A 109,321-nucleotide genomic window follows, 5' to 3' on the forward strand; every position below is an offset into this window, starting at 1 on the left:
TATACAAATCATTAACCCATAATATCTTAAAAAGTTTACTCTTAAGCTGTGTATTTTTATATGGAAAATGGCCATTATCATATTATAGTTCGTCGTCTCTGTGGGTGTTACATTTTAATGTTGTGTTTCTGTTTTGTCGTTGTTCTCCTCTTATATTAGATTCGTTTCCCTCAGTTCTTGTTCGTAACCCGGACTTATTTTTTCTCAATCGATTCATGAATTTCGAACAGCGGTATACTTCTGTTGCCTTCATTTATGCCATCTGAATGTTCTGTACCCTTAAAAAGGGAGACAAATGACCTTTTTAGGCTTTGGCAGTTTTCTATTTTATGGTACCTTTATGGAATGGAAGCAAGTGCTGGTTTGTTGTGCAATTTTAATTGTTAATCAAATGATCTAGAAAACTTTGTATTTGTTTGGCTTTTTAACTGTTTTGATCTGAGCGTCACTGATGAGTCTTATGTAGACGAAACGCGCGTCTGGCGTATCAAATTATAATCCTGGTACCTTTGATAACTATTAGGGGAGAACATATGCAACTTGTTTAATACAATCGTGATATGATGCCTGTCAAACGAAAATCTCGTCAGTTGTTAAAATGCTTGCTCTTTGTGTTTTTGTCTAATAACTGTTTGGTGTCGCTTTCGTCAATTTGTCTATAATAGGGGATAGTATTTGTTAATCAGGAGTTATACAGTACCTCTCAATTACCATTTCTCATTTAACATGCATGAATTGTTTGATTGCTTTATCATTAGAGGTTACTTACCTTACTTTTAATATATACTGGCATCAAATAACATATTAGTATTTTAATATATTTACCGTTGCTCCATCACCTTTGAGTTTTGAATACTGGGAAGACTTTCAAAGTTTTCAAAGGATGTTGGTGATCTTATTTTAGCTTGGACCTAGGTCACCAAATATGATGGCACGATTGACGAATTATCATTTATCTATGATTTTTAGTTGTTTAGATCTGGAACCAAACGCAAAACGGTCGCATGTGTCACGTTTATACCGACCAAGTGGAATTCATATATCTATGATTTTACACAATTGTTTAGTAGCTTAGCTCTGGACTACGGTATACGCAAGTGTTTATTTTATGCATAATCATCAATAAAAGAATTTAAATTTATGAAATGGTGCAATGATTATTATTCCTATTCATATTATATGATCTTCAAAAAAATGTCCAAAATAAGAAAAAATGACATCTGCAAAGTTCGTGTGAGCTTACAATGCAGTATATAAATATTTTCATTGAGAAAAATTGCGTTCGTAAATCTTGTAGCGTCAACTGAAAGGCATAACAAAAATGAAAGGATATTCCTAACATGCACTTGACTGGTATTAATTATATTGTATTAATATAAATGAAACAAAACTCATTTCTCACATAGATATTACATGTAAATTCTTTCCTCTACTAGGTGTTGCTTAAGATTGACTCATCTTATAACAATTTTGATTTCAGTTTTTAAAAATATATTTGAATTCGTGAGGTAATGTAATTATTATAGATAACTTGTTTGGATGGTTTACTGTGTGCGGTTATATCATGGTGTCTCGTTCCTAATCTTCAAATATATGTAAATGGCTTTATTTAAAGTTTCTACAAAGTTATAAATGTTTGTTGTATATTATCTTTAGTTTAATAATTTAATATCTTGGGCTTAATTTGGATTAATATAAATATTTTAAATGGAAAATGTTCAAGTACTTTGCTTTCTGTTTACTGAAGTAGTTTACTATTTTGTTAAAAGTAGTTATAATTTGTACTTCAAAGAATATATACTTTGAACTGTCAAAACATTAATTTCATTAAACTATGATTGTATACTGATGTCTTTAAAGTTTTGAACAGATTTTATTTTAATACTCTTTGCCAGATGTACGCGATATATAAAGTCTGAAACCCAAATGACCCCAACAACAGACAAGTTTAAAAAACCTCCTTATATCTTTTATCTTATTCAATTTTTATTTAGTAATTTGGTCTTTTGGACAATCGTCAAACATATTTCTTTCCATGTATTTGAATTGAAATAACATGTTATTTATCTTACAACATAAATGATAGAATATGTTATTAGATGGAACTGTTTTTATTTCAGAGCAAGACAAACAAAATATAATAAGGTATTATGAGTGAAGGTTTCTCTATGATTATGACTCAATATGAAATGGGGTAAAACATGAATTAGCTTTGTAAGTACTTGTACCTCTCTCCTTTCTAAAATTATATTTGTTGAAAATTGTCTGTTTTGTTAACTAGTCTAAACTATTTCGAATGTTGGTTTTTAATAGAATAGCTGCAACAGTGTCAGATATGGTTCGTTTAAAACTTGTTGTAACAAAACTCCAACAAAAGTTTCCATTTCCGTAATGTGAATCAATCAACTCTAATATTTTGTTATAAATGATGATGATGATTATGACGATGCTTGGAGTTTTTTATGATCTTGACTGGGCTAAACAGCCTTCTCAAAGTCGGCTCGTGCCCAAAGGAACAGGCGGAGAGCGCCATGTCGATAGGCAGTCATCTTGGTTTACGTGAGAAGTTTTGATTTGAAGTTTTCGTACTAATATAAGTTTTTTTATATTCACTCTACAACGGCTGCGTTGGTGGCCTGTGCAATCAGCTGGGCAACCCGTCAACCACGACGATGTATTGCTGGTGGTTCAATCATTGGCTCCGATTGACGCTGACGTGGGTTAACCGATTGGAAGCCTGGTAAACTAGTTTGTCGTTGAACCATTTGAGCAGCGTAACTATGTTGTATTCAACATATAATCAGGAGGTGATCCACCACGTCCTTTCAGAAGTAAGGCCTGAAGTATGACTGATTGAATGATGTATATTTGATGTTTAATTCAAATTTTTGTCTTCGTACCCACCCAGAAAAATAGCTGCAAAATGCTATCAAATTATCAAACACAAAATGAAAGTCAATTAAGTAACCATAAAAGGATAATCAACTAATAAACCGTTAAATGAGAGCCAATAAACTACCCGCAAAATGATAATCAAATAAAAACGAAGTTTGAACCACAAAATTAGAGCCACACACTAAAAACAATATATCTGAGACTAATATAACACAGTAATAGCTGTTTCAAAATGGTAGCCAATTAACTAAACACAAAATTGTAGTCAACAAACCAGTTGCCCCCCAAAAAAACCAAGGATTTGTATATATGATAAGATATATACAAATTCTTGAATAAAATAGCCATAAAATGATAAGCAATCAAAAAACTACAAAATGCGATTCCATTAACTATCTGCAATTGATAACCAATAAAAACACACAAAAAGAATAACATTAAACAAATTACAACAGCATAGCCAATGAATAAACCACAAAACGATAACCAATTTATAAATCTATTCACAAAAGTCATAAATATAGTGATAAACAATAAACAGTCCACAAAATAAAAGCCGATTACGTATAAACCAACAACTATCAAGATAACCATCTGATAAAGATAGTGAAGTTAAAAAAAATATGTGAATTATATCTTCAGTTTATCGCAAAAGGCATTCCAACAATGCCAGTGAAATAATATTCAGGATACAAAAAGAAGAGGTACATCACAACTATTGAACACAGGGAACATGCACGTTGCATCTCGTCGCACCAGTTTAATAGTTATCAAAGGTACCAGGCTTATAATTTAATAAGCCAGACGCGCGTTTCTTCGTCTTCACAAGACTCATCAGTGACGCTCAGATCAAAATAGGTATAAAGCCAAACAAGTACTAAGTTAAAGAGCATTGAGTACCCAAATTCCAAAAGTTGACCCAACTTCGGCTAAGGTAATCTATGCCTGGGATAAGAAAAACTTAGTATTTAAAAAAAAATAATACTTTTATAAACAGGAAATTTATAAAAAAAAAAAACACCATATAATTGATATTCATGCCAACATCGAAGTGCTGACTTCTAGGCTGATAAAAGTATGGTTAGATGTTTATTGTAAATTTGAATTTTGAATAGTGTTGAAGATGTATTAGTTATAGCACGTTAATTTAGAATAATGAGTTCCACATTAAACGTTCACATGAAGTCTCAAGTTGATAAATAGTATAAAACTTCATGAGTCACTTATGTAATTAAATAAACCTTCAGTTTATTCGATTTTAAAGTTAATAAAATATGCTGGTTAAAATCAATTTATAAACGAAGGGAAATGAATAAACTTATTGTTATCAATTAAATGAAATTTTGTAAAAATATTTATACAAATTTCTGTTGTGTTTAATAAATTAACTTTATATCAAGTTAATATAATAATCTCATAAAATCAGTTTAGACTATCAAGACATACATTTCAGAAAAAGGGAGAAGGTTTGGATCCATTAAAACGTTTAATCCCGCTGCAAATGTTTGCACCTGTCCTAAGTCAGGAATCTGATGTACAGTAGTTGTCGTTTGTTTATGTAATATATACGTGTTTCTCGTTTCTCGTTTTGTTTATATAGATTAGACCGTTGGTTTTCCCGTTTGAATGGTTTTACACTAGTAATTTTGGGGCCCTTTATAGCTTGTTGTTCGGTGTGAGCCAAGGCTCCGTGTTGAAGGCTGTACTTTAACCTATAATGGTTTACTTTTTAAATTGTTATTTGGATGGAGAGTTGTCTAATTGGCACTCACACCACATCTTCCTATATCTATTTGAAATTTCTTTAAAAAGACCGTGAAAAATATGGGGGAAATTCATTGCATTTCTTAGCATTGTTTGTCATGGGAAAGTCTACTTTCAGATTTAATCTCCTGTGAATCAAAGAAAGGTCGATACTACCATGACCAAAAGGGAAAGAAGACAAAAAGACTATTATAAGTCACCTGAACACAGCACAGAAAACTTAAGTTTGAGCAACAATTACCCTGCCAAAAAATGCTTTTCTATGAACATTTCAATTTTAATGAAGTATAATGAAAATGTGCCGACCAAATTCATCCCCCAAGTAGATATCAACTGCCTTGATATCAAGGTTAGGCATAATTAACGTCCTGTCATGACGGCATTACACTGCAAAATGATAGGCCAAAAAACAAGAACATATACCAACACTTTAAAAGCAATAGGACGGAATTTCTGCTTGCAGCAATAAAATTTAGCAAGGCTTTAAAACAAAAGTAATTGGACTGAATTTTAAGGTATCACAACTTAAGGTAAAGATACATAACAAGAAAATGGAATATGTCACAGATTTTAGTATAATTTTGTATGTACAACTTCGGCTTGTTAAACAAAAAATTACAATTATTTCTTAACGAATTCTTTCAAATTATCTTACAATTTATATGGAAAACACACAAACATGACAAAAATCTTTCTTAAAATCTTCAAATCTCCAATCTAGAACTCAAATATTTTTCTAGAAAACATAAGGCTGACCTTTGAACGATTAAAATCAGGTCAAGGTAAGACAACCCTGCCAGACAAACATGCTCACCATACAATAATTCCATACGACAAATATAGTTGAATTAATGCGTATTGTACCCAACAATAGACCTTACCATCTTAAAATCGACTAATGAACCATGAAAATGAAGTTTCAGGGTCAAATGAACTCTGCTAGACAGACATGAATACCTAGCAATCATAACGTATATTTTTATAGTACGGATGTATTATTCATCTCTGTATCAATGTTAATACTTATATGATTATAGAATCTGTAAAATGGACCAGATAACGAAAACTTAACATACACCATTGAACCTTGGATATGAGGACAAGGGAAAATGTAAACTGTCATTTAGATATGTACACCTTACAATAATTCTATTCACCAAATATAGTGAACCTACTGCTGGTAGTATCTGATGTATGGACCACTAAAACTCAACTTTAATCAAAATGCATGAAATGATGTAGAGGTAAGATAACGTTGTCTAAAGGGCATATAGACCTTACAAGCATCTAATATACCAAATCTATTCATCTAATTACTCATGAATATATCATGAAAATTAGCCAAAGACATTTGGCATATGACAGAATAAAAATTTGTGACATAACGGATCTGTATACAAAGTATGCAGTCTTTTATTGCAAACAAGACAAAAGCTTTAGCTTTTTCTTTACCTCTTTTCGTCTGATGTGTTTGAGCTTTTGATTTTGCCGTTTGCTTAAGGACGTTCAGTTTGGGAATTTTGTCAGAGTTTGGTATTTTTATTATTAAACTTTTTACAAACACTCTTACAGCAAAAAATGATAGTAGTTTATATTAAAATGTTCATGACTTCCTATTATTTTGCACTTGAGATTTTTTGTGGGGTTAGGTGTAGATAAATATCTCATAAAGGGGAATCTTAACACAATAGCTCCAATAGAACTTTTGTTAGCTGATGCCATATTCATTATGTGTACTGCTAAAAAAAATAAAAAATAAGAAGCTTGAAGGTTATGTCAAAACAAATAATAACAACCTATTCTTCTGATTTGAAGCTTTGACAGTTTTGGTCCTTTATGGACCTCCTTCAGTTAGGCAGAATGATGAATGAACATTTCCCACTATTAATATAGTGTTAAAAAATAAATACTATAAATTAAAAAACTAATGTTTTATTACTCCATGTAGCTACTCTCATACAAACTTATATTTAACAAATCTACATTAAACAAATGACTGAGACCAAACAATTAACAATATCACACAATTTGTTCCTTCATTGCATTATAAATCATTGTAATAATATATGTACAGTAAAAATACTTTTGTGACATTTTATAAACTGTAAATAACTTCTCTACCAAAATGAAAATTTCATAATCATTGTGCCTCACATGTATCATGTGAGAAAATGAGCCATATATAGTTGTCATTACACAACAGAGGTTTTAAAATAAATGTGAGGAATAATGTGCTAAATAAATTGAGGAAAATACAGAAATTGCATTGAGAAAATATGAAACATTCCAAGACCATACATACCGGTACACTTTTGATAAAAATCAATTTGATAAGCAGTTTTTAAATATTGTAGATCTTTCTTTTTTTTTACAGGCAATGTGTTTGTTTTAAATTTTCATATTTTAGGTAAAAACTTTGCTTTTAAATGCTGAATACTCCTGTCTGTGATGAGGAATAACATCAACACCGTTTTCTTATAATAAAGCAACAAGCTGTGCATTGATGCTAAAGCAAAACATTACATTGTAATACATTATTATATGACCTGGTTATTACATGTGTGCAAGTTTTCAAAACTCTAAGGGCTTCATTTATCCGAATACAAACATAATTATTATGGAATAATACACAGCTAGTGCTAGATACTACATTAGAGTTCATCACTTCAGCAATTCTCTTGTTTTCATAAATAAAACGAGTAACACTAGTATTTTTTGAGAATGGATGAATATGTACTACTGTGCCAGTGTGCCTGAAAATTCATCATTGCAGAACGTTTTCCTATATGACAATGATGAGGGGAAGAGAGAAAGCATTGCCAATCGTAACCCTGTAATATCATGTAAGCAAACAGAAGACAGCACAATAAATGTGAAATCTAAGCAGACTAGAATTGGTATTTGATTTTTGATTTGATTGTTAAGGTAGAATACAAGTATTTACAAGAAATAATAGAATTTTAAATATTCTCTGCTAAATTTTAGCTAATTTCATGTCTGTTGTGTAAAATTTTGGCATTTTATAAGGATATAAAAACTTTGGATAATGAATAAATATTCACTGCAAAGTGACAAAAAGAAAAACTACATAGATATCACTTACTAAATACTAACAAATATTAAAAAAAAAATTGTAAGGGTTCCGCGGAACCCAGTGTCTCACCTACTTTTGCTGTAACTCCCAGGCTTAACAAAAATGAGGAAATGAGGAAAACAATCAATAAAAATATTCCTCTTGATATTATCTTTTGATCGTAAGAAGCTTCTGTCCAAGTTTGGTAAAAATTTCAGGATAGTTTAAGAATCGAATAAATGTTTTAAAAACTTTAACTGCAGACTGTATGTAATGTTAACTGGAAGAAAAACTAAGTCCATTTATTAGTAAAATACAGATACACAGGTACCAAATATTAACAAAATTTCCTTTCTAGATACTAGCTTTTGATCATAAACAAGCTTCTGTCCAAGTTAGGTACAAATTTTAAATAGTATAAGAAAGTCCATTTAAAAGTATAATACGGAAAAGATGAATTATTTTTTTTTCAAAATTTACTTCTGGATACTATCTTATGATCATAAACAAGCTTCTGTCCAAGTTTGGTACAAACCCAGGATAGTTAAAGAAAGTTATTAAAATTTTAAAAACTTTAACCACAGAGTGAATGTTATGTTACCCCGCAAAAAAACTAAGTCCATTTATAAGTAAAAAAACGAAAAAATGGAATTTTATTTTTGCAAACGGATACTATCTTATGATCATAATCAAACTTCTGTCCATGTTTGGTAGAAATCAGGTATAGTTTAAGAAAGATATTCAAATTTTAAAAACTTTAACCACAGAGTAAATGTAATGTTTCCCCGCCGAAAAACTAAGTCCATTAATAAATAAAATACAGAAAAAATGGAATTTTATTTTTACAAAATTAACTTCTGGATACTATCTTATGATCATAAACAAGCTTCTGTCCAAGTTTGGTAAAAATCCAGTATAGTTTAAGAAAGTTAGTAAATTTTCAAAAACTTTAACCACAGAGTGAATATTTGTGGACAATGCTGACGACGACGACGGAATGTAGGATCGCTAGGCTCGTTTTTTCGACTAAAGTCGAAGGCTCAACAAAAATAGATTCACTAAATTTTTCTTGAGACGTTATAAAATCACCTCCCCTTATGAATCAAAGTTTTGGATAACAACTATATGTTAAATTGATATAATTGTTTTTGTTTCATTTGATAGCATCTCCATATCGAAGTTTTCTATGTTAGTAAAAATTTATAAAGACCATTAATAGCTATTTAAATACTCTCATGCTACCATAACTATGGATTTAATATCATTTACATTTTATTACAAATAACAGCCATAACTGAGTAGTCCTAATAAGAACAAATTTCAATGAGAAACATAAAACTAAGTAAAAGAGCACAAGCATAAAAAAAAGAAGTTTAGCACCTGATGAAATCATATATAAGTTGTTGACTACATTCTTGGGTAAAATTTTAGATGATACACATGATGAAGCAAGCCAGATATACTTTGAAAGATTGCGGAGGAAAATGTACAAGCTTTGGCAAACAATATGTCTCTGTATATATTCTGGGAGGTCAATAGGTCACGCTAATTATACAACATTTGGAATGCTAACAAATTCATGTTAAAAAACGGAACAATAATAAATATCTCCAACAAATAATATTTACATTTAACAATAATACGTATAAAAAATATTTCTTTTTAACATCACTTTAAAGCATCAACCTTAACATGTAGTGAGTGGTTGAAATTATTTGAGATTTACCCTTTTTTTACCAAATAATATAGTCTTAATTTAAAATAAAATCATTTCAGTCTTTTCATCTACTGTATAAAAAAAATTGAGATCGAACTGGGTAAATAACATGAATATTAGAAAAAAAAAATTGAAGAATTATGCATAGTTTATTCAGTAAGGATTCTATTTCCATTGTTAAATAGTTTCGATTAAAATAAAACTGTAAAATGATTTTTCATTGGAAATTTCACTTGGTAATCAATCAAATTAAAATCAAAAAGAAAACCATCATTACTGCAGAAATAAGCATAAAACAAACAAATAAACTACATGCAACTGATTTTTTTTCATGACAAGTTATTCATTGGAAATTTTAACTTGCCTCAAAGAATGGCCATTACCTTTCTCATTTGAGAGGCTTGGCTGATGATACAGCAAGGGAAATATAGAGTAAAATAAGACAAACCATACTCACTTAATGACCATTGTGTTTATTTTTTAAGGGCAATCCCAGATAGTGAGAAGAGAGAGTATTTCACACTACTGCATCATATTCAATAGAAAAATCAAGATTTTGATCACATACTTCAAATATCTTTCCACTCACGTACATATATTTCTGGTATTGCTCTGATACAGAACTTTCCTTCAATACAGATATTAATCAATATATCAATAACTTCAATAAAAATTAAAAATTATCAATGGGTTATGTGTTCATAAAAAGCTACTTGAAAAATAATAATTTTTGTGACAAAAACCCAGTCACTCACACTTTGTGAAAAGAGGTGCTGTGATTTCAGTCTTTCATTGACCAATGATATGTGCTGGTGTATAAAAGTATTTAATTCAGTATAACACTAAAAAATTGTAGATTGAACATTATTCATTCTATCTCGTACAGACTTTTATTATGGCTATGTGAAAACATATCACACAGTAAAGAATGCATTAATGACGCTTATTTTCAATATTCTGGAAACCCTGACTTGTTGTTCCTGAGGATAAAGCGACATATTTTTCTTTTGACAGCACGATAGACAAAACAGTTCTCTTCTCTTTTGGGAAGCGATAGTATAAAAAATTTCCTCATTAAAAAACCCAAATTATCAAAAACTAAAACCTTGACATATAAATATCACTTTCTAACACAGTATTTGGCAAGATATGCTTATTATCTTTAAATGTTAAAAAAAAATGATGATTTCAATCCATGATACCATATAACTGAAATAAAAAATGTGAAAATAATAATTTCAAAAATATCTATAACCGACACCAAAAATAAACTTTGACATGTTCATTTAAGGTGATATGGGAGGCTAAAATAAACTTTGACATGTTCATTTAAAGCATGAAGTGTGATACTTTTGTATTTAACCAAAGCAATGGTCCCATCTTTTTCAATAATGAATTACACACCTCACAAATACATTATCTAAATAAGTTCATCCGTTCCTTGCACAGCAGGAAAAATTATGACATTCAAATCGAGGACAAAAAAAGACAGATGATTTCTATGTTAATCTATAAATAGAAATGGCTTCCACTATATATAGACATTAACCATAATATAAAGTTACAACTTGAAAGGCCAACAATTATAGAAATTATTTCAATTTATCTTCCTGGTGTTGATTTCTTATTAAATAATATATTGGTTACTCATTCAAAGAAGGATAACTCTGTTATAAAAAATATGACAAATTCTTAACAAAAATATGAAAATTAATTAAATAACTTCTAAATATGCATTTAGATGCAAATCATTTGCATCTCATTAGTATTCATTAAACAAACTACCAAAAAACATCTGAATCACCCTTTTTAACCAAAGTTAAAAGTTATTGTACTTGAGCAAACTAAAATGCTAACATTGATTGTCTAAATTTGCAAATCAAGTAAAACATTATCACTTTAAAAATATTTCTATTCAGTTCTGCCTTTTTCATAATTACTGTTGATGACAAAATAAACCAGATGCTCCGCAGGGCGTAGCTTTATACGACCGCAGAGGTTGAACCCTGAACGGTTGGGGCAAGTATGGACACAACATTCAAGCTGGATTCCACTCTAAATTTGGATTGTGATTAAATAGTTGACACAGCATAGGTTTCTGACACAGAATGAATGTATTCAAATGAACTTAAAATTTTTGTTTTCTCTTAGAGCAATTCACTATGCTGTTGAATATTAATCCTCTCAAAAAAATGTTTGAAGAAATTTTCTTTTTATTTATGAAATTTCAAATGAGAAAAATTGAACCCAATTTTTTATTCACATCCCCCTTTCCCTTATTCCAAAACTAATTTCAATTAAAATATTCTAATGGAGTTTGCAACAATTACTACTCATTTAAATACATGATAAAATATTAAGATGTAAAAAAACTGCTTGTTATCACTGAATGGTAAAGATTATTTAAATTTATCAGTTAATAGTAAAAAGTGAATCTACATTGTATATTGTATATAACAAAGATTTAAGTTGATTCTGGACAAAGAAAGATAACTCCAATTAAAAAAAAATCTTGCAGATATTTCTTGCTTACTATACTGGACAAAGAAAGATAACTCTTAATTAAAAAAAAATTTGCTATTTCACAATATTGTGAAATTAGATATTTCTTGCCATTGCACAACACTGTGCAATTGAAAAGACTTGCTATTGCACAATACTTAATATAATAATTTTAGATCCTGATTTGGACCAACTTGAAAACTGGGCCCATAATCAAAAATCTAAGTACATGTTTAGATTCAGCATATCAAAGAGGCCCAAGAATTTAATTTTTGTTAAAATCAAACTTAGTTTAATTTTGGACCCTTTGCACTTTAATTTAGACCAATTTTAAAACTGGGCCAAAAATTAAGAATCTACATACACAGTTAGATTTGGCATATCAAAGAACCCCAATTTTTCAATTTTTGATGAAATCAAACAATGTTTAATTTTGGACCTCGATTTGGGCCAACTTGAAAACTGGGCCAATAATCAAAAATCTAAGTACATTTTTAGATTCAGCATATCAAAGAACCCCAAGGTTTCAATTTTTGTTAAAATCAAACTAAGTTTAATTTTGGACCCTTTGGACCTTAATGTAGACCAATTTGAAAACGGGACCAAAAATTAAGAATCTACATACACAGTTAGAATCGGCATATTAAAGAACCCCAATTATTCAATTTTGATGAAATCAAACAAAGTTTAATTTTGGACCCTTTGGGCCCCTTTTTCCTTAACTGTTGGGACCAAAACTCCCAAAATCAATACCAACCTTCCTTTTATAGTCATAAACCTTATGTTTAAATTTCATAGATTTCTATTTACTTATACTAACGCTATGGTGCGAAAACCAAGAAAAATGCTTATTTGGGTCCCTTTTTGGCCCCTAATTCCTAAACTGTTGGGACCAAAACTCCCAAAATCAATACCAACCTTCCTTTTGTGGTCATAAACATTGTGTTTAAATTTCATTGATTTCTATTCACTTTAACTAAAGTTATTGTGCGAAAACCAAGAATAATGCTTATTTGGGCCCTTTTTTGGCCCCTAATTCCTAAACTGTTGAAACCAAAACTCCCAAAATCAATCCCAACCTTTCTTTTGTGGTCATAAACCTTGTGTCAAAATTTCATAGATTTCTATCAACTTAAACTAAAGTTATAGTGCGAAAACCAAGAAAATGCTTATTTGGGCCCTTTTTGGCCCCTAATTCCTAAAATGTTGGGACCAAAACTCCCAAAATCAATACCAGCCTTCCTTTTATGGTCATAAACCTTGTGTTAAAATTTCATAGATTTCTATTCACTTTTACTAAAGTTAGAGTGCGAAAACTAAAAGTATTCGGACGACGACGACGACGACGACGACGACGACGCCAACGTGATAGCAATATACGACGAAAATTTTTTCAAAATTTGCGGTCGTATAAAAATAAAATATGAGAAAAACTTTATAAAAATCTTTGTGAATGTTAGAATTTATAAAGTTATATTTGAAACAAAATAAAACTTGGAATCATACAAGACATAAAATGGAACAGTTTTCAATAAAAAATAAAATTACAACCAAAAAATCTAAACTATTTGTAAAATAATTTGATAAATATGATAAAACTTGATACAAAATAAAACATACAGCACAACCTAACTATATCTATGTCATCACAGTGTAGCCAACACATGTTACATTGTACAATGATAAAAAAAAGTTCATTATAGAACTCTCATATAATTGATCTGACTTCACAATAACATTTTTGAGGAATATTCCAACCTTCTTAGGAAAATTTAGTTGATAAAATGCCTAAGTATACCACAATCTAACAATTACCCCCCAGAGGCATTTCAAATGAATTCATTCAACCTGAAATAACATGAAAATATGTGATGCAATTTGCTTGTTTTTACAATTGATGTATGCTTAAAAACTTGAAACCATTGATTTTAACCTAACATTAAATGCTACTCAACAGAAAATAAAAATTACCCATGGAAATAACTTAAGCACCTTCACTGTTATTGATTCAAACTGAAAAATTTCTCTTGTACCACATGAATAAAATGTTCCCGTAATTTTGATTTGAAATTTTCATACCATAGCATGAGTTCCTTTCTCCTTTTTATTTTGCCTTCAATACTGAGCTTTAGTTCATTTGATAAAACAGATCTCAACTCCTTCCAGTCTTTTATATATTTTACTGGAGCTTTATACTCCTTTAATATCCTAAGGGGCACATTATCAGACACTGAAGATTTCCCACAATTCCCTGGTGTCATTACATCCTCTACAACAGGAAGTGAGCCCAATGCTAAAGCTTCATATATTCTGTAGCATTCTGTGTTTTGACCAACCGGGTTCAGTGTTATATCACTGTCTTCTAAGGCATCTATATAATCTTCTCGACTTTTGTCTGTTTCCTGTGGCAACCACCTATAATGAAAATAATTCTTTTATCAGATCACAGAGATAATGAAATCTATTGATATAAGGCTTTCTAACTTGCTGCCATAATTTGTTACTTTTTCATGCTAACTTGACTATTTAAAATTCTAATGTTTCTGTGGATTCGCTTTATTCGTGGGATACCAATATTTTTGGATTTCGTAGGTACAGGTGAACCACGAAATTAAATGCTCAACAAATGAATTTTTTTTCCAGGCTTGTACGCAGACTTTGGCAAAACCATGATATTTAATATCCACGAACATGCATTTTTTCCTTAATCCATGAAAATTGGTACCCACTAAAATAAATGAATCCACAGTTCATGAAGTCTAGCCTACAACAATTGCCTTACAGAAAATGTGTTCACATTAAGCATAATAAATCATTTGTAACCATCAGTTTCATTTATATACAAGCTTGGTGACTGATTGCTTGTTGGTGTTTAATTAAGCTTTATTGTAGCTGCCAGTTTCAATCGGTGGGAGTAGTTAGAGTACCTAAGAGAGAACCACAGACCTTTTGGAAGAAATTTTTTATAACTAGTCACAATTACATTTCCTTAGGTCACTTGAGGAACAGTTCTAAATGTTCGTTAAGATGCACAAAAATTTACCAGTACTTCATGCAGTCAACTTTATTTCATCATTTAAGATAGCCCCAATATTTCGTGGAATATTTATCTGCCATTTTGATTGCATCATTTCAGTGTGAACATTTTTCAACTGTAAAACTTTCCATTTGTCAATACAGTGTATATACATCTGAAACATCTCATAGATCTTTTTCGGAATGCACAATTATTGAAATATTTGTTCAGATACACATTGCCAACAGTTTAATGTGGGATAAAATATATAACTAGTTTGCATGCAAAATTTCCCATTGACCTGTACACCACATCTTGATTGTAAACCCACAGTCTCACCCACAGTTGGTCTCATGGATAGCTTTTTATGTTCAGAAGATTTTTATGCTCCACCTACGATAGTAGAGGGGCATTATGTTTTCTGGTCTGTGCCTCTGTTCGTCCGTCTGTGTGTCCATGCATCCATTCGCTTAAGGTTAAAGTTTTTGGTCAAGGTAGTTTTTAAAGAAGTTGAAGTCCAATCAACTTGAAACTTAGTACACATGTTCCCCATGATATGATCCTTCTAATTTAATTCCAAATTATAGTTTTGACCCCAATTTTATGGTCCACTGAACATAGAAAATGATAGTGTGAAGTTCAGGTTAAAGTTTTTGGTCAAGGTAGTTTTTGATGAAGTTAAAGTCCAATCAACTTGAAACTTAGTACACATGTTTCCTATGATATGCTCTTTCTAATTTTTAAAGTTTTGACCCCAATTTCACGGTCTACTGAACATAGAAAATGATAGTGCGAGTGGGGCATCCATGTACTATGGACACATTCTTGTTGGTCATGGTGTATAAATGGTCATTTTTTTAAATTTGCAAATGTATTTGGAGTTATAGTCATACCTATATTATCTTATGTAACTTTTCACATATAGCTTATGGGATAAATTCTTAAAACCTTTTTACCAGTTAGTCATGGTCATAAGGGACATTTAACTAATCTTGTTCTTTATAAATAATTTGTTTTTCAAAACATTTGCAGTTATTTTATAGACATTATACACAGCAGTTACAAAAGTTAATCCTAATCTGTTTAAATAAAACACCTACGTTTGTCTAGCTTTTACTGAACATATACTTCTTAATGGCTCAGTACGTAGAACATCTAAAAGTACTTCTCTCGATGAATTCTTGTATATGGTTCCCATAAAATTACATACAAATTTTCTTTTGTTGTAAATTGGAACTTCGGACCTCTCAATGTTTGGAAAATCTCTATACCTGTAGGATAAAGAACACATCAAGTTACATTTATAAAAATCTCTACACTTTTAGTGCAAGACAAAATTAATTTACACATGATTTTCAGTACACACAATGTATAACTTAGCTATTATCCACTAAATATTGGTTAGAGAGATAGACGGAATTGCTAATAATATGTCGTCTATTTTGGGGAAGAAAGTTAACAGAACATTCAGACCACACAACCTATACAGTCTATACACAACCTGACAACTTATTGTATCATTCTTTCCACGATGCAAGAGGACAAACACATGTTGGCAGAATAATTTTAACAAACATTTTCACAACAACATTTTATTTTATTTTAATTTCTTTTATAGTTTATTTACATACTTACAATGAACTTTCACTTTCACTTTCAGTACGTTGCTATTAATAACGTTACTAATTACCATTGTAACATTGTGACGTTTAAATTTTAACAACCCGATTTTGTACTTCAACATGATTTTATGTATTGTTTTTATCCTGATGACGGTGCCCTAGGCACCGAAACATGTCGATCAATAAATTTCTGCAGCAGTCCCTAAAGTGTTGTTGTTATAAGACTCTCTACATTTTATGTTTTTTATCATTACGACCCTGCATACCCTCGGGTATCCACTTTAAGGACTCTACCGTACTACAGACTCACCAGGCGTTGGTTCACTTTCGTTTGAAATTAAATATATTAGTGTAAATAGATTAAGCATGTCACTCAATCAGTTGCAACGTTCTTTTCGTCAAACTAATAGTGCGTTTATTTATGGGAGCGGCAAGTACTGCCTTCCCCCGAGCACTTCGATTCAAAAGAATTGCCGAATTTGTCCTATTAGAATTGAAATAATTCATGGGGGCTTGAATATATCGTGATTTTACCACGGGTTGTCCCATTATGCCAATATTTTACCCCTCGCTATCGCTCTGGGTAAAATATTTGTCATTAAGAGCCAACCCTTGATAAAATCACTATATATTCAAGCCCCCATAAATTATTTCTTAAATAATGATTATACATGTATTTTCATTGTGAGAGTGTATGTTTTTTTAGGTAAATTTTGTTAAAATTTAATGCTATTCTATTTATTCCTAAATGACCAATTTGTTTAAAAAAGCAAAGGTTAATACCGTGTTTATTTGTTATGTTTTACAATTTAAGTAACATGATGACAAAGTTCTTATATAAAATTTTATGATATTGAAACACTTAGGCTAACCATTATTAAATGTTCTCTTCATGGAAAGTTCTAACTTTTAGAGAAGATCTTAATTTAAGAAAAGTCAAATCATTATTTACAATAGTATTTGTAGCAAACTTACTGAAAAGTTCTGATGAAAAGGCACTAGTACATAAATTAGGCCTTAAGTTTTGTCATTGGAATTGTTTTACATTTGTCATTACAAGGCCCTTTAAAATTGACTATGTGGTATGGGCTTTGCTTATTGTTGAAGGCCGTACTATGACCTGTAGTTGTTAATGTGTGTCATTTGGTCTCTTGTGAAGAGTTGTGTTATTGGCAACCATAACACATCTTCTTTTTTATTATTCAATAAAAGTCCTAGATGTTTGATTATACTTACGTTGCAACACCTAATGGCCACTGATAGAAATTTCTATTATCAATATCTGGACTATCATAAACAAGGAAGACAAAATCTATTCGTCCCCCATTGACCTTCATATAGTGCTTTATCCAATCATTATTGCACTGTTCATTGCCTAGCAACACAACAGCTACATGCTGAAGATCTTTTAACAAAGGGAGATAATTCAACCATTCTCTGGCCCCTTTGATTTTGGAGACTTCTCTTCCATTTAATACTAGTACCAAGTTTTTAACATCTTGAGGAACTTCATGTAGTGTGACTGCAGGCCCAACTTTATATCTGTAAGAAAGAAAAAATTGCAATAAATAAATTAACTGCTTTGGATATCTTTAAACATGTCTAGTTAAATTCTCCAGACAAATGCAATAACAAAGAATGGCTTATCAGTTATCACAGACCTGTAGCCAGGAATTTCGAAGGGGGGGACTCACAAATTCGACTTTAACAGTCACAATTCGAACAGTACAGTGGCTTTAACAGTGCTAATTTGTTTTCAAGGGGGGGGGGTCTGAACCCCCCGAACCCCCTGGCTTCGGGAATGTATCAAAAATAGGAAATTCAAGATGACATTCATTTGTAAAGACGTTTAGTTCAGTGTGTAAATGTCTAACATCTTGTATTTTGGGAATATACAAAATCTCGCCTCACACCTGATTAAAATGCATCTTCCATTTTCTTTCCCCCTCCCCCTCTTTATATACTTTTGTAAGTCTATTTTTTGGGTTTTGATTTTATTTGATTACTTAATGTAATTATCATTAGTTTTAGTCACAAACTGACTTCTCAGGCAACAGATTTCAGCAACCTGGCAAGAATTCAAAAACAGTGTATTTTTCCAGTTCTAATGCAAATTATGTCTTGGATAAAAATGCTATATCATTATTGTTTTGGAGACAATTTTATGTCAGAGCACAGCTGGAGACAGAGAAACAACCATGTAAAAAAAACCTCATTCTTTGGAAAGAGATTCAATTTCCCATGTAAATTTTGACAACCCAATTCAAATAATTATACCAATTGTTCTAGAAAGCATAGTAATTGTTTCTAATTAAACGATAAAGTTTCACCTCAATGAGAATAGATGATGCTATTCCTTAAATACTGTCATGACTTTGATGAAGAAAAACAATATAGAATTTCAAACCAATTATTTCTTCATTAACGTGTTAAATTGCCACAAACTTCATTAAACCCTTCAATTTTTCATTCCAAAAGAAGAGCAAAATAATTACTACAGAAAACATCCTTCTTTTTTTTTTTCGTTTCGTTGGAATTAAATTAACCGATATTTTGACCAAATTGATTTAAACCTGACAGAGTGGCATAACATTCTCCTTTATCAAGTTGGTTCTTTGGTTTTGCCTGTTTTAAATTACTTTGAAAATGATGAAATGATTGGTGCCACCAGAGGAATACACGAAGCTAATTTGAAAGTTTCTCCATAATAATTTAATTTTATTGCTAGACACCTACAAAATATTGTCAATTTCCTCTCCAGCTGTAACTTTTTCTATTCCAAATCCTATATAAAGACATGCTGCAATTTTTCAATTATATTGAATATTGTATATAGGGTTATTTCAAAAATCTAATTACCATAAAATGAGAAATAATTGCTTGAGATATTACTTATCTTGAACAATTTCAATGCCTTAATTACAGTTAAAGACAAACAAGATGTTATGATCCCCAGTGAAAAGTGCAGGGGTTGGATATATATAGTAAAGATTCTGATCTCCTGTATTTTTGCAACTCTTCAACAAACTGTGTTTACTTAACTTTCAGAAAGTCTTTTGAACCTAATGATTGAATTCCTACTATTTTACTTCATATTCATTTATCTCTTTTCATGTACATAGAAATTTCAAACACAATAATATTTTAGGCATCAGCAAAAAATTTTTTTAAAACCAAATGAATAAGAGTATAGAATGTTGTTGGTTTCAATTTTTCTATCTAATACATTGTAGTTACAATAATTGTTATGAATATTTTGTTAAAAATGATTGAAATATTACTTAATTACAAAATGCCTTGAAAACTTGTTATGATAAACAATTAAAAATACATTTTCATCCCTTTAAGCTGAAACATTTACAAATCTTTTTCTGATAGATAATTGCCATCAAATAAGTGAAAGAACATTTTCTAAATATTTACAATTGCATTACTATTCTATAGATAACTTTTATTCTTTCTTGAATGGAAATCTATATTTTGCTTCAAACGAAATCTAAACAAAGTGGCAAAAACATTTTTGAAATATTACATTGTGTTCTGAATAGGTCCCAACACTGAAGATAACTTCCTAATGAGCACATTTCCTTGTAGGGAATATTAACAGTGCTAAAAAGATAAATAATATTTCCAATAAGAAAAAAACATAAGAAACATGATGTGCAACCGTGATCTTAATCATAAACAACTTTTATAATTCAATATAACTCCCCACTAATGAAGGTTTAACATCCAAGAATGAAAAAATGACATGATGGAAGTATTGGAAGCTAGCTGTGAAACCACTGCATTATTTAAACATGTTTCCCCTTTTCAACTAATTACTTCTGGAAAATTACTCCTAAACCATCTAACATGCGTCATATGAAGGACAAAGTTTCAATACCTTTGCTGTTTTACTTCTGAAAGCACTGTTTCAGGATATTAAAGTTGGTGCTGATTAAAACTTAAGAGTATTTCAATTATTCAGGTGAAAAAAATTAAGGTTTTATTTTGTTACACTCACGCAAAATTCACTAAATGAACTATAATGCATGTTTCTAATTTATTCTTATTACACAAGAGTTTGCTGTTTATCAAAAATTCATTTTTACTTCAACTTCATAAAAAACTTAACATGAAACAGGACAGACAAATGGATGAAAGAATGGACGTACAAACAGACACATGCACAGACTGAAAAACATTATGCCCTACAAGTTATCAAGGTTATCTGTAAAACATTGTTGTGAGATCTTTGAACACAAAAATCAGTAGGCTGATTCAATGTTATATAATCACATATTTTGAGCCCTAATTACCAAAATATTTTCAGGACACTCCTGAGATAATCAAACATGCTAAAGCAGCAATTTTGAAAACTGGGACCATGATTAAAATTACTTCCCCTATCAGCAAAACAGCTCTTTAGCAAAGACAACTCAAATATTAATTACAAATGAAATCATTTTGTATCTACTATAATTAAAGTTAAATGCTAAATCAATTATTTCTTTTTCTGTTGAAATAATTTTAATCCAGCAGGATGAAATCTAAATTAAAAATCTCATCCTCATTATGAAACTGGCATTGAATCAAATAAATGTAATATTTGAAAGTCATTAATATTCATAATGAATATACCGGGGTAATTATGATTTAAATGATGTAAACAATTAAATATTTGGCATCTTCACAAGAATTATTTTAAATCATTTATGAAATTATTTGCTGATGATGAATTTTCCACAGTCTTTTTCTAATTATTATATAATTTTTACATACATGTCTATTTAGTACTTTTTAATTAATTTATTTCCAATTAAAATTTCACCATCTTCAGCAAAAAGAAACCAATTAAAAAATTCCTATAATTCAGATATACAATAAATTGGTAGGTATTTTCTATCCATATCTTCCATTTATAAAGGATAATGATTTAATCATAAAAGAGTACATGCACTCCTTCAGGAAATCAGAAGAAGAAGTACTTTGAGAAGATACATGTATTTTAAAAAATATGAAACCTCAAGAAACATAGCATTACAAATATTTGTTTAATGCCTAAAAGTCCGATCCAATTCTAGTATAAAAGACTAAACATTTTGTGACAAAATTCCAGATGCAATCTTTAACAAGTATAACCTTTTTAAACCAAATCTGAAGGTGATAGAAGGAAAATTATTCAAGAGCAAACTCCAATCCAAATCAGATATAAAACACACTTTACTCATTATAGGCCAGAATCCAAGGTTTATAAAATATAAAGACTATTATAACATTTAAATTGTTAAGAATGGGACATATTTGACAAAAACAACAACATAGGCTTGAAGACACAAAAGTGAAATCGTATTGTACAAGTTATGAAGAAAATGCTAACAAGAATGCTCTTAAATAAATAGGCATTTCCTTAATTCTTTAATCTTTTCATGCTGCTCAATGTGCATCAAACTTGCATCTATTTTTTTCCAGTAATCAAAAACAGATTTCTGCACATCGTTTGCAGATTTTCGTTTATTACAAAAATAAAGGTATCAATCACAATTAATATGTTATCATTCCTCCTGATCAGTCATTTTATACAATTATGCATTCTAATTGCTTCTTTAAAATGAGATAAAATTTATATAAAATCATGTAGTTTGTAATGCATGTGCATGATTCATCTTTATTCTTTAATTAGTTCACCACTGTCACCATTGGATTGGTTTTCTGCAAGGTTGCAGGTGAGACAAAAATCACTATGAACATAACAGACTCCTGCCAAATTTTTCAAATTTGTAAGGGTCCCGCAGAACCAAGTGTCTTGCCTACTTTTGCTGTTGTCTCTGGGGAAACTATTTAATGATCTTTTGATAGTAAAAAGCTTCTGAAAGTTTGGTAAAAACCCAGGATGGTTTATGAATCTAATAAATATTTAAAAAAAAATTAACTGCAGACTGCATGTAATGTTATAAACTGGAAGAAAATCTAAGGTCATTTATAAGCAAAATATGGATAACCAAGAATTATTTTTTCACAAACTTTACTTCTCGATATTATCTTATTTGATTGCAAACAAGCTTCTGTCCAAGTTTGGTAGAAATCCAGGATAGTTTAAGAAAGTTATCAAAATTTCAAAAACTTTAACCACAGTGAATATTTGTGGACGACGCCACCACCGCTGACCATGCTGACAGTGGAATGTAGGATCGCTATGTCTCACATTTGCAACAAAAGTCACAGACTTGACAAAAATGTACTTTACTTAATACAAGTATATCAAACTATTGAAAGAAAAACAAGCAATGAAAATAGGTAGAGAATATATGATATACTAAATTACTTATTAAATATGGCCTTCTCTTTCTTCACTATGTTTATATTGAAGTCAATAAAAAACTTATCTGGTTCATAATCTCAATTTGTGACAAAAGAGAAAGTTATGCTAATATATTGTTTTTTATCTATATACATAAATAATCATTTCCTGTCATACTAAGTTAATAATAATTTCAACTGAAATATATAGACATACTACTATTGTGTACTGTTATGTTCAGATAAGGAAATTGACTAGAACAATATGATGGCCTGATATATGCACAAAACTAAGAGAGCAAATGGCCTTGACTGAAGCAAAAACAAAAATAAAAGAAACCAGATAAAACTACATTCAGTAATGTTACGGTTAACAAATTTCAAAATAAACAAAAGTACCATGACTAAATGTTCTATGTAAATGTAAGCCTTAAATGATTCTCTTAAATAGGTGCAGTAAAATTTGAAGATTAGAAGACAACAGTATAAAATTATAGAGTGCTTATAAACATTGGCTGTACATGTCAGAAACATTATCACAGGTTGTTGTTAACAACTCTATAAATATCTAATAAATGTTTTACTTCTTCTTCAGAGAATTTCTTATTCTTGGCAGTTCTTTTAAATAATGAAATTCATAGTTTCTGTTTTTTTCACAATTATCTAGAGCAGTTCTCTCCTTTATTGGCTTAGTTGTTAATGTTTGTGTCATTTTGGTCTTTTGTGGATAGTTGTCTCATTGGCAATCATACCACATCTTCTTTTTTATATTATGTGGAAAAAAATAGTCCAAGGCAAAAGTATGATGTTTATAAATGAGACCTCCCCCCAACAACAAAGTATCACAGTTTAAGTAGAACAAAGTTTGAGCAGAACAAGTTTGGGAAGAACAAAGTTTAAGTAGAACAAAGTTTAAGGAGAACAAAGTTTAAGTAGAACAAAGTTAAGTAGAACAAGTTTAAATACAACAAAGTTTGAAAAGAACAAAGTTTGGGTAGAACAAAGTATAAGAAGAACAAAATTTAAGAAGAACAAAGTTTAAAAAGCACAAAGTTTAAGAAGAACAAATTAAGTAAAACAAAGTTTAAGTGGAATAAAGTTAAGTAGGACAAAGTTTTAGAGGACCAAAAAGTTTTAGCGGAACAAAGTTAAAGATGATCTTTATGGTTTGACTCAAAACCCCACAACCCCACTACCACACTACCTTGACACCACTGAGCATGTTGCCTGTCAGTTAAGAAAACCATGAACAATTGGTCAGAGTCCCAATATTATACTACTAGTTAAAGAAAGTCTTCTTCATTCATCAAATGTTTTAATAAAAGCATTAAAGTAATAATTGCATCTCTTTGATATTAAATTAAAAGGATGGGATGACTAAATGCTAGTAAAATGAATAAAGACATTTACCTCCCACCCTGACAATTAAAGAATAGGAAATACCAAAGTACTAAAATCTAAAGTAGTATCTGTGAAATGACTGATACTCTAAAAAATCTATTACACCTCCTATAAGTCAATTAAATTACAACAAAAAACAAATTACGGTTTTATTTTGCAGACAAAAAGTTAACTTGAAAACAACTGAGACAATTTGCTGTTATTGCTTATATCTGAATAAGTTAAGAGACCTGATTCTTAATCAGTTATATATTACTTATGTTTGTGTTGAAACATCAAGTTCTGTAACTCAAGGCTGATCAAACTATTCGCGACTAAAATAATGACAATGGTCGCCATGCTCGTAGCTACAGACAAAATTAAACTTGTTGGATCATTTAATTTAACTTAATAAGTATTAGGATTGGTAACATATGCAATTTCTTTAATTCACTTTGGTAGATTTAATGTCTCCTTAAGAAAGTTAGTAATTTGGCTAGAATCAATATTTATTTTCTAGAAGAAAACTGAAAAGTGTCTAAATTAAATTGTAATTTATTAATTTCAACAAATTTAGAAGTTCTGCTATTTTAGTAGACCGATCCATCGTATAGTTGATATATAATTATCAGTTACGGCAAAACCGAAGGCCTTTGTAGATAATTCAATAATAAAATTTTCCGCTGCATCATTTTTCATAAAGGAAGTGTTTAGATATAATCAAGATACTGCCATAGATTGTTAGTAACTGATTTGACTAAGTCAAATTGACTAATAGTTAATTTCTTATCATTATGGACAAACTGCTGATACGGCAAAAATTGATATCAATTTTCTGCTGGAAGGATCTTTTTTTTAGCTCATTTCCAATTCTATTGGTTATTATTAAATAAATAATGGTACTACTGACACTTAGTCTAATAATTTTGTGTATAAATTAATTCAAGGCAACAGAAAGTAGGTTGTAGGTGTCTGACAGATCGCACATTATAACTCATCACTGTCAAGCTGAAGCACAAAACATGGAGTCATTCTGTTCAGTAGTTAAAAAGTCAGACAAAAATATCAAATTTCGATCAATTGATATAATTATGAAAAATTAAAATAATCATCAATCTAGAAAGTGCTTATACCAAACACCCACTATGGTCAAGCTGCAGATTAAAGTAATTTTACTCAGCAATTTTAATAGGAAAATAATATTTGACGATTTAGGACAATACATGGACCTCTGATATCAATTATGGTGTGAATTTGTTGTTGGGTTGCTACCTCAATGACGTTTCTCCTACATCAAATTTTATTCAAACAAAAAACACATTCCCACTTATATTCCTTTCCAATTATTCAGTACAGTACTTGATATGCACTATACATATTTACATATGTATTCATTGTCATACCAGGGATATATATATGTTTTCAAATCTACTAACCTCACTTAACCTTTACTATTATATAAACTATTATATAAACAGTTGTGTAATCTAATCCAAATATGTAAAACAACAACAATTACGAAGGCCAAAACAAAAATATTCTTGGATTCCATTTCAGTTCTTAAAGTTGTCTTTTTAAAAGGAGAAAAATATTGAAGAAGTGAAATTTGTTTCTATTTGCATTTATATTAATTAAATTGTTTCAGCATTGTATCATATGTGAGTGCCATAGGACATGTTGTGCAGGACAATATTTCTTTATACTTTAGCTGTAACCCACCAAAAATTCACGAAAATTTGACAAGGGGGTTGAATAACTATAAGCTCAAAAAATCAGACTTCATTGTTTACATAACAAATACAGTTTAAAGTGGTGATAAAAATATGCATTATTTTTTCCCTTCCACTTGCCATTTTTTTCACAATTAACTGCCTACTGATTTTGTTTTTTTAAATAATATATAACTGATTTAAACATTTCTGCTTTCATGGTTTCAAAGTGGTTTAGCTATATGTATCAGAGTGGTTGTCCACAGCTAATTTAAGGTGGGCAGTAAGGCACTGCAAGCAGATAAAATAATGGCATAAATTATGTGTATGGTGCCAAATAATTGAAATACAGTTTTTTACACTGATATTTAGTAAATCTTCATGGTTATTATTATTCAGTATATTATATCCCCTTATTTTAGAGATTTAGTGATAATCCAATGGTAATGTTTTGTAATGTTGTAATATTTCTGCCATTATTAACTTGTATCTCACCTAAACTCAATATTGTCTATCTTTTTCTCCCCGTGAGACCAGGTATTACTGGTGCTGAACTTTGTCTTACCACCAAGGATGTGTTCCCATAAGTAATGACCTGAAAATAAAAGTTAAATACATGAAGATAAACTGACATTGGTTATATAGTACTGGTTTATACTTTGACAAGACTGCATGCAATAAGAAAACAAAGGATATGGGGGTCTTGAATTCTTCCAAGACCCAAAACAGTCTTTCCTAAGTAGAATTTAAATTTTGTAAATATTTCCTTCAAACTCATAGTATGAATTTCTAAAAATTATGGTTCTAATAAAAGATCAAAATGATATCTGAAATCTCTAGTACTTTGCTCTTTTATCAGATGGGTTAAACCTTTTTGATATGGTTACTGTAATGGCATTCCATGGAGAAATCAGTTGACTTTGTAGGCATGGGTGAAAACAGAAGAAAAATAAGATTTATTCATCAAATGATCATTCAAAAATAGTACTTTTTCATTGATGTTCTACAAACTTTAAAAAAATATGTTTTCTTCTGTGTAACCAAATTACAAAAAATAATGTATATTAAGTTAAATATGGTGCAGTTTCACATTTATAAATATGTTATGTAAAACCAACCTGTCACATAATCTAATTTGTAAATGTAATAAAAGTATTATGAATTGTATATCGATTTCATATTTTAGATCTACATGGAAGAGCTTGTCATATTTATAAAACTTTTGTTCTTGTTAAATGAATCCCTGTTATGTCTAGTATATAATATGACAACAAAGGTAATAAATCTAAGACATAGTCTGGTCCCTTGATGTTACCTTGTACTGGAGATTCATGATGTTGTATCACTAAATACTTATATTCATTTGAGGTCTTTAAAAATCATTGTGAGCTCAGTGAAGTAGCAATGGAATAGAAAGGAGCAAGCAACCTGAACAATATTGTTAGTGTTTCTTAGATCATGAAAATGTTTGGCAAGAGTTGTCTCCCATCTGGGAAGTTTTTTTTGTATAACTAGTAAAGGACATATATATTCTTTATTTTCACCAAAAATCACTTAAACATCAAACCAAAGTCAACCCCAAAATTTAACTGTAACTTTATCAATGCCTTGCAAACTATTCAGAGTTTACCTTCTCCAAAGAAAGACAACTCTTATCTAACCATTCAAGGGGAAGTAATCATTGACAGTAAAACATAAAACATGTAAAATGCTAAAGATATCAGTCTGGCATGTTAACAAATATCAGGGTTATTTCAACATTCCTTTTAATCAGTGTAGAATTCATTGTAATTCAAGTTTTAATTCTAATTCAATTCAAATTGCATTGTATTAAAAGTATGAAATCTTAGAATCCATCTTAGAGTGTCCTAATGTGGAGATGAATAAAAAGAGATGTGGTGTTTATATCAATGAGACAACAACCCAACAACATAATTAACCAGAATATAATCTGGAGAGAAATGTACATGGTTCAACATGAGATGATAGTCTGATGACTATACAATATATCAAAAACACCAGTCTAAAAATATGTTATGCAAGCTTTTAATTTGATATTAGAAAAATAAATGTAAAATTACATGAACTATAAATAATATAATAAAAAACACTCAATATTTCCATTTTTGTTAGAAGTCAATAACTTGTTTCTACTAGCCTAATTCTTGCAATAACTTTCAACCTACAGAAACAAATCTTACATTTCCAACCTTCAAATCAGAAGATTTCCCTCTTAACAATTGATTAATAAGCAATTATCTCTGTAAATATTTATTTTTATGACCTTTAGTATCAATTAATCAATCAAAACCTCTCTATCCCAATAAAAACATACATAATAAACCTTCTACACTGGAAATATTCAATAAGAAAAGGAAATATTCCACTTGATTTTTGAATACCGTAGCCAGTTGATTGACAGGGGGCATCTCTAGCAAAATTTATCATTGCTATTTTGGAATTTCATTAAATATCTGTCACTCCCGTGTTTGATCAGCAGTTGCAATTTCTGATTCTTACAATGTTAGGTGACTTTAGAATAAGAAATTTTCTTGCAATCAAGATGTAATTTTCTCCTGCCAGACAAATAAATACTGACAAAGTTGTTCACGTTAATTACAGACACCCTCTTGCTGATCACAATCAATCAGAGAAAAGTCTTGTAACTAACCATCTTAAGTAATTATTGCTTTACATTTATACGATTTTTATAGTAATCCTTTTATTTTAAAGCTTAGATTCTATATTTAGGTCACTTAAACTGCCTTCACTTAGTAATATTTTTCAAATTCAATTTAACTTTTGTAAATCTTGTAATTCATGAATGTTTCTCTAATTATAAGTTAGATTTCAAGCACTTAAGCAATTATAAGTACCCTGTATAGACTCGTTCACTGACTGGATACCAATTTGTTTTTTTCTCAAATTAGAACCTCAAATCAATTAATAGTCCAGTTCCATGGTTAAAGTAGGCCTACCACCAATTAATTGTGAAAACAGACTAAAATAAGCCTTTAAAAGTTTCTTACATCAGGTATGAGAAGAACAATTAATTGGCCCTGAAATTGCAAAAGTAAATATAATGCTTACATTATGATAAATGAAAAGAATGATACATATGTTTTTCTTTTGTATTACAAATTATTAACACATTGAAATGGTAGCATTTCCAAGCAAACATTGTTTGACATCAATTATTGTTTTTTGTTTGTACATGTAATGTACCGGTAGTTTCATTATTATTTAAGTGAGATATCATTTGTTGTTGATTTTGAGGGTACATTATGAACCTAAAAGTTTTAAATGTTCATTTATCAACAAAATATACATTTACTATAGGCTTGTACGCAGTCTTCGGCAAAACAACAAAATCAAACACCTATGGAAGTACAATGCCATGAGTCCCTTGAAAATAACGAATCCGCAGTATTCAGTGATAAACTTTGTCACAAGTAGAGAAAAATCCTTCAATGATCAAATAGAAGTAGCATTAAGCATTTTAGGAACCTCTGAACATTATTAGTCTTGTATATTTTTTCTCACTGTGTTGAAGACCTATCGTTAGCATTGGGCTGTTTTCTTCTCTTTTAAGTCAGGTTGTTGTCTCTTTGACACATTCCCTGGTTCCATTCTCAATTCTATTTCAATTTTGACTATTATTACAATAAGCTCCATTTGTTGACTTCACAATACATGAAAGCAAAATATATTCTCTTTATAACGGATTTCTTGACCACCTAATGTTCTATTAATATAAGTATTATTGTAACAACATATCTTCTATTGCATTAATATAAGTATAAGTGTGGCATTTTATCTCCTGTTGCAATAACATAAGTATAATTGTAACAATTTTATCTCTATCTATTCTGTGATATATGGAGATCTATAAATAGAATGAATTTATCATGTGATCAATATATACTTGAGGAAAGATAAATGATAAATTCATCAAATTTGACAGAGAATTTCCACTGTTCGCACCTAAAGTTTCCAAGATATTACAAAATCAATCAAAATTTCAATTAAAGACAAGTGAAAAAGTAAATAATATATTTGTCAATACTTTACAGTTGTAAGAATGCTACTGAGAATAATCTGCAGTAAAGTGTTCAGTAGAGTTGCTAATGTTGTTAAAACCCACTGAGAAAAGCTGCGAAATTCAATAGTATTGCTTATAGAGCACAAGTGATATTTATAGCTATTCAAAAATCTGTACATGTTGAACAACTTAAATCCAAGGGTACTTAGGATTCTTGAAAGTTTTACGGAAATAGCTGGGTCAAAGAAGTATGATTTAACTGCCAACAAGATGTCTTGAGTACATTCATTGATTGAGAAGTCTCATTATTTACTTAAATGATTACCAAGTCTATTTATTTGTTCCGTAGAAATATTTAACCATGCAAAAAAACAATCAAGTTTTCTTCAAACAAGAGAAGAGTTGAAAATATATTATCATAAGTACTGGTAACAATAAACAAGTTATTATTTCAAGCCTAATGTCACCTTAAAGGTCATTTGCAACGTTTTATTAGACATGCATGTATTACTATTTATTCTAGCTTCTATCAAAGTCAACAACGGAACACTTTACTTTTTCAATTTACCCAAATCAATGTCTTGTTGATCATGTTATAAAATAACTTTGTAAAAAGTAATTTAAATTGCATGATTAATCTTATTGTTCTTTATGCATCTGACGGAATCTTAAATAAATTCATCTTTGTAGAATTCTGTGAATAACTGTTAGTCATGGTTGCAAACTTGCAATCAAAGATTTAAAAACAAATTGAAGTAAAGTCTCTTGATTAATTGTCAGTGACTGATCTTTTACGCACTGGAAACAAAAGGACTGTTTTAGGTAATGCTTTAAAGCATGATATTGATAAAAGTTGAAAAAGACAGCCCACGCCATATATACGCTGATATAACAGTTATTTTTTTAAATAAATAAGGCCGTTAATTTTCTCGTTTGAATTGTTTTACATTGTCTTATCAAGGCCTTTTATAGCTGACTATGTGGTATGGGTTTTGCTCATGGTTAAAGGCTGTACAGTGACCTATAGTTGTTAATGTCTGTGTCATTTTGGTCTCTTGTGGACAGTTGTCTCATTGGCAATCATACGTACCACATCTTCTTCTTTATATACTTAGTTCATTGTAATGGTAGGGTAATATTAACTTCATACCATAGAAAACATGGAGATCTCAGTCATGATTTTAAAAAAAATATACAAATTAGAAGAAAATTGAGAATGGAAATATGGGGAATGTGACAAAGAGACAACAACTCGACCATAGAGCAGACAACAGCCGAAGGCCACCAATGGGTCTTTAATGTAGCGAGAAACTCGCACACCCAGGCGTCCAGCTGGCCCCTAAACAAATATGCATACTAGTTCAGTGATAATGGACGTCATACTAAACTCTGAATCATACAGAAACTAAGAAACTAAAATTAATAGGTCTACTTATTAAATCATCTCCTTAAAGACTATTATTAAATTTACATTGAAATCGCACCTAAATTCTCAGATATATAAGTGAAGGGGTAAATATGAATTCTCTGGAGATATTAACCAAGCACATTACACTGTTTAATAAAACATCAACATGTTTTTCATTTCTGTTTAGAATAAAAACCTCCATGTGTATTTTGGTTTTGTAATTACAGTTTGTTACCTATTTATGGCCACCACACTAAGAAATTTCGATTTCCCAATCGTAAAGTGATGTCATGAGTTATTCTTAACAAGGCAGTATAAAATTGTTATTTCCATTCTCCGTCACCCAATAGCCATTATGACAAGAAGCACACCACATTATACCCATAGCAATGATGTGTTTAATCTCTAACAATTTCTTTAGGGATTTAGTGTTCAATTTAGAGAATACATTTACCATAGATGGGTTGTTTTGACTTGGAGGCCACAAATCTATAACATGAATTTCGTTATGTGGAGCAAATATTTGTAAATCGGTCTAGAAAACTTTTTTTTTTAGAAATTTATATAATTTGCAATGGCGTTGTTGTAGGGTTACTTTTCTAATTGCATTTCAGATAATTTTTCAACATATTTGAAAATATTGCAAGATTCTTCATCGACTTTCATAACAACTGATTCTTAAATGTGTTAAGTTTAGCTGACAAAAATAAATTTCAAAGAAATATTAGTTTTAATGTTGCAATTATCATTACTTGCTAATTGACATCCCCTTAAAATATAATATCAATAGTCTTTTGTCATGAAAAAAGTAGCAAAAATCTGTTTTTTGTTACAACTACTTGCAAAATGTGTTTTGAGTGCAGGGTTTACAAAATATTTTTTTGAACTAAAATTTAATGTAGTATTAAATACAGGTAATTGATGAAGTAATTTTAAAGAATATCAATTATAATTCTTTTTTCAGGAGAAAATGGCAAGTAAAAAACCTGTATTTCATTTCATTCTAAACAAAATTTCAGAACTATTTCACATAATGAGAAAACACTTTTATTACAGTAGATGCAATTAAGTGCAGATTCTTATGAAAACAGATCAAAGTTCATGGAATTATAACTTTTGTAAAATACAAGGTTTCAAAAGATGATCTTTAAAATAATGTGTGCAAGCAAAGACATCTTGTGATTGACTTTAAAATGCATAATTTATAAATAGTGACCTGAGTAAAAACAATTTGTGACCATCAAATCATCAATTGATGCACGTAAATTTTCAAATACAATACTTTCATTTTCTTATTCTATTTCATCTCCTTTAAATTTCAGTAGCGAAACATGTCAATTTTCTTCTACAACTGATTACAATAACATAACATAAAAGATCAGAAATGAACTCTAAACAAAACTTGAACTGAATCAAAACTACAAAATCTATCTCCAAAACTAATATCCTTCGTAACACCCTAATTGTGTTTGCTTAAGTCAGCCATGATCATTTAAGCTTTTGTCATGAATTTTAAGAAGTATTGATGCACAAATATGTTGTTAGAATCTCAATTCCTACATGATGTTATATTGTTAAGATTATCTCTCCCAACATTTTAATGCGATCCAATTTCAAAGAAAATGATGTCAATTCTGTTTGCTTGATTTAAACGACAAATAAAAGCTTATCCAAAGAGAATCGCTGCAATGGAATTGTTTACTATATGCAAAGTAAACCTTGATGGTGAATTACAAGGTAGTAAATTAGCCTCCATAACAGCATCAAAGTGATTCAAGCGAAAAGATAGTAGCCACTTTGATGATTAGTAGCCATTAATTGTCGCCTTATAATGATTATGTGATATCGACATGGAAAATTGTCATTAACTATTATGTTTCCTTACTGATCTATTTACAGACTTTATAAATTAAGTAACTTTGTCACACAGATCTATTAATTTTAATGTGTTAACCTTCAACTGTTAATGGTCGCATATAAAGTGTTCTATTTGTAAATATCAATTTATTAGAACATTTTAGATAAGGAAAATTAGGTGTAAAAGAGGAGCTTTTTATAACTAGATGCTTGCTACTTGACAAAAAGAAAAATACGAAAGAGATATATTCAAACTTATGAATCAAAAGATCAAAATATGCTTCAGGGATTGATACCATGGCAAACAACATTACAAAAACCACCACATAGAAAACTAAAATCTTAGCAACATGAACCACACAAAAAACCAGAGTGATCTCATGTGCTTCAGAAGGGTAAGCATAACCTGCTCCATAAGTGTATACCAGTTAGTGTTTTTGTTTCACAGGACAAGCTGTAATTTTGTTTTGTATGAGGATTTCCACTGATCCTGGATTCCACAATTAAAGGATCAAGCTCTTCAGTAAGTTTTACAAATAAACTTGTATGAAAAGACCAATCAGAAAAGGGTTCATCTAGATGACAGCAAGGGATAAGGTCACCTCAACAGTACAGTAAAATCTGGCTCACTCACTAGCATACCAAATATCATTGATATGCCACTGTTGGTTTAGATACCATAAACTGACCTAATCACAAACTTTAAAATCTTGCTGCCATGCCACTGGAATTAGCATACCTACATTTATGTCTCGCTTTTTGACTCTGTCAAGACAAGACAAAAATGAGGTTTGGATGCTAATTCCTTTCAGATAATTTTCATTTTTCCAAACTTGTTAAAATTGAATCTAATTTCAGTCAAGTGATTCCTCTAATTCATTTAGTCTGGTACTTTTACATAGTCATCCAATCACTCATAATCTATATGGGATACTTTTAATTTTTCTCCTTTCTTCCAAAACCCTTTAGAATTCCCTAATTTGCTGAACAAATCCAGTTTATCTCATTCCTTTTAGGTTTTGCCATACTAAATTTCAAAATAACAAACCGAAACTTACATTCGTCCTAGAAGATCTAAATGGATTTTCTTTCCAAGGCTTGTCATTTAAACTGTCACAATTACATTTGAGTTTTTTATTTATAATTTTCAACAACTATTCTTCCAGATAGAACTTACTTTATGGGTAACAAATATCCTTCAAGACAATAAGCTTCATTAAAATCAATTAGTTTGACTTTAATGTCTATTAAATATTTTTAGAAGGTTTCTGGCAGAACAAAATATGTGACACTCATAAGCTAGCAGTCACATATTCTTTCATGAACCCTCATCTTACATTTAATTAAAACTATTTGTAGAATAATTTTTCTAAATTTAATGACAAATGTGCTTACACCACAACTTTCTATGTTGGCCATTTTTTATAAGAAAAAGTCTTCTTCCCAAATGATTTGAGTTAATTAAAAGTCACAAAAATTGTTTCAAAATGTTGTTTAATGAAATTAACTGGGAAGTACGTGAGTGGTCAGTACCAGAGTAGAAGTCAATGCAAGATTTCTACAACAGTCTGTTCAACTTCACTCATTGTACTTTAAGCTTAAGCTTTTCAGGCAGATAGTTTGATTGGTTGCTTTTTGATACTGGAATATTTGACCTTGACATTGATGTCAAATTGAAAGGTTCCAAAATGAACTTCTAATTTCAGGCACTGATGAAAAGAAAATGTAAGACTAGAGACAGACCTAGAGTTTACTCTTAAAGACATAGGCAGGCAAGGTATTACCTTAAAGTTTGACCTTTAACCCATTTAGGTATATAAGTTCAAGCACTCCCCATAGACATGCAGTGTACAATTAAAGCTTGATGAAGACTGGATCTAAGACAGAATCTAAGACAGGAATCTATTGTGCCTTACAGTAGTGATAAGTTCACACAGATGGTCACAAGAACAATGGCATCATTATTTCACATGCACCTTACAGTTTCCTGTGAGGAACTTTTTAGTAATTGATAACTGATTGAACTTATAATCAAAGGTTTTGTTAATGAAAGATGTGTACCCATCAATAAAATTCTTGAAATATTGATAAAATATAACAAAATCAAAATTATGATGCTTGATAGATAGGTTATATAAATAATTAAAACTGCTATGCCTTGGTTAACTGTGGAAATGTACTATTCAATAAGGGCAATGTATTCAACAATCCTTAATTTTCGTAGGAGACAGATTCCAATAATTCTGAATCCTGAATATATTTGTATTATATCATATCATGATGAATTTATCTGAATAAATATTGTTTAAACTAATAATTAATGCAACTTCTCTAAAGAAATTAAAAAAAACATAAAGTCAGAAAACTGAAAAATGGGGTTAGCCTAAACTCTGTTTAAAAGAGTAGAGTGTTTCTTCTAATTATAAAATCCTCCTTAAAAATAAGTCCAATTGATGTGAATGTTCATAGGAAATATGAAAGTTTTAATTTGTGGACTGCTTTTATAAGATGAAATTATACAGTATGTACCCAAGAGTCTGGGAAATCAAAAGATAATAAGCTTACTGAAACTGAGATTAAAAGTTTTATCTATGTATAAAATCTAATAAAAAGTAGACATACATAAAAAGTCACTTTAGGTATTCTTATAATCTGAGTTCTGATTCATTATGGAGATATAGCAGATTCTATTTATAACTTTAAGATCAAAGCATCATGAACCTCAATCAATGCTTTATTGTGTCTGTTTAAAAAGAGATTTTAAGCTCTAAAGAAAATGAAAGCCACCTTTATGACATTATGTTTAAATTGCATTGTCTCTCATTATACAGCTACAAGTGACACTTGAGGGTTTTATCTCTTCCAGGAAAATTACAAGTTGAGTACCAAAGAAGACTGAAAAATATATAGTTTTTATTTTTGTCATGGCTTATAATCATTTAAAACAATCTTATTGCGACATGAAAAAAGTTCTCCAATATAAGTGCAATGAAGTTAGTAAATCAAATTCAGTCACCATCAGGAATAAAAATTGTAGAAATTATCCCAGAAAAAATATTTCCAAGGCAGAGAAATAATAAGGATTTACATCCATCTAGATACACATAAAAAAATAATGTAGATTACCATATATATATTTTAAATTTATACATCAAATAGATCACAATCATCCTAACAGATGTTTCTGCCTTGAAATATTTAAAAAATAGAAAATAGAAACTTTTTTCTTAATTCTTATGTTTTTGTCATCTGAAACTCTGCACATTTCGTCTGTTATTTGTAATTCTATAAAAGAAGGACTCTGAAAGGTCTCTTTTTTTTTACCCCAGGTAAAGAATAATCCAATAGTGATAGATTTTGTCTTCCAAGAAATTTGAAATATTTTATTTAATGGGACAATGATTATTGACAACAGTTTAACAAGTTTAAACAGATTCACAAATAGGTCTGATGTCTGTTATTTGTTCGCAATAAATGAAATGTTGGGTTACTGCCTTCATCGTGTTACCCGACATTACTTTTTAATCATATATGTTGTTGTGATATAGAAATCCTTAATAAAATGTGTCACTTAATTCTTTTGACAGTGACCCTCTAGAATGGACAATTCATTCCATAGTCTGATCAATATGCTTTACACAAATTTGTAACAGAAAATTCATTACTTTTGTTCTATATTTAATTCACTAATTACATCAGCAGTAGATCTCACATCTCGGTTAGTCATTTGTTAGACCTACAATGATTAAATATCGTGGACAGAACTCAATGTGGTCATGATCATCTCTATATAAAGATACAGGAAGAAAAACAAATCTATATGGCTTTATTTATTACAACAAAAACGGTCAAACCACAATGTTGTTTTTATGTTTTGGCAAGTGTTTTAGTAAATAAGTCTCTTAATCTTGTTATTATAACATCGGAGAATCAAATTAAGGATAACTTTCTTATTCTTTCCCAATAAAAACATATTATTGGTGTGAATGAACTGTTTAAGCCCCTGTCCAGGGATTCAATTAAAAGATCAAATCTTTAATATACATTTAAATGGTAACCTTTTCTTTTGAAAGTGCTAGTAAGGCAAATATGTAATAAAAGACAAAATAAATCTACAGAAAATCAGCTAGCTTTTGATAAATGGTCTACTTTTTAAAACATTTGTCAAGATTCATGGATTTTCAATTTCAATCATAAAGGGTTCTGGACAGATCAAATTGGTTATTTATCATATTTATCTTATATCAATTTGTGTAGTGATTTTTTAAATAAAGTTGTCCAGTTCTGTCCATCAATAATATTAAGGATGATAAATTATCTAAAATCAAACTGTGGATTCTTTTATTATATGTGGTTTTTATGTGAACTTAAAAAAAAAAAAAATTTCAACACAGAAGAAATTTTCTCTAGGCTTGTATGCCAAAGGAGTACCTTTTTGGCCCCAAAATATAGCAGTTTTACAAAATTGTTAAACAGTAAACTTTAAGTTATTTATTGGAGAGTAGAATGCTTCTGCTACATAAATATGGTCTGTTTTTGACAGTACAATGCACATATATTGGGAACTAGCACCATTAAGTCATGCTAAATCACTGAAATTTTCACAATTCTAGCATTTTAGTTAAATTTTAGACGGTTTTCGTGTAAAACGAAAGTGGCCGCATTCGTGTTCATCCTTTATATTAAAATGTAAGTTGTATTTGATAATAATACATAACTTATATAAAGCTTGAGGATGAGCACGGATGGGGCCACTTTCATTTTTGACAAAAACCATCTGAAAAGTGACATTTTTCGGCAAATTTTGAAGATTTGTCATATTTGAGCTTGAATCGGATCGTTTTTAATGACAGAATCAGTTAAAATCTTTCACATAAACTAATAGAATCAAATAAAATAGACACTTTAGTGTTAAAAAAGGGGTCAAAATCTTTCGTTAAATGAACCTGAAATTTGAGACCAAAATCGGTCCTTACCGGATCTACTCCTTTGGCAAAACCACAAAATCAAATATCATGAAAATAAAAAAAATTAAAACTGGCCTCTTCAATTCACATATCATAACTCAAAAGCCTGAGTTCAATAAATAATTGATTGTTATATAGTCTATACTTCCTGGCTGTTTGGTCAGTGTCCGTTTGACCTATGCTAAAATCTTATTATTTCTGTTGGCATGTCAGCAAGTTTGTTATCACAATAGATCAATTATATAGTCATATAGATATTGGATATTCTCAGGAATAACACATCACAGACAATTGGGATTTCTCTTCAGTCTTTGCTGACTGGAATATAAGTCAACAATAGTTTTATGATATATATAAAAGTGACCGTTCACTGCATAATCTCTTTATAAAACATCCTTAATTCTCTTGCAGAACAACTTTCTGACTGAGAGAGAGAACACCAACATAATTTGTGACCTTTGTGTAAAGATGTAATAATTCATCATGGAGATCAAACATCTGATGAAATTCAACAATATGAATCTGAATATGAAAAAATACTGTATTACATGTAATAACATTGGTTCTTCTTCATTGAAGTTTAGTATTCAAAAATAAAATATGTTGGCCTGAAATAAAAAGAATACACAAACTGGGATTAAACCTTTATTTGTTTTCCACTTTGAAAGAGATAAAAACTGTCTATATCAGGACATCTGCACCTTGTTCTAGGTTACATGACCCCAAAACTCTAAGTTGGAAGTGAATTTCTAAACAATATAAACATGAGACTGGTGAAATGTTTTTGATATTTTTTTTATGTTAAAGAGTACCAATAGTAGCTTCAGGGGATAATTCTATCAAATTAACAGAACGTTCTGTCAGCTGTAACTCAATTTATGGACTCATATATCACACTGGAGTCTAAATTCAGTGTGACAGGTTATTCACATTTTACCACATCAACTTAATCAGCACTTCAGAATTCAGTTATGAGACAAACAGGACAACTTTAATTTCATTTTTTTAATATACTTTTTCTAGATGTTGATGATCTATTGAATTCTTCTTACGAACTGTATATTATTTAGACTAGGTTAGAAAGAAGTGTTTGTTGTCATGTTACATCTGAAGATTTAAATTAACTTAATATTTGCAACTGTTACATGGATACACACATAGATATCATGCTTTGCTTAAGGTTTATGTACCCAATTCTATAGCCTTTTTTGTATGAACTTTTCAAACTTCAATTGTATCAAAACTACAGATATAATGAATAATAGAAATAGGCCATTGTGTACATATTCAAAGGGGAAACTAATGATGCAAAGCATTATTTTTTACTGTTTCATAGCATTTAATAGAAAAAGTGGACTTTGTGGCAAATAAATCAAGATTTTTAATGCTTTGCATCAAGTTTCCCCTTGGAATATGTACTAAATAGCCTATCTCTATTTTTCATTATATCTGTAGTATTGATACAATTGAGGTTTAAAAAGTTCTAATAAAAATGGCTACAGAAGGGTACATAAACCTTAAACTTGCTAAATTCTAGCAAAAAACTATAACTCACACTTATTGTCTTTCAATAATAATAGTTTTCTAAAGTTCAAATTTTTTTTTAAGGATTTGTTGTTGATGAACACTGAGCCAAATGATTGTCTTTCATTGTTTGAATTAATTTTATCTTGTTCTTGTATATTCTATATCTGTGTCATTGGACCAAATTTGGACCATCATTTCCAGGCTAAATCAAAATCACCAAAGGACTATAAATAGCTCAAAAAAAAACTGTAGTTGAATACTTGCCATTAGAAAAAAAACTGCATCAGTAACATCATTGACATATTGCTGTAGAACCCTAATATCAAAGTAAAGTAATCCAAGGCACCTAACGTTAACTGTAATCTTTGACACATATTCTTTGATCTGTATAAATCAAAGTAATACATTCAAGACATAATCTTTGATATATCCATCCACCTTACAGAATTGACATAAAGATTACACCTTTGTCTAAACAAAACCACTGAAAGAATGGATCTGATCTGCAAGAACATATAATAGTAAAGGACACTATATGTCTTTTGCAAGATGATCAAGTGTTGTGAAATAAATAAAGGACACTTTATGAAAAGCAATTGTATTTCTAGAAAAGATGCAAGTAAAGCTACATTCTGCAAAGATCACCAACAATTTAACACTAATTACACTGGTTTCTTAATTTGAGAAATAACTTGCATACTGGGTTTATAGTTTCAAAACTCTACACCATATATATAAAGCATTATGATGGTTTATGTTATCTTCAACAATGAACACAAATATGGTAATTCTATTTTCTTATTTATGTAGAAACAAATAAAATAACCAAGAAATTTGTTAAGATTCTGGAACAGAAAACCTTAAATAGACTAACAAGAGCAGACTGCCACAACAGCTGATGAGAGTTCTCACATGGGACATGTCATGTTAAACCTACCATTGTTATATCTCAATCAGAATAGTGAGAAGATTCTAAAAACCTCATGCAGCGCCATACAGACCCACCATACAGACCCTCGTAAATAATCTAGCAATTAAAGTTAATCATAAGTATTATATAACTATAAATACATATCATTCATCATTTTATATTAATCTTACATCAATTTGTAAAAAAAGTCTGAAATAAAAAATTTCACACTATAGAGAAAATGATATGATATATTTGTGTCCATGCTGTAATTGATCTCTGATTATCAACAGGATACAAGTCTGATCAGTCAGTGTGATGATGCTTCACTCTAGGAACAGACAGACAAATAAGAAAATCAAATAGGAAACCAGTAATAATTTGATTTATATTTCAAATATCTCTGGTGGACATTACATTTTGTTTACCGAGACAGTTTATTCGTTGCAGTCATTACAATATGTACTTTATTTCAACAAAGGGAAAGACGTTTCTGCTTCTACTATCTTGTTGATTGTTCTGCATTATTTCAAGTTAAAGAGTAAAGGGACTCTCTAATCAAATTTCTTTCAGTTTGGTTATTTGAAGATTGTATAGATCCTCTATTAAAGGGCTATTCCCTGCAGAGCTTGCTGACATAGATGATTAAGTTTGGTGCTTAACATAGTTGTTGTGGATCGGATGCAATCATGTTTTTTTTTTAAAAACAATAAACTCTTCTTTAGAAATGTTATCATGCAAAGGTGTGAAATTCTTCCTTTGACAGAAATTGGAAACACTGAATAATATTTAATTAAACAAGTGAAACTTACAGTTTCATTATATACTATAAAAATCTCTGTAAATATACATCTGTCCCAACAAAAATCAGAAACAGGACTTTTACTGAGGGATGCAAAGAAATATATGTATAAGAAATTGCACCTGATTACAAATTGAAAGGTGCAGAAAAGTTGGACAGTGAATTGATAAGAGATCATTTAACTTTCAATGGTTAGATCTGCAGATAGCAATTCCTCTCAGAGAAAACTTCAACTTTCAAGCCAAAACATTCAAAGTGTAATCCAAATTAAACCAAAAATATGATTGATTACTAATGTGCCATAATGCTAGATCTTATAATAAACTTATACAGGCAGTTTGGAAATTATATGTCAATAAATGTTTTATTCCAAAATAATTGCAGTGATGTCAATGGTCAATCATGGTCAATCATGCTGGTATGATGCATCCGAGACCATTTTAAATCTGGACAAAAACTTGAAAGCAAGTATACTGTTCCATAGTCTAGAAAAACAATTAACTTGGAAGTAATCATCCAAGTAAACCTTATAACATTACAACATCTCTTCCGGACACGAAAATAAAATCAGCCAACACCGTATAATGAAGAAAAAATACAATCATAATAACATCACAAATTAATATCATAACACGATTATATCCTCAAGACTTACAATGCAATATTGGTAATATCAACTTCATAAACCAATACATAAAAATTTATCATACTTATAGCAATGTTGTTGTTCAGAGACAATCAAACTTCTCTGTTGGGCATTGATATGGCTTTGAAATTATTTTTTTTTTAAACAGAGCCATAAGAAAAGAAGGGGGAAATGTAAACAGCATCAGGTTGTTAATTGTACAGGGAAACTGTTGCTTCAACGTAACAATCCTGCAAGCTATTGTTTAGAAAAGAATGACAGATTTGCATGAGACCAAATATTCCTAATATGTTTTGTAGAGGTAAAAAATGTTATCTAGGAAAATAAAAAATCCGCTATTCTTCATGATAACATTACAGTATCCCATAGCTGCGAATTCCATACACCATTCCAACTGAGAATAAAGTTTGAACAAAATTTGAACGGAATCGTCCTTAAAGGTTTAGGAATCTTACAATGAGATTAGCAAAGCTTGAATGGATCACAGAGTAATTATAATATTACGTAACAAACATTCCCTAAGGCAAAACTTTATCTGCAAAATATTGAACAAAACAGCTGCTGTCATTTATTTCACCATACAAGTACATTCATAAGAATTATACAGAATGTAAATCTTTGCATTGATATTGAAATAATGAAGATTTATCTTCAAATATCAAAGTGATAAGAACTAAAAGCCTTTGTCTGAAGTTGATATCATATCTAATATAAAGGAGATACTGGGTACTTTATTACCCCCAGCTAAGACTTCTCAAAGTTACAGTAGACAGAAAGTATTTCAGTAGCAATGGGGAAATTCAACTATTTAGAATACAATAAAATACTTGGCTGAGCTCAGCCTGATATGACCGCAGAGATTGACCAATGAACAGTTGTGGCAAATTTGGATACATAATTTTCAAGCTTAATACAGCTCATGATGGCACAATCTGTAAAACTAAGGATGATTACCACTTGAAGCCTATGGTTCAATATAGCTAGCTTTAATATGATAACAGCATCCCACTATTAAAGAAATCATGATAGGAAGCAAGCTCTGGAATATACTTTCAACTGAAAGATTCACACTTCATATACATGATATACAGCTGCTGGAATATTGCTACATAAGAATAGAAAGTCCACAATTGAAAAGCTAAAATCCTTCATTTTGACATTTTGTTGTAAAGCTTTGTATTCAACTGACCAGCTTATTCTCAATTGCAATTCTCTCATTAAGAATGGTGAATTTAAGTGTAAAGGGTTGAGAAGTCAAATATATTCATAGTATTGCAAGAAGAAAGAGAATTAGATTGCATATACACAAATATCTTTTTGTTTGAAAAAATCATCCTTTAAATAAAGTAAAAAAAATTGCACTTCTGAACTTTTTTAAAAGGAATAAACAAGGATTAAAATATTCTCTAGTTAAAATAAGAAAGGTTGTGAATTAAAGCCTTTTATTTCTATTTTCAAAAATTAAATGAAGCGTAGAAATCCTCAGTCTTTACTAATCACCATGTACATAACAATTAGTCAACAGTAATGTAGGAAAACACTTAAGTCAATGTAAAACTGTCAGGATATTTGGCAATTTTTTGTATTTGTTAAATGTACCATTATCATTTTGGCTAGAACTACATAGAAATTAGTAAAAATCTTACGCAATTTAGAGAGAAATGAAGGCTATAAATGTAAAACTGTAATACATCAAATGTTAAGAGGAAATCATTTTATACAACATGTTTAATTACTGCAGGAAATTTACATTTTTAGAAAGCTGTTAACAGTGACAAATTTCTTAAAGTGTGGTTTTTTGCTATTATAAGTTAAGACACAAAAATCACAACAAATCCTGTTGCTTGTTTTAATCAGATATCTTCACAATAGGAACTCAATAAAGTTGATTACAGGAGTTCAATCAAGGCTCTTGCATGATGGTCATGATGGATGGCAGTTTAATGTCCAGCAGCAAAATTAAACCCAAATGCAAAAGGAGGAGAACATGATAATGTAGTATGAGTTTTGTGATGTCTTATAGCACTTAATATTTAGTAATGTTGTTCCTTATTGGCACCGCAAATTGCAATGTCAACAAAAGCTTGGCTACATAAAATATATAGACCTCAATTCAAACTTAATTGAAAGAACGAACAACATAAAAACTTGTTTACAAGAACCAAATCATCGTCAAACTTCACCATTACAGTATAAACCCTGTGTTGAACTAGACCAACACATTAAGGCAGATTCAAACTTTCTATTGCAAAAGGTAAAAGTCAGTAGGCAGCTAGCTAGACATGGCACATTTATCTCTGAAATATTAATTATTCTGACTTAGATGACCAGTCCTTGCTATAACTTCTAAAGCCTTATGATAAAGGAGAAGAAGCAGATATCAATTCTAAAAGTCCAACATGCTCCCACGAGACTATTGAGGAAGTTAGGTTCTTGAGTGAAAATTTGGATAAGGCTTTTGGACTTCTTTTAAACTTTGTATTGTTTAAAAGGAATAAAAATATCTTATGTTAACTAATCATATAACTGTTACAAATTTGATTTCCTGGATACCACCAATTTTATGGAAACTGCCATACAAACAGGTATTATGAAAGATTAAAGTTGTGAACTTAGAAATACTTGACCCTTTTAATACAATTATTCTTTATTTGTTGTTATAATAAAGTTAAATGCTTTAGATAAATAAAAGACATTAATCATACTGTTTATGGACTATTTGCAGATAATAAAAGTAGTTTTTATTCTAACTTTCTGAAAAATTCACGCCTGAAGAGTTTGAATGGATACTAGTGTTTTATTAGTCTGCTGCTGTTTATACACCATACAAAATGACCCCAAAGTTACCTTAAACCACCTTTTATATAAAAAGCAATAAAATAACAAGTGACAAATAGTTGTTTGTGATGACAAATTTGATATTGTGTTATGATAACAATACCGCTGTTTAACATTACATATTGGGTGACAGATTTCATAGATGTGTATCTGACAGGTGTCCTTGGTATTGTACACGTCAAAAAGTTTATTTATTTTCACTAAAAACCGGTATGACTGAACATTTGAAATTAGACTGTACAGTTTTACATATATGAAAGGTCTATTCAGCTGTCCAAACTTATAACTACATGAGAACAGTGGTCATAAAATTGTAAAATAAAAATACTTTATAAAAGGAATATTTCTTGCATAGCCAAAAGTATGAAGCCTATATCCTAGTGTCAGATAGTCTCTCTGTGTTGAAGACCCTATGGTGGCCTTGGGCTTCTTTTTTGTTTTTTTCTTCTTTGGTAGGGTTGTTGTCTCTTTACCATTTGTCTGTTTGACACATTCCCTGTTTCCGTTCTCAATTTAAATACATATTAAAGAAAACCATGTAAGATAACAACATTATAAAAGCTAGAATCAACTGTTATGTATTACAGCTATAGGTAAGCCCCCTTTCATGTACAATTTCAATTATGCTATAAGCTAAAAATCCTTGTAAGATCTGTGTAAAGATTCCTTATAATTATACTTGAGAAAGATGCTACAAGATATTTTTTAGAGCTAATTACGAGTTTCCAGGGAAAAGCTGATTATAGTTGTATTGATGGGTGCAGTCTTCCATAATTATTACATCGTTCCAATTATTTTCTTCATCAAAATTACTATTCCTACATACTTTTTTTTCTTACACGAACAGCCCTGTATTGTAAAACTGATTCGTACAAGATTTTAATGCTATCCCAAATCTAGCGGCCTGAGAACAAAAATACATCAGAGCATATTTGAAAAATACATGCTGTTGCATAACACATTGTTTCGTGTTCAGGGACGAAAAACAATAATTCACAGGAAATTAAACAGATAATGATGAGACGATACAAAACCATTACGCTGTCAAGTTGTGTGAAGAGACGGAAATAAAATGTCAAGACACCATATGCACGCACTTTAAAATTTGTATTTTACTGTGTTAAATCCCTTGTTTCTAACTAAATTAAATCTTAAAAAGGATAAACCACAAATGAGAATTTGAAAAAACAATGTTTGTGGCTTAGCCTGTTGTGGGATTTGTAATACATTTTTATATGTCAGTGAAATAGCAATTTTATACATTGATTCAATTATGTAATTATTTGACAATGACGGGGCCTGTTCAATATGTTTCCACGATGTCTTGAAAACCATGTCTTTAAATGCATATTGATGGAATAATAAGAATGTTTATGGTGATACAAGTTGTATTAAAACTATAACTAGTGCATTATCTAAATTATCTCTTAAGACATGGAAGCATGCCTTTTTATAGATTTTCCATTAAAGTACATTTGAATGCTAGAAACATTTCAAACAGAATTATTCACGATTTTGCTACATAAAAATCTTAGTTGTTCAATACATAGATCAATGTGTAAGCATTAGAAAATGTCATATTTATTGTCCATTTAAAATAAATTCTTTCATAGAAATTCCGAAAGGAAAAATATTTTACATAGTTGTGGTATAAAAATCAATTTGTTTTTTACACCACAAACTATGTACCATAAACACTAAAATATGAATAAAATGGGATGTGTCAATGAGATAACAACCTTTCAACACCATTAACCAATAAAAGATATCTTATTATATGTAAAAGCATTTTTGCTGAAAAAAGATATTTTTTACTGTTTCCTTTCTTGGACAGTTTGGACTAGAGAGGATACAGTTTAAATGATATTAGCATGCAAGAGATAAACAAGAATGGTGAAATGGACAGTGCATCCTGACTGCATGGTTTGAACAAACATATCGTCAATATAACTGAAATCTTTGGTACTTTAGTAAGAGTTACTCCACTAAAAACGAAATGTCTGACCTACAAAATTTTTATCTTGGTATCCATGGCTATACTATAGATATCTACAATATAAAACATTTTACCATTGTAAGTAAATATGAAAGCTATCTGACATTACAGCCATACCATTATAACACACATACCTATTGCAGCTATGCTCCAGATATCTACAATGTGAGTGCTATTATTTGAGGCTTTTTCAGACTTTATATCTTCTTTATTCCATAAAATTTTTGGAGCTTTATGTCTGTGCATGTAGGACCCCTCCTTCTCAAATTCTTCACCCCAGGGATTCCAACCATTATCGTCATCCTCAGTGATTTCTGAAAAAAATATAATTAAATGGCATTTTTACATTTTTGACCTATGCCTATTCTGTAAATGGTTTACAAAGACTAGAAGAAATAAATCACAAATACAGTACAGTACTCAGAGCTTGTGTCAATGGTAATATATGTATACTGAAGTTATATCAGGATAAAGAACAGCAATACAAATTGTTTGATATTTGTATCCATTTGTGAGCGAAAAACCCCAGGGAGAATACATGTACAAAAATGTAAATCAATAAAGCAATTAAAGCAGTCCATCATCTAAAAGTCAAAATACAAAATCTCAATAGTCTATTAAAAGGATGCTAAGAAATATGGCATAAAAATGCTAAGAAATATGACATAAAAAAGCAAAGAAATATGACATAAAAAAAGCAAAGAAATATGGCATAAAAATACTAAGAGATTATGGCATAAAAATACTAAGATAAAACTAGGGACACCATTCAGGAGGTTCAGACTGGATTGAATGGACATATATTTTGAATACTCAAATCTGGATTGTTTCTGTATTATAAATGTTAAACAAGAATGTGTCCTCAGTACACAAATGCCCCACTCGCACTATCATTTTCCATGTTCAGTGGACCGTGAAATTGGGGTATAAACTCTAATTTGGCATTAAAATTAGAAAGATCATATCATAGGGAACATGTGTACTAAGTTTGAAGTCCATTGGACATCAACTTCATCAAAAACTACCTTGACCAAAAACTTTAACCTGGAGTGGGACAGATGGACGAACGGACAGACAGATGGACGGACGAACGGACGCACAGACCAGAAAACATAATGCCCCTCTACTATCGTAGGTGGGGCATAAAAATCAATACCAGCTTAACACTAACAACTAAAACGATGTTAAATAAATAAAATTAAGAATTTTCTTTATGAATGAAGGTAGATCAATGTAATATATCTACTGATACAGAAATTATGATTTCTTACACTCTAAAACTAGTCACTGTACTTCCATTTAGATTTCATACAAAAAAGTCATAAAACTCACTTCTCAAGAAAACATCCCTCAAATAATACCAAAGTAAATAAGTGTACAAATTCTAAATTTTCAGCCTGGACTCCATAATGTACAGGTTCTAGTGAAAATGAAACCGATAAAAAAAAATAACTTATGATACATAGAAGTCTTTAATTATGTAGGAGAAATTCAATTTTTTCTCAAGAAAATGAAAATCATCTGACTGTACTTTTACACTAAGACATTTTATTATAATAATCAATATTAAATGTCAACTACAGAAGAAAAGAACAAATGATGTAAATCAGAAAATCTCTTTCATATCACGCTAATGTCAAAGACTAATTCACATTTGATTATTATCTTTTTGTGCAATAACTTTCTTTAAACACAAAAACTTCAAGAATACCAAAGGTAAAATAATTGTTATTAACGTAGGAAGATAAATAAAAGATGAAAAACTCTTCTATAAACTATGATAATTTTACATAATTAAAGGCATTACAATTTTTTAAGAATACCTCATTTTTTTTTAATCATGTTTAAAAAATAAGGGTTAGTAGGTAGGCAAATAATTCATTTTTCTTCAAAGTTTTTGACTGGTTAAAAAGGGGAAACAATCTTGTTTAAGAGTGCTTGTTCATAATGACAAAAAAAAAACTTAAGGGCATTTAACATGTATTAACTTAAGGCACTAGAAATTAGGGTAAATAGATTAAGAGAAAACACAAGAATTTTTTTAATAAGGTCTAAGATATCTTGATTTGCATAAATATTCTGTAACATGCATATGGTACTAAATTGATTACAAGTAAAAATTTCAATTTTATATGTGTCTTTCTAAATTGACAAGATAAAGGCGGGAAGCGAAATTCATTTAATTCAAATTGGATGTGACATTTTAATAAAGGCAAATCATGTTAAAAAGCAGACAGTTAGATTAAAAGTCAGCTCCATCACAAATCCAATTTAAATGTAAATTCCAAAATAATTTGTTATCAAAGGACTTTGTATTTCGATCCCTTCATTCTTGTATATCTAAGATTTCTATTGGTAGAGATTAATAAATAATTCACTATATGTGCATGCTGAGCATAAATATTCATATTGTCTTATTATCATAGCCTGCATTCTTTGAATAATTAATTATGAGATAATTATAATATGTAACATAAGATAATACACAGTGGGTTATGAAGAAGACATAAAGTTCATGCTATACACAACCCTTTGAATATTTGAGATTATAATAAGATATTGCTTTACTCTCATTATCCAGCAGCTCTTTCTATGAAAAATTCTTTGAAAAAAAACCTCTTGTATAAGTCGTGACTTCTCTATTTCAGTATAACTTATGAACAGTTTAAATCTTAAGATTTTATGTGAAAAGAGTCTCTTTTTGTTGTAGAAATTGTATAAAATACTGTTAACATAAGAAGAGTTCTCAGGTCTTATAATTTACAGCAATCAAATAAAACAATACCTTGTGTATACTTTTCAGAACAGGCATGAAATTAATTATTTATCATCTAAGAAAAAAAGTTTTAAAGTGCTACTTTTCCATAGTATTATACAATGTACCACAGTACCACTAAACATCTATTATCTTTTTTTCATTTATAATTTACCAATATTTTATTTTAGCTTAAATCCTTTATCACTGTTTATCTCAGATTTATCTAAAGTTGTCAAGGTGTGAGGTGGGTGTGAAAACATCTTTGTGTGCCACACTCTACACACTTCAAGTCAAGTATTGATTGTAAGGATTGTCTAATTTTCAAAATGTAATCGAAAGATAAGTATGCCCTGACAGAGAGAGCTGGATACAAATAGAAGTATTATTCAAAAGATTACAATATGTCCTCTCTTTATTTTCAAAGAAAAATCAAAAGACAAGGTACGATAAGGCCCATTTTTGGCCCCCCTATTTTCTCATTTTCTAAATTTTGTTTTGGAAAGCTACTTATCATGTTAAAATATTCCCTTAGGTTTGAAGTTTGTTTTGGATGAACTTCATAACCATTAATTTCAGAAATGAGTGAGGTTAGGGGGTAAAGGGGCATCAAAAACGTCAGAAGAAGGAAAAATAACGATTTTTTTTGCCATTGTTTCTTAAAATTAAAGTAATTGTTATACAGGTCTTATGGTACCTTGTCCTTTATTGGCTTCTTTTGTTTATGAAATTCAATCTAGCATTCCAAAAGTTAAAACATCTTTAAAATCTCAAAGTGAGTCTTACAGCAAAAGTTTATTATACATGTTTTTAAGTCTTTCAAAATTGAATTTTTATGATATTTAATTTAAGTACAAGACTAACGATTTTTTTTAAATGAAATTACTGAAAATAGTTGTATCTTCCTTTAACATGTTTAATAAAGAATAAATCAATTTAGGTTTACCCATTAAAGTTAGATGTACAAATATAGACAATGTTTCAATATAAGTCATTTATCTTAATTAAATTTAGACTTTTATCATCTGGGATGATGGGCCATACTTAAATTATAAGTGTTCTAATCCAGCTCTGAAAGGAAATTTAAAGGATCAAATTTATTGGGCCATAAAGTTTATATAACAGTCTGAAAAACAAGTGTAGGTTTTAATGACATGAATTGTATCCCCTAGTTGTATGTAATCAAGAAAGTGGAAAATTGAATCCTTTTGCCTCCAGAAATTTAGATGGTTTTACTCAATAATTAAATTTGGAGTTCATATTAACTTTATTTTTTTGTTCATGTGTCTAGACTCCATGAAGTATAAAAGTGTTAGTTTTGAGGCATTTTGAAAGATTTGTAATGAGATTTAAAATGATATAGTTTCTATTCTTGTTAATGGTATTAAAACACTGATGGACAGTCCTGAATACCAATTATACAGACTAGAGAACTTATTGCATTATATATATATATATATATATCCTTCCAAACAGTTCCCCTAGTTTAATACATTAATCACATTTGTGGCCAAGAAAGAAAAATTGGGATCAGCTTTTGGGTGTTTTATGACACTTGATAGCCCAATATACCTGTACATTAAGCTTTAAAACTATTTCATCATGCAACTTTAATATTGATAGTACCCAGTACTTCGGACAGGCCAATACTGAATGCTCAGGTAAAAAGCGGGTTTATGATTTGCCTCATAATTTAAACACGAGAATACAAGAGTTTAGTAATTTTGTTGTCCAAAACAATACCAAGAGCTATAGAAGTTTGTTTGTTCTATGTACAATACAAAAATGTATGAGTGTGACACATCTAGGTCCGAAATATATTCTGTTTTTGGTTTGTTAAGAAATTTTGTAGAAAAAGGATCTCAGATAAATAATTTTTACTGAAAACATAATGTCTTAATTGTTCTGTTTTCAAAAAAGCTATCTGTCTCTTTGACTTTGAGGTATACCCCTTATATCTTTTTTATTCATTATAGCCCATTCCAAATCTATAATTGTACCAATACATTTACAACAATTATAGGCATTCATCCACTTTAATGATTATTGTGTTTGGTCATGTTGACCTTAAATCCTTTTAGTGTTTACATCCTTATCATATCTCCTTATTTCTATCACACAGAATATTGATGAGACTTTTAATTACAGATAATGGATTACCCAGTTTCCATCAAATAAATTATCTTGTTTCCTTGATAATTTACATGCACTTTTAAATGATTTATAAACTAGGGAATTCTGGATACATGTACTTTTATTCAATTCAGAAGACCAGTTGATTTATAAAGCTTAAGGGATAAACATGATTATGCCATAAATATTAAACTGTGAAGTTAAAATGTTATTTCCAAATTTATTTATTTTTTTCACTTTTGAAGAACACTATATATATTTTACTGCAAACAGGAGAAAACAAAATGCAGGACTAAAACTGATCTTTAACATTTGAAACACAAGCGAAAAACTGAACATTTCCATATAACAGATATATTATTTTAGAATAAAATGTCACATGATTAAATGATTGTGAAACTGGTATGAAAGTCAAATAAGGAAATTTACACCTTTTTCAACATAACATGAAAAATGCAAAGATCAATTTCTAACAACAGACACAATCTTAACTTTGAGAACCCAGAAGTGGCTTGACAGACCTCTCACAAATCAATGAATGTATTGTCACATGGAAGAATTATTGTAAAATAAATATGTCTTTCATCGCAATGTTAATGATTAGGCAAAATTGCAAGGATGAAGTTGTTAATGGGTACTTAAACGTTTTGAAATTGATTTAAACAGTACTTTATTTATTTCCTTCAACAATATATAAATATAAAACAGGTCTAGATCTCTCCTTGACATTTTGAGAATTTGACAAACAATACAAACTGTCATATATGAAAATGACTATTGATTATCACTATTGCATTGAGGAATAAATTTGTGTGAAATTCCTTCTGAGAATAGAGATTTTGTGAGACTGACAGCAAACACAAGATACAACAGACTCTACCAATACCCAATTATATAAAGGTGTTATCATAAATTGATCAATGCTTTTTCTAAGTGCTTCAGTTAACTTAAATTTTACAACTTCATCTTATTTTGCTTGAGGCTGAGAAATTAGTCTTTATCTGTTTGGGAATTGTAATTTTTTCGTACTACCTTATTTAATTTTACTTGAATTTTGTTGCATGTACATTTTTTACCATTTTTTCTGCATGTCTTAATATGTAATTTAAGCGGTTTCCTTACCATGGAATGACATTGCCATCCACCAATATTTGAAAGTGTGTAGGAGAAAGACATATAAATGCATTGTCTTTGGTTTTAAATTCAGAGAGGAATAAAAATTCAAATGCACCATACATTTTCTGCATTACATGTATTCATGCTAGAATTACCTTATGACGTTTTTCTTTTTCATATTTTAATATTAATTGAACCTTTTTCTAGTGCATTTTCTAAATAATTGATAGGCACTGCATATATCGTGTAAAATAACGTTTGATCAAGAAGTATTTGATACCCTGAATACACCGGGTCAAGTAGGATATATGGTACTGTAGTTCCATCGGAAGAAAATAGGAGTAAATTGGTTTAAATTAGAAGTAAATCGGTATACATATATATATATATATATATATATATTAACATATTAACAGGTCGACAGGTTGACAATGAAAAGGTCGACAAGTGTTAAAATCGACAGGTCTACAGCTTGACAATGAAAAGGTTGACAAACAACAAGTTTATAAGTGTTAAGATCGACCGGATAACAGGTCGACAAGTTGACAGATCGACAAGTTGACAGGTCAACTTGTCAATTTGCCTACCAGTTATACATAACGCTATTATCAATTGGTCAACGTCTTATTAACCTGTCGACCTGTCAACCTGTCGACTTGTCGACCTGTCAACCTGTTAACTATAATTTGTTTTTACATTTTTAACATTGTCAATCTGTCGACTTGTCAACCTGTCAACCAATTATTTGAACGATAACATTTTTAACATTGTCAACCTGTCGACTTGTCTACTTGTCAACCTGTCAACCTGTCGACTTGTCAACCTGTCAACCACTTATTTCAACCATAACATTTTTAAAATTGTCAACCTGTCGACTTGTCAACCTGTCAACCACTTATTTCAACGATAACATTTTCAAAGTTGTCAACCTGTCGACTTGTCAACCTGTCTTTCACTCATTAATTTTACTAGAATGAAAAATTCAAACAGTTTTACCTTTATTACCCATGAATACATACGCGTAGGAATTAACGGCAAAAAAGCCGGAACTATAGTACCGTATATCCTACTTGAGCCAATACACCTTAGTCGTACTTGATCAAATATTATTATTCTGCCATCTCATCAATTTTTAATGAAACCAACATCATTAAAATTTAATCTAAATTATATCTCTACAAAACTTTGCTTTATAATTAGTGAGTATTCACCATATACCTTGGATATACATGTACATGTTTTATACATTCAAAGGTCCATTCATTTAGGAACTGTATGCAAGATCATATGTATTTGTTTATAAACTGGATAAAAAATGTGTACATGTATGCATACACACATAAAATGTACGGGTAGTTTAGGAACAATCAACCACTATAAAAATGTTCTGGGTATCAAAATTGTAAGTGGATTGGTCTTTAACCCATTTATTTGGTTATTTTTCCCCTATCATTTTCTGATAATAAAACACGGTATTATTATAAATGATATATATAGCAATGAAAGTATCATGGGAAATGGCCAACTTTGAGAGAAAAAATTAACCAAGACTTGATAAATTGATACCATCTTTTTATATTATAGATACATTGTACATACTATGTAGCTATATAGTACTCATATTGGAACCAGTAAGTCAATACATGTTTAAGCAATAGAAAAGAGATCTAGAGCTTGGGAAGTACATGTAGGCGGTGAATTTACACATACATTTTGTACCATAACAGTAGTAACTGAGTTGGCTGGTAAATGGTAGGGTGTTACACCCTGTATTTCTGATATATAATCCACCTGGATCTATATTTGAATATGATATCTTTCACTAAATATTTCTCTGTTTACTTGAACTTATATAAATTATCTAACCTTTTACTTTATCTGGTCTACTTTCTCTTTTTTTATTTTAGATAACCTACAAAGTTACTTTTCAGTACATATAAGACGTACACCCTTTATTTATAAACATGGGGAAAATTGTTTAAATTGAATATTTTACTATAAAATTGTCAGTCTAAAATACCAACAATAAACAGAGCTTTTGTATTTTGTGACATTTTTGTCTACTTCAAATCCCAAACAAAAAGTATAGCAGTGTTCTCCTTTTTTCACTAAGGTAAGGTGGGTGTTTTGAAAAAAACACTTGCAACCGGGTGAGTTTTTTTAACATTTTCAACCGGGTTAATTTTTTTTCAGTTTCTGCCTTTCTATTCCCCCGATTAATAGAAGAAAACATTGAAATTTCACGATCCGCCATTTTTGTCAAGAAAACAAACTGCGAGGCGCGATTGGTATTTAAATTTTTATGGTGCGGAACTGAAAAAAATCCGGAATTTGAAAAAAAATCTGACCACCTAATGGCCTTAAATGGAAAGGTGGTCGGCTTTGAAAAGAAGGTGGTCGGCACACCCGGCTTAAATGCCGAATGGAAAACACTGTATAGTATACTCTAGTTAAAGACTAGTTTCTTTTAAATTTATATTTTTTTACCTTTAAAACCTATATTTATTGTTGGCTTTTATTTTTATAGCTCATTTAACACATGTCACAACATACAGTGCCAGATCATTTCATGCTATTTCAGGAAAGGCTTTATACATTATAATGCCCTTAGAATTTAAAGTGCTACATGTAGTTATAATTTATACAATCATAACCTTGTCAATTTTTTTCAATAAAAACATTACACGAATCACTGAATTTACAATACCTAGAGGCTCTTTTCACAAAAAATCTTACAACTAAAACAGATAGTTATCTATATATACAGAAATGTCTATGATTGACAAGTATATATGTATATGTACATTGTATTACAAATGTATAAGATTTTTTTAAAACGTTGATTTCTGGTCTTTTTTTTTACAAAAAGGGCCCTTTATCATTATCTTTATTGAATTATTTGTTGTCCAGCTTGTTGTTTTACTTTCTATTGGAAGCTAGATTTTAAGGGTTCATACAGATGCAATAAATGAACCAGACAAATACTGGAAGTGAAGATTTTCGAAGTGTAATTTAAAGATAAATCACTTTGTAGTTTATTTTGAGTTACATACATGTACATGTAGTTTAAAAAGTTCTCTAAATACAACATGTAACTGTGCTAAATATTTTTTATCATTTTTTACAAAAAAAAGTATGATACAGTAATTCTTTCAGAGCTTCTGCATGCAGCTGTTACACATCCAATCATCAGTTTTATGTAAAATACAATATTATATACAATATATTTGTAGCAATTACACCCTCCTACATGTAACGTCTTTTGAATTACTAATTTCAGAACTTTTATAAGCTCAAGTAAATGGGGCATAAATAAAACTTCTACATGTACATGTAATTCTTACAGGAAGGCAATCATTATTCTGAATAAATGTAAGCATTATGTGGCACTTGTTACCTCAAAGAAAGAGAATTGGTGTTAGGAGTGTTGATACTTCCTTTCTTTTTTTTTTTTAAATATGTGTGGCGCTGCAATAAAAAAATCAAAGAGCAGAATGCTCTGAGGGATACGATTGCCATAGTTTTCATTGACACATGTATAGCAGTTCTGCCAAATTTTCATTAAACAAATGCATGAGATTTGGCCAAAATTCAAAAGATCAAAGAGGAAAGAAATAGATCCAAGAATACTGTTGCAAAAAAAGCATGAACATGCGCGAGTCTCAAGCATTTTTGGCCGGTAACCCTGGTACAGCTGGATAGTATTATTCTCTAAACTAATTCAACTGCGCATGCACATGCAAAATGTAACAATCTGAATAGTCACTCAACTTAAAGAATAGCCAATCCCCGTTACAAGTGTATGAGCCATGTACTTATTGTGTTTTATCGAATTATAGTTATCCTGTACCATTGTAAACTCGTACCATTAAAAAAAAAAAAACTCGAACCATTGCTAACTCGTACCAACTTATTTAAATGCATTCAAATGGTGTTAATTGATGAATATACATGATATACGTTACTTTCACCCAATACCTCTTAAGTCTGTAAAATGTATATAATTTGAAAGTACAATGACCAATTTGTAGCTTATGTTCCTTGTATATTGGATAGAAAATACTGTGGCAGATGTAGATAATTAAGGTATATACAGTTTCACCAGAAGAAAATTTTTCATGAATAATAAAATCTTAGCAGTTAGTCAAAATGATTGCCAAAATTATTTTTACTGTCTATAAATAAATGTAACAATGAAATTTAACTGATTCCTGTTAAGGGGGTCCGCATTTTCCCCGCAAAAAAAGCACATGGCTTTCAACAATTGTAAACATAGCATTCAATTTGTGATCATGGATTACAGCTTTAATTAACTTAAATTGGATATATAAAATTGAGAATGGAAATGGGGAATGTGTCAAAGAGACAACAACCCGACCAAAATAAAAAAAACACAACAGCAGAAGGTCACCAACAGGTCTTCAATGTAGCGAGAAATTCCCGCACCCGGAGGCGTCCTTCAGCTGGCCCCTAAACAAATATATACTAGTTCAGTGATAATGAACGCCATACTTATTTCCAAATTGTACACAAGAAACTAAAATTTAAATAATACAAGACTAACAAAGGCCAGAGGCTCCTGACTTGGGACAGGCGCAAAAATGCGGCGGGGTTAAACATGTTTGTGAGATCTCAACCCTCCCCCTATACCTCTAACCAGTGTAGAAAAGTAAAAGCATAACAATACGCACATTAAAATTCAGTTCAAGAGAAGTCCGAGTCTGATGTCAGAAGATGTAACCAAAGAAAATAAACAAAATGACAATAATACATAAATAACAACAGACTACTAGCAGTTAACTGACATGCCAGCTCCAGACTTCAATTTAACTGACTGAATATATACATATTCAACATGTTCAATTTTAATAAGGTACAGTTAAAGCAATGTTTTAACTTTCCTCTGGATTAAGTTCTACAGTGGCGGATCCAGAACTTTTCCTAAGGGGGAGCCCGCTGACTGACCTAAGAGGGGGCCCGCTCCAGTCATGCTTCAATGATTCCCTTCATTATCAACCAAATTTTTTCCACAAAAAAAGGGGGGCTGGATCCGCCTATGTTCTAGTTTGAAAGATCAGTTAACACATTAATGCTTTAAAACATTCTTTATTTTTGTCTAAGTTTTCATTTAACTCCTGTGTAAAATCCAAGTAATTCAACTTTATTTCTATTAAGTTTACAAACAGAAACCCATAAAACATCATATTTTTTATATATTTTTCTGAATGTTACGACTTCCCAGTAGTACAAGTTAACTTTTTTGGTTCCAATGCCGTGGTACGAGTTAACTTGCTTCCGTATCTTATCACCGTAATTCTAGGAGGAACCATAAACTGGACCCCTATCATATTGTGTTAACTTATCGCTACACTGACCTTCGGTGCGAAGCTATATATAGAACGGCGGACCAGTTTAGGAGGAACCCCATTTCTTACTCTTTAATTATTGAAGTTCCTTTGGGTCAGAGGGCATGACTCCTTTCCGTACACACTCCTCTGTTTACATTGAGATCGTTCTTAATATAATACGACGTTTACCGGCATTAACGAGTTAATTCTTCTTGACGAATACTTCGAAAAAGGAGACAACTCGAAACGATAACATGGAAGATTCCATTTCTGCTGAAGGGGTGTTATAGGTAATTTTTACGATGAAACATTTATTTTAATTTAAATTATGCATGTGCTTTAAAATTATGCAACAACAATAGCCCTCCATATGCAGACAGACATAGAAAGAATCCCATGAGTTTCAAATTAATCAATGAAGCGGGGAATCACTCAATCTGATACCCCTTGAAATCAGGAAAACTACACGCATGTGGGGTCTCACTAATTAGCGACAAAAAGCGTCAAGAAGCGACAAGAAGAAAAATAATAAGTGACAAAAAGCAACAAGAAGCTATTTAGCGACAAGAATACATTTTGTTATCACATACATTAAAATATTTTTTAGGATTATATTGAAAGATGAAGAAATTAAAAAAAAATCGATGAAGAGATTGTGTACTTTTTATTATCATATTGATAGATGTAGAAATTGAACATGTGTAAGAGCAAAGGAAATTTAAACGCTATAAAATGAAAATAAAAACAAAGATTTGTCACCTTCCTTTTGAAGGATTTAATAAAACAAAAACATGAAATATTATTTCCTTCCTAACTGTACAATTTATTTTTCCTGATAGGACCAACATTAGCTGTGGCTTCACTCTAAGGTAATACACAATAAAAAGAGCAACAAATGAGATTAACTAGGTGCGTGTCCTTTGTTTTATTGCAACAATAACATCCATTAACACCTTCATCAATTACACGCACCAGAATATAAAATTATTGTACCGAATAATGAACACCTGTTGAAAACTCAAGATTGTCATCAGTTTCCTTTAATCTTCAATCTATATGCATATACATGATAAATATCGTTAAATGAGACAATACACTAAATAAAATGATGAAAAATATTCACATTTTAATTATGTTTTCCTCTTGTTTGATTTCAGTTCTTAATTTGTATTTCACAATTTGTGTATGAATTTTCTGGACAATTATGCACAAATAATGCATTTTGCAAGTTAATTATATATTGTACAAAAATGGTTTTAAAAACAAATAAAAAGACACAATATACTTCCTGTGATACCTTATAAAATATCATGTAAATAAATGTAGCAACTGAATTAGATTTACAAGTTTCATTTCCCCCCCTTATCAAAATTAACTTTCCTGTCGTTGAAATTGGTTTTTTTTTGCATATTTTTTTAATATTTATTTCGAATAAGTAATATAAAAAAAAATGTTTTCTTGTCGCTAAATAGTTTCTTGTTGCTAATATTATTCTTCTTGTCGCTTCTTCGCGCTTTTTGTCTCTAATTAGTGAGACCACGCATGGACATTAATACATAAACAAACCGCGGCGATTTGGAACAAGAACGTTTATTAAATGATATGATGAATGGTTCTCCATTTCTTTATGAGAGTACAGTATCAAATATCAGTTTCATAACGGTAAAATATAGAAATACTCCACTTCAGTTCTTGTGACAGAAATAGAATTATCGATCGACTTTCAGAGAACTCTCGCAAGTTATCAAAATTTGGGAATTCCCTCTGACGTGTTTCTAAATTTATAAAAACACTAAATATAAATACTGTTTAATTCTGATTTTCCGTATTGTTAAAAACACGCATATAAGTCAAGGAAAATATCATACATGAAGATTATGAGTAAAACATTACAGGAAAGTTGTTTATGTTCAATTGTTTTGCTTGTTTTTACCTTTTAAAGCAAGACAATCATAAGAATCTGAGATGTTGCCGAATGTTTAGAATAAAACGAATGACGTGAGGGAGTGTGTCATAGGGTCAATGGTAAAAGTCTACAGATTGCTTGACAGCAATCGTATCCCAAAAAATGTTTTCTTGTCGCTAAATAGTTTCTTGTTGCTAATATTATTCTTCTTGTCGCTTCTTGACGCTTTTTGTCTCTACAATTCTTTTTGTCTCTAATTAGTGAGACCACGCATGGACATTAATACATAAACAAACCGCGACTTGCGATTTGGAACAAGAACGTTTATTAAATGATATGATGAATGGTTCTCCATTTCTTTATGAGAGTACAGTATCAAATATCAGTTTCATAACGGTAAAATATAGAAATACTCCACTTCAGTTCTTGTGACAGAAATAGAATTATCGATCGGCTTTCAGAGAACTCTCGCAAGTTATCAAAATTTGGGAATTCCCTCTGACGTGTTTCTAAATTTATAAAAACACTAAATATAAATACTGTTTAATTCTGATTTTCCGTATTGTTAAAAACACGCATATAAGTCAAGGAAAATATCATACATGAAGATTATGAGTAAAACATTACAGGAAAGTTGTTTATGTTCAATTGTTTTGCTTGTTTTTACCTTTTAAAGCAAGACAATCATAAGAATCTGAGATGTTGCCGAATGTTTAGAATAAAACGAGTGACGTGAGGGAGTGTGTCATAGGGTCAATGGTAAAAGTCTACAGATTGCTTGACAGCAATCGTATCCCAAAAATATCTCACCATTTTTTTCTAGTAATATTAAACTGTTATACTGGCACCGGCATTTTAAAATTTTCCTTTAAAAATAATTAGTGTTTACATTTTTTGTGCATGTATGTTTAACTTTTTTTGCTATTTTGGTAAAAGTACAGCCTAAAGATGGCAGAAAACAGATCTAATTTTAAAGTATATCAATATAATGTACATGTACATTTGTATTTGGGTGAACTTGAAAAGCTTTTTATTATGACATATATATAAATATTCTCTTTATATGTCAATGTATGTGTATCAAAACTATGGATGATAGTTAGATGTACAATGTACAATGAGATGAACCCACTAAAATGTATCATATTTCTATAATAAAAATTAAAAACATAAACAGTAGTCCAATTATCTTTTTTTTTTTAATTAACTGTGTATTTTTCTGTTTGTTCAGTTTATATGACAATATTGTATATGATTAAAGAAACAATCAGAAATACATTCGTTCATGATGTTTTAAAAAGAATTCTGTTTTACTTTGTTGGACAATGCATCTTGATATTGTAAATAGGCTTTTAATAATTAACTTTTATTACATGTATGTACAGTCTCTCATCAAAGTTTTTAAAACTAAACAGAAACATGTGTCAAGGCCACAACCGAGGCCACAACAAATAGTGTTTACTTTTATTTAGGATGAGATTTCATGAAGTTCAGTGAATAATTTTGACGTTTTTGAATAAACTTTAGGTTAAATGATTGAATAACTAATTTTAAGATTAAATAAACCAAACAAACTGACCAGTTAATATGTTTCTGAAATGAATAACATCTCAACTTCACTAAAATAGCATCAAATTTTGGTAAAACATTTTCATCTGAAATAGATTACTCTACACATTATATATGATTTTTTTTTTGGATTTTTTAAATTTCACTACACCTGTTCTTACCTGTGAGTGCTCTAATTCTCTGTAATTCGTAAGAAGACTTTTCTAATCTGTGTATGACCAACAGGTATCCAGTATAAAACGATACCAAAAAATAGGTAACAAGAATAAGAAATGCCACAAGTTTACAGTTCCACCTCATCTCGGAGCCATTTGGCTCAGTAATGTGTGTTTACGTTTCTTCTTTCACTTTCAATCGACACATATCGATATTGATTACACAGGAATATGTCCAACAAACGTTTGAAAGTTTGTACCTGCTTTGTGTATCGATCTCGTAAACGTGGGATTCCCCCGGAAGTAAATCGCGAGTGAAAGTGGAGTCATGTGACGTCGTACAATTCAAAATGTCTGCGCCCACAAACGACAACATGTCCACCGATGAAAAAGACATACTATGTGAGATTGAAGCAACTGTGACAACTGGATTTGAGCCAACGGCTATGGAAGAGGCAGTCGAAAAGTTAAATGCAGAAGTTACAGTGTCAAGAGGTCGAATTATTTTGAAAGTTCCAATAAGCAAAGTGAAAAAGGTTATTTTCTAATTATTTCATTATTCATAGTTGAAAACAGGTTGGAGAAACCCCCTTCCATCCAATGAGACTATCTCTTCAATGAAGGGCCGTCCATAAGACATAAGATCATTTACTGTTGTAGAAAAGAAAAAGAAAAAAAAAATAAGGGAAAAAATTCATAAAATTTTACTATTGCGGGTCCTGATCCCAAAATCCTGGGCTTAAAAATCACCAAATCTACAAATACAAAATGTAATAATAAGGTTCATCATAACAAACGAACAAATATGGCTGTATTTACATGCCAAAAACTACTCTGAGTACAGACTTACATGTACCTCTGAAGTTGGAAAAGTTTTAATGCCTAGCATCCACTAGATACATTTAAGTTAAATGCATTTTGGGTTTCAGAAAGATAAAATCTTTTGGATTTTGATGGGCATATTTTCCTTCATGCAAAATCGACATTGAATAGGTGCTAATTTGACCTGAGATGCCAATTAAACCAAGATATTGGTTGACTTTTTCTAAAATTGCCAATTTGACTTGTACCTATTAAACCTTGGGTGTTCATGAGGGTTGTTTATGCGGTGTTACTTGTTGAACATGTTAATAATAAATGTATTGATACACAATCAATGGGTCTGGTAAGGGGAGTCATCAATTCTTTACATTTTTATTTTTATTTGTAATACATATTGATTATGTATTTGGTACCGTTGATTTTATTACTACCACTGGGTCGATGCCTCTGCTGGTGGACTATTAGTCCCCGAGGGTATCACCAGCCCAGTAGCCAGTACTTCGGTACTGGCATGAAAATACGGATGTTTTGTGTTATTAAAATTTGCTGTTACAAAATATTAGAAATTATTATAAATTAAGGAATGTATCTCCCTCATGCGAAGCTCTGATTCCTTTCACGAATTTGGCTATACTTTTTGGACCTTTTGGATTATAGCTCTTTATCTTTTATATATGCTTTGGATTTCAAATATTTTGGCCACGAGCATCACTGAAGAGACATGTAATGTCGAAATGCGCATCTGGTGCAACAAAATTGGTACCGTTGATTTTATTACTACCACTGGGTCGATGCCTCTGCTGGTGGACTATTAGTCCCCGAGGGTATCACCAGCCAAGTAGCCAGTACTTCGGTACTGGCATGAAAATACGGATGTTTTGTGTTATTAAAATTTGCTGTTACAAAATATTAGAAATTATTATAAATTAAGGAATGTATCTCCCTCATGCAAAGCTCTGATTCCTTTCACGAATTTGGCTATACTTTTTGGACCTTTTGGATTATAGCTCTTCATCTTTTATATATGCTTTGGATTTCAAATATTTTGGCCACGAGCATCACTGAAGAGACATGTAATGTCGAAATGCCCATCTGGTGCAACAAATTTGGTACCGTTGATTTTATTGTTTATCACTTGACGAAATTATTAGAGTAATCAGTATTTTTTTCATTTTAAGGCAGAAAATTATTCAAAATGATGAATAACCCTTTAAATGATTAGTTCCACAGATATTAAATGATATGAATGCAGTAGCAAATCCAGGCCCACTGACTGCGTAAGAGGGGGTAGCTGGCCTTTCCCTAAATTCACCTCGGCAATGTACAAATAGTTGCCTGACAATCTAACTGTATAATAAAGTCAATTTAACAATTAAAAAAACTCAGAACAAAACGAGTGAATATATATGATAGGGAAAATAATATCTGTTTATTATGTATGATTTTGATTATTCTATTTCAGGTGCTAGAACTTGGTTGTGTAGACAATTGTTATGTTCTAATGACCAAAGTTTCAGACTTCAAGTTTTCTGAAGATGAGGTAAGCATATTTTTGGTAGGGTTACAAAAATAAGAAAGAAGACATATCATGCATATTGAGCATACATTTTATTTTGGTAACCTCTTAAGTATTAGAGGCATTTGGTCATGTTGGTTCAGACACGTTTAACTGTATGTTTTTAATGTAATTCTTGCAAGTTGTTTTATCCAACACCCATTGTAATTGTTCTTTAATTTTAAATTGTTCATCTTAAAGTTCATTCAATAATCTTAACTTTATTAAGTTTGTTAACAAGTGAAACAAGGTAAATAAAAACTGTTTAATGCAGAGAACCAGTACTTTTCACCAGGAAGGGGAATAACTCATGTTGAATTGCAGTTGTAGAGTCATTTAGGGTACAGGAAAGAGCATATATATATGCTACTTCTTACTGCCTGTTAATACTTTTGGGTTACTTTTACATAATTTAAAAATGAATAGAAAGCAATATTTATTAAAAATACATACTGGTATGTGATTCATATATATATACATACTGTAGGTAAGACAGAACTAGATACAAAATTAGACAAACTTAAATTCTTGGATTCCATAGTATAAATGTTTCAAGTTTGTGTATTATGCATTTATTTATGTTTTAGCTTGAAAGTATGGGTCGGCTCAGAGAACTGGTGAGAAGTGTAGATTGGGAGACTGGTTTAAGGGCATGGAGGGAAGTGTTTACATTTAAACAACCAATCATGTCAAAGCCAGATGTTATCCCTGATGAGTTAGGAGAACCAATGTTATCTTCCAGAATACATAAACCTAAAAAAGGGGACAATGTAGAGAAAAAGTCAAAGCGACAAAAAATGAAAGAAAGGATGGAAAAGAAGAAAGAGGAGAGGAAAAAGTTTGCACTAAATAAAATTTCATCAGATAACAATGTTGCTGATAAAGATAATGTAACCATGGTAACAGGATTAGAGGAAATAAAGAATTTAGACAAAACATCAGAAAAACTTGAAAATTCTAAAGAGGAAGAGAAAGTAAAAGAAAAGAATGAAGACAATGTAAAAGATGCTGAGACAGCTGATGACATAAAACCAGATTCAAATACAGAGCCAATGGCTAAAAAACCAAGGCTGACAGAATACAGTCCAGATAAACCTGCATTCAGGGTTACTTGTCATAGGACAGGACTTAATCATAGTTTTGATTCTATGGGAGCACAGTCTAATTTTGGAGCTGCTGTTTACAATTATTTTAAATGGAATGTTTCAATGAAAGAGTTTGACATTGAGGTTATGTTATATATAGACAGTGACGATGTAAGAGTTGGTTTGGCTTTAACCAGGCAGAGTTTACACAGAAGACATACCATAGCATTTGGACCAACAACACTAAGACCAACAATAGCTTATAATATGCTCAGGTAAAACAAAATGAGGAGCAAAATTAGGAACACTTGGGATTCTATGAAAGACCTACATGTATATGTCAGCCCCTCATATTTAAAGAATACCTTTATTGAAATGCAAAAAATAGTTTATGGGAGGGATCACACTCAAATGAATAATATACATGTAGTGAAGCAAAGTTATCACACTGAGGTTCAAGAATCAAATCAAATATACATACATTGTAGCCTATGTATATTTGATTTAAATCTTAAGCCTCAGTGTGATACTATTAGGAACTACTCTGAAACATTTTAAATAATATTTGGGTCAACTGATACGCTTGATTCTTATCATTTCAAAAACAACAACAAAAAATATTTATTTTTACCATTATTTACTGCAAATTTCACAGGCAAACTGAAACTCTGCATAATTGAACAGATTTTATAAAAAAGACAAGATGTGGTATGATTGCCAGTGAGATAACGCTTCCACAAGAGACCAAATGATACAGATATTAAAAGATATAGATCACTGTATGGCCTTCAACAAAAGCAAAGCCCATATCACAGTCAGCTATAAAAATGCCCTGAATTGAAAATGTAAAAAAAAACAAAAAAACCCTCCCCTAACATGGGACAGTGGTGTAACAGTACAACATACAGACATGCATCTAACAAAAACACAGTTGGTGTAGCAAGTTACATGTAATAATAAGGACATTATGCATGCTTTAAAATTATATAAATCATCTCTGTATTTTAGGTTGTGTAAAATCCAGCCAGGGGAGACAATTTGTGATCCAATGTGTGGTAGTGGTGTCATTCCTATACAGGTATGCAAACGTCTATTTTTGTGGCTGATTTTTGCTTCATTTAAACATACTACATTGTAATGTATTATACCAAGTGTTTAAGGAACACTGCTATTCATACAAATTACAATGAACATTTTTTTTTTAAATAGAACAGAATGATATCATGGATATGGTTGGGTTTTTTTCATGGCAGGAAATCTTTTGGTATTTGAAAAACCTCAAAGCAGAAGAGCCGTGCTTTTATTACTGTTCTTCATATCAAATTAACAATTTTTACTTCATTATTGACCTAAATCTCACCCAAAAGTTCAAGGAGGGTCATGAAAGGGGAGTATGTTTTTTTTTAAACCAAAGGGAAATAAAAAGGTAATTTCTGGATAAACAAAAAATAACAAAATAGCTTGAATGTTGCTATTCCTCCAATTTGTAGGAAACAGCTGCATGCACACAAATAAGTTAGTAAACAGTATTAATAGCAAACACATTAAGGGGAGATAATCCCTTACCACCATCTTTAAGATACTTTTTATAATTTTTTGCTGTTGCATTGTTTTTAATAGTATCTGTGCACTGAAGAACAAAGAAGTGTGGTAATTTCAACAAATTACTTCAACAGGCAAATAAATCTGCAAGATTAAGTCATAATTTGCCAAACAATATAACTGTATATATACTAAAAGGTAAAAAAAATCACAACAGGTTACATCAAAATATTTGTTAGATAACTTGATTGGAATCAATTTATGAATAAAGCAACTAACTTGTATGGACTGCATTACAATTTTGATAAAAATGAAGACCAAAAGAGGAATATTGGAGAAGCACACATGATAGAATTTATCTCAAGAATGATACACTATTGCCATTGTGAATTTACTGGGTTTTAATTTATTTGTTGGGTTCCAAATGGTGTGGTACAATTATAACTGGTATGATAAAGTTACAATAACAAAAATGAAAATATTGTAAGCTATAACTAGAACAGTTTATGTTATTGATTAAAACACCAATGTGTTACAAAACATAGTAAATATCAGATTTGGTTGGGGCTGTTGCAATTGATTGTCTGTTATGACCAGAAGTGTGTTAACAACACTCTCAAGGCAAAATATATGGGTTAATTATTTAAACCCATAAAAGTGTATCTTACTTAGAGTTGGTCATAAAACTGTAAATATCAGTTGTAATGTTTTCACATTGAAGAATCAGATAAACCTCTACCGAAGTGTCAGATATGATAAATATCAAGAAATACTATCACAGTAGAATTAACACTTTAAAAGCTTTCCAATGATACATGTATTGATCACATTAATTGACAGGTGAAAACAATCTTGGTATTAGATTGATATTGCTAATTTGTGCAAATTTTTCCTGATATTGAAATGACAGTTTGGAACATAATAAAACCATTTAGAATTGGCATTGTTTGAAGTGTTTGTCAGCGTTGGCCTTAAAATTGTGCCAATGAAACGAATTTGGATTTTGATAATTTATTTAAGTCATTTTGAGATCAATCGAAGTTTATTCATTATAAAAAATGAAAGAATTAACAATTTTTTTAGTTCTTGCCATTTACTGTTCTGTAAATCCGAATATTTAACATTGTTTAATTTATTTGTCAATCTTTAAAGAACTTGATTAAACTGATAATTTACATGATTAATTGTAAATTGTTTTTATCAGCTACAACTAGTAACAATTCCAATAAATCCTCGTAAATCATGTGTATCTAAGATTCATGACTTCAGATTAGCACCAGGGTAATTGATGCAACACTCTCATTTCACAGTAATTTGTAAAATTACTTCATAAATCAAATAAATTTATACTTGTCAGAATAAGTTTAAATATCACTTTAATATGTAACATTGATAAAAAGATGAAACTAGCTTTAGAAATGTCTAGGTTGCAGTCAAAACGGTTTGATGTAGCAATACTTTTTGAAATGGTAATGTTTATTACACTTTTATCAACATATTTTTTGTAGAGAGCCACAAACAAGTTTTAGAAAACGCCCCAATAGTATGCTCTGATGCCGCACACAATTTATTTTTCAGTTCAATGTATTTGTTTGCATCAAGTTTTGTCTGATTATAAGAAAAAAGTAAAATCACAAAAATACTGAATCCAGAGGAAAATTATAAATAGAAAGTCCCTAATCAAATGGCTCAAACACAATTTTAGAATTTTGAATTACAAAATATTTATTGTTATTAAAAAAGAAACAGAATAAAAGATTGATTGTCAAGTTGATTCTGTTTGATAGTTGATTACCATTTTTCTGAATCCATCAGTTGACCTATTTGTCCTATTTCTGTTAAAATAATCTGTACAAATTCATGAATGTGACAAGTGCCATTAATATCTTCCATCAATTGACCTCTTAGTTAATTTCCTTTAAATGGAAAATGTTGTACAAAGTCAGAAACGTAATCGTCAATATTCCAATGGTCTGTCAGATGACATGTTCGTTTTTTTCTAGTTTTTCACAGAAAGTAACAATCACAGGCACATTACAACTATTTATTGTTAAATTAAAAGCTTTCTTGATGATTTAAGATTTGATGGGCATATTATACTTTCACTTAGACAGCGCTGTCATGGTCGGCATCTAATTTCCAATAATGGTTACATAAACTTTGTCATAAATTGTCTGACTATACTCAGATAATCGAAAACATCAATTTCTTTTTATCAACAAATCCCATTTAAACAATTACACCAAAGTTATGATTGAATTTACTGTGTTTGTACAGAAAGAATAAAATGATAGCTGACATTGATACAGATTTATAACTTGTTAATGTGTGAAAACTATGGTAAAATGAGATTTATCTTTAAAGAAATGAATACAACCATATAGCATTATGATTTATATATATATATATATATATATACGAGTCTAAATTGAAAACTACGTTCAAACCTATGACTGCGTTGGATAAAAACCGCAATTTTTATACGTGTGCATGTCAAACAAATTTCGTTGTAGAAGGGTCTAAAAACAGCACAAACAACATTTTCCAAAAGACCAAAAGAGTGAAAAATTATATTTAAACAAAACGCATTTGACTAACAGGTCGAACAACTGATGTTCTTTAACCCTGCTGACTGCCATTGGCGATTGCCAAATAAAATTGATCACAGGTTGTAACAAAATGGATCTTATTATAAATTTAATACGTCACAGAAAAAAAAAATTGTTAACTTGTGGACAGGATGTTGTGCCACAAACATTCGGTGTCAATATTATATATATAAGAAAGTTACGGGGGAAAAGAGAAAATAGTTTACCACAATACACAGTTATTCTTATTGATAAGGCAGTGACACATGATGTGAAGTAATATTTAATAATTATATGGGTAGATGTGAGAGATATACACTGACAAAGTTCTGATACATTTTAAACTTTCTTACTTTATGTCTTTTGTCTTAAAATAGAAGAGAATTAAATTGTGTTTAAAATTTATAGGAGACTAGGAGAAAGGGCCGCTCCATTCATCCTTCAGTGATTCCTTATATAATCAACCAAATTTTTCCCCACAAAAGGGGGACCCGGCCCCCCTGGATCCGCCTCTGTTGGCAATCATGCCAATATCTTCTTATTTTATATTAAAGTGGAGCATGGTTTACACTTATTGAGTTGTACTGATCAAGAGCATCATTCTTTAAGTATCTTCATACTTACTATAGACACTATCACTGAATTACAAATTATTCAGACAAATTCAATTTTAGTGATTGCATTAAGATGAACAATGATCTCTAAATATCTTCTTTTTGAACATTTGTTATTCTATTACTGTCTCATTGATTTTAATCTAAATCTCATATTGGATTTATTAATACCTACTAGCATGCCATTTCCAGGACATTTCCTAGTTATGGGGTTTTTATTTATTAGATAAGGGGGATTTTTAAGTTTTCATACAATAACTCAAAAATGCTTTATGGTAGGGTTGTTGTCTCTTTGACCATGTTGACACATTCCCCATTTCCATTCTCAATTTTATTTGATCAGTTCAATTTCATGTATCTTTAGTGAATTGTTTATCTACTGACCTTAGTTTCTTTGTGATTTTCTAAAAATTTTAGATTTTGTGTTTCAGAGTTATAATTATAACTTTATTTGTAAATAAGGGGGGATTTTCCTGTTTTAGGACAATGACTCACAAGAACTCTGAACCGAGTTTTCACCCTTGATATCTGTATCTTCAAAGGTTCACTGCCTATGATAGTTGTAATGAGATATCATGCTATTTATTATTGATATCTTATGCTCAGATATTCAAGTTTCAAAAATCTGTATGTAATTGTATAACCTTACTTTTATTTAAGAATTGAATGCTTCTTTTTGTAAATTTATTGGGGTGTAAAAGCGTTGACCGAAGTACATTTTGTATGAAGCGCAACCCTATAAAGTTACAAAAAGAAGCATTCAATAATTACATTTTTTTAGCTAGTATCATGAAAACACAATTTTTATCCAGTTTTATTTAATTCACCTGTGCACTTTATTGTGGAACCTCGTTTCATAATGCATGATAAATGTTATTGTCTCATGCAATTGTTTACGGAATAGCATGTGATGTGCTGTTAGCCAATCAGAATAACGTATCAAATGAAACATACATCTAATGTAATTAGAAGGTACATATTTAGCTGGAGATATTGTCAAAAGAGCTATAATAATGTTAGATATTTTATTTTTTAGGCAGCATTATACTGGCCAGAAGGTACATATTTAGCTGGAGATATCTTCAAAAGAGCTATAATAATGTTAGATATTTTATTTTTTAGGCAGCATTATACTGGCCAGAAGGTACATATTTAGCTGGAGAAATTGTCAGAAAAGCTGTAGACAGAACAGTAGAGAACGTAGAATATGTTAATAAATTACAAGCAGAGAAGGAAAGGTAAGTGCAGCTAGCTAGCTGATTTGAAATAATTTAAATACTTAAATAAGGTTCACATTTCAATATTTTCTTTTTATGCATTTTTGTCAAGCCTGCAACTTTTGTTGCAGAAAGCTCAACATAGGGATAGTGATCAGGTGGCTGCGGTGTTAGCTCACTTCTTAAAAGCTATATATTTTAGAAGGTGGAATACCTGGATGCTTCATATTTTGTATATAGATGCCTCATGTTACGTAGTTTCCGTCAGTCACATGTCCATTGTCCTTGACCTCATTTGCATGGTTCAGTGACCACTTGAAAAAAAGCTCAGATTTTTTATAATGTTAAATACTCTCTTACTATAAGTAATAAGATATCTATGTTTGGTATGTGCGTACCTTGCAAGGTCTTCATGCCCGTCAGACAATTTTCATTTGACCTTGACCTCATTTCATGGATCAGTGAACAAGGTTAAGTTTTGGTGGTCAAGTCCATATCTCAGATACTATATGCAATAGGTCTAGTATATTTGGTATATGGAAGGACTGTAAGTTGTACATGTCCAACTGGCAGGTGTCATCTGACCTTGACCTCATTTTCATGGTTCAGTGGTTATAGTTAAGTTTTTGTGTTTTGGTCTGTTTTTCTCATACTTTATGCAATAGGGTTTACTATATTTGTTGTATTGAATGATTGTAAGGTGTACATGTATAGCGGGAAGATGTGATCTGACCTTGACCTCATTTTCATGGTTCAGTGGTCAAAGTTAAGTTTTTGAGTTTTGGTCTTTTTATCTTATACTTTATGTTATAGGTCAACTATATTTAGTGTATGGAAATATTTTATGATCTATGTGTCAGTCGTGCTCGTTTTATTTGACCTTGACCTTGTTTTCACGGTTCATTTCTCAGTGTTTTTTGTGTTTTCGTTTATTTTTCTTAATCATAAGCAATAGGTCAACTATATTTGGTGTATGGAAGCATACTCGGAATTCACCTTGAACTCGTTACGATTTTGACAGAAAATCAATAATCAGCTGATTGCATTCATAGCTATCGACATCAAAGGACTAATTAATAAAGGTGTTGATTAAATGATATGGTTAAATGGCCCCTGTCACATGTCACAAAGGGGATTTATTAAGCACTTCGCGACGCACGTGTTTGAAGCAAAATTCTTACGCTTCCTCTCCTTCTTTGAATGATACACAGGCACTTGTCTCAAATTTTTTTTTTCTTCTATACCTTTATATTAAGGCATTATACAGGAATTTTTTTTGAGACAAGTGCCTGTGCAATGATAGTCCAGAAAAGAAAATTGTTGTTATAAAGATAAAATATTCAAAAGCAAGAAAGGTCTCTGATTTAAAACTTTATCATTTAACTTTCATATCGACAATTGATTTGAGTTGGTACTTCAAAGTCGTTTCAGTTACACACGTGTTTTAAGCATATAATTTTACTTATTTACGGTGGTCTAGAAAAGAAAACTGTTGTTATGAAGAAAATCTATTCAAAAGGTTGGCATGAGAGTAACCCTTCAATGTAATGACTGCACCTTACACGAGGGATCAATTCCAAGTGATAAGATGCTTCGCTATTTTTGTAAAAACCACTTCTTATTTAGGGGGGGGGCTGGAAAAAAAGGAAAATTTTAAAAGAAAAAAAATATTTGTGCTACTTGGCTAAAAAAATAATAAAGTGGCGAAAAAAATAATTGACCCAGAGGAAACCCTGGTTAGCTGTACATGTCTGCCTGGCATGGTTCATCTGACCTTGACCTCACTTTCATGATTCATTGATCAATGTTTAGTTTTCTTGGTAAATGTTAATTTTATGTGACAGTCGTAATAAATCTTTATATTTAGCAGTATCAACATAATATCAATGATCAGTAAAAAAGGCAAGACATTTCAGTCTGTGCACTCTTGGTAGAAGAATATATGAATGTAATTACAATTTTGAAAGTATTTTTGTATGTTTTATATTTTATATATCTTTAAATAGAATTTAGGCATAAACATTTATCAAAATTGTAAAACAGCATGTTAATGTTTATAACGGTCACCATTAATTTAAATACATTTGCATAATAATACTTATATCAGAAATACATTTTCTGCTTTTTATGCCCCATTTATGGCATTATGTTTTCTGGTCTGTGCATCTGTTTGTCTGTTATTCGTTGGTTCCTCTGTCCAGCTTCAGGTTAAAGTTTTTGGTTGCGGTAGTTTTTAATGAAGTTGGAAGTCCAATCGACTTGAAACTTAATACACGTTCCCTATGATATGATAATTCTAATTTTAATGCCAAATTATTGATTTATCCCAATTTCACAGTCCACTGAACATAGAAATTGATAGTGCAGATGGGGCTTCCATGTACTATGGATACATACTTGTTTGCTGCAAATTTGTATTTGTCATTTATGGGTGTACACAGGACTGATTAACAGGTTGTGTCATACAGTATAAAAATCTTTTATTTTCAGACCAGGTATTAAAGTACAAACATTGAAATGGGATGCCACTAATCTCCCTTTACAGGATGAATCGGTTACTGTGTTTATAACTGATCTGGTATGTATACATCTTACCAATATCATTTTTTACCATAAAATTTAAGAAATGGAATCAGAAATCGAAATATATTTTGATATTTAAAAAAAGCAAACATTGTTGAAATAAGATTCCACTTTTTGGTAATTAAATGAAAGAGGAGTATTTCACATGCATCTTTGAATTATTATATGTTTAATGCAAGTGTAAGACAAGCATATTATATTGCCTCAACAATTGCTCATTAGTAGCATAGGGGAGATAACTTATATTTTTCTGGTGCCATTGACAGGCAAATATTGGATTGCAATACTTTCATAGCACAAGTTAATCTTAATTTTATTTATTCTTTCAGCCATTTGGTGTTAGGTAAGTTTGTACAATGTTTTACGTGCTAAATGCAGTAATTTACAATGTTAATGATTGACAGAACATTACAAATGAGAGAGCTATACTTATTATTATCCATGTGATGTGTTCAACCTTTTTCAATCCCGCTAACTATTTAACTCATCCACATTCCATATGTTTGTGTCTGTCCCTAGTCAGGAGCCTATAATTCAGTGATTGCCATTTGTTTATGTGCTACATATTTTGTTTTTTTTTCTCATTTTTTGTAAATAAATAAGGTCATTAGTTTTTCTTTTGAATTGTTTATCACTGTCATTTCACAGCCTTTTATAGCTGACTATGTAGTATGGGCTTCGCTCATTGTTGAAGGAAGTATGGTGACCTTTTGTTGTTAATTTCTGTGTCATTTGGTCTCTTGTGGAGAGTTGTCTAATTGGCAATCATACCACATCATCTTTTTATATTTATTACAGGCATACTGCTTAAATTCATAATCATTAAGTATTCTGAATATGAAAAAATGACCTGGTTTTGGCCAAAAAAATCATCCACAACAAGTTATAATCATACTTACTGCCTTTATTAATTTTCATCTTTTCTGGATAAGGATGGCCTTTAATTCTCAATCAAGTAAAATTAATGGAGAAATAGTTCTGTGTGCCTATTCATATATTTGTTTGATGGATTTTGTAGATTGGGTTCTAAGAAAGCAAACTCTAGTTTATACCCTGCAGTACTATATGAGATGTCGAGAGTAACAAAACTTAAATCAGGAAGAGCGTGTTTTCTGACCCAGGACAAAAAGGGAATTAACCAGGTAAGAAATTTCTTTTTTTACAATTCTGTTGCTGAACTATAAAAGTTTAGTTGATGTTACAATATCATAAAATCTACATTATGTAGCAATAATTAATGAAATATATGGTGAAAAGATGCCACCTGGTTAAGTCAACATATTATTGTACATTGTTATTTATATGCCCTAGCTGATGTGGAGAGGGCATTAACTTTTAACCTTGTCTGTAAGTATGTATGTCCCAAAATTAGTTTCCATTCTCAAACTGTTTTTTGCCACCAAAAAATGTTACAAAACAAATACACAATGCTAATTATTACCACAAAACACAGATCAAATTTGAATTTTGGTGGTGTCACTTTTACTGTTCTAGAGTAATGCCCCTTTACCAATGAAAAACAATTTTTGTTTCTGTTCACTGACTTTAGTTTGCCTTATCTAAATGTTATGAAACTTATACCCAATGCTTATTACCACAAAACTCAAGTACAAATTTTGGTAACATCACTTATACAGTTTTTATGCCCCACCTACGATAGTAGAGGGGCATTATGTTTTCTGGTCTGTGCATCCGTTCGTCTGTTAGTCTGTGCGTCCATTCGTTCAGGTTAAAGTTTTTGGTCAAGGTAGTTTTTGATAAAGTTGAAGTCCAATCAACTTGAAACTTAGTACACTTGTTGCTAATGATATGATCTTTCTAATTTCAATTTGGACTTTTGACTTCAATTTCACGGTCCACTGAACATAGAAAATGAAAGTGGAAGTTTCAGGTTAAAGTTTTTGGTCAAGGTAGTTTTTGATGAAATTGAAGTCCAATCAACTTGAAACTTACATATGTTCCCTATAGTATAATCTTTCTAATTTAAATGCCAAATTAGTTATTACCCAATTTCATGGTCCATGGAACATGCAAAATGATAGTGCGAGTGGGGCATCTGTGTACTTTGGACACAATCTTGTTGAGTTATAATTTAAAACAAAGAATTTGAAACATCATGCATTTTGTTCCTGGCCCTTGTCATGCTAAACTGTTTTCAGAAATTGCCTAAATTTTGAGTATTTGAAAAATATGCAAATGATATGCAAATGAGCTGTACCCTGATGGTGATCCTACTGATTGCATTTAATCTAAGATAGGGGAACACAGGGTGGATATGGGGTGAGGAAGCTGGGAAGGGTGGGCGGGAATTTGCCCCAAAGTTGGTCCTCATGTTCAAAAAGTGTCGATTTTGATGTTTTTCCATTCTTTTTCTCAGCCTGGAGTCTGAGAGATGCTAATAGATGCATCCAACTGTAGTTTTCAGGTAGAGTGGACCCCAGTGAACAGGTTTATCACAACACTTCTTTAGTCTGAGTGAAGCTGGGTTCATCAGTCTAAAGAAGGTCTTTTGCACCAAGATTTTTTTTCTGATTTTGAACTTTAGCTGGACTTGCAACCGGAAGTAGTTGCGTCCATGGCTTATTTTGATAATAAACACGATCAGTTGTAATATGCCTTTGTGTTAACAGTATTTGTCAAGGTTTCAGTCCTCATAATTCTGTGTTTCAGACCTTGAAGGTAAGCCCATCCCTCAAAAAAAACAATTTTGTCCGATTTCAATTTTTAAAATTTGTACTTGATCTCAAAATGAATATATAGGAGAGTTGTCTCATTGGCACTCACACCACATCTTCCTATATCTATATACAGTGAGAAACATGACACTTAATATAACAGATTGAGGAAACATGAACACACTACAAATTAAATGGCATTATGATGACCTCCAAATGTATGGATTGCCATTGATGCCAAATAATGGGGGTCTGGTACGACAAGGGTTAAAAAGAGAAAAATCACAAACTTACATAATTAACAACATGGTAAATTTTACACGAAAAAGCATCAAAATATGATAAAACTTTCTTATATTAACAACAACCCAAGTTTTTTTTATGTTTAATTTATTCAGATTGGTCCACCTCATCTTTATTGAAAGTATAAGGAAAAGTTTAATTACGAAACTTGTTTTTTTCCTGATGAGTAAAAATTGACGATAATGGGAAAATCATCAAATTTGGGCACTTCAAAAGGGCTGTAGCAAAAAAAGAAGTGCACCAACAGATGATTTTTTTCTTCTTCACCAATAACTTCTTTACAGTCATATAAACCCAAAATTCAGGTTTAGAAAAAAAGTTGAATTCTAGAAATTTCAGGCTCCTCAGAGGTGTACATCCTTAAACTGTTTTTATTCTTTTCAGGCAATGCAGTTAGTTTCCAAGTACTGGAAAAGAAGCACTACTGTGGGGATCAACATGGGAGGACTAGCAGCCTGTGTGTATATGATGTATCGTAACAGTGAAGTTTTTGACAAATCTCAACCTTTAGTGATCCCTAGATTTGATGAGAGGTCACCAAATAAAGATTCCAAGAAAGTTTCAAACATTGAATGAAGAGAATGCATTATCATGAATCTCACACTGTGCTCTGTATATCACTCACTGGTTAAAAACTCTGTGATTAAATTATTTTCCCATTGGAAGCGTTCAAATATTCTCTCCTTTTTTACAGCTTAGAATAGTAAGGCTTACTTGTGCAATAAATATCATCAAATTTCGCCTTCCTGTCATCATAAATTAGTGCTCAATATAACTTGTGTATTGTTTGAACTTAGAGATGTCTTTTGGTTCCTGTAATGTTGGATTGATGTTTTATTTTAATGGTAGATATCTGGGTTTTTTCCCCCAAAGATCCACAAGATAAAAAATAATATAAAACAATAAAATGAATTAACAAATTGGTTACTTTTAGCTTTTAATTTTATCATGTAGAGCCTTCAATATTTAATACAATTATGTAGAATAACAGTCTATAAAATGTAAATTGGTTCAAATTAATTTGCAATGAAGTCCTGCACATTTATAGTAGGTTTTGGTGAAATGTATGGTCCATAACTTTTCCTAAAACTGATATATATATTACTTATGAACATAACATTATGATTAAACTTTTGAAAATGCATACATTGAATTAACAAAAAGATGTTTGCTTTTTATGTAGTAATACACTGTCTTTTGAAAACAGAAAACAGAACCTCTTTTGCAAATATTTTGGTGGATCTTTGTTATGATGGTTTTATTAGTTATAGAGTTATTTTCTCTTAGGAAATAAATATTGACAACACATTTATTGGGGGTCTCATTGAGGAGTTCTGATCCCGGATCCTGCTTAACGTTTTGTCAGATTCCTGTATCCCGCTTACACAATGCACAATGTATGTAAGTAATTCTTATTGTTTTGTAATACACGTGTCCCTCAAGACTTCATTTCCCACTTTCATGGCACAATAATTTAACTTTCATGTGTCATGCTTACAAAAAATCGGCAATCCCGTGTCACTCTTAGACAATAAGTCCCCAATGAGACCCACTTTATTGAACACTTGGGAAATTACATCAGAGTAAACATGAAACTAATATAATAAACATACAACATGCATATGACAAAGTTTAAGAGTTGCCACCCTGAGATGCAGTGAGATTCATGTACATGACATTTTACTTACAATTTAAATACATGTATCAACGATGTATTACAAAAATGAAAAACAATTTACACCAAAATAATTTCTTATGTTGCTTAAAAAAGTATCTGCAGATAATTACAAGCTTTATTTATGATAAAAAAAACTAGGATATTACAGAAAAAATGTATGCGGTTTTACAAAACATTTTAAAAACACTACCGTAACCATCAGTCTTATTTATTTTCATTTTAATATTACAGATTGTTTTTTTGCATCCACTTCAATGACCAAAAGAATTTATTTTTTTGTCAAAAATTGTGTCCATCCCTCTCATACATTTTTTCTTTAAAAGCCCTCAATAGAATCTTAATAAAGCACAAGCTTGAGTAAAACTGATTCAAGCTATTTAAAATATGAACACAGATGTAAAAAGTACACTATACACATGCATTGATGTAAAATATAAAATATCATGTAAAGAGTATTTGAAATCTGGAAGGATTTTCACAATAGTGTTTATATATTTTACATTCTCGAACAAAGTAAAATTTTGTTTTATCATTCAATCAAGGAATTATTTGATGCTGTTAATTTATAAAAAAGTGGATCAATTATTGTAGGTGACATTGATCTATAATTGCCAAATTTTCAAAATTCTCTATCTGTATACCAAATAAGAAAATCATTTTTGAATACATTTAATTTCATCTATGTCATTTTCACAAATTTATTTAACTTACAACATTCAAATTGTCAATAGTGAAAAAAAGCATGTTTACTCTGTAGCATAGAATTATCTATAACAAATAAAATAATTTAAACATAAACTAAAAATAACAGTATTACACATCGTAATCACATAAAAAGAAAATGCACCAAATATTAATGTCTTGACTAAATCTAAAATGCTGCATGTTCTGAGATTCACATTACTCTTCTCAATATTTACATCATCTTCACAGTTTTAGCCTAAAAAATACAGTAAATAAGCATCTTAATGACAAAACAGGGATGATAAAATGAATTAATAAAAGTGAGCACTGAAGGGTATTCTAAAAAGCATAAAAGGTTGTAATAATATTGCATTGTATTTTGATCGACAAATTAAAAATTTGTGTTGGAGTTATCTACCTTTGTTTATGATTTATAACAAAATCATACACCATAATTTAAAATAAAATTAAATTAAAACACATCATATTGTAACTTAAATATCAAGGTATAATATATAAACCATAAATTGCAAAAGAAACATGCACTATTTTGTTTGGACTATCAAAGGTAGTGGTCAAACTTGGAAGATATAGAGATCAAGTCAGTACTAGAGGGTTTTAACTGGGTTTCATGCAATCTTTACAACAATAAAGTTAAACTCTTAAGTACTTTCAAAATTATATTTTGTTCATTGATAAATGCATAGGATAATATAGTTCGGTCACATTTATAATGCAGAAATAACATTTATAATGTGAATGTCAATTTCTCATTATCACCTTGTCAAAATTGACGTATGTTTCTACTTTTTTTTATGTAAAACATTGTCTTGTTTCACATAGGTTTTGATAAAATTAAATGTGAGCATCAATCTTACCAAGTAACAAATAAATATTTGTTTAAACATCTTATATAAAACTTTATTGTCTAAATAAAATAAAAATATGACAATCGCAAAAGATCTCAAAATGTACAAATTTTAGCTATTTCAAACTTCAATCATAAAATGATCATTCGTAAAATATAAGACTTTGTGAAAGAATAGTCACCAAACATACCAAGAAATATTTGTTTGAGTAAAACACTATAGCCTTGCCTGGGCAAACAGAAATACTTCTCAAACTACAAACAATTAATAGAACAACAGAGATCCATGACATAAAATCAGTACATCAACAGCAAGAATGACACAAAAATGCACAGGAACAATGCTTTCATTGCTGTTCTCAATCTCAAAGTCAAAGTGAGGCCCTCAACATGAAACAAAAAATCGTTCATCTCACTGGAAATTTAAGACTGTCGCTAGCACAGGTTTAAACTGCTATAGAATAGAAGGGTACTGGTACCTGTCGCTAGCACAGGTTTAAACTGCTATAGAATAGAAGGGAACTGGTACTTGTCGCTAGCACAGGTTTAAACTGCTATAGAATAGAAGGGAACTGGAACTTGTCGCTAGCACAGGTTTAAACTGCTATAGAATAGAAGGGAACTGATACTTGTCGCTAGCACAGGTTTAAACTGCTATAGAATAGAAGGGTACTGGTACTTGTCGCTAGCACAGGTTTAAACTGCTATAGAATAGAAGGGAACTGGTACTTGTCGCTAGCACAGGTTTAAACTGCTATAGAATAGAAGGGAACTGGAACCTGTCGCTAGCACAGGTTTAAACTGCTATAGAATAGAAGGGTACTGGTACCTGTCGCTAGCATAGGTTTAAACTGCTATAGAATAGAAGGGAACTGGAACCTGTCGCTAGCACAGGTTTAAACTGCTATAGAATAGAAGGGTATTGGTACCTGTCGCTAGCACAGGTTTAAACTGCTATAGAATACCGGTACCTGTTGTCTATTTTTAAATACATGAACAGATAGTCTAACATCATGGATATAGAAATCTTTAGTTTTAAACTATATCAGAAACTTGCAAACTCCATGCTACTTGAAATATTTCAGATTTTCATAGGATACAGAGATAACTTGTTCATATCATAAAGAATAACTTTTTACAACATTTTAAGGCTGAGGATATTATAGGTAGAATAATTTCCCTTTTCTATCTATGTCGCCTCCCCACTCCCTTACTTACTGCCCGGGTTGCCATCAGCATGTACGGCAGCAACAGAGGTTGCTTCCTACCTTTCCTATAAAAAGTTTATTTAAGACCATACATTTATAGGTGTAGTTACCTCTGTCACGATATTGCACATGGCTTTTTCTTTGGACAAGAACATCTTTCATGTACTGGTACATCTTCTAAGACAACTTCTATGTGACGTCCACAACCTTAAAATAAATGTAAAATTCATGTATATTGATGAGGTCTCATTTTATATCAGAATTTGGAAAGGTGGATAAAGGAGAGCAAGTATTTATTAGGGAAGGAGTGTCTATCAACAAAACATCGTACAACAGGATCCAAAGAGCGGACACAGTTATGTCCGTCTGCTCAACCTTCCGTCAGTCCGTCTGTCCATCTGTCTGTCTTTTTTGCTGGCTATTTTGTGGTTGGGGCTCTCATATGGGTTTATACGTGCATTACCATCTTATAGGCAAATAAATATCAATTTAGTCTAGAATGAAAGAGTATTCAATTGTAATAATATTCTGCAAGGGATAATTTAAAAACAATATTCTTACAACAAACCATTTATAATATATATAACGTAACCACCAGAATTTCTCATGTTAACCATTAACTAAGTTTGTTATTCAAATAAAACTTGAAAAAGCATTGGCAATAACAAAAAAACTAAATCGTTTGTTAACGAAATATCATAGGATTTGAAGGAAGAAGATAGAAACAAATCAGCAAGTCATTAATTATAATTGTTAATATAAGGAAGTCTGACTTTAATGAACAAAAGGATTGGTTAAATCTTGTGAAAAGAAAATCCACATAAAAAGAGCAATTATATAAATGAAAATTATAAAAAAAAACAAGAATGTGTCCCAAGTACACGGATACCCCTATCGCACTATCATTTTCTATGTTCAGTGGACCGTGAAATTTGTGTAACCAGATGCTCCGCAGGGCGTAGCTTTATACGACCGCAGAGGTTGAACCCTGAACGGTTGGGGCAAGTATGGACACAACATTCAACCTGGATTCCGCTCTAAATTTGGATTGTGATTAAATAGTTGACACAGCATAGGTTTCTGACACAGAATGAATGTATTCAAATAAACTTAAAATTTTTGTTTTCTCTTAGAGCAATTCACTGCTGTTGAATATTAATCCTCTCAAAAAAATGTTTGAAGAAATTTTCTTTTTATTTATGAAATTTCAAATGAGAAAAATTGAACCCAATTTTTTATTCACATCCCCCTTTCCCTTATTCCAAAACTAATTTCAATTAGAATATTCTAATGAAGTTTGCAACAATTACTACTCATTTAAATACATCATAAAATATTAAGATGTAAAAAAACTGCTTGTTATCACTGAATGGTAAAGATTATTTAAATTTATCAGTTGGTAGAAAAAGTGAATATACATTGTATATTGTATATAACAAAGATTTAAGTTGATTCTGGACAAAGAAAGATAACTCCAATTAAAAAAAATTCTTGCAGATATTTCTTGCTTACTATACTGGACAAAGAAAGATAACTCTTAATTAAAAAAAAATTTGCTATTTCACAATATTGTGAAATTAGATATTTCTTGCCATTGCACAATACTGTGCAATTAAAAAGACTTGCTATTGCACAATACTTAATATAATCATTTTAGATCCTGATTTGGACCAACTTGAAAACTGGGCCCATAATCAAAAATCTAAGTACATGTTTAGATTCAGCATATCAAAGAGGCCCAAGAATTTAATTTTTGTTAAAATCAAACTTAGTTTAATTTTGGACCCTTTGCACTTTAATTTAGACCAATTTTAAAACTGGACCAAAAATTAAGAATCTACATACACAGTTAGATTTGGCATATCAAAGAACCCCAATTATTCAATTTTTGATGAAATCAAACAATGTTTAATTTTGGACCTCGATTTGGGCCAACTTGAAAACTGGGCCAATAATCAAAAATCTAAGTACATTTTTAGATTCAGCATATCAAAGAACCCCAAGGTTTCAATTTTTGTTAAAATCAAACTAAGTTTAATTTTGGACCCTTTGGACCTTAATGTAGACCAATTTGAAAACGGGACCAAAAATTAAGAATCTACATACACAGTTAGATTCGGCATATTAAAGAACCCCAATTATTCAATTTTGATGAAATCAAACAAAGTTTAATTTTGGACCCTTTGGGCCCCTTTTTCCTTAACTGTTGGGACCAAAACTCCCAAAACCAATACCAACCTTCCTTTTATAGTCATAAACCTTGTGTTTAAATTTCATAGATTTCTATTTACTTATACTAACGCTATGGTGCGAAAACCAAGAAAAATGCTTATTTGGGTCCCTTTTTGGCCCCTAATTCCTAAACTGTTGGGACTGAAACTCCCAAAATCAATACCAACCTTCCTTTTGTGGTCATAAACATTGTGTTTAAATTTCATTGATTTCTATTTACTTTAACTAAAGTTATTTTGCGAAAACCAAGAATAATGCTTATTTGGGCCCTTTTTTGGCCCCTAATTCCTAAACTGTTGAAACCAAAACTCCCAAAATCAATCCCAACCTGTCTTTTGTGGTCATAAACCTTGTGTCAAAATTTCATAGATTTCTATTAACTTAAACTAAAGTTATAGTGCGAAAACCAAGAAAATGCTTATTTGGGCCCTTTTTGGCCCCTAATTCCTAAAATGTTGGGACCAAAACTCCCAAAATCAATACCAGCCTTTATTTTATGGTCATAAACCTTGTATTAAAATTTCATAGATTTCTATTCACTTTTACTAAAGTTAGAGTGCGAAAACTAAAAGTATTCGGACGACGACGACGACGACGACGACGACGACGCCAACGTGATAGCAATATACGACGAAATTTTTTTCAAAATTTGCGGTCGTATAAAAACTAATTTGGCATTAAAATTAGAAAGATCATATCATAAGGAACACGTGTACTAATTTTCAAGTTGATTGAACTTCTACTTCATCATAAACTACCTTGACTAAAAACTTTAACCTGAAGCGAGACGAACGAACGGACACATGCACAGACCAGAAAACATAATGCCCCTCTTCTATCGTAGGTGGGGCATAAAAACGTACAAAGGTTTTTTCTTAGAATCCGAGTGTTACTTGATTTTTGTCGAGCCTTCGACTTTAGTCGAAAAAGCGAGACTAAGCGATCCTACATTCCGTCGGCGTCGTCGGCGGCGTCAACAAATATTCACTCTGTGGTTAGAGTTTTTATACGACCGCAAATTTTGAAAAAAATTTCGTCGTATATTGCTATCACGTTGGCGTCGTCGTCTGCGTCGTCGTCGTCGTTGTCGTTGTCGTCGTCGTCGTCGTCGTCCGAATACTTTTAGTTTTCGCACTCTAACTTTAGTAAAAGCGAATAGAAATCTGTGAAATTTTAACACAAGGTTTATGACCATAAAAGGAAGGCTGGTATTGATTTTGGGAGCTTTGGTCCCAACATTTTAGGAATTAGGGGCCAAAAAGGGCCCAAATAAGCATTTTCTTGGTTTTCGCACTATAACTTTAGTTTAAGTTAATAGACATCTATGAAATTTTGACACAAGGTTTATGACCACAAAAGAAAGGTTGGGATTGATTTTGGGAGTTTTGGTTTCAACAGTTTAGGAATTGGGGGCCAAAAAAGGGCCCAAATAAGCATTATTCTTGGTTTTTGCACAATAACTTTAGGTTAAGTAAATAGAAATCAATGAAATTTAAACACAATGTTTATGACCACAAAAGGAAGATTGGTATTGATTTTGGGAGTTTAGGTCCCAACAGTTTAGGAATTAGGGGCCAAAAAGGGACCCAAATAAGCATTTTTCTTGGTTTTCGCGCCATAACGTCAGTATAAGTAAATAGAAATCTATGAAATTTAAACACAAGGTTTATGACCATTAAAGGAAGGTTGGTATTGATGTTGGGAGTTTTGGTCCCAACAGTTTAGAAAAAAGGGGCCCAAAGGGTCCAAACTTAAACTTTGTTTGATTTCATAAAAATTGAATAATTGGGGTTCTTTGATATGCCGAATCTAACTGTGAATGTAGATTCTTAACTTTTGGTCATGTTTTCAAATTGGTCTACATTAAGGTCCAAAGGGTCCAAAATTAAACTTAGTTTGATTTTGACAAAAAATGAATCGGTTGGGTTCTTTGATATGTTGAATCTAAAAATGTACTTAGATTCTTGATTATTGGCCCAGTTTTCAAGTTGGTCCAAATCTGGGTCCAAAATTAAACTTTATTTGATTTCATCAAAAATTGAATAAATGGGGTTATTTGAAATGCCAAATCTAACTGTGTATGTAGATTCTTCATTTTTGGTCCCGTTTTCAAATTGGCCTACATTAAGGTCCAAAGGGTCCAAAATTAAACTAAGTTTGATTTTAACAAAAATTAAATTCTTGGGCCTCTTTGATATGCTGAATCTGAACATGTACTTAGATTTTTGATTATGGGCCCAGTTTTCAAGTTGGTCCAAATCAGGATCTAAAATTATTTTATTAAGTATTGTGCAATAGCAAGTCTTTTCAATTGCACAGTATTGTGCAATGGCAAGAAATATCTAATTTCACAATATTGTGAAATAGCTATTTTTTTTTAATTAGAGTTATCTTTCTTTGTCCAGAATAGGAAGCAAGAAATATCTTATTGCAAGAATTTTTTTTTATTAGAGTTATCTTTCTTTGTCCAGAATCAACTTAAATCTTTGTTATATACAATATACAATGTATATTCACTTTTTACTACCAACTGATAAATTTAAATAATCTTTACCATTCAGTGATAACAAGCAGTTTTTTTACATCTTAATATTTTATGATGTATTTAAATGAGTAGTTATTGTTGCAAACTCCATTAGAATATTTTAATTGAGATTAGTTTTGGAATAAGGGAAAGGGGGATGTGATTAAAAATTGGGTTCAATTTTTCTCATTTGAAATTTCATAAATAAAAAGAAAATTTCTTCAAACATTTTTTTGAGAGGATTAATATTCAACATCATAGTGAATTGCTCTAAGAGAAAACAAAAGTTTAAGTTCATTAGAACACATTCATTCTGTGTCAGAAACCTATGCTGTGTCAACTTTTAAATCACAATCCAAATTTAGAGCTGAATCCAGCTTGAATGTTGTGTCCATACTTGCCCCAACCGTTCAGGGTTCAACCTCTGCGGTCGTATAAAGCTACGCCCTGAGGAGCATCTGGTTGAAATTTTAATAACTTTCTTAAACTATAATGGATTTCTACCAAACTTGGACAAGATAGTATCCAGAAGTGAATTTTGTAAAAATAAAATTCCAATTTTTCCGAATTTTACTTATAAATGGACTTTCTTAAACTATCCTGGGTTTGTACCAAACTTGGACAGAAGCTTGTTTATGATCATAAGATAGTATCCAGAAGTAAATTTTGTAAAAAAATAAATCCATTTTTTGCATATTTTACTTATAAATGGACTTAGTTTTTCTATGGGGAAACATTACTTCACTCTGTGGTTAAAGTTTTTAGAATTTTAATAACTTTCTTAAACTATCCTGGGTTTGTACCAAACGTGGACAGAAGCTTGTTTATGATCATAAGATAGTACCTAGAAGTAAATTTTGTAAAAAAATAAATCCATTCTTTCCATATTTTACTTTTACATGGACTTAGTTTTTCTGTGGGGAAACATTACATTCACCCTGTGGTTAAAGTTTTTAAAATTTTAATAACTTTCTTAAACTATCCTGGGTTTTTACCAAAGTTGGACAGAAGCTTAATTATGATCATCAAATAGTATCCAGAAGTAAATTTTGTAAAAAAATTAATCCATTTTTTCCGTATTTTTCTTTTAAATGAACTTAGAGTTTCTTCCAGTTAACCATACATACATGTACAGTCTGCAGTTGTTTTTAAAACATTTATTAGATTCATAAACTATCCTTGATTTTAACCAAACTTGGACAGAAGCTTCTTAAAATCAGAAGATTGTATCAAGAGGAATATTTTTATTGATTTTTTTCCTCATTTTTGTTGAGCCTGCGATTTACAGCAAAAGTAGGCGAGACACCGGGTTCCGCGGAACCCTTACAAATTTTGTATCTACAATGGTTATTCTATTTTATGAAATAATAGTGATAATTTATACTTTTATTTAGCGTTTTAGAAATTAGGATAAGATCTATTTAAATGTGAAATCAGAGACATATTGTATTATATGTCTCTGGTGAAATAAATACACAATTCAAAAGTTTAACACTGTTGATCTTTGAGAGTGAGGATGACATTCATTAATTAATATTCCCGCTAATAAATAATGTTATCTGCGACAAATTCGGCGTTTTGCAATTGCGCCGATCTGCAATTCGTTTGCGCCGATTTTATCTTTGAATTCATTTGCGCCGATTGTGTACAGGTAATCGTGTACATGTTAATTACAAATAATTACATTAGATGTAAGTTGCATTATAATACGTTATTCTGATTGGCTAACATGTTATTCCGTAAACAATTGCATCAGACAGTAACATTTATCATGCATGATGACACGAGGTCCCACAAAAAAGTGCACAGGTGAATTAAATAAAACTGGATAAAAATCGTGTTTTCATGATTTTAGCTAAAAAAATGTAATTATAAGTATTGAATACTTCTTTTTGAAACTTTATAGGGTTGTAAAAGCGTTGACCGTGCGTACATTTTTAGAATGAAGCGCTTCCGCGCTTCATACAAAATGTACTTCGGTCAACGCTTTTACCACCCAATAAATTTACAAAAAGAAGAATTCAATTCTTAAGTGAATGTTATTTTTTAATTCTATCATAATAAAACAAATAGCCAGTTGTGTATATTTTATGACTCAATTATAACTGTTTTCCCCTGCTTAATTTTAAAAGATAAAATATAGAAAACTGAGAAGATGTGATATGATTGCCAATGAGACAACTCTCCACAAGAGACCAAATGGCACGTAAATTAATCACTATAGGTCACCGGCGTACAGCCTTCAACAATGAGGCCAAAGAGCACTCTCTGTTCACATCCACTTAAAAATCTATTTGCAGCATTCAAAGGCATGTAACATTAAAATTATATCCAGATCCAATCTAATTAAAACCAATATTCTTTCTAGGTGCATATAATTTTACTCATGCAATGCAAATGGGATCATGCAAATATAAAATCGGACCTAAGGAAAGAATCAAATAGGAAAATTTATTATCGGCGCAAAATGTCATACGCCCGACAAATTAAAGTAAAGTAAAGTATTCGTTATTTAAAGTCGGGTTGCATATATACATAATAACAAAGAACATGAGCTCATAAGAGCTCTTTAACCGACTGAAAGTAACTAAAATTTACCTTTTTGAAACCCCGTTTGGAGAATGTGTTAATTCACGAGATTCAACTACACCATTGTTTTAGTGAGTTGGGCGGCCGACATTGACTTCACACTGATATCACTAAAACAAACAGCTGATATAAAATTGTTGCCATTTGCAATTATTTATCCCTATCAATGATTGAAACTCTCACCAATGGTCAATGAAATCCCGTCGAAACAAATGACAAATTCCGAGGACGATTTTCAATGAGTTTTAGAAAATGAACATAATATACAACATAAATGATGATAAATGAATATTAGGTCGATTCAATATGAACCATGCGACTACTCGATTGAGTATTAAAGTGGTAGTTGGAATACAATATCCGAACACTGCTGGTGCTTTCAAATATAGCTCCTGCGACTAATCGCTTAAATGGACCCTGCAACTTTTTTCGATTGGTTAATTGGTATAGGTGGAATGCAATACTCCAAAACTACTAGTGCTTTTCAATGGAACCTTCGATCAACTGCCTTCGACTATTCGATTGTTTACGTGGTAGGTGGAATACCATATCGAAACAATACTGGTGCTATATAAATGGACCCTGCGACTTTTCATGGCGATATTGAACCAAAGTTTGGATCTTGCGACTTTTCGATTGAATAATAAGTTGTAGGTGGATTACGATATCCTAACACTACTTGTGCTTTACAAATGGACCATTTGACTTCTCGATTAATTACAATAATTAGTGGTAGGTGGTTTACGATATTTCAACACTTCTTGTGCTTTTCAAATGGACCATGTGACTACTCGATTGATTACTAGTAATTAGTGGTAGGTGGAATACGATATTTCAACACTTCTTGTGCTTTACAAATGAACCATGTGACTACTCGATTGATTACTAGTAATCAGTGGTAGGTGGAATACGATATTTCAACACTTCTTGTGCTTTACAAATGGACCATGTGACTACTCGATTGATTACTAGAAATTAGTGGTAGGTGGAATACGATATTTCAACACTACTTGAATTTCCAAATGAAACATGTGACTACTCGATTGATTACTCGAAATTAGTGCATGGTAGGTGGAATACGATATTTCAACCCTTCTTGTGCTTTTCAAATGGACCATGTGACTACTCGATTGATTACTAGGAATTGGTGGTAGGTGGAATACGATATTTCAACACTAAATGGACCATGTGACTACTCGATTGATTACTAGAAATTAGTGGTAGGTGGAATACGATATTTCAACACTAAATGGACCATGTGACTACTCGATTGATTACTAGGAATTAGTGGTAGGTGGAATACGATATTTCAACACTACTTGTACTTTCCAAATGCAACATGTGACTACTCGATTGATTGATTAGTGGTAGCCCAACACTATTTGTGCTTTACAAATTTACCATTTGACTACTTGATTGATTAATTAGTTGTAGGTGGTGCTTGTGCTTTCCAAATTACCATAGACCCCGCGACTTTTCAATCGATTAAGGGGTAGGTTGAATACGATATTCAAACAATATTGGTTCTTTCCAAATAGACACTATGCGATTATTTGATTTATTTAATAAATGGTAGGTGGAATACGATATTACAGTACTGGTGCTTTGAGTTACTTATTTAAAGTATACAGATTGAATTCAGTCGTTTTCGTTGTACAAGGTCGGTATAGGCTCTTATGAATAATACAACAGGTAAAATCAAATTTTCCTAAATCTTGAATGTTTTTTACTTTGGTTTAATGTTTCCTGTATTAAATGCGTATTTATTCTGTAATTCATGTCACGAGATGCAAAGGAGAGCAATATAAAACACACCTTATTCAAATTACACCTAACGGAGAAACTTGTGTTACTGACACTTTAAACACACCAATTGACTTTTCATTATTTAAATGTCAGGTAGAGAAATCACCCGAAGGCTAACAATGATACAATTGTAAAAGTGTGTTCCTTTTCTATCGAGAAGATGTATTAGATACATTATTGTATCAATTTCCATCAGACACCAGAGAGGCGCTTCGGTAGGGAACGGAGTATCATGCGTATATTCCCTTCTTTTAAGCTAGCCTCTTCTTTTTGTTCAAGTTGAATTGAAGTAAAACTTAATATTCTTTTTATTAAATTTATTTAGCGGTCATATGTACCAGTTTAAAAGCCAGCATATTGACTTAACTAGAATGTTAAAAGCCTCGTTGGCAAAATGTTAGACAAAACTGTGTTTATTTTATAAAATTCCTAACGGAGTTTCCTATCCTTTATTTTTAAATGGAATTACAAATGTGAAAGACAAATAAGGCATATAAGTAATGGTCAAAGAAAGGAACAACTTTATATAACAATTTTTAGACACAACATTTATTTTCAGTTAACTTCTTTGGACAAAATTGCAATGGAAGGGATATATACAGATCAACACAAAACTTTTCAACAGAACTGAACTATTCGACGTAGGTTTTATACCCAGGGACTTTAGTATAGAAAGTCCCTGGTTTACCATAATTAAAGCCATTTCATCAATGATTGTGCAAAATGTGTTGGACTTTTTAATTCCAGGAAAAATGTCCATCTAACAGAAGAAAGGACAACTTATATAACATCATATTTTTTTTAATTTAAAAATTATCCTTGGCCGAAATTGCGATTGAAGGGATATGCACAAATAAAACAGACATGAATAAAATTCTTTCAAAATTAACATAAGTTTTACTTGTGAATTAATGTATTTCATCTTGAACAATGTAAAATCACATACTTCATAGTCTTAGGTAAAAAAATCGTCTGACAAGTATGTACTAAATAATGTATTATGATAAATAAGTCAACTAATCTACAGACATATAGATGTATACACATACCTGATCATTTTTGTTACATATATTTATTTATTTATAATTTTTTAGTGTTATTTCTAACCTTCAGGACAGACTTCGAGTGCTCTTCACGTCTAAACTTTAATCGACGATTTTGTTCCTTTCCAATTTGTCTCTTTTCTAACATTTTTTTTAACTCCACAAGATTGATTTGACTGGCATTAAATCCTGATACTTTTCAACTGATAAGTCCCTCAACAGTATTAATAAATTGTAAACAAAATAATCACATTGTAATTAATAAAACAGTGTCGTACGTCTAATCATTTACAAAAGTCAAACCATATTATGATCTATTAAGAGTAATGTGCAACATTAATTTAGTCTTACCTGACCATGTCATTTTTTGGCACTTTTTACACCTTACTTTTACACACATCCTTTAACTCGTCACACACATTCTCTTAATCCAACTCAGTCAAGATCGCATCTCCATCAAGATCATAATATAGAACGCCCTGAAAAATTACCTGTACATCAGACAGGTGCAAATAGAAAACACGCCTTACAAATGTGTTAGAGTGATAATTATTAAGACGAATGTCTCCTTACCTAGCTATTATTTTCCGTTCGAGGAACAACATCGGGAGTTGATTTTGATCGATCTATGTATATTAATATGGCCATTATATATTTATCAATATATATATAGGCCAAGACCACAATTTATCACCTTTATTACGAATATATACTTCACAACACAAATAACACACCACATTTTGCCATACATATATGATATATATTATAAAGTTTCACAAAAGTGGTTTTTTTTTCTGCTTCAAAATTTGTAGAAATGTACTATACTAAAGTATAACTTTACAATCAAGGATTCACTATACAAATCCTTGTTATAATTAATGATCATTTATGCAAAATTTCAGTAAACTGATAATTTTAGTGTCGACAATGAAGATTTAAAAACAAGAAAGTAAATAATCAAAAGTCTGAGAAAAGTAAATTCCAAATAAGTCATTTATAGACAGGAATTGGATTATGAAACTGAAAATCAAATTCATTTTCAGTGGGTTTTTTTCTGGTGAAAAGTTCCACACGATTTCAGTTTTGCAGTTTTCGGAGCTAGTCTTTACTATACCATACAGTATGATGGATGTGTATGACCTTAATTTCACGGTAAGCTGTCAAGTTTAAATTTGTATAATTGTTGGATATATTTTGAGACATATACTATACATAAAACCAGAGACATATTATAATACAATATGTCTGATAAAACACAGAAAAGATTGGAAATAACACGGTGTGAACTTTTAATATTAAACTAAACGTTATAAATAACTAATAGACGGGAAATGAATCGTGTACAGTTCTTCTTCGTCTTCTTTATTTTTACCCAATACACAAAAAGGGTAGATCTTAAGACTTGGCAGTTTTAAAAGCAATACTAGTCAAATAAAGATTCATCAACATTTGACTGACTTATAATAGCAATCATATTAAAATAAGTTCTCATCACTTGCTCCTCGATTTTTAATATGTCGCCGTGTGGCGATGAGAACTTAATTTAATAAGATTGACTTACTAGTACTCGAAGATCTTGTCTTGACGCGTAATGATTATTAAAGTGTATATCTGTCTTTTTATTTTTTTTTCAAAAATTCCCATGCAGAGCAATTTCCTAAACAAGGAGACTAATGCAGATTTTGGACATGTTCACTTCTATAAATTTGTAGATCTTGCATTGCTGATCGTTTTTGTTCTAAAGTTTCTATATATATCTATAACACTTGGTATAAGTTAAATCGCTAAAATTGATTTAAATCGTCATTAAAGGACAAACACTCCAACAATGTTGTTGTAGATGGGCAGTAGGTTACTGAGATCGTATATAAATAACATCCTGAAAAACTTTTGGTCGTTATATTTTCTCCATCTAAAACAGTTTTTAAAATAATAGACAAACCTACCCCTATGATCTAGTTTTAGGCATGTCCGCTATGTTAAACTAGTAGCTCTAATGAGCCTGTGTCGCTCATTAAACAAAGGAAGCAGATCATTCATGACAAAATTGTGTTTTTGTGATGGTGATGTGTTTATACATCTTACTTAAGTAAACTTTCTTGCTGCTTACAATTATCTCTATCTATAATGAACTTGGCCAAGTAGTTTCAGTGGAAAATGCAAGTAAAAATTTACAAATTTTATGAAAATTGTTAAAAATTGACTATAAAGGGCAATAACTCCTTAGGGGGTCAATTGACCATTTCAGTCATGTTGACTTATTTGTAAATCTTACTTTGCTGAACATTATTGCTTTTTACAGTTTATCTCTATCTATAATAATATTCAAGGTGATAACCAAAAACAGCAAAATTTCCTTTTCCAATTTAGGGGCAGCAACCCAACAACCAGTTGTCAGATTCATCTGAAAATTTCAGGGCAGATATATGTTGACCTGATAAACAATTTTACCCCCGTGTCAAATTTGCTCTAATTGTTTGGTTTTTGAGTTATAAGCCAAAAACTGCATTTTACACTTATGTTCTATTTTAGCCCTGGCGACCATCTTGATTTGATGGCCAGGTCACTGGACACATTTTTTGACTAGATACCCCAAATATGATTTTGGCCACGTTTGGATTAATTTGGCCCAGTAGTTTCAGAGGAGAAAATTTCTGTAAAAGATAACTAAGATTTACAAAAATGGTTAAAAATTGACAATAAAGGGCAATAACTCATAAAGGGGTCAACTGACAATTTCGGGCAAGTTGACTTATTTGTAAATCTTACTTTGCTGAACATTATTGCTGTTTACAGTTTATCTCTATCTATAATAATATTCAAGGTAATAACCAAAAACAGCAAAATTTCCTTAAAATGACCAATTAAGGGGCAGCAACCCAACAACGGGTTGTTTGATTCATCTCAAAATTCCAGGGCAGATAGATCTTGACCTGATAAACAATTGTACCCCCATGTCAGATTTGCTCTAAATGCTTTGGTTGTTGAGTAATAGGCCAAAAACTGCTTTTTATCCCTATGTTCTATTTTTAGCTGTGGCGGCCATCTTGGTTGGTTGACCGGGTCACCGGCAAAATTTTTAAACTAGATACCCCAATGATAATTGTGGCCAAGTTTGGTTTAATTTGGCTCAGTAGTTTCAGAGGAGAAGATTTTTGTAAAAGGTAACGACGACGGACGAAAGACGCCAAGTGATGGGAAAAGCTCACTAGGCCCTTCGGGCCAGGTGAGCTAAAAACAGACTAGCCGGTCATGGGATACATTTTAAAAACTTAGTTGTGGATACGACAATGATGATTTTGGTCAAGTTTTGGTGAAGTCGGTAGTTTCAGAGAAGTTTAGGAAAAATCAGTAAAAGACAGACGACGGAGCCAAGTGATGAGAAAAGCAAACTTGGTTATTTGGGGATATCATGAAATATAATTGAGGAGGTCATGAAATAATTGAGGACCTCCAATAATATACATCTCAATGCAAATGATTTATGGAGATCCTGCAATATTTCAAAAGCTCCTCAAGAATGTAGACAAAATCCGTGTCTCATATATTATATTGATTAACATTTATCATCTTTGGATTTATATTTCTTATTGGCCAGTCTACAGTTTCTTCGAATCTGCTTCAAATGTTGACTTTTTATTGCACTGCAGCATTACTTCGGAAGCATCTAAGTTTAACTATAAACTGAATCCTTGGTTTTAATCCAGGTTGTTGGTGAAATGCGTGTCGCTCAATCTTAAAAGAAGTTTTATGTGTAGTGTTTTGGGGAAATGTTATATTGCATGTATTTTGTTGTGGTTTTGTTTTATATAACAACTTGGTATGGTCGGACTTGTGTTATATATAGTCTGAGAGAGTTGGCGCAATCAAGAGATATTCCATGAACAGAACATTTTATTGAGAAAATAAACATTAACGCGATACACTTTTATTCTGTTTTGGATATCAATGGTTTCAACTAGTCATGCTTGGATGACCATGGAAAACTATATTGTTGCGGCACATTTATATCCCGTATAAATATGCACACCAGAATATAAAACTTAAAGGGGCACTAGCTGCCAAATTCCTGTTCACTGATTTGACTCAAATTCTCATATTTTATTTATAACAATGTAAAACATTTTTCCAACCTATCAAAAGTAAAAATAAACAATTTACAGGACATGGTCTCAATAAGATGTAGCTTCGTTCCGTGAGAAATTTAGCCAAGATGCCATCTAATAAACTATCGAGTTTACCTTCTATGACCATATAAGCGATGTCAACATAAACACAGATATAAATAGATCAAGCAACTCGTGCAATTGGATTTTTATAGGTCTGTTATTTTTGTATTATAGATTTAAAAAATGTATGTGTATCGTCGTTTTTACCGTTAGAAGAATATTTTTGTGGATCGAATCATTCACTTAAATTATTTACCTTTGCTTCACTTTCAATGTTTACATTCGTTTCCTTTAAATAACCGTACACGGACATTGCATGCGTTATTCTATCTCGGTCTACGAGGTTAGATTGGAGTTCACACGAATATGGATTTTTTTTAGGTCGAATTATTCACTTGCAAGTGAATAAGTCATTATCAATGTTTATTAGCTTAATTTGATAAAATTGAACCATTTTAGCTGATATAAGCAAATTTTTAATTCACTATTTCACTTTCATTAATGATTGAACAAAAAAAACATACTTGAGATTTTTTATATTTCTCGTAGCTAATGCCCCTTTAAGTTGATCATCCAAATAGATGTCATTAAGCAAGGATTTTAATGCTGAAGGGGTATATAAAGTTCTGACTCTATTAACCATCATTGTAATTATAAGTTTCTCCAGATGACTAACTTGTAGACAAGAGTGCACACGCTGAAATTCTGTCCGTTTTACTTTTCATTGAATTCATATCGAAAGTCTGTAATATGATTAATATGAAGGTTTACTAAAAGTATCAAATAAACTTAAAATTATAAACGTTCTATAAAAAGGAGTTCAAGGTCAGATGAACCATATCGGACAGACATGTCACAAGTTCACTTTACGATCACCCCATACACCAAATATAGTGCTACAATCGCTTATACGTTTAGTAACTGAGAAACAGATCAAATCATAAAATCTTTACATTCAATCGTGTAAAACATGTCAAGGTCATATGAACCATACCAGACAGACGTGTACACGTGACCATACAATCAACCAATCCACCAAATATACATATTGCTTAGAATATCTGATAAACTGATAGAATTACGAAAACTTCTCATTGACCCAAATGAACCATGGAAAGATTGATTTAATTTATAAGTGGGGATTAAGTCAAATTGAATATTGCATTGTATAAAGCATTGGTTGTAGTCAATTCAACTACCTTTCTGGACAAAGAAAGATAACTCCAATTTTCAAATCGATTTTAAAGATGATTACATTTATTCTGGACAAAGAGAGATAATTCCAATTTTCAAAGATGATACCATTTATTCTGGACAAAAGAACGCCAATTTTCAAAGAAACTTTTTAAAATGATACCATTTATATTTCTTAAACAGCAATGTTTCATTTTGTTAAAGGGTAACTGTTCAACTGTTAAAGTGACACCAACAAAATTCAAACTTGATCTGTGTTTTGTGGTAATAGTCATTGTGTATAAGTTTCATAACATATGGTTGAGGCAAACTAAAGTTTTAGAATGGAAACTAATTTTGGGACATACAAACTTACAGACAACTGACAAGGGTAACACTTAATTCCCCTCCGCTACGGCGGGGGCACAACAAATAAAAAAAAAAATTTTGTTCAAGCAATCATTGAAACATGAAAATGAGATCAAGCAAAATGGACATGTGCCAAATGGAATATACGTAGCTGTGCACAAGGTATAAAGGTATAAAGCCTCCAGGTCTCCTACCTTCTGAAATATAAATCTTTAAACTGACAATTTGTCATTCTGCAAACTATCCTGATTTACAGGGGGATATATATCTCACGAGAAGTCTCAACCTGATTCTCAAAATTCAGTACTTAAAAACTTGGAACACCTCAAAACAGGTATGTAAATGAGTAAAGAGCATTTAATCACTTACATACTCATTGACAGTCCCTTTGGTATCTTTCGTCCCTCTTTTCAAACAATATGGATTTAAATAATTTATGACAATAACACTGCAGGGGAGAATATGTTCCTCTTTTGCTTAAAATACACCTAGTTGGCAGGTATGAATTTGTGATACTTGCATACTTTAACTTTTATACAGGCAAGCTAAAAAAAACTCTTTTTGGCATCCTCTTTAAACAAATATGACAGAGTTTGCCCTTACCCTGGCAAAGCTTTAAAGTGTGTCTTTATGGGAGGGAAAGGGGGACACATGGTCAATAAAATTGCTAAAAGATGAAAGAGAAAGTTTTCATTCCACAGAAAACATTGTTTTTCAGACATATACTATTGTAAGGAACAGTTACATTGAATTTTGACCGTTTGAATTGATAAACATTTATTCCATCAAAATAAATTTCATCCAAATCAGGCAAAGTAAACTCAAAAGGATGGTATGAAGGTACTTTTATTTGCTTCCATTTTGAGCTTAACATTACTCGTTCCGTTAAGAGGAATTTACAAACATATGAGAGAACAGTGGTTAGAAGATACCCATGCTGAAAATTATTTTCTAACTTATGTATCTGATTTAAAAAAACAACAACATTTACCCTGTAAAATAAAAAAAATGTAAAGGTTCCTGGGAACCCAGTGTCTCACCTAATTTTGCTGCTAATCACAGGTTCAACAAAAATTAGGAAAACAATTGATTAAAATATTCCTCTCCGTACTATCTTTTGATTGTAAGAATCTTCTGTCCAAGTTTGGTAAACATCCATTTATAAGATAATAGGGAAAAACAGGTACAACATTTTATCAAAATTTCCTTCCAGGTACTAGCTTTAGGTCATAAACCAGCTTCTGTCCAAGTTTGGTACAAATCCAGGCTAGGTTCAGAAAGTAATTAAAATTTCAAAAACTTTAACCACAGAGTGATTTTTTGTGGACGCCATTGCCAACTGAATGTAGGATCGCTATGTATCGCTTTTTGACAAAAGTTGAAGGCTCGACGAAAAGAAAACTTGAGTAAAGCTCAAAGTAAAATAAAAATTTGGTCAGATCAGCATGTCAGAGAAAGAATTTTTTAATCAGGTGAAATTTTTAAATTCCTTTAATGCACTAGTTAGATACTATTGGTCACATCCATTGACACAAAGGTTAGTGTTGAAGATTATGTTGTTTAAACTCCTAGGTGCCTCAAAGGAAAATGTGATTAAAGGGCAATTACTCCTGCATGAGTCATCCAATTGTTTTGGCCAGATTGACATTTTTGTAGATCTTGCATTGCTGATAATTTTTGCTGCTGTTTCCAGTTTCCACCTTTTAATTTTTTTTAAGGTAGTTTAAAGATCGTTAAAAAGGGAAATTACTCTTTTGCCTTGTAATTACAAAACAACTGTTACTTTTTAATTCAAAACAACAGTAACTATTACACCCATAAATTCTTTTAATTATTTTCCTGTTAATGGAAAGCAATTATATATAAATAAACTTTTGATACCCTATACTTCAAACAATATCTACCAATGAATTATTAACTAAAAAATTCAGCTTCAGTTCCATTTTGAGCCAATCCCAATTTACAATATACAAGAGGAATAGGTTTTAAAATTCAGAACTAAAAGTTAAGGCTTAGCTTAAACTTAAATTTGAGATACATTTACATGATGTCAAGTTTGTTTCTAATAGGCCTAGCAGTTTCTGAGTCAAAATATTAAAGTCTCTTTTCCATTCCTGGTGGAAGATTCCCCCTTGAGGGTATCACTAGCCCATTAGTCAGCACTTCTGTGGTTGACTATCATTAATATGATCATAGCAATTGCTTTAAAAAATAATTGATTCATTGGAGTTGATGTAAGATATATTCAAGGCAATGATTATTCAAAACACAATTAAAGTACAGTTTTTTAGTAAGAGTTTGTCATATGAGAACTGGGATTTACTCTGACACTTTTTTTTCAGTCATTAAGAAACAATTTGGTTTAGCGACAAAACACAAAACTTGGCTTTATATACAATCAAACAAATAAACATTAATAGTCTGAGTATTTTAATTTCACTTAATTTTATAACAAGCACTTTATATATTCTGAAGCTTTTGATGTAATATACTCATTTAAATTTGCTTCAAGTCTCAAGCAATGATATGTTTAATTTGTTTACAATAAGACCAACATCTTTTATCTTTACTTGAACTTAATATAGCACATTCATTTTAATTGACCTTCCTTACCCTAGACACAATTATAAAATGTCTTCTAAAGTAAACTTTTATATTCTCAAGTTAATTGAACTCATTAACTAGTCAAGTAAAACTTACATGATTTCATAATTAATGCTTTTAGCATCATGATGCATTGAATGTACTAATTTGAAATTTGTTACCAAGCCTTTTCAATTTCTTTTTATTTAAATATCAATTCCCCCCTTATTAAAGAAAAGAATTTCTGATAGCAACATGGAGCAAACATTGTTTTTAAGCTGATATAAAATGATCAATGGTATTTAATACTTAAATAGTACTTTTTATACTATATATGATACATGTATTAACATTTGATTATTGCTTTTCCAATATTTGTTCCTTTAAAAAGTCCTTGGAATGCCGAATACATATTCTCTATACCCTCTGTTACTGTTTCTCTGTACTTCATTTTACCCTGAAAAGTATCATAAAGTATATATTTTCATCACTATTGAAACTAATGAAGGATGTACTTTAAAGGAACAGATATTGTTTTATGTAAACACTGCCTGATGGATGAATGTTTGATAAATTTTATCAACTTTTGACAGAATGCCAAAGTTTCTTAAAAATCATGATGACAACCTATGTAACATATGTGGACAAATTTTACATCCCTACTGTATTTTTTTTTTTTATTTATTGATGATATAAAAGCTTTAAAATTTATATGAAAAATCATTTTTTGTAAAAAGAAAAAAAAAGAAAAAGAAAGTAACTACCTCTTTAATCCATTGTGCCATTTGTTTTTCTCCTTCAGGGTATCTGTCCAACCATTTACCAGAAATAATAAAACCCTGCACAGACAACTGTTTGAAGAGGATTGTTGGGAATGGTGAAATTCCTACAAAATGATAAATAAAATAAAAATATGAACATACTAATATCAAAGTCATTCTGAGAAAGTTCCCATTTGAACAACACTAACTAAGGTAACTAAATTGTGAAAAATACAATCATGTATTTTAATGGAACATGTTGGATTATCCAGACAATATCTTTATCTCATTTGCATTAATCTCACCTCCTCTCCTTTCAAATTTACAGCTCCATATTTTTCTCTTTTGCACTGAAGCTATGCAGAGGATGCACCTCATAAATAGTGCTAATTTTCTTGATAAAATAAAGTCTCAAGGCTATTCTATTTTCCATCTTATTAGATATAAAGTTCAACTTCACTTTCTTTCAAAGTTTTGCTACCAATCTACATTTATTGTGGATTTCCTTTAATTTTCAGTTAGTTTGTAGGTTTTATTAATATAACAGCCTTCCTTCAATGGGCAACAAAAAATAGTACTTGCAGGCAGGACTTGCACATCATTAGGTATCTGATAAAGAGTTGACTCAATAGCAATCATACCACATCTTTTCATTTTCATATTAACCAGTAATAATACAATAGGTATTGTTTTCAATAGTATCATTGGGTTTGCAATAAATAAGGGATGTCTTTATATCTTTCATTTTCTATTGACTTAAATAACCATCCTGCTATTGCCAAGGTGTAAACAAGCAATAATTTCTTTTTTTATTTTAATATTAAGGTGGTACCTAACACTAAAGGGAGATAACTCTGTAAAGTCAGCTAAACGTTTTAATTATGTTGTGTTGTAAAAGGAATATTAAGCTTCTCAATGATCAAAATTGGTGTTTGTCAAATTACTATATAACCAGTGTAATTTTTTTGACCAAACGGTTGGTTCAAATTTGTTTTAATTTGTTATTTTTGTAAAAGTGTCAAAGTAAACTTTGACAAAATTTTATGAAAATTAAACGAGCCAAATCAATTTTAGTGAAAGTGTTGGGTACCACCTTAAGGCAACTTCACTTTGTTATTTATACATGTTGCATCATCCCATATCCTTCTTATTCCAATGTATTATATACTGACCTTTTGGTTGTTCTGTTGCATTATACCCTGAGATGGTACCACAAACTGAAATTCTCCCAAATGTTTTCATATGTTCTAGGACTGTCGTTGTAAACTCTCCTCCTACCTATTAAAACAAAAGAACAGATTTCCAATGTCCCAGCATTGCACATATTTTATATATCACAGGAACATGGGCAAAAACTATAAAGAGCATTTTTTTTTGTACTTTAAAAACCTTTTATTAACATCTTAGAGAAATGAAGGCTTTAGAATAAATATTTCCAAGGGGCATAAATCATTAAAGATATTTGATCAGCACTTATTTAAAAAGCGTCAAAGACATTGGGGTATGTATAATCCTATGATATAAGTTTTATTATTATAAACATAATTACAAGGACTGTATGGTGTGGGTTTTAAATATAAATAAAGGTAGATGTAAGACATGAAAGTAATCAAACTGAATGTAAACTGAAATAAGACTATCAAAATAAAATATTTACAAGGACTGTATGGTGTTGGTTTTAAATATAAATAAAGGTAAATGTAAGACATGAAAGTTATCAAACTGAATGTAAACTGAAATAAGAGTATCAAAATAAAATATTGCAAATCCCAACTTCTAAGTTGCTCAATATCATACACTTTTTTTTGTAAAAGTCTCTATTAACACTTACATTATCAAAATAACAATCTATTCCTTCTGGTGCAGCTTCTTTCAATGCTTCATCTAACTTTACGGTTTTATAATTGTACGCATAATCAAATCCTATATCCCTTAACCACTGACATTTCTCCTCTGTCCCTGCAAAACCTATCACTTTACATTTCTACAACGAAAAATAATAAACCAACTATATCAATAATAATGTATAAAAAATAATACAAAAGCAAATAATCAAAATCATACAAAGTGAATTTGGTTCTTCTAGATACACAGTGATTATATAACTAATTTATGTAAAATTCCAAAACATATATGTGTGTTATACTCATAAACATTAATCCATTTGATCTTGTACGTCTTATCATTTGCTGTATTCAGTTTTTCTCTATCTGTTGTAGTTCTACATAATATTCAAAAATTGGGTAAAAATTATCATTTTAGGGGAATAACTTCTATTATGAGCTACTGAAATTTCAGCCATTCTGTGGATTCATTTATTTTTGTGGGTTTCAATTTTCGTGGATTGATGAAAACTTGTCTTTTCGTGGATATATGATTTTGTTGTTTTTCAAAAGTCTGCACACATCCTAATACAAAATTTGTTATTCGTTGAACATTTAAATTCGTGGTTCACCTGTACCCACGGAAACCACGAAAATTGGTATCCAACAAATAATAATGAATTCACAGTACTTATATGGTAATATTTATATGCATGACTTTTTTTTTAAAATGTAAAAAGGAAAATCACAGAGATACCTTGATCTTAGCAATCTGTCCCACCACACTGCCAACTGCACCAGAAGCAGTGTTTACCAAAACTGTTTCTCCCTCTGATGGTTTACACAATTCAAGAAAACCAAAATATCCTGCCATCCTGTAAAAAGCATTGTTTTCATTACTTCAGGTTATTATATATGTAATAAAATTGAGAATGGAAATGGGGAATGTGTCAGAAGGACAACAACCTGACCGTAGAGCAGACAACAGCAGAAGGTCACCAACAGGTCTTCAATGTAGCAAGAAATTCCCGCACCCTGAGGCTTCCTTCAGCTAGCCCCTAAACAAATATATATTACAGTAGTTGAGTGATTTGGGACTTCATCTAAGACTTTTCTGTTCTGAAGAAAATTAAAAATGTATACGTATGTACATTCGGAACTCAGGTTAAAAATATATGTCTACTACAATGTACATATTTTTGACAAATTTAGGGTTAAAAATTAAGCAAATGCTAATAGATTATAAAGGGGGAATTTATTCTCTGGTGAATATAAAAACAAAAAAACATTTATTTTGCTATTAGAAGTAATACGCCTGAAAATATCCCATTGAGATTTAAGAAGATATGGGTAATATAAAGATAAAAAATCATAAGATCATTTATGAAAAAATAAAATACCAATAATGCCCCTGAAATTTCAGTATCGCAGGCTTATTAATAACATCAAAAACGTTATCAAAGTACAAGAACACACCTTACCCAGGCATTCCCACCACACCAAGAGCTGTGGATAATGGAAGATCTCCAAGCTCAGGCATATGACGAGTCAGTTTTGAAGTGACTGTATGTGTTCTCCATCCTGCATGGGTACGTACTATTGTTCCAACTGGATTCTGACTGTTTTTACTTTCTATCACTCTGGAACAATTAATAAAAGTAATGCTGTAAATTTGAAAATGTCTTTCTCATTTACTAAAAGGATTTTCATTTTCAAACAGCTTGTTACTATTACTACGGTACACAAAAAAAGAGACACAGAGGCTCACTGCAAACAAGAAATCATTGATTCACTGATGCCAACATTTTTTAGAATATCTTTGTCACAGATCAATGTTTTGCAGTCATTTTTACTGGCTTCATGGAGATTGTAAATTGCTTAGTATTGCCTGATAGATGATTTGTAGTTTATGTCACAAATTGCCATTTACACTGCCTAAGAAGGTTTTTGTCAGAAAAATAATCTCAGAGATGCATTATACTGTGGATTCATTATTATTCATGGGATATCAATTTTCACGGTTGAAAGTTAACCTAGAATTCAAATTTTCAACTTAGTATAAATTTTCGGTATGCTTGAATGGAAACAACTACTTAAAACATACCTGGCAATCTGCTCACCAATCATTGTATCTCCAACTTTAGCTCTATCTGATACAAAAGGTCTGAAATCATACAAATCTTTTTATTAGCAATCAAACATTTTTTTTTTTATTGGATAAACTGTAGACAAAGAGAAAGCCTAAAACACATTCAGGAATAAGAATTTGATAAATGCATGAATTTGCAATATTTACTATCATAAGCTAATATCTATACTATAAAACGAGAAGACCTCATTTTGTGTGTCGCTTCTCTTCCTTCCAAAATAAATTAAATAAATTAATCATCATGCCTCTGTGCTCTATAGGTATCATGCATAGTCGCATTTGTCATCTATTCTTATGACTATTCAGTTTGGATTATTTTGGGAGAAAAAACGAAAAATAAAATGATAAAGGAGGTCCAGATATTGTTTCTGTTATACATTTGTAAGACCAACTTTTAAGTCATACAAGACTTCCGGTTTTAAACTTGCACATAATTTTCATAAAAGTACTTTTTTTTATATACATTTTCAAGGTCATCAGTTGTCTATCAAATTTTAAATTAACTGTTACAAGTATATGTCCTTCATAAAATGATTTACCTAATAGATAAGAAAGGATGGGGGAACATCAATGAGACAAAATAAATACATGCACAGAAAAAAAAAGTAACAGCAGTTTTATTGCTGTTCTTCATCTCAAAGTCACATAGGTTTTCAACTGCATAATTATAATAGTTTAATATGGTATTGTATGAAAAAGTGGGTAGAAGAGGGATTTAGGACAAACTTCTTTTTAGTTGTAAAGAATTACCGTCAGCAACAAGATAAATAATGGACTAACATATTTTATGACATTATATAACACTCTGAAGTATGTTACTGTCTGTACCTCATGTATGGATCCACTGACAAATATAGTGCTTCTATTAACATTTCTGAAAAGAAATAATAACATCTGGTAAGATTGATCAAAATGACATCTTTACCTTAGTCACAAATTACTGGACACTATGATCATGATGATTATAAAACATATTACATTTTCATTGATCAGCTGATCATAATAACAATCTTACTGATGATAGTTTTACAGGAACTTAAGTACCATAATAGACTTTATTACAAAAATAGCATGATGCATGTATCAAATTTGATTCAATACAGTTGTTAATTATGACAATAACCAACTTTTATCTGTATCTAAGTTTTTTTTTTAAATTCTGATCTTTAAACTGATAAAACACAGAGTAACACATGAGACCTGTGGTGTTGTGAAAAGCGCATCAGACTACTGGCACAAAGGTTCCTGGTTCTATCCCCTTTCTGGGAAGAAAATTTCAGTGATTAAATTAATGGCTCACCCGTGACACCATTTGCGAGTATGGTCTTGAGAAAGGATGATAGTCAGTCCAAAGGGGGCAATAAATGACTGACCCATGTTAAGAGAGAGCCACATCTCTTGCACGTAAAGTACACCCATATAGATTTTGAAAAGAGCAGGCCAGCACCACTACATGTACACACTCACACTCGCAAAGTGGAAAGGGATTGATATCAGTTGCCAATACTTGGTTCCCAATCAACTTTAAATAAATATATTCAAACTTACACATTTGAAATGGATTAATAGGAGGTGGATAAGATGCTTACCCTACAAAATCTTTCTGTAAAGTGGTTTTGACCTGGCTTTCTCTACAATGGAACCAAGGGTACCAGGCAAATCCTGTTACTTGGCTCAGTTGGCCATGGGTATTTTCGCTATAAGAAGGATGCAGGATTTATTGATTGATTGTTGCAAAGACATGATGAATTAATATCCTGTTGAAAATATTTCATGCATATTCATGAGGTGGGAATGCAGCAGTAAAAGATGTTCAATGGAATTAACAAGCATTGCCATCTCTTTCCATTAGGTGCAGGTGTAGAGGAAAGTGGTAGGTTGCAAACTTAGAACATGTTTTTAAAAAAATGCTTTTAATACCGGTACTCATATATACTGTGAAAAGGGTAATACAGCTGCTAGCTTTTGATTAAAATATTCATAGCTTCTCACCACATCATTTGACCTGAAGGAGCTTGCATGTGCTCCATACATGTAGGAGTTAAAAATATATCAAACAACACTTGTAAATATTGAAAAGGCAAAAGCAATTACAACTACACTATATCCTGAACTTCATACAACAGAACCTGAATGACAAAAGAGCAAAACTAAAAGAAAATAACCTTTTAACTGAATATACATGTAGTGCATTTAATAGTGTTGTTTTATGCTTTTTTTCTCATTTTGTTTCACTTTAAAATTTCAGTTCATTTACCCCCACAGTTGGTCCTATTCAAAATATACTGAATCTTCTAAAAACATTTCTATAAATCTAATCTTGCCTCCTTCCCTTAAATCAGGCAAATCTTCTTCCACAAGTTCCAGATCATCTTCCTTTGGTTCCCCATGAAACATTGCCTTTATCTTCCATACTTTTGATTTCACCATTGTGTATAATCAGACTGTTTTTTCTTCACAAAGTACTTTCCTACAATATTAATTAACTTTGTAGAAGGTCCTATAACAACAACACTTTACATGGACATGATGGAAGTAAACTATTAAAATAAATTAAAATACAATGGTTTTGTTGTTAAAATTATTCTGCCATTATGTTTTAACACTCTTGCACAGTGGAACAAATTATACAATAAATTATTGTCAGTTGTGTTCTATAGTGTAAACTTTGTGTTCATTTCAGACTTTCAGTGGCAATTGTGTACCATTTTGACTGGATTCCCTTGGTAAAAACGAGTCCAAAGAAAAAAAACAGTGTTTTAGCACATGTGTAAGCAGGATTGTCTTTTCACAATATTGGATGAAAATTGTTTAGTTTGATTTGTATTACAGACTAGGGGAATAGCTCTGGTAGCATGGATGGAGGCGATTATATACGGACACATAAAAACACATCAGCTTCCATTTCTACATTTTAATCAGACAAAGATGACGTCACAAACATAGATCTATACAAAGTACTGACAAAAGGGGAACAACTCTCTCTCACATACAGAAACATAATCTGACCATACATACTGATATATAACATCCCGCCCCCAAAACAAAAATTTACTAAAATTTTTTCAATGGTCAATATGTTTATGTATTAAAAAAAAATACAATATAAGAATAATTTCCAAAATTGAAAAGTTTACATGAATAAAGTTAATCTCTCGACACTCTAGTAACCATTTTAAAACAAACGTATCAACGCTGCAAAACCGAAAGTCTGGCATCTCGGACTCCTCCCTCGGATGACCTTATGCACGCATTACTCTCACACAAACAATTACAGTGATACACACATATATATGGCATTTCCTACCAGACAAACTGATATCATTATAAAAAGCTGAATACACATTTGATAATATCATCAGAGACCTTAAACTCTTAAATTTAATAAGGTTTTATTTATAATAAATATCACACCGCTAAATGATAAACCCATTCACATCAGGTTAAAATCAAAGTAAACAAAATTAGCATGAAAAGTATCTGGATTCATAAAATCAACATAGTTAAAAATAAAATGTTCTCGTACAGAATAAATTCATCAGGGTTTCTTTAAAATAGGTCTTCTTGGAACTCTTCAAAACCATGGCGATACAGTTATCACCAAAATACAGTAAATATAACAGTTAATATAGGTAACGGCGGAATGGACACAACAGCAATACAGTCAACATTACGCAATACACATCACACGTGTAGTTCAACGGGTTAATCTGGGTCAACATCAATAAACAGTAAAACTGGCGCTTCTGGTGAAATCGGAACTTGAGTATGCATGGCGATACAATTATCACCGATACAAATTATTTAAATAATGTCAAATGAAAATAGCATATAATAAATGTATAAACAGGATCCAAATGTTACAGAAATAAAATGCATGATGCAACGAGATAAATCTCACGTGCTTCAGATTAAAACGGGATACAGGTAGTTGACATTCATCACAAATCACAAAGACAGTATGTATACAAGACGAGACATGGTCTGTTCTTCTTCTTTCAAAAAATAAACTTAAATGTTGGAATTATAATAAAAGTTCGGGTATAAAAATTTAAAATCAATAAAAGTGTTCAGCTTCATGGCGGCAATGGCAGGATCAATCAGGAACAGTCAGTCAATTTCACAAGTAAAAATATCCAAAAACCATTAAAAAACAAAATCCAAAATATGTATAAATCATTATTCACGATCGTTTAGGTCACTCCACCATATTACAGACTAGGGGAATAGCTCTGGTAGCATGGATGGAGGCGATTATATACGGACACATAAAAACACATCAGCTTCCATTTCTACATTTTAATCAGACAAAGATGACGTCACAAACATAGATACAAAGTACTGACAAAAGGGGAACAACTCTCTCTCACATACAGAAACATAATCTGACCATACATACTGATATATAACATTTGATATCTTCCTTAAACTTGGATTATGTGATTAGGACAGAAGGCAGCATTGCTGATATATACTTAAGAAAAAATTTTTGTTTGTAAGTACTTAATCACAATTCCAAAATGGCAGCAGTGCTGATTGTATATTATGAGAATTTAATTTGCCGATAATTCGTGCAAGTTTTATAGCTTTTCAACCACTCGTTCAGCATTGGATCAGAAGTGACGATGCCCCTAAACGCATGAATGATGTTCTATATAAGTCCTTGCTAAAATCAAGGTTTTTTTTACGTAAAATGCATCGTACTCTTAGGTTGTCTATTATATTTTTGTATTTTATGTCTCT

General features: G+C 31.0%; 3 protein-coding genes and 1 long non-coding RNA gene across 4 annotated transcripts; 1 reads left to right on the forward strand and 3 right to left on the reverse strand.

The window, feature by feature from the left end:
* Positions 1 to 11,946: 11,946 nt before the first annotated feature.
* Positions 11,947 to 62,215, reverse strand: LOC134728280 (ribitol-5-phosphate xylosyltransferase 1-like). Its single transcript, XM_063592832.1, has 6 exons — positions 61,942 to 62,215; positions 47,088 to 47,267; positions 26,456 to 26,555; positions 17,826 to 18,131; positions 16,068 to 16,238; positions 11,947 to 14,366 (listed from the first exon to the last, which is right to left on the reverse strand). Exons 1-6 carry the CDS (start codon positions 62,078 to 62,080, stop codon positions 13,952 to 13,954), a joined length of 1,311 nt encoding a protein of 436 aa, XP_063448902.1. The 5' UTR covers positions 62,081 to 62,215; the 3' UTR covers positions 11,947 to 13,951.
* A 61-nt stretch (positions 62,216 to 62,276) lies between these two features.
* LOC134728270 (tRNA (guanine(6)-N2)-methyltransferase THUMP3-like) lies at positions 62,277 to 77,727 on the forward strand. Its single transcript, XM_063592821.1, has 9 exons — positions 62,277 to 62,471; positions 64,220 to 64,297; positions 64,900 to 65,672; positions 66,406 to 66,475; positions 71,264 to 71,379; positions 73,849 to 73,936; positions 74,271 to 74,284; positions 74,960 to 75,083; positions 77,304 to 77,727. Exons 1-9 carry the CDS (start codon positions 62,286 to 62,288, stop codon positions 77,493 to 77,495), a joined length of 1,641 nt encoding a protein of 546 aa, XP_063448891.1. The 5' UTR covers positions 62,277 to 62,285; the 3' UTR covers positions 77,496 to 77,727.
* Positions 77,728 to 77,861: 134 nt separating this feature from the next.
* On the reverse strand, positions 77,862 to 92,099 carry LOC134728290 (uncharacterized). The gene is made up of 3 exons (XR_010108786.1): positions 91,903 to 92,099; positions 81,468 to 81,564; positions 77,862 to 79,537 (listed from the first exon to the last, which is right to left on the reverse strand). It is a non-coding gene; the product is annotated as an uncharacterized LOC134728290 (long non-coding RNA).
* Positions 92,100 to 98,237: 6,138 nt separating this feature from the next.
* LOC134728317 (prostaglandin reductase 1-like) lies at positions 98,238 to 106,281 on the reverse strand. Its single transcript, XM_063592892.1, has 9 exons — positions 106,168 to 106,281; positions 105,407 to 105,452; positions 104,534 to 104,593; positions 103,911 to 104,069; positions 103,187 to 103,304; positions 102,438 to 102,590; positions 101,779 to 101,884; positions 100,610 to 100,731; positions 98,238 to 100,302 (listed from the first exon to the last, which is right to left on the reverse strand). Exons 2-9 carry the CDS (start codon positions 105,448 to 105,450, stop codon positions 100,192 to 100,194), a joined length of 873 nt encoding a protein of 290 aa, XP_063448962.1. The 5' UTR covers positions 105,451 to 105,452; positions 106,168 to 106,281; the 3' UTR covers positions 98,238 to 100,191.
* Between the last annotated feature and the right edge of the window lie 3,040 nt (positions 106,282 to 109,321).

This window comes from Mytilus trossulus, chromosome 1 (genome assembly GCF_036588685.1).
Source record: "Mytilus trossulus isolate FHL-02 chromosome 1, PNRI_Mtr1.1.1.hap1, whole genome shotgun sequence".
Taxonomy (NCBI): Eukaryota; Metazoa; Mollusca; class Bivalvia; order Mytilida; family Mytilidae; genus Mytilus; species Mytilus trossulus.

Excerpts from the sequence above, each read along its gene's own strand:
- LOC134728270 (XM_063592821.1), top strand. The coding sequence starts at position 62,286 with ATGTCTGCGCCCACAAACGACAACATGTCCACCGATGAAAAAGACATA. Across the intron at positions 71,380-73,848 it reads TTACAAGCAGAGAAGGAAAG|ACCAGGTATTAAAGTACAAA; the intron begins GTAAGTGCAGCT and ends TTTTATTTTCAG. Across the intron at positions 75,084-77,303 it reads ACAAAAAGGGAATTAACCAG|GCAATGCAGTTAGTTTCCAA; the intron begins GTAAGAAATTTC and ends TATTCTTTTCAG.
- LOC134728317 (XM_063592892.1), bottom strand. The coding sequence starts at position 105,450 with ATGTTAATAGAAGCACTATATTTGTCAGTGGATCCATACATGAG. Across the intron at positions 101,885-102,437 it reads TAGATTGTTATTTTGATAAT|GTAGGAGGAGAGTTTACAAC; the intron begins GTAAGTGTTAAT and ends TTGTTTTAATAG. Across the intron at positions 100,303-100,609 it reads TGGCACAATGGATTAAAGAG|GGTAAAATGAAGTACAGAGA; the intron begins GTAGTTACTTTC and ends GATACTTTTCAG.
- LOC134728280 (XM_063592832.1), bottom strand. The coding sequence starts at position 62,080 with ATGAGGTGGAACTGTAAACTTGTGGCATTTCTTATTCTTGTTACCTAT. Across the intron at positions 47,268-61,941 it reads GAGAATTAGAGCACTCACAG|AAATCACTGAGGATGACGAT; the intron begins GTAAGAACAGGT and ends TATTTTTTTCAG. Across the intron at positions 26,556-47,087 it reads CTGGAGCATAGCTGCAATAG|GTCATTACTTATGGGAACAC; the intron begins GTATGTGTGTTA and ends TTTTATTTTCAG.